Source organism: Liolophura sinensis, chromosome 9 (assembly GCF_032854445.1).
Source record: "Liolophura sinensis isolate JHLJ2023 chromosome 9, CUHK_Ljap_v2, whole genome shotgun sequence".
In the NCBI taxonomy this organism is placed as follows: domain Eukaryota; kingdom Metazoa; phylum Mollusca; class Polyplacophora; order Chitonida; family Chitonidae; genus Liolophura; species Liolophura sinensis.
The window spans coordinates 19,805,672-19,949,850 of NC_088303.1; the positions used below are offsets into that span (position 1 = coordinate 19,805,672).

General features: G+C 38.9%; 4 protein-coding genes across 4 annotated transcripts; 1 reads left to right on the forward strand and 3 right to left on the reverse strand.

Annotated features, from left to right (window-relative positions):
* Positions 1 to 14,789: 14,789 nt before the first annotated feature.
* On the reverse strand, positions 14,790 to 35,018 carry LOC135474957 (VPS9 domain-containing protein 1-like). Its single transcript, XM_064754661.1, has 14 exons — positions 34,852 to 35,018; positions 28,725 to 28,797; positions 28,341 to 28,433; positions 27,456 to 27,681; positions 25,927 to 26,035; positions 23,690 to 23,752; positions 23,349 to 23,401; positions 22,424 to 22,511; positions 21,914 to 21,999; positions 20,651 to 21,583; positions 19,532 to 19,743; positions 19,220 to 19,304; positions 18,131 to 18,235; positions 14,790 to 17,534 (listed from the first exon to the last, which is right to left on the reverse strand). Exons 1-14 carry the CDS (start codon positions 34,924 to 34,926, stop codon positions 17,438 to 17,440), a joined length of 2,298 nt encoding a protein of 765 aa, XP_064610731.1. The 5' UTR covers positions 34,927 to 35,018; the 3' UTR covers positions 14,790 to 17,437.
* On the forward strand, positions 34,998 to 65,630 carry LOC135475678 (apoptotic chromatin condensation inducer in the nucleus-like). Its single transcript, XM_064755607.1, has 20 exons — positions 34,998 to 35,027; positions 35,222 to 35,368; positions 37,383 to 37,431; positions 38,434 to 38,450; positions 38,769 to 38,865; positions 49,696 to 50,367; positions 50,793 to 50,916; positions 51,395 to 51,896; positions 52,321 to 52,484; positions 52,950 to 53,025; positions 56,690 to 56,753; positions 57,334 to 57,473; positions 58,289 to 58,420; positions 59,377 to 59,491; positions 60,368 to 60,609; positions 61,960 to 62,067; positions 62,595 to 62,859; positions 63,135 to 63,238; positions 63,583 to 63,774; positions 64,434 to 65,630. The coding sequence occupies exons 1-20, from the start codon at positions 34,998 to 35,000 to the stop codon at positions 64,563 to 64,565; spliced, it is 3,372 nt and encodes a 1,123-aa protein (XP_064611677.1). The 3' UTR covers positions 64,566 to 65,630.
* Positions 65,631 to 68,481: 2,851 nt separating this feature from the next.
* Positions 68,482 to 92,706, reverse strand: LOC135475318 (centrosomal protein of 89 kDa-like). The gene is made up of 21 exons (XM_064755167.1): positions 92,659 to 92,706; positions 90,449 to 90,672; positions 89,815 to 89,930; positions 89,002 to 89,114; positions 85,942 to 86,157; positions 85,412 to 85,481; positions 84,643 to 84,759; positions 83,727 to 83,869; positions 81,926 to 81,976; positions 81,300 to 81,383; positions 80,826 to 80,926; positions 78,057 to 78,172; positions 77,412 to 77,577; positions 76,170 to 76,233; positions 75,746 to 75,849; positions 73,269 to 73,368; positions 72,857 to 72,898; positions 72,228 to 72,317; positions 71,357 to 71,403; positions 70,998 to 71,120; positions 68,482 to 69,793 (listed from the first exon to the last, which is right to left on the reverse strand). The coding sequence occupies exons 1-21, from the start codon at positions 92,659 to 92,661 to the stop codon at positions 69,610 to 69,612; spliced, it is 2,274 nt and encodes a 757-aa protein (XP_064611237.1). The 5' UTR covers positions 92,662 to 92,706; the 3' UTR covers positions 68,482 to 69,609.
* A 7,746-nt stretch (positions 92,707 to 100,452) lies between these two features.
* LOC135475679 (CD109 antigen-like) lies at positions 100,453 to 136,620 on the reverse strand. The gene is given in 37 exon segments (XM_064755609.1): positions 100,453 to 102,632; positions 103,228 to 103,333; positions 103,664 to 103,838; positions 104,272 to 104,405; positions 105,321 to 105,383; positions 105,746 to 105,907; positions 106,824 to 107,059; positions 108,160 to 108,343; positions 108,910 to 109,008; positions 110,108 to 110,282; positions 110,552 to 110,630; positions 111,337 to 111,525; positions 111,916 to 112,087; positions 112,879 to 113,013; positions 113,923 to 114,039; positions 115,767 to 115,886; positions 116,215 to 116,332; positions 116,894 to 117,002; positions 117,714 to 117,830; positions 118,312 to 118,360; positions 118,677 to 118,814; positions 119,061 to 119,210; positions 119,590 to 119,778; positions 120,715 to 120,777; positions 121,476 to 121,586; positions 121,946 to 122,128; positions 122,661 to 122,891; positions 123,885 to 124,008; positions 125,026 to 125,042; positions 126,309 to 126,331; positions 126,334 to 126,383; positions 128,832 to 128,884; positions 130,293 to 130,363; positions 132,064 to 132,232; positions 132,431 to 132,614; positions 133,313 to 133,443; positions 136,593 to 136,620. Coding segments are annotated over 36 exon segments (4,602 nt in total). The 5' UTR covers positions 133,435 to 133,443; positions 136,593 to 136,620; the 3' UTR covers positions 100,453 to 102,447.
* Between the last annotated feature and the right edge of the window lie 7,559 nt (positions 136,621 to 144,179).

Consider the following 144,179-nt stretch of genomic DNA (forward strand, 5'->3'; position numbering starts at 1 on the left):
TTGTGTTTCCATTCTGGTGTTCTCTAATTCTTCTAATTTTTGGGACTGATATTAGTAGTGTTGGAGGCAAAGGATTTAAATATCTCTCTCTGTTTCTTTCACAAAAGCAAGGATAACATGTACAGACTGTTTAGTAAATGGACTAACCATATGAAAAGAAGAAAAAAATAAACATGTATTCCTTTTACAGTTAGAATATACTGGCTAAAAAGGGCAGACCAGATGTTCCAATAATTAGAAGAATTAGGGTAGCATAGTTCATTTTGATGATTTTGACTTTGCTCCTCTTAATACTATAAAGCTACCACCTGTCCACACTGATAGGGTTAATCTGACGTTTATTACATGCTGATAACTACTGACAGTAGACAGTATGGTTAATTCTGCCCTCATAAACCATCAGTTAATGGGGATTTGATTGGTAAGGGACTCCATCCTGGAAATATAATCTACACTTAATAGTCCTCAGAATATCAAGTTGCAACTACCAGGTTAAGCTTACATTATACCCCTGTTAGGGGGAAGGGATGGAAAGTGTGGGTGAGGTGAGGTAGGTTGGGGATGGGTGGGGTGGAGTGGGTGTGTATTGGTGGTGGTAAAGGGTCGAAACTGACAAGTGTATATGTATAGGAGTGAGTGATTGAGTGAGTGAGTGCTTGGGGTTTAACGTTGTATTTAACAATTTTTCAATGAATGTAATGTGCCTTGGTGTTGCAGGACAGATTTCCATCGCTCTTTTATCTAGTGCTGCTTCACTGAGACGCCTTACTGAAGGCAAGTAAGCCGCCCGCCCGAGCCATTATACTGACACAGGTGAACCAGTAGTTGCACCTTCATGCTGAAAGCCAAGCGAGGAACCTGCAACTTCCTCTTTTACAGTCTTAGGTATGACAAATACACAAATATGAAATTAGCCTACTGTTTGTGAAGAGATATTAAAGCTGACAACATCAAAGAATATATACTGTATGTCTTCAACCTTGTCACATGCTTACAAGGTGTTTATTCAAGCATATTCTGAAGGTATTATTCTGTGAAGACTGACAAAATGATACTTTTTGTGAAGCCATGACACTGGACAATCCAACAATCCAAAATCAAATTAAAAATGTGAATAAATTCCACTGAAAGTTGATCCTTCATATGTGAAAAGGTTCAGGAATTCACAGGGTATTAGTATTGTTACTAGTTGCCCATTTGTCATTTGAGGAGTTGGAAAACCAGCCAAGCAGCTAATAAGCTTCATAGAGTAGAGTACTGTGGTAACTCCAACAAAAAATACAAGGTGATGCATGATTCAATATTTCCGTTTTATTTAAACCATTTTCAAGAATAAATGAAATTGTACAAGATGGCATATATATATATACACGAGACAATGTTTTTATTTTAAAATGAAGTATGGTATAGTGGGCAGAGCAGTAACAACACGATAAACGAACAGGTATGTTATACTAACACTGTAATATTGAATCATGCATTGCGTTGTATCTTTTGTTGGAGTCACCAATACTCTACAGCCAAGCTACATTTTTATTATTGCAAAGTACACAAAGCACACATTGAGGTTTATCCTTAAAGTCAAATACAGGTTGGTACATGTACATGCATTTAATTTCCTTTTTTAGAGGAACTACATCTTTAAGTAAGCCCAGTTGGTCAGGCATACTGTCCAGTTCTCAAATAGGTTAATCTCTGTCTCTGGGAGAGGCATAAGCCAGTGTCCCACTCAACTGACCAGGGGGTATTTACCTGTGGACAGTGGTCATAAACCAGCCCTACCTTCTGCAAACAGTACCTGGTCAAAAGAGATAAACACCATATCCACTAACAATACAAGGATTTCCTGTGCAGGTCAGGGGCCAAACCATAGACAAACATGGGACTGGGAAATCTGTTTATATATCCAGTACATCTAATCAAGAGGATAACCTTAATGGGACATGAAATCGTCAAATCTCACAATGCACTAATTGCCCCTCGTTTATTTGCACAATTTGACACCAGTGAGAAATTTGATTGACATCTGTCAAGAGGTGTTTGGCCAAACTGTAAAAGTGTCCCTACCAAAACTCCATGTATAACACCACATTAGCACAAACAAATCCCAATGGTTCGACGACAGAAGTACCACTGTTTCTTCATAACTATAATGAGATATCACAATTAACCGTGCCAGTTTCTGGCAGCATGCAGTCTTGACTTCACCTGAATGTTTGCAGGTCGTTATCATGGATGCTTCTTTAGTGTGACACCTTAATCTGCTAAGTACACATGAATGAGTTAGTAAGAGTTTCTGTGAGTATCTCAACCAAACCTGTACACACAACAAATATGGCTGTGTCACTGTCAAGACTAATCACAAGGACACAATGAGATCTGTATTATACTGTATGCTGCTCTATGCTGATTTTTGGTTTTTTTTTTACACATTTCTAACTGCAAAAGCATATCACCTTTTTTCATGAAATAAATGTACAAAGAAAGATTGCCAAAGGTTACATTCATTGTCATCATACTCATTTCAACAACCATATTTTATACAACAAAAACATTTGTATCAGTGTTCATATTTCAAGTTAAATAATAGCACTTTGGGTCAGCACTACTTGCAGAATTAATTTTAATAAGAAAAAGGGGCTCTCCCTCATGCTGCCTCAGTAAAACACTATGTGGAGGCTATAGAAAACACCATGGTGAGGATTATAGAAAACACCAAGCTGACAATTCTGGAAAACACCAAGCTGAGGATCACAGAAAGAAAACATACTGAAGATAATAGAAAACTCCAAATTGTAGGGTACAAAAAACACTACACTGATGACTACAGAAAAAAAACCAAGCTGAAGAGTAAAGAAAGCACCAAGATGAAAACTACAGAAAACACAATAGTCAAGATTTATAGAAAACACCCAAGGTGAAGAAAAGGGAAAAAACCTTGTTGAAGATTACAGAAAACTCCCTGTGAAGACTATCACCATGTTGACGGCTACAGAAACATCATGCTGAAAATTACTTAAAAAGCCATGCTGAAAATTATAGAAAACACCATTCTCAAGAGTACAGAAAACACCATGCTGAGAACTACATAAAACATCATGTGAAGACCACAGAAGCTTTATGCTGAGGACTACAGAAAACACCATGTGAAGATCACAGAAAACACCATGCTGAGGACTACGGAAAACACTGTGTGAGGACCACAGAAGCTTCATGCTGAGGACTACAAAAAACACCATGTGAAGACAACAGAAAACACCATGCTGAGGACTACAGAAAACACCATGTGAAGACCACAGAAAACACCATGCCGAGGACTACAGAAAACACCATGTGAAGATAACAGAAGCTTCATGCTGAGGACTACAGAAAACACCATGTGAAGATCACAGAAGCTTCATGCTGACGATTACAGAAAACACCACGTGAAGACAACAGAAGCTTCATGCTGAGGACTACAGAAAACACCACATGAAGACAACAGAAGCTTCATGCTGAGGACTACAGAAAACACCATGTGAAGATCACAGAAAACACCATGCTGAGGACTACAGAAAACACCGTGAAGATCACAGAAAACACCATGCTGACGACTACAGAAAACACCATGTGAAGATAACAGAAAACACCATGCTGACGACTACAGAAAACACCATGTGAAGATAACAGAAAACACCATGCTGACGACTACAGAAAACACCATGTGAAGATCACAGAAAACACCATGCTGACGACTACAGAAAACACCATGTGAAGATCACAGAAAACACCATGCTGACGACTACAGAAAACACCATGTGAAGATCACAGAAAACACCATGCTGACAACTACAGAAAACACCATGTGAAGATCACAGAAAACACCATGCTGACGACTACAGAAAACACCATGTGAAGATCACAGAAAACACCATGCTGACGACTACAGAAAACACTTCGCTTAAGTAATACTAATGACATCAATAACTGCACTGATCTATCAGCTCTTAAATCCCTTTTCCCAACAAAAAGGGCTTCTGCTTGTGGAAATATTTAAGCACTGAATGACTTAAACATGGAGCCACAATGAAACAGCCTGGATATGAACATACTAATGAGACTTGACTCCAGCCTGTCTGAGAACTTACTGAGCTGTCACAAAGCGTGAAGTTGACACAGTGTGGAGACCCATCCAGGCCCGACCTCAGAGTTACAATCAGCATTAATCTTTGCTGATATAGAAGTCAGACAATTGACTGATTGCTCACAGATTATGCCAACAAGGTGAACAAGGGTTGCTTCCCTTGTCATAGATACAAACAGAGAGGCCAGAGGGCAGCACCACAGACAAGGTTATCAGGGGGAAAGCTGTTAGACTCATTAACACTGTCTACAATCCTAGATCTCAGATAACCACTGCACTGCTCTTGACGTGGTTTTGGTGGTTAACCCTGGTGGAGGGGGAAGTATAACTGACAGTTCCCTTGTGCACCTCACTCAGTCCATTTTCTCTCCAACATTATTACCCATTTCCTCATCCAGCTGTAACCCAACACAGAAGGTCGACCTAATTGATGATGTAATCCGATTTGTCTTTGTTCCTTGGATTGGCGCCGCTGATTGACAGCAATTAACTGCACTTAATCAACGCAAAGGACAAGCACCCAAATAGCCCCATTGTAATAATTCTCATTCCACTGGTTTACATTATTCATGTGAATTTCCTGAGGTACTAAGGACTTTCTATATTTGGTCATGTAACAGTGAAATTAAAGCTGTCCCATTTTACTACAGTGCGATCAGTTCAAACAGTGCAGAGCTGTTCGTGGGAAATTCTAGTGCAATAATTTGACATGTGCCAAAAGTCAACACCATTTAAGTTGATCTTTTTAACATGTAGAAGGTTTTAAATTAAACATGGCTGATCATAATTTATGAGAAGAAAGGCAAAAATTTCTGTTTAAATTCTGCACAGTTAACAGGCAATATTCAATAAATTTTAAATGGCAAACATTACAATTAGGAACTATGGCCAATATACAGGTTGAGAACTGCAGAAGGCTGCATATGAAAGGTAAAACAAAATCTTTTGTCATACCTATATTTACTTGAATATTTAAAAATATTCCTCTGTAAAAAAAAAACATCAACTCCATCCTGTCCTTGATACAATTCATTGTAATCAAATACTTCCCAGGGTTTTGTTAGCTGAAGACCTCCCCATCACCCCCACCCCCTGACATACACACAAACAGAAATAAATTCCTAGCTCAAAGTGAGCTGATCTGTTACATGCATCTACAACATTCTTTAGTTTGGCCTAATTAGAAAGGGATCAAATGAAACAAATATGATAAACTCTGGTTTAGAAACTGGTATGGATATGTCAATGAAATGCCCCAGTTCCACTAAAATTTTTGTCACAACTTTCTGTGTATTTGGATGGTTTGTGAGTTCTTACCTAGCTTTCCCATATATCCACTGCCCTATTACTCAATACTGCAGAAAATATGTGTAAATTCAGCTTCATATCAAACAGAAAATATTCCTTGGACTTCTACATATTTTCATCAAAACTGAATGTCAGTAACAAACACTGCATAACAACTATTTGGGTGCAACACATGTGCTGTGTAAGTTTAAACAAACACTGAGAACTTCAGTAACAAACACTTATCTACACTGGAGCAGTGACTTTAAACAGTTAGACAGGTTTAAACCATTTGGCACATGTACTGCCTGATGTAAACAAATAACAGTCATTAGAGCTGTCACTGAGGACATTATGAGAAATTAATTGTTACACTGAACCAAAAGAACACAGAATGGTGCCATCACCTACTGGCAGGGACAATATGGGAGGTAGCCTCTCCTCTAGACAAAACAGTATTATCAAACAGTTGCTGGATTAAATGATTCCAAAGACACATGCGGACATTGATTTATGGGAGTACAATGAGGTTTAAGCTCTTGTAAATACACACACTGGCACACACTGTGGAAAGAAACCTCCCACAACTTCATCTGCTTTCATCAGCAGAAAATCTTTCAGTCTCCTCAAACACTGTGAAAATATACAACATAAATACATTCACTGGTTACACTGGTTGACAAATCAGGCCTGAGCTCAGTACCCACGCACACCCGCACACACAACTCATCACGGATCACACACAGGCGGCTTAGTCACCAATGCATCATCCACTCTGACATTTCAGCTGCAATGATTACAAAGCCAAATGAAGATAAATAGCAAAACATAAACTGCAGTTGAAACTGTGTTTTGAAATAGCCTCAAAACATTAGGGTTTATCTGAAGTGGGTTTAACAGAAACCTTGTAATACAGAAATGACAACAAGTTACACTCTCCAGATGTACAGGCAGGATTAGAAGTTTATAAATCTTCAACACTTTTCACTGACAGCTCTTGAAAGATAATGAACAGGAACACCTCAAAGCAGAATCCAAACCACTTCATTTTCATATCAGATCAATTTACTGTCAAGAAACTAAGGAACACATATATGAATGTCTTTGAGGACTTTTTATTTTGTTTGTCATGATGATTGATTTTATATGTGATTACCAAATCCAGTTAAAAATATTTTTCTAGGACAGTCCCTTACATGTTACACATCCCATAGATCAACACAAATTTCAATGCACAGCAAAATCTCAACCAGTGACTTACAGTTCAATGACGTTCAATCCCATTCTTGAATTCTATTCCATGCATTAGAGGCTCGCTACACTATAGTACATGCAGTTATCTACCCAAGGAAAACTTTCAGATTGAAATCTAGTTTATTCGTTTATTTATTTCATTGGTGAATAAGTGTACACTCAAGAATATTTCCTGAAGTATGAAGGTGGTCAGTTTTATTGGCGGAGGAAATCTGAGTGCACTGAAAAAAAGGTATATGACATATCTCCAGACTTGACATCTTTACCAAACCAACAGATGGATTCAAAACAGCTAACTCATTGTCAGGGGCCACTTGCCATCAGCATTCCAGAGACCTCAACAGTCACAGGCCAACCATCATCAGCATTCCAAACTGAGGCCTCATTGGTCAGGAGCCAATCCCCATCAGCATTCCAACCAGAGGCCTCATTGGTCAGGAGCCAATCCCCATCAGCATTCCAACCAGAGGCCTCATTGGTCAGGGGCCAATCGCCATCAGCATTCCAATCAGAGACCTCGGTGTTCAGAGGCCAATGACCATCAGCATTCCAACCAGCGACCCAATTGGTCAGGGGCCACTCGCCATCATCATTCCAACCTTGCAGCAAGCTAGTTTTTATGTGATTATGTATATATATGTGTATATTATTTTGATGTGAAGTCACTAAAGGTTCGACTTGGTGTAACTGTATCTTGTTATACTGAGCACAAGTCGGAGAGAGTGTCAAGGATAATTAAGCACTGAATCCTCATCAGTGCAGTCAAAATGTTATGAAACGTTGAAATCGATGCTCTCAGACTTTTCCAAACTGTCATCCAAGAACTGCATAATCCCCATTCGTTGCGGACAAGTCGACCGTATGTCCCACTCACTGATTACAAATGCTCTGTTCTTCTGTGACAAAATGACACCACAATCACTTTCACAAAGAATGATAAGTAACACTGTAGTGGGGGTTGTGGAATGGCTGGAGTGCCCGATCCATCCGTTTCCTTCAAATCAGATGTGCTACACAAGTATGTTTATTTATCTAAAAACTCCTGATAAAAGATATACAAAGTTTCAATATAAAACCCACAGAACTTTCAGGGCTAAATAATCTAACTGATTTCAGTGAATCTGGACCACACAAAGTTATCAGTGTACAGCTGCTGACAGCTGCATGTTAGCAGCCCATCTCCCGTCCCCCACCCAGGAGTCTGGCTATCATAGATATATAGCAAGCTTAATTTTCTCCTTATTGCCATTCTATATGGACATGTTTGGTTTATATTCTCATCTATCTTTGTGTCAGGAAATGTAATATACTTGACAAATTCAAACTTCATTGAACACTAATATGCTAAGCACAACTTTACAGTACATGTGAATCACCTACAATTTCATGTCATTTTTCAACAACTAACCATATTGCTGTAAAATGATAGTGGAAAATCTTTTGAAATTGTATGTGATTTCAGTAAATCACAAAAAAAACGCTACATGATTTTTCACCAACTAATTACCCTTCTGTATTACAGTTCATACAGCAAGTGAAAAATTCCATGAAACAGAAATTATATGTCCATGGATTAGGCTCTATTGCGTCATTCTCACTCCATTAATTTGGCATATACTGACATAGCTGATAGTACTGAGGGTAATAAGTAGATACATTTTGACGACCATAAACATTTTCTAGATTATATAAGAACAGCTGGAGAAATTGAAGCATGTTGCATTTTTTCAGACAAAACAGCATGAAATAGTAAGGAACACCACTGGCCTTTCTGTGAGTTGAGGCTGATACTAAGCCCCCATACAAAGTCTGTTGGGAGCTACAAGAGCCACACTACAGCTGTCAACACACTGTGACAAACAAGACCTATTTATTTGTCAAAACAAAACATAAAAACATCCATGTCTTTCTTCCCCTTGAAAAGCACACCACCCAGGGGGTGTGACAGAGGTTTACATCCATGGGGGCACATCTGTTAAGATCCCTCCCCTTGGAGGATGAATTTACACTCTATCGCTAACAAATCTAACCCCATTCACCACAATGCCAGGCTTGAGCTACTAGCCATGTCTTACAAGATACCAGAAGTAATTCCCTGCTTCTTTTATACTGCATCTTACACAGAGGTGAAATAAAATGTATAAACCTTCTCACTGAACTATAATGTCATGAGATCTTGGAAGAGGCACAGACAAATTCTGGGTACTTCATATTTTGACAGAAGACTGAGGATATGACCTGACATCAACATAACAGGTAAAACAACATGGACTGCAGCTATATGTAACAATCCATGGGAGTTTGCATACAGAAATACATGAAAATAACCTTACTGATCAGTTCATGCAGAGTGGTGCTCTAAAATGGAGAATAATCATTTCTGATTATAGTGTACACTCCAAACCATGGCTTAACACAGCGTAGAAAATAAATCCCTCCAAAATATCAGGTTATTTTTATGGGCAAGATGCTATATCATCAATCATCATCATGTCAACAAGTTGGCAAAAGAGTTTCAAAATACTGACTAGTGAATGAACAAGCACACAAACAAACTCCAAAACATAGCCAATTCCTAAGGTTCACCCCATTTAAGTCCACAGCAAATTCGATCCGATTCAGTCCATCAGTTTGTGCAGATATACAGCCAGCCAGCCTTCCCAGTCAAAATATATAACAGACAAATGAGTGGAAGGACGTACCATAAAGGTTTATCAATGTTGACATGCTGAAGATTGCAGACAAATTTGCTAAATATTGATTCGATTATTAGTTTTGAAAATCTTGTGAGGACAAGGTAACAACACAGTTGCAAAAACCATTATATGTACTCAGTCAATGGCTATCAGTTGGGGAATTAAGTAATCATTTTAACTTTACAGTTTATGGGAATCAATTAATGGTTGACCTGATCAAGCTTCTTGTTACTGATAATTTTATGTCAACAGAAATATATACTAGTTGACCCTTTAAGATCATGTTATTGTTATGCAAATAGTGACAAGCTGTAAAGCAGAGCGTAGTCTGACTCCCGATCGTCAGCAACCTGACGCAGTCGACCTCTGCGTAGTACTTATATGGAAAAGTTTGACAAAGCCTTACGATCATGAGCAACTGGCAGCATCTGATCAGCTTCAGTTTCCGTGTATGTAGGTCGACTACGACTATGAACCGATACTTAGCAGCGTGACTATCATGTGACCTGTTCATTATGGCGGCGCCCTTGTACACGATGCGTGGATGTAATTGATATCATGTCTAATATACCTTTTCTTTCAAAATGTATGGTCCGTTTATTCCAACTTTTCATTTCATTCCCCCATTCGGTGAAATTTAGGAAAGACAAATTTAATCATTTGTTCTAATCATAGCCCGCTCCGTCCTTACACTCCCTGTTTACATCATGTGCTTTCTCGATGCGTTGCAAGAGGTGTCATACAAGCACAGTTTAATCCTCCACATATCGATAAGCTTATTTTCCACCTGATCGATCCACTCAGTGGTCGCCATCTTCATCAAGTTACTCATGCATGTGATGCATCCTAAATGCATCACATGACGCATCACTTGGTGCAACTGTGACCAACTGGACGCAAATATACGCAGATCGATGGAAATGGGGACAATTTGATGCTTTGAGTCGCAGAAAAGTAGAACATGCTCAACTCCGAGCAACTGCAGAATCAGCAGTTGTCGGTAATCGCAAGCATGCGTAGATCAACCAAAACCAGCATCCGATTGTATGCTCCCAGTTGCTCCTAGTTGCTTCCAGTCGCCAGGTCGATCCATGCCTGGTGTAATGACTCCCATGCATCTCTATATAAACCATCACTCGGTATAAGCACAATGTTTAATCCATTTGCTTTTTTCTGCAGCAACGACAAGCATTTTACCTTTACAATGGCTTAGTAAGAATGAAGAAAAAATAATGAATTGAATCAACAAACATCAGGGTGTTACCTCTCTTTGCTCATCCAACTTTATAACAATAACTTTTGACTATGACACACGATAACTTTTGGGTTTCGTTCGAGACGATGAAGAGAACTTGACGCAAAGGTGGCCTATCACTTTCGTTTTCCTGTCACGTGTTTTCGAGAGCGCGGGCGCAAACAACTGAGAGTTACCGCCCCCTATCGTCCGCCTACTGCTTTCAAAAGCATTTCTTTACCGTATGAACTTGCAGATATTTGTCATTACACTGTTAGTGCAAATAGGAATAAGCGAGCCATCTGTGTGACAAAAGCTTGAATATCATATTCTCCGGAGCTGTAATTCGATCTTTAACACCCAAAATTCAGAATTCGGTAAGCGTTAGCCCCGTTATTTATATGTCTTCGCCAACAACCGTACGAGAGTATATGGATTCGTGACCCTTTAATATCTGGTTAGTCCTGTGGCGTTGAACTGTTCATCATAACTGCTGAAATCTTAGTTGGGATCTGTTCATTTTTTGGCCAGGGGCTTAACGCAGTACACTATATGAGGAGAAATCATCGCAATATCCGGCTAAACCCATCGTTAAATACTATCCACACACCTGAATTGTATCTAAAATAACTATTAGGCCGAAAGGGCTGGTCATAGTTATCTGTATATGCATGATGTCTACATGTTTCCACATGTAACAAAAAACGACAAAACGGCATCTGTTTATGATACCGCTAAAGACTGAATCAACAAACATCAGGGTTTACCTGCCTGTGCTTCGCCAACTTTATGAAAATAACTTCTGACAAAGATATATATATATATATATACCTTAACTTACAAGTAGCTGCCTGCAAAACGACAACGACGTCAATATCACCTTCCGCCTTCACAACACACATTTTGTGTTAATCCGGTGGGCCCCCTATTGCCCCCGATGTAATATTCTTGGCATACCGGTATCTATACAATGTTCCAATAATAGAGTTTCGTGTACCGTCTAAATATTTCACAAAATGATACAATTGCACACTGACATTTATACAGCCGGTGCAGAGGCCTATACGAAGTTATACGAAGCAATTGTAAATTCCACATGTTGTGAAGAGATACGTCGCTATGACAAACTTGACAAGCTTGACGCACTGTTGCGACAGCTTTGTGATAATGGCTCCTAGTTGTAAAGCTAAAACGGTGATGTGCCGTTAACAGTTATAAAGCACTCCAATTCGTCCGCCCGTTGTTTTGTAGAATGGTTTCTTACCATATAAGCGTAACCTCATTATTAGAAATTTTATTCTAATTTTATTCAAATCTTTTTGTTTGCCAAATGATTTAGTATTGTATATCCTTTAGCTGTAATTCGAAATTAAATGTCCAAAATTCAAGCGGTTCTAAGAGTTATGCCCCCTATCTGTATGTCAGCCTGTATCGTGTATGTTTGCCAGCTCAAATCACAGATCTCAAGTACTCCAGTTTTCTTGTGCATGTTTATTAAGGTTACATTTCACTTAGAATTTACTTATTGGACAGACGTTTAACGCTGGACACGAGAATAACTGTGTTGAACAACATCAGGTGGAATACCCAAGGCAATGGGGTGGGGGGTGAATGGCACCATATGAGAGGAAAAAATACTCTGCCAAGTACGGTACTTGACAAACCTTTTTAGTATATTAGGTATTTAGGAAAGTTTTAACTTAATCTCCCTATGAATATGTTGTGATACAATCCAGATACAACAAGTGAGTAACACTCAGATATGCATGTTTAAACATTTTCTTTATTTCAACTCTGTATGTAGGCCTACTGACGATGATGCAAAGCCCATTCATGAACAGTTCCAGGTTACTGAAAAAATTTACAGAAACAAAACACATAAAAGAGACCAAAACATCCAAGCCTAATTATTTTCCCCTTATTTTAAATCCACACGTCCAGAAAATTTAGCAGAACATAAAGAACACACCATACAACATATCACAGTAACTCTGTATAAATACAATGGCTACATAAGACCTCAAATACATATACTAATTATCTGGCTCCAGTGAAATAAGATGATACAAGGCCCATTACCTGCATGGCATACAGTAATAGATCAGATATCAATGAACACTCATGAACATCCTTAACTAAAATGTTCATAGTAAACTCGTACAGAGTTAGATGAAATTACCATATGCAGAAAACAGGGAATGAGGCAACACCTTTTTTTGTGGTGGTGGTTCTTTCTTTGTTTTGATTTGGTGGGATGGGGGTTCATGAATAACACAACAGGAATTATTTACAGAAAATGTGATAGAAAAAATCCTATAAATGTGCTGATTGATAGATGTATAACAGACTTTTCTCTACAACAAATGCCTTTACAAATTACCACTTGTAGATGTTTAATGTTTACTTCTTTCATTTATTTCAAAAAAAAAGTCTAACATAATTGAAAGATTAAATTACAGTATTATGGACTAAAATCCGATTGTATTGTACATGTGTAAACAGGCACTGAAAAACACATCATGACTAGCTTAAGTTCCTCAAGACAGAATTCTTAACTCCGAAAGGCTCAACAAACAAGACTGGTACTGCTCCCCTGGAAGGCCACAGGCTTATGTGCATATTTCTCCATAGGTCTTTATACCCTCCTGATCCTGATAGCTCTAAAGTAGGCAACTCTCAGATTATATTCATTTATTTATTTATCTGATAGGAGCTTTACACCATACTCAAGACCATTTCACTTATATGACTTTGGACAGCATTATGGTGGGAGGAAACATTGCACAGCTCAAGGGTAAACCCATGACCATCCGCAAGCTGCTGACAAACCTTCCCACATATGACCCCCTCAGATTACGTTTCATACATGTACATATACAGTCCAATTGGTACATGTACTTCAAAAGTTTTCACTTTGCATATATAATTTTTCACCAACATAATCATTGGCTCAGGTGGCCACAATACCGGTTGACCAATAGAGAACACCAGTACTGTTTCTCCCTGGTAAAAGATAATTTACCACTACATGTATAAAGGAAAACAACAAAATCTTCTTCCGACACTACACAGAGAATACTTTGCAGATTTAGTAAGTTTAAGATGTCAGTCTGGAGGTCATGCTATTCTGAAGTTTACATACTGGTGATAAGTAATACTAAAAAGTCATTCACCGCTTCAAACCCAGTTCAGAATCTTCTTCTCCCCCTTTCGTACAAAAGGATAAATAAACCTAGGTGGGATATGAAAAATGCAAGAAATTTGTAAACCGTTTTGTACAAAAACTGCCAAACGGAGGTTCTCATTTTCCAGTGTGAACAGTAGCATAAACCCATCAAACTTACCCTGCACAGATTTTTTTTGAAGGCTATTAAAAGGCAAAAACTGATATTTTTTCTCCCACACCCTTGATAATTTGAGCTGGTTTCACCCCACTGCAGAGGAAATGAAGTTGGACAGTTCTTTAGTGTTTAGCCTGTATTTTGGTTATGCTCCTATCAAATATTGGACAGGTTTGAAGTTAGTCAGCTGAATAAATTTATTTAATTATTTGATTAGAGTTTTACACCGTGCTTAAGAATATTTCACTTACACGATGGTGGCCAGCATTGAGGTGGGAAAAGAAGGCAGAAGCTGGTGGAAGAGTTGAACAATAATAAAAAAAAATGTTGGGCGAATTATTGTGAATCAATCCATTATTTTGAACTTTTGGTCTGAGTACACATGTACCTTAAGGAAGTATTCCTGAAATAGCAGTGAAGTGTTTTGAACAAAAAAGCTTTTCTACATGTTAATGACAAGGCAAATTTTGACAAAGACAAAGCACAAGTTGGTGTCCTCCAGAGTTGCAAATATGTAATATTTACATTGTCACTTGTATATAATCTTTCTGACATAATTATTTTGTATGTTCCACTAAACATAAAACCAGATGATACATAATGTATGTTGAAATGATACCTTGAAAATGTGGTTAACTTGTAAATATTATGGTCCATATACATGTACTAACATACATCACATTTGTTATCATTTGAAGAGATAAAAGAATGAGATCACTCAAATAACTTTTTCAAGTTTACAAGTACCTTGGTGTTAAAGAAGTAAATCTAAATTATTAATTATAGAAGAGCCTAAAGTCAAAACCTCTTATCAGGCCAAAGTAGTGCGCCCCAATAACTCCCCCCCCCCCCTCCCACTATTCTTATCTGGCAACTGGGAAAGGTCAGATGGTTTCATAACCACAGCTGCAGGTCCATCCTAAAATAACATTGCAACATTCAACATTTAAAGTTGAAGTGCATAACCTTCCATTTGATTGGCCTGATCCAGAAACAGAGTTTATCCCATGAAATGGATGCTCCATTTTTTGCTCTTATCAATTTCTCAAGTTTGTACCGCATGCTATAACAAAGTTCTTTTTTTTGGCCAACAAAAGGTTTGTAGATATTTATGGGCATGGAAGTTCCTGCCACCAAAGATGTGAAAATCTCCCGAAGATGGGCACCAAAATATTGACTTGACCCGGGTTAACTGGGTTAACTAAAGCTGCATGTCCAGAAAATGGGGACACCAGGACTGCACATGGTTGGTCCAGAGATTCTTACTTTTGAGCTCTTCTGTTCACATGTTGATATGTATGTACGCTTGGGATTTTATATCCTACTTAATTTTTCAGTCATATGATGAGGAGTCATTTATTGGTGTGTGTACATATTATACTGTTATACTGTCTGGTGGGAGGGCGAGCCAATGCTGCCAAAGTGCTGCTGTCACTGACGTACTGTGCTGAAGATACCAGATATGACACCACACCCAGTCACCTTATACTGACCCCGGGCCAACCAGTCATATTTTATTGATCAACAGTGATGAGTGCCAAGCACGGTAGTGCTTCTCTTATATTTATGCTCGCTCATAACATACACTTGTAGGCATACAAACAGTATAAAGCTGCTGAATGTCAAAAATTCTTTGGGACCAAACTATTAAAGTTGTTTTGCTGATACATGTCCAAGGTATTAAGAAAAGAGCACCAAGCTAATTGGAAGAATGCATTAGAGCTTTAAGACAAAATCCTCTAATTTCCTAGTTTTATACACTATTCAAAACCAATGTAGGGGACTGTTTCCCTATCAGAGAACTTAGTGTTACTGATAAACTGTTCATCTCATTTAACAGCACCTACATTTTCGAAATACTACATTTACAAAGACAGTATGTCTCCTGAATATTATGCTCGTACCTGTACTTGCACATGTCAGTAAATGCTGTCGCACCTAAAAACTAGACAAAAACACAGCACCGTAGTGAGTATATGTAGAAAAATTGAGAAGCACAACACTGAATGAGTAATGTATGACTATCTCTGACATGTACCTTTGTGGTCGTTGTTTGCTTGGGTGTTAACACAGCTTTGTTAAATATTTAAGACAAATCACAACACTGTGTAGATGTAGCTCCATGCCAATGACACTAGACATGACACCACACTAACCATTCATCACTCTGCCAATGACACTAGACATGACACCACACTAACCATTCATCACTCTGCCAATGACACTAGACATGACACCACACCAACCACTCATAACTGCACTTCAATAATGGGTGAGCGGTGTTTATTCATATGCTAAGCATTTAATCAAAAAGCACCAAACTATCATTTTAACAGTCTGAGACCTGACCGGCCTTAGGTCTGATCACTGGTGACTGGTCAGCTACAATCACTGCAGGCACTCTAGCCACTGAGCAGCAGTGTCAGACTTGTAACCAAACCCTAAAACATCAAGTATGTTTCAGTGTTGATTATAAGATATTAATTCAATGTCTTGAAACAACTGCTGAATTCTGCTTTTTGCCGAATTCTCAGATTTCAGATAAACTCTATGAATAACAAACTTTTATCAATGGTCCCATGACAGGTTGGAATATCCAGGCTTTGCCACATCATTAAAAATCTTTGGTAGTAAAACAGAATCTACAACCATCTGTATTTATCTAAAAATCTGTAATAATCATATTATCTCCCTTTTATAACAGCGTACAAAATAGTGATCTTTGCTGTTTCCTATGAAACTTACATAATATCTCTTTTTTTCAACATAATAAATAAATTATGCCCTATCTATCTCCGGCATCACAAGATTTTTAACGTGAGATTCTTGTGTTTCTTTCTGATGGTTTTTTAATGTTTTTATGACCCTAGAGGTAACACAACTTATTTATTTGCCAATTGCAATGGTTTTCCTTCAACAAGATTGTTATCTCCTCTTAACATTTCTACTATCAAACGTCCTATTCTAGGATGAGAATAGCATAACATTTAAAAAGGCCTCAATGACATAATATTTAAAATGATCATTTGATTTGTCCCATAAATCATCAAGGTTGTGAGAAACAGCCAGGGGAGAAAACCACAACTACTAGAGCAGCTAAATGGACCTCAAAATATTATTCCAGAGTGATAAAAATATTTCTTTTGTGCTTTTAAAAGTCTAACAATGGAAATCACTTTTAAATTACATAAAATACATGTAAAAGAATTTCAAATTGAATCCTGTAGACATAAAGCATAGTTACTTTTTAGCAATCCTCAGAGTATGAAATTCATTTTCTCACTATCTATAAATTATGTCATGCCTAGAAATATTATTCTCACAAATCACAGACTTAAATTTGAGTGGCTGACAATGTTAACACAATTATGTTACAGTGCATGGAACATCCCACACAGTAGTGCTTTGCCAAACTATGCTGTATTTCATGAAAAAGCACAACCAATGTACCTAAATGATAGGACACCTGTTATATCAGAGCTACATTAAACCGATCATCCAATCACTGCTTTGCAATTGCTCTCTTGTGGATAGACACAATGTAGTTTATCGCAGTTTGTACAGACGTCAGACAGTAACCTTCCTCTCCCATTAAATACCTGAAAGAATCACATAAGCACAGTATTATTTTTCTATATTATTCTGTCTACAGTCTTATTTTAATAATTCTAACAAAATATGCAAAAAATGTAAACATCAGACACAAGAAAGTGTCAACCCTCATTTCAAGAGATCCTTCCAAACACAATGACTCAAGGACTTCTCATCACTGTGGTCGCTGGGGGTTCATGACCAGCTTATGCCAGATTCCACTGTAGAATATGTGGGAAGGTCTGTCAGCAACCTGCAGATGATTTCCATCATATAAGTGAAATATTCTTGAGTACAGTATAAAACATCAATGAAATAAATAATTAAATCATTTTAACACGTGACTGAGAAGAAATTTAGTGCTTAACAGTCTGTATAATATCTATTCCATTGCAATTTGTTCACCTGTTTGATTTGACTTTGGACACAAACTACATTGGTTGGGTTGACCAGCTTCAGGGCTTCTCAAAAATTATAATTTTTTCAGTATACACAGAATAATGCCTTCAGAATATGCTTGAATAGACATGCTGCCAACATGGGTTAAGGATTGGAGAATTACAGTATAGCAGCTTGAATAGCTGACAAATTCTAGAAAACCTACCCTTCATGGATGAACTCTTCCATGGCCTGGCACTCTGACACAACCTGAGGGAGACGACTACGGATGATCACGTAGGTTAGGATTGGGAGAAGGTCATCTGCGCCTCTGATGGGACACAATCATAACACACAGAGCATTTAGTTAGGAAATAAAGTTGAAAAAGCCAATGACACCAGACATGACACCACACTAACCATTCATCACCCTGCCAATGACACTAGACATGACACCACACTAACCATTCATCACCCTGCCAATGACACTAGACATGACACCACACCAAAGCTGGGCCAGCTGGCACATCGATATCACCTGCTGTGAGCGCTTCACGGAAGACTTATATGACCTACCCGCTTACTTCAATTGTGTCTCAATTAGCCAGTGTCTGTAATTATTGAGGCAGCACTGTATTTCAACATTTACCTTAACCATGACTGTAATGTACAAAAAGGGAAAAGGAGGACATAAAGTTGGTAATTTACTGTAATTAACACACATGCAGGGCATCAATGATGGAACATCCTCCTCATGTGACTACACCCTGAGCTCAATACATGCAGTACTTTTTAAGATACCACCCCTAATAATTATCTTAAGATTGCTGTCATGGTTACTGAGCCGGGATCTGACCTTAGCTATGCCAGTACTTTGTATAGACAAGCTGATAATGAATGCATTTATCCACAAAAAAGTTATCTTAGTGTACGCTGTGAGATTCTTATGCATAGAAAAATACCAACATAATAAAACAAATCCAGCATCTATTTTGACCTATTTGTTGACAACAATTATATTACATATACCTTTATTTATAGAAGGGAAGCCACACATAAAACAGTAGTCCTCGAGATAAAATTAACACGCCTTATATTAAATTGTAACACCTTTCTGGAAGGAATTGATGACTTATATCATAAGTTTTGGTACTTACATGTATTTACTGATCTAATTAGGCATTTTTTTGATGACTGCAATCATTAATGTACACGTGAAAAAAAAAACAGGAAATAACCATCTGTATACAACAGACAAACGAGGCAGATTTTTGGGGAAAAACAGATAGGCAAACAGATAAAGACAAATTCTTACATATTTGGCTGTTTCTTGGAGCTGTCTTTGGCTGTATTTTTGTAATACTCCTCTACACACTGACATGCACATTTTGAGACACGCACTGTAAGACAATCAGATAGGTGAAATCAGACAGACAGAAAATAGTCACATGTAATATCAAAATGAACAACAGATAGTAATACAGACAATCTCATTTAGCATCTCATGCTAAATGTACCCAATATTTTACACATGTATCAGAAGAAGATTAAGGACTGAAGTATCAACCGCAGGATGGCTAAACATCTCCTAAAAAATGTTTCAAAAATGCATTTAGAGTGTTCTCACCTAAACACTCCAGTTTATTAAGGGGACTGAAAGAATCTGAAACTCTCCTTAGCTCTGTAATCGCTGGGCGATAGGGAAGGTAGTTCTCCTCGTTCTCACCAGGGGGCAGTGTCAGACAGAGTTTGGGACGAACACCAACATCCTTGGGTGAAACACTGTGGTACTTTGACATCACTTCCGCCAAAGCATGTTCCTTTGGCAAGTTTGCCAGTCTGGTTACATAAAGAAGTGGTGTTATACAATAGAAAATGGTCACGCTTGAATGCATGCAGGATACCTAAAATTCAGCATAGGCGAGGCATAGCCTGGACTTTCTTTCACATCAGCTAATCAGAATTGGTTCTGTATCCCTTTAAGATATGATAACTTTGTCGAACAATAGCCAGGTCAAGTTTTGTGTGCTTGGAGCTAGGCTAAAATTGTAAAAGTTCCTGATTTACCATTTGTCATCTGAGGAGTGAAGGCTATCACATAAGAAGACCAATCACTTGTTAGCATCAATTACATGCAAACAGTGGTGTTCCAAATTTGTCATTTGGAGCACTAGCACTGTCTAGTGGTCAGAGGGACAAACCGGTTCTGGGATCATAATTACCTCTGTCTAGGCTAGGTCTTAGCTAGTGAGTGTCATTCAACATGTAACTTGCTGTTAGTCAGCAACTTTTAAGGAAAAAGTTACTTTTTGAATGGAGATTCAAGATTTGAATGGTATTTTGTACATACTCTAATTCAACCTCTCTAACCAACTCTGCAAGCAATATTTTGAAGCATTCTGAGAGAACTACAAAGTGTAGAGAAATAATTTGCACAGTTTCATGAAGCTTGCATCTTTTAATAATAATGACACAAAGAAATCATTTTTAGTGTTACTTTGGTAATAAATGTACACCTAAATTCCACTGAAAATAGTGCTTTAATGATTGAAAAGGTTGAAGATTTGTGGTAAGTTCGATTTGGGCTAAAAACCAATCCAGAATTAAAATTTTGTTAGTGATGGTTTAAATGATTCTTCATCACTGACTGCCAGGACAGAAAAGAAGAGCTTTGTCCCTTTGTAATTAGTGGTGGAATAAGTACATTTTGGTAAGGTAGCAGATTTCACTTTTGATAGACTATTACCTGAAAAGAGCCAGCAGATGAGCCCAGATAGGCTTGAAGAAGGGTTCCTCCAAGGAAGCCTGGCACTGATCCCGTCCCACAAGTGAATCTAACTTCTCATAGGCTACGATAAACATCACCTGAATCTCCTCCATGTAAGAGTGCACGTCCTGTGAGATCCACTTGAGATGGCGAGCATATGCCTCGTTCTTCATTGAGTCTAAGCTCTGACTGTCCTCAGACTGGCTGTACAGAGACTGCCACTTCTGCGTGTGTGAGTCCACAGACTCTGTACTCCCCATGGAGTCCGATCTCGGCTTAGTGTCACCGTTCTCATTTGATGGGGATTTTAATTCACCAATATCTCCTACCTCTTCATCATCTCCCCAAATTTCATTGGAGATTTCATCTTCATAATCCTCCACTGACTTTTCCATGGATTTGGAAGCCATTTTAGTGAGAATTTTACGTTCAGACTTTAACTTGTCCGTTAAATCATCCCCTTTGGCAATGGCTGTTTCTAAATCGTCTTTAATCTGGTTGCAAACGTCAGTGGGGGTCATGATCTCTGAACCACGACCTTTTACTCCTCCATCCTTGACATCACCATTTCCACCTTCTCTTTTCCCTTCTTTTTCTCCCTTATCTGTGACTTTGTCATTTACAGCATCATCATCATCAGTTATCTCCCTTGACTTGCTATCTTTCTGCACACTTTTCTTACTGTCTGACTCAGAGGTGCTGTTATTCACGTTTGGAGAAGAATTAGAGTTACTTCCCCTTGCGGCTGCAGATAGTAATTCTGATATATTTGGTACATTTTTCTCTGTTTCATCAATGGACACCCTCACATCTTCCAGTTCTCCTATCTTCTTGACCACCAGTGGAGACAGAGCCTGGCAGAGCTTGTACTGGTACTTCTTTATAAGGAGCGTCAGGGGATGATCGGCACATCTGTTACACAAAAACATTCATGCTTATCAGCAATTAACACACAAAACAATATTAACCAATCTGATAATTAGGAAAATAAAAAAAAATCTTTATAAACAAAAAAAACAAAAAAACAACTGACAATACATGCCTCATATTGATCTGAGCTGTCAGATTATTAGCTATATCCAAAAAACGAAGGCAAACACAAAGTAAATATTCAATAAAACAAATTATTTTGAAAAGTTTGAGAAAATGCTTGTTCTGTAATTAGTCATGGTGAGGATTTGTGTATTCCCTAGCCTCGAATTACCTGTAAAAAATCACAACTAAAACAAAACACAGTCATACTTGAGGATCTCTGTTATCAGCTGGTGGATTAAAACTTCATCAGTAGGGTTTTCATCCAGTTTCCTTCTCCATTCTGCCAGCCATTTCTGAACAAACAATTACAATGATTCAAGTTAATCAAACTTTTTTACCTTCTATTCAGCAGTCAACAGTAATCTATGTAATGACATAAAAACCATACAAACATATTTCTGAGAAACAACCTGATGCCAAATCAAGAATTCCTCCGTGAGAGAAACATGATTCAATGGGTCAAAACTAAATGAAGGAAACCGAATGGGACAGAGCTAGACCTATCAATGAAATCATTTTATGGGACATCAAATGTGTTCTTCAGAAAACAACAATACACAGTTTCTCTACCATTTGCCTGTTCAACAGCAATATATTCCTCATGTGATGCTGAACCATTTTTTCTCAAAGTGTCAAATTCAATATACTGAAATTTACTCAACAGAAAAAAATGTAGTAACTTGTGACTTATGGCACAGAATTAAATGCAGCACTTACCATATCCTGCTCATAAGCCAGGATCTGTTTGTATGTCTGTCTCTGTTCCTGCTCCTTCTTAGACATGCCAGTTGGGACAGAAAACCTCCTACATAACAAATACACATCACATATCAGGGATAGGAACCTCCTACTTCACAAATACACATAACAAATACACATCAAATATAAGGGATAGGAGCCTCCTACTTCACAAATACATATCACATATCAGGGGCAGGAACCTCCTACTTCACAAATACACATCACAAATACAAAATCACATATCAGGGATAGGAACCTCCTACTTCACAAATACACATCACAAATACAAATCACATATCAGGGATTGGAACCTCCTACTTCACAAATAAACATCACAAATACAAATCACATATCAGGGATTGGAACCTTCTACTTCACAAATACATATCACATATCAGGGGCAGGAACCTCCAACATCACAAATACACATCACAAATACAAATCACATATCAGGGATAGGAACCTCCTACTTCACAAATACACATCACAAATACAAATCCCATATCAGGGATAGGAACCTCCTACTTCACAAATACATATCATATATCAGGGGCAGGAACCTCCAACATCACAAATTCACATCACATATCAAGGGATAGAAAACCGCCTATATTACAAGTACGTATCACATATGAGAGATAGAAATTCACCTACAGCACAAATACAAAACATACATGGATGTCCAACATGCCATTCAAGTCAGAACGCATTCATGTCAAATATAAATGTAAAATACTTTCAAAGCTTTCGACAAAATATTCTTTGTGATGAATCTGCACACAAGCAACAAGATAGATGAACTCAAAAACCATTAGCCTCACATTTAAGTCAATACTTCACATCAGCGAGGTATTAGACAGGCGATAAGCACTACTACATGCACCTGACTTAACACACTCACCTGGTGGCCTGCTCCTCTAAACGCTGCTGTCTCTCTTTCATCTTCTTCTCTAGCTGAATGCCCAGGTCAAGGATACAATAAATAACTGACTTACTGGACCACAATGTCAAAAACTTAATTCAGATAATACACCCAACCCAGTCACATCAAAGCAAAATACGACTGCTCAGTGCCATTCCCTTATTCCTTAGTTCTGAGCAAAAACGAAGGAAGTCCCAAGGTGGTCAATTTCAGTTCATTTCCGAGATGTAAAGGAGCAGCACATAAACATTAACCCATATAAGGCTAATAGATTTGGTATTTAAAACTATGTACTATCAAATCGTTATTAGAAAGGATACAGCAGCTTCCTGTCGTTTTGCAATAGCTAAGTTTTCCGCCATCTTTCTTTGCACTGTTAAGTTCTGCCAAAAAAACAGAAAAAAAAAGAACGTTAAAAATGTAATTCACTTCATGTTAGGGGTTTCATTTATTTTGTTATCGCTAAAATGGATAGTTACTTTTAATAAACCCATACTCCAAAATTACCCACAATTAAACCACGGACCTTTGAGAAGTCACTGACAAAATTTCCCAAATGTGATGAACAGGTATGCACATCATAATGATCAAAGACAAGTGATGTTCAACGAGACTGCACAAATGTTGAGTTTTACGCCATACACGATGGCAGCCAGCATTTTGGTGCGAAGAAATCCAGCCGAAAATGGGAGGAAGCCCAAGACCATCCAAAGATTGCTGGCAGACCTTTCCATGTAAGACCACAGAGGAAGCCTGCATGAGCTGGACTTGAACTCACGGCGATCACATTGGTGAGAGGCTCCTGGGTCATTCTGCTGTGATAGCATGCTCACCACAAGGTCAGGGAGGCCCAGAGTGATAACAACACTTAACTCAACTACAGATAAATTAGTTGACAAACCTGTGACAAACCTGTGTGGACGAGAGGAACAGATGTTGCTTTTGTCAAAATCTGTTTTTACCTATGTTCAGCAGGTTTAGTAGGTTGGAATGCTTGGAATTTATGGCTAATCCTTTTAAACAGCATACTCTCATTAGGTTAACTTAGATCTAATACAACACAAGATCACAATATCAATACAAAACTGCTTTAACTTCAGTGAATCCATGAGTGCAAGCTGCTTGAAAATGAGAACTAATGGACATGGAAGAACTGCATTTCAACTAGGAGCGATTGAACTTCTAGACCCGTTGTTACATTCAATCCAGATGTCACCATGCTCCAGATTTCTTTCACTCTCCGCTTAAATCACAAAGGCAAGTAACCTCAAGCCATTTACACCAACAATTGTACACCTGTAAATGAACTTCCATGTAGCAGCTTAGTAGCAGGTGACTCAGGGCACCTGTTGACAACTCAAGCATGGATAATTCATGCTTCTTAATATCAGGATCATTAACGTATATCATTTACAATGACACTATTTCATAATGGGAACAGTATAGTTACCAAAAGCCCAACAATATTCAAACCACGACATATAACACCAATCAAATCAAATAAACTAAATCAAACAGGTAGAGAAGATTCACTATTTTCCTATTCATTTTGAGTGTAGTCAAACTACTCCATATCAAGGTAAACACAAATCTAATTTTTTGCTAGATACAATATTTAGCAACAAATTCATCACAAAAGAACAACAGTTCTTTCAGAGAATAAAATTACATAACAGAAATTTCAAAGACATGTCAAAATATTTATCTTCAGAAAATGTTTCGACCTAGTTACAACTGAGAATAAAAGATGCTTTTTTAATTGATATCCTCATTTTGTCCAACCTTGTTACACAAGGAAACAATGACTTGGCTGGTCGATCCCATAGCTTTACAGAGAGTACAATATTCACCTGAAGTCAGTTATGCAAAAATGCACTTTCTGATCACAAAGGCCTGAACAATTATACTTCTGATACCAACACTTAAGTTTTTCTGGAAAGAAATTAATCAAACATCATCAAATAAAACCTCCTTAAGTGGCTCCATAACGTGGATAAATCAATCAGTATCAAACAAAATGTATCTCTTGAAAATGCTCAACTATAGGAGAAATACAGTACCATATATCTTATTATACTGAGTTTATGCACAGCAGCACTTTCGGTTTGCCAAAATAAACAAGGTTGAGGAAATACAGCTGCAATATTATCTGGTTATGTCTCCAAAATAGGAATGGCTGTGCAAAATGAAGTTCAAAATCATAGAAGTCAAGAAATACTTAAGTATACCTCACCCTACTCTAATTACTGCATTTCACTTAATGTTCAGCTTTTCTTAAGTTACACATTTTGCTTGATTCTCATGGATTCATCATACCACTAGAGTTTTGTGAAATTTGATTTTATTTCCTATCAGAAAAACTGAAAAAGTGTTGGCATCGAATGTATCATTTGAAGACCTTTATCTACTGCTTCTGGGCATTTTCACAGGTCAAACTTTAGGCAAATACATTTTTGGAAAACTGAGTGACTTTTATTCTAATTTTGTGGACTCAAAATTCTGAAATAAGTCCTGAGAAAAAAGACTGCCACATCTGACAGGTTAACTGTGTACATACGAGTGTGGAGGCGGCAGCATGATTCATTCTGGCCGTTCTGGATCTGTAGGCATTCAGTAGTTGCTGGTTGTAACGATAGGCTAGTTCCATAGGACCAATGAGTACAGGTCTGAAACAAGGAATCGTAAAGGTAGTTCACAGGACTCAGAAGCTGCTGGTTGTAACGATAGGCTAGTTCCATAGAACCAATGAGTACAGGTCTGAAACAAGGAATCAATAAAGTAGTTCACAGGACACAGAAGCTGCTGGTTGTAACGACAGGCTAGTTCCATAAGACCAATGAGTAAAGGTCTGAAACAAGGAATCATACAGGTAGTTCACAGGACTAAGAAGCTGCTGGTTGTAACGATAGGCTAGTTCCATAGGACCAATGAGCACAGGTCTGAAACAAGGAATCATAAAGGTAGTTCACAGGACTCAGGAGCTGCTGTTTGTAATGATAGGCTTGTTCCATAGGACCGATGAGCACAGGTCTGAAACAAGGAATCATAAAGGTAGTTCACTGGACTCAGAAGCTGCTGGTTGTAACGATAGGCTAGTTCCATAGGACCAATGAGCACAGGTCTGAAACAAGGAATCGTAAAGGTAGTTCACAGGACTCAGGAGCTGCTGTTTGTAATGATAGGCTTGTTCCATAGGACCGATGAGCACAGGTCTGAAACAAGGAATCGTAAAGGTAGTTCACTGGACTCAGGAGCTGCTGGTTGTAACGATAGGCTAGTTCCATAGGACCAATGAGCACAGGTCTGAAACAAGGAATCGTAAAGGTAGTTCACAGGACTCAGAAGCTGCTGGTTGTAACGATAGGCTAGTTCCATAGGACCAATGAGTACAGGTCTGAAACAAGGAATCATAAAGGTAGTTCACAGGACTCAGGAGCTGCTAGTTGTAATGCTAGGCTAGTTCCACAGGACCAATGAGCACAGGTCTGAAACAAGGAATCATAAAGGTAGTTCACTGGACTCAGAAGCTGCTGGTTGTAACGATAGGCTAGTTCCATATGACCAATGAGTACAGGTCTGAAACAAGGAATCATAAAGGTAGTTCACAGGACTCAGGAGCTGCTAGTTGTAACGCTAGGCTAGTTCCACAGGACCAATGAGCACAGGTCTAAAATAAGGAATCATAAAGGTAGTTCACAGGACTCAGGAGCTGCTCGTTGTTATGAAAGGCTTGTTCCATAGGACCAATGAGTACAGGTCTGAAACAAGGAAACATATAGGTAGTTCACAGGACTCAGGAGCTGCTGGTTGTAATGATAGGCTAGTTCCATAGGACCAATGAGCACAAGTCTGAAACAAGGAATCACATAGGTAGTTCACAGGACTGCTGGTTGTAATGATAGGCTAGGTTCATGAGTTCGAATCAACAGACTTAAACACATTAACACAGATTACAGCATTACGTAGCGGTTTGGGACCGGCTGACTTTTAGAGAGCGTGAATCTTCAGCCAAAGCCATCAAGTGCTTCAACATCTGCACAAAGAACCAGTAGTACTAAACCTAGTGACAAACCCTAGGACACGTACTTGCGGTAGGATCCCGTGGAGTCCACCAGTGGGGGTGTGGAGATTAGGTAGACATCCTCTGCAGAGTTAACAATGGCAGGTTGGAGGATTTGGGCCCCCGAGATCACTGCCACCGGGTTAGACGCGGTGGAAACAGAGCCTGGAATCCCGGACAAGGTGTTGAGGATTTCTGTCTCTGTGTTGAACGCATCAGACTTCTTTCTTTGGCTGCGTGTGGGATTCTCGCCTGAAAATGTACACGTGAACGATTACAGTTGTTCTTGTGATCCCTGGGCAGTGCTTTCTGCCTGTGTCAAACACTTACTCCAAAATAAGCCACATTTCAGTTCTGTGGAAATCTCACCAGAGCCACAGAATTTTGTGAGTACAAAATTGTGGTAACAGACTGCAAGAAGGCCTGTCACTTTATGTTGTGCTCACCAGTTATGAGCTGATGTCGGAAAACAAATCCTCCTCCTTTCCTTTATATGTGTTTACAAGTAACCGGCGACCTTTATGTTAAAATGCATTTCAGAATAAACGTAAATAATAATGAAGAGGTACAACTGTCGTTTATGCAATCTATTGTGAGTCTCATGCCTTTCTGCAATCTGTTACCCTTAACTTGCAAAATCCCATTACTCTTGCAAACTTATGGTGGAAGTCAAATCAGCTTTATGCAGATGTTTCACCATACTACTGACATGCAGAGATAAGCATGTGAAGGAGTAAAACATGGCCTATAAGTTAGGTTGTAGGTTGTCCATAACTGTGTCAAAACGTGTGCTGTACACTATGCAAGTGGTGGGATTTGCTAAGGTCTTAATGTACATATTTAAAGTTACTCTGAATCTGTAAGGCATCATTTTGCCTTAAATCTGCAGGAAGTCTTTGTGTAACTGGTACCTAGTTTGTCCAGGATAATACCGATCCTTTCCATACATTGCTGCCCTAGCTGGACATACTTCTGGATGGGTTTGCTGGCAACCAGCTCATAACCTACAACAACAACAACATAGAACAAGTCAGTCTCTGCAACATTCCACAGCAACATTTCACGTGAAATGTGTGTCACTGTACATACATGTATATACATATGTCTACCACGTTTTTTATGTTTAAAATGCAAACCATACTTTTAGGTAAATATTACTTTTAAATCGTACTTAATTTAGTCACCAAGAAACTGTCAAACACTGTTGCCATGATTTCCCTGAAATACAACTAATGAGGCATCAGTATTTAAAACCCAATCATTCAGTCATCAAGAAAGAGCTTACATGTACATACCAATTTCTGTGGCATTTTCCAGCAGCTGTGTGGCTATGCTGGAGAGACACTGTAAATACTGGACATAGGCCTCCTGACAAAGACAATAGAATAAACCCGGATAAATCAAGGCAGATAACAATGCTACACTTGTAACACTATCATACATCTGCTGACCACACAACATTATGTTTGCACATAATTTGGAAGGATCTTTCATTATACTGAAATTACAGGTACAAATCTGTCACTGGTACACATCAGGACAGTTTGTTTGGAAGAGCAAATAAATAGATATTTATACCTCAACATACAGTCAGCACATCCTAAATTAAAAACAAACAAAAAAAAAAAAACATGAAAGAGCAACTTTTTAAGCACATCTATATTTTCACTTCAGAAACAAAATTACACTGGACAGTTTTCCAATATCAGGGCTTCACAGAAAGTCTACGTTAATCAGTCTACACAGAATCATGCCTCCAGGACATGCTTGAATAAACATCTTGCAAACATGATAAATTTTTGAACAAATACAGAGTTTGTGAGTAAATTGTACTCGCATATGCCCACACATACACGTTTTCTACAATGTTTGTTTATTCACTAACTTTTAACCTATTCACTAACACTAATAGTGTTTTACGCCATACTAAAGAATATTTTACTTAAATACAACGGCAGCCAGCATTATGGTTGGAGGAAATTGGAGGCTGCTTGCAGAACTTCCCATGTATGCCCAGACTGAAAGTCATCATGAAGTGGACTTGAACCTGGCGAGCCACTCCTGAATCACTGAGTGCATTACTACGCTAACCTCTCGGCCATTCGGTCTCCTTTCAAAGTGTTATAAAGCACTGAAACTGCATGTGCAAGTTAGTAGACAATGTTGCTTTTATGCCCATACATGTGCATATCATTCTGTTGCAAAAACTGATGAAGATAAAGACATGCAACTTAGCTTAATGTGTTAGCAGGCTGAGAAAGACGTAGCAAGAGCTTGCGAGCACGACATCAAATCAACCACGATACAGATCTACCTGCGTGCGTACATATAATACATATACATGTATGCTATCTGGCTTAATTTAGCGAGTTTTGAGGCCGCTGTGCGTAATCCCTGACAGACTCATACATACTGGTATATATGTTAAGTGGTTACATAACATGAGTACAATAACCAGTAAAAACATTTCCTGTGTCATTTTTATGCGTAGAGCATATCCGTATACATGTACATGAATTAAGATCTAACACTTGAGAATAAGAGAGGCAAAACATTATCGAAATTACAAATCCATCGATGTGTAACTGAGCAGTTTAACTGTAGCATTATATACATGTACACTTATCCACAAAATCAAAAAAGCTGCTTTCTATACTACACTTATCACTTATACTTTCTTTTATAAAAACAAATTATATTGACACTAAAGTAGGTGTATCTTAATTTAACTGTAAAAGTACAGCAACACAAACCTGACTGAGCTTAAAGACGAATCACATACTGTAAAATCCACTATAAATACAGTAAATCAGCAAAGGCTATTAAACGGATGATGAAGAAGAACAAGATAGCTTTAACAGTGTTCTCACACACAGAGCCCTTCAAATACTAAAGTTTGATATTAGCCCTAAAGTAAAAACTGTTCTTGTCTGCAACTGTATTCTTCTCCTAGAGATAGCAGAGTCATGATTTAACTGCTGGCAGTTAAGCAAAAAAAAAAAAAAAAAAAAAAGGCTGAAGACTTCAACCATAAATTATAAAGCTGAACAACAATCTGGCTGTCTCAAGATTTAACAGGTGCGTATCCATGTATACCTGAGTGGATGCTAGCACGCTAATACTAAACTGAAGAAGTCATCGCATCAATAAACCTTTCAATTATTCATATCATACAAAATCTATGTCATGAGGAAAATTTTGTTTTCACAGCTGTATGTTGGCATTTGATTGGTTAGTTCTAGTTTCAACGGATTTTATTTTCTTTCTTTTTGATTTCTCAAAATATTATTGCTGTATTAATATGAACTTGATGACTGGTTGCATGAGAACATTGAGTGACAAAAGAAATGTTTTTGAAGAGCTAACGTCATATCCTTTAGTTGTATTTTCTTTTAACCATAGACCCTGCAAAGGGCTTGGTCACGAGAAACTATGACAGAGACCTAGTTTGAACAGGTGGACTCTTCCTAAAATAAAGTTAGTGTAAATGGTTTTATCTTTCTGTGAAGAATGTTCCCACAATGTTGGGAAAAGTAGGCAGATTAACAGTTGCTGTTTACTGAACTATTTAGGATACTATTAATTTACAACGAATGTTGCCCTTCACAACTAAGGATAAGTTCAGTTGGCTACAATGAGGAGAACAACAACAAAAAAATGTTTTTACAACTAACAAACACTGTATTCTTATCCACAGACAAACCCTACACCATATGCCAGTGAACAACCCTATATTGTGGCCACTCAAAAAAGCCCTTTCCATTCTTGAAAATGGTTTCCATGAAACCAAAATACTAAATCTGATGTATCATCTTACATAACTTGCTGGAGTTGCCACAGTACTCTTGATCTCCTTTAATAAACCTTAAATAGTAGGATGTGAACATATCTTAAATGTAATGCCCTTGTTTAACATGTGTTAACACCGATCTAGATGCTAAATTCTTATTAAACACAGTTAGAGTCTTGAGAAGTATAATTTATTATTAGCATGCATTCTGGTATTTATACACAGTACACTAAATTCCCCAAAAATTTGGCCCCAGACAAAGTGAATTTGAATCTCTAGGCAAATAAATGTCATAAAATTGTCACCTTTGATTCTGAACATTTTGTCTAGTAGGATGCCATCCTACATGAGCATATACCTCCCACACAGACCTCCAAATACATTTCTAAGACCAGGAGCACTCTCAAAATCAAGCAAAATGAGTAACTGGTCATGAGTACATACTAGTAGCTCATTTAGATCATTCACCTTAATCCACCATTTTGTTTTAACAGGCATGACATTCCACGTTGGACACAAGGGCCTACAATGCTGCTTGTAATAAACCTTTCATTCAGCATGAACAATATTTCACCAAGTGACTCAAGCTATAAATAAGGTATAAAACATATTTAGTAATTATAAAGGATATCTCTGTGGTCAACATATGTCGCCATGATAGATACAATCAAATTTGTCAACAGCAACAACAACAACAAATAAAGAGAAATTAATTCTATAAATTAAAATTTAGTTTCAAATATTAGAGTTTCTTTTTTTTAAATTAAAAGTTATAAATTATACACCAGCTGCTAAAAATCACATTGTAACATCTGATCTTGTCAACTATCATTCCATGAACTACAATAGTGATACATATAAGTCTTACACCTAACTGCGATGAAATGAAGCAATTTAATTTACGCATGAAATTCAACACTACCAATTAATGTCCTGAAAAGGATCACGCAATAAGCTAACAGATCAATGGTGAGGTATTCAGTACTGGATTAGCTGCACTGTTACAGCTGTCATAAACAGGTTCACCTGGTATGGTTTAACTGAGGCATACCTCAGTGATATCTGTTTGATATAAATACACACTGCTGCTCAATAGATCAATGCAAATTGTCACAGCAGTTATTTCTGCATGTGACATATGAGGTACATGTATAAATTCAGAACCACTCACCCAAAATACATACTGTAAATCTTCAACCTTTTCAACCAATCAAGCACATTTTCCAGTGGAATATATGCATATAATTATTAAGAAACTGATGCTAAATATGATTTGTTTGTATCAATAAAGATGCAAGCTTCATAATAGTGCGCATATTAATTCTCTACAAACCACAGTTATCTCAGAATGTTTCAAAACACTGGTTGTAGAGGCAACTGAAAAGTTTGAAGAATTGGGGTACTTATTCTATTTGATCATTGTTTAAAGAATTTCTCACTTCTACCATGGCAATCTCTTTTATCGGTGAATGAAGCTGGATTGTGTGCTTTTGGTGCCGAAATTTAAATATTCCCAAGAGGATATTACCCTACCTTCCAAATAAATAACACCTTTATAAAACCAAAATCAAAATCAGCCAAAATTACCAACTTAGTCATGGACAAAATTTTAGGTTATTTACGACATGTACTTTAGCGCGTGCGCGCACACACCCAATACAACACAACATGCAACTGGGATTTCATTATCTTCCTGAGTGGAAGGCACCGATGGAAAAAGATGTTGAACTAATTTAAGCAAAAAAGGAACTTTGGTAAAAATAGCCAGCTACCTGACAGAGAACTAAATTAAGTAAAATGGGAGATTTGGTAAAAATAGCCAGCTACCTGACAGAGAACTAAATTAAGTAAAATAAGAGCTTTGGTCACAGTAGTCAGATACCTGGCAGAGAACTCAATTAAGTAAAACGGGAGTTTTGCTCAAAATAGCCAACTACCTGGCAGAGAACTGAATTAAGTAAAATAGGAGCGTTGGGCACATTAGCCAGCTATCTGGCAGAGATCTAAATTGTGTAAAACAGGAGCTTTGGTCAAAATAGCCAGCTACCTGGCAGAGAACTAAATTATACAGGAGCTTTGGTCAAAATAGCCAGCTACCTGACAGAGTACTAAATTAAGTAAAATGGCAGCTTTGGTCAAAATAGCCAGCTACCTGGCAGAAATCTGAATTAAGTAAAATAGGAGCGTTGGGCACATTAGCCAGCTATCTGGCAGAGATCTAAATTATGTAAAACGGGAGATTTGGTCAAAATAGCCAACTACCTGACAGAGAACTGAATTAAGTAAAAGGGGAGCTTTGGTCAAAAAAGCCAACTACCTGGCAGAGAACTGAATTAAGTAAAAGGGGAGCTTTGGTCAAAATAGCCAACTACCTGGCAGAGAACTGAATTAAGTAAAATAGGAGATTTGGGCACATTAGCCAGCTATCTGGCAGACATCTAAATTATATAAAACATGAGCTTTGGTCAAAATAGCCAGCTACCTGGCAGAGAACTAAATTAAGTAACACAGGAGCTTTGGTCAAAATAGCCAGCTACCTGGCAGAGAACTAAATTATGTAAAAAGGGGGTTTTGGTCACAGTAGCCAGCTACCTGACGAAGAACTAAATTATTTAAAAAAAGGAGCTTTGGTCAAAATAGCCAGATACATAATAGAGAACTAAATTAAGTAAAATGGGAGCTTTGGTCAAAGCAGACCAGTACGTGTACCAGTTTAAAATTTTGCTTGGCTAAAGCAACAGGCTGCAGGTAGCTGGTAATCACCCTGAAATTGACAATCCCAGCCAATGTAGTTTTGTCATCAAAATCAAATTAAAAAGGTGCAGAAATCTGACTGAAAGTTGGTCTTTCATGTGCGAAAAAGTTAAAGAATTAGGGTTTATATGTTCTAGACATAAAAATTATTGCGAACTGGTAATTACTTGTATAAACTAGAGCAGAAGTCATATTCCTTGCTATTAATGGTCAACGCGAAAGAGATCAACAATGTGTTGACTCCTTATATGGATGATGCCACTCATGTAAGCATGAAAATTCAACAAAAATGACCAACTGGATGGAGCCACTTTACTTATTGTTCATGTAACATGTTTAACATGGCCTTGCATTATATCTTCATCTGAAAATCTGAATAAATTATGTTTAAGATTATTCTAGAATGCAAAGCCATCCTATTAACCATGAACAGCCTCTTTTTAATTGCAGGGCTCGTGTGGTTATTAAAACAGACGACGTACTAAGTTCTAGAACTACATGTTACTCTACATACATCAACTCCCTCGTAATGGTATCCACAAATAAGGAGCCTGTCTCAAATTATATGTGAAATCTCACAAGTGGTATTTCATCAAAACACCTGGGTATCAAAACTGAATTTAACACGAAGAAATATATTTACTTTGAAGTCTGAGAAACACACTGGTAAATGTGGTATGTCCGCGTTCAACACAGGTGTATACATTTGTGTTACCCACTGATATCTTCAGAAAATAATATCAATATGAAGGTTAGGTTTACTCAAACTGATAGTGATTAATTATTAAGTACTATCATACCGCTCATTGTGTGACCCTCCGGTCGTTCAACTATTGGATCTATGCCAGTCAACATGACAACAATACACGTGTACGTACCACAAGCCTGTTTTCACTATCAAGGTATATCGCCGTGGAGGCGTTCTTCATAACCATTGCCAAGCTCTTCTCCATCTTGACAGTTTGTAGTCAGGCTGCTTCCCCTGAAGATCTGGCTGATCGAAATTTTTCTTCCTCCTAACCACATGCCACATGAGATGCAGGAGAGACTGACAGCGAGGTCAAGGTCGAAATATAGCTAAGGCACAAAATCTTTTAAAAGCCTAAAAGTGTATAAGCAATTTATATTTAGGTGAAATCAAATGTTATGCATGAAGGGTATATTACTGCATACTACAGAATAATCTATGATGGAAATCTCGCCGCATTAAGCACTATATGAGGATGGTAGTTTAGAGATTAATTGTAGGTTAGCGTCAAAGATGGCGGACGAGGAAATTTTGGTGGACGGGCGCGCACTTTCAGACCTACGTGTGGTCGATCTGAAGAAAGAGCTCGACAAGCGAGGGTTGTCAAAAGTGGCAGCAAGTCACAGTTATCCGAAAGACTAAAAACGGTAAGTTGATTTATTGCGATCGTCGCCGATATCGTATCTTAGGGTGAACTGTTAAGTCGTTGTTGTTGGCAGGCATTTATTTTGTAAAGAAACAACAACAACACCTACTGTTGCATGTAGAGTACCTTGTAAAAGCTGTATGTCTCTCCTTCTTATTCTACTTCGATCCTTGTAATTGTATGGTTCCTGGACGGTGGCAGTAAAGCTGAAGCTGCTCTTTTGGTTACTTGACAGCTGCTATTGCGCCAGATCATTGAAAACCCAGCTTTTTATAAACGTCTGTGTGAGCAACAGTTCGAAGTAGCAAAGCAGCGAGCAGACCAGAATAGCAGATGAAACGAGTTTGTCCAGACCTGAGAGAGGTCAGCTACTCATGTGTGTCTGCAACAGAGAAACTACTGGCTGGACATCTATTGGCAGTTGTGAAGAATAGGTTGATCCTTTTGTTAGTCATTGAGCCTGTTGTCAGATGTTCAGTGTGAGAAGTTAAATCTTCAAAGAATTGAAGTCACTTTACCATGTGACAAAAACCATAACTTTAAAATTCACCATCTATCAAGCAAAAAAGAGCACAGTTCAAGCTATCCATAAATATATAATACATCGTGATTTAATATAATTTCAGACCCATTTCTTGGACAGGTCAAAAGGAATTGACAACCACAAATACTGGCCTGGGAAGTGGGCTGTCTGCCCTGTTGTCCCTGTTTGCCCGGCCAGATTTGGTCAAGGAGCTAAACAGCAGAACAGTTGTGCTCGCAGTCTTCAGTCTGGTCCAAGAAATAGACCTTGCAAAGCAATTCTTCATACTAATGTATATTTCTGGATAGCTTGGAATGTGCTCTTTTTGACTAGTTTCTGTGTTATGGTCACTCGTGTGTAGCCAAATCTGGTCTTCACACCCGTCCGGTCCATCATTCCGGTCTTTAGGCTGGCCCCAAACATCTAAACTCTGAGTATTTTCCTGTCTGCACATACTTGTGAACATGTAACTTCTGTGAACAGAGTAACCATGAGAATTATGATGCAAAACTTTCTAATGTGTCTTGGCCATTGAAGAAGTATATTTTACAACTGTCACTGGCACATGTAGTTGTACATTGTAATTGACCTCTTACCACAAAGAGAAGTCCCATGATAACATTGCATGTTTGTGTTATTTCCTCTTCTGAAAGTTTTCACATGGCCGTGTCCATGATGCATTTTGTGTTTGATGTAGTGGAAATCACAACAACAAAAAATAAATCACAAAGATATTTGAAATAAACTTAAGTAAAATAATTTCTTATTGTTTAGGTCTTAAATTATAGACTCTCTGCTAAGGAGTACTTTAAGAATGTTCATTCTCTTTAAGAAATAAATTTTAATGTGATACTTGTGCAGTATCTGCAAGCAAGGCTTCTATGTGAAAATATCCATTTTTTTTTCATTATCAGTGAAGGAGCTGCATGGGTGCCATGATATTAATATTGATATATATTTAAACTATGACTTAAACTAGATCTAAACTGGTCTTGACTCACATCATAGCCATCTCCTGCGATGGCAAGTTCTGGCTAGGGTCCTGCTTTACAATGTGTGCGACTTGTACCTTGTCAGTCATTTATAATCAATGCAAGTTTCCAGACAGTTTAAGTCAAACAGGAAGTATTGTGAATTTTGCACAGTTGTATCCATACAGAGTTATCTCCTATATTCATGTCACAAGTGATTCTGAATATCAACATGAAATAACATGTATGTATGCATGTAGAAACTGATGTATATCTTTATTTTCCTAGGTGTATTTGTTACTCTTTTTTTTTTTTCAATTTTTTATGCATTTTTGGAGGCATAAATTACGCCAATACACCCCTTATTTGGAGCACTGATGCAGGTTGTTCTGTAGTTCTGGTCAAATTATTGACCATTAGCATTGTTCTGATTAGCTTTTGCATTCATCTGCCATCCACAATGTACACCAACAATTGTACTAATTGATGTCTTCATACATATGCATTCTGTCTTACTACAGTTCATTCTTGATGAAAGGCAGGGAGGCAGCAACAGTGCAGATGGAGATGGTAAGACTAGTTTATACACAATATTAAAAAGTTACCAGATAGGTATCTCGGAATTAGTCATGACACTGTGACATTTCCAGTGTTCTGATTAGGCCATGAGTCTTGTTGACAAATGCTAAAACATAATCTTGTTGAAAGATGCTAATGATTTGCAAATATTGAAAAAAAAAAAGAAAAAAAAAATCAGTCTGCATTTCATGCAAATCTGACATCAGATGCTCAATTATTATATCCTAAAATAGCTGTAAATGCACAAATCTAACATGTTCAATGCCCAGTTATTAGGTTCTAAAGTAGATGTACATAAACAAAGCCAAGTCTGATGTCTTACATGCCCAATTATTATGTTCTAATGTAAAGTGCTTGTGCGGCCGATTATGTGCAGGTACTGACATTGTTATTCAGCCGAGGCCTTATGTCAGGAGGTTTGCCACATATCTAGAAAAGGGCAGTGGTTTACTCTGAGCCATATGGTTTCTTCCACCTGATCTTCTTGCTATCATACCCTCTCTGGAAAAGAGAAGGCATTCACACTGATTGCATTTGGTAAAAGTATATTGCTTTCCATTTGGTCAAGGAATGTCATGTCATAAATAGGCAATAAAGACTCCAGAACAGGATGAATCTGTTTTGAGATGTACACATTTTAACACTGGAAAATTTGACTGCCCATTTGTCTTTATCTCCTACATTTCATTTGGGTGTGTTATTTTGTAATTTGCTCATATTTTGAAATCTAAAATGAAAGATTCATTCTTTCCAAAAAATAAGATCATGAAACTCTAATGTTTCATAAACCAAGGGAGAGGCTTGTGACTGATGAATTTATTTTAGTATATCAAACATTTAAAACCATGTATATTATCCTCTGAAAATATTTGATTTTATTATTATATTTGTATGATATGCTGTTGTTTGATTATCAAAAGCAGGGTTGGAGTTCATGATTTCTCACAATTTTTGGCCATAACTCATCTTTTTTTGGTTTTTTCTTTCTTTCAGACGGAGTGTCAAATGAAGTAAGTCCTTTTTTATGTTTTCTGTTGCTATGTGACGAGATGTTTGCACAAATTTTTGTACATATTACTAGCACGTGGATACATGCGTACAATTTTGTCTTCAGATTTTTAGCCTGCTGACAGGAGTGAATGCTTTCTATGAATTGGTCATGTAAATATACATAGCAGATGCTTCATAAGGAAAACCAGTGGTAGATAGCGATACAGCAACAAGAATTAGTTGCAAACTTAATCTTTGATATTTTGCTGTCCAAAACAGTTGATCTGCTGGTTTCTTTATACCTTCATTGGCTTTGATTGTTTTGTCTTCATTTGTAGAAGATTGTCCCTGAAGAAAATGAATATCTGAAGCAATATTTTGAACAAAAACGCCAGTTGTTAGAGAGCCAGAGGGAGGCTCGGAAAAAAATCGAAGGTAGGTTCCTTAGTTACTTAAAGTGATTACATTTCAGCTGTAAAATGGCCAAAAGGTAAATACATTGATGGTTCATGTGCTGTCAGTCTATGATGGCGCCCATCAGCCAGCCATTCAATCCATCTCTTCTTCCTGCAAAGAATTTGCGCATCTTTGTGAAAAATTATTTCTGAAGTCTATATTTTTTTTTAAAGATTTTTTTTCTTCTTTCCTTTGTAGTGTTTTATATGTGTGTATATATATATATATATATATATATGAGTGTGGAGTGAAGTATGTTCTTTCTATGTGTCTGTGATTTATCAGAGTTGTGGCCCCTTAGCTCACATCTTGTAACTTCACTGTAGCTAGCTTGCCCAGATTTTGTGAGACCACATCTTGAGTTTGAAATGAAGTATATTGGTAGTGATATACATATTATGCTGAGCATATTTTCTTATTTATACTTTTAACATTTAGTGAACTCAGCCTTTAAGCTCAAACGACACAGTCTTAGATTTCACTGATCATAGAAAGAACTAAAATTATTTTCCGTTGACTTACTTCTCCTAATTACTGATTTCCATTATGAGTATTACAGAAAAACATTTTGAGTGGTTAAAAGTCAATGTATGTGTGATGATTTTGTGCTTGTACAATATAACACACATCCAGAGGGCACGTCGCTCAAAACCATCAGTTGTAGAGTGCCCTTCTCTCACTGACCTTAGGGGCCTTTCCGCCTTGGCGACAAATGTTTGAATGAATGAATGCTTGGGTTTTAATGTCATACTTCACATTTTTCAGTAATATGACGACAGGGAGTCATTGGGTGCATGTACATATACGTATATGTACATATATTGTGGCAGGGCGAGTCCATGTCACCAAAATGTTGCTTCCACTGAAGTATCGTGCTGAAGACACCAGACATGACACCCCATCCAGTCACATTATACTGATACTGGACCAAGCAGTCTTGTTTCTTTGCTCTAACCTCTCAGTGCTAAGCGTCAAGCGAGGCAGCAAGAAGTACCATTATTTAAGTCTTTGGTATGACCCGGGTTTGATCCCAAGTCTCCCGACTTCGAGGCAGATGCTCTAACCATTAGGCCATCGAAGCATTCCTCAAATGTTTGACAGTGCCAGTACGGCAGTTACACTGTGCCACAAGTACACAAGGGCTCTTCAGTTTCCTCCGCCCATAAAACTAACTGTTTGGAACTTTAATACAGTTTAAAAAGTCAGTGAGTTAAGGTCTACAGAATAATTAAGGGGCTTCTGCTGGTGATCACCATTGTTGCAGATATAGAAAAAATGATTGAAATGGCGATAAAATCCCAAAAATGCGAATATGTTTGGCGACAAATTTAGTGGCGTAACAAAAAAATTAAGGGGCAAAGTATGAGGTGTGAGAGTTTCCAGGTTTCTTCTAATGAAAACAGTCCATATACTTTCATTTTAAATGTTCTCATCTCTGCAAAACAACAACACAATGATGTTGCAATTTGACATGACAGAAATCTACAAAGGGGGCTCAGTATTCTTACATGTTGACTTACATAAGATGACACTTGAAAAATCTTTTTTTTTTTTAATGAGTGAAAATCATGGCATATTTGCAGATCCTTTTTTTTTTTTTGTCAAATTAAAAAAAAATGATCAAGGGAGATGAATTTAGGTAGTATTAAATCTGTAAATGATGCTTTCTCCCTTGATGTCTACAATAAAATCAGTTCTGGTTAGATGTTAAAGGACAAAACAACACCTGAATATTTCAATTCAAAGCAAGCTACACAAGCTTACTAAAAAGTATCATACTTTATTTTTTTAATGAGATTTCACTGGATAACCTGTAGAATAAAATGATAATACTGCACAAATGGCTGATGTGAATCGAGGCAACCATCATGAGAATTTTATCCAATGAAACAAGTTGCTATCCTTGCACGGCTTAAGACAGTAAGGACAGTAGTATATCATCTCTGCCCAAACCACATTCATCTGCCCCTAGGCCTACTTAGTCACTCTGTTCAAATTATACAAATACACTTTTGTCGTTCATTTTAGCCTTAAGTCAGCAGTTTCTAAATAATAAATATCAGAGACACAGGGATGCCAAAGGTTTGGGGGAATGAGAAGACGGTATCTGACGGAACAAAGCTCAAAGTTAATGAAATCATATGATATAATTTTTTTTAAATTTAAATTTTACTCCTTTGCCTTCCTCTCTTGCAAAAGATGTTTTTCCTGTTTTCTGTTATGAAATACAGTAAAATTATTGTAATTATTGTTCGATGATAACTAGGTCAGTACTGCTCTCATCTTAGAAGCCACAAATATTGAAACATAAAATCCAGCGACAGTTGTTTGCCTACATTGTGCAGCCCCAGTGGTGCTTCCCATTCAAGATCACGCTCCTTTCTGCATGATCCTACGGTACCAAGACAAGGCTCGTGTCTAGATGGTCGCCATCAGCGCAGTGATTTCCTTCAAGATTTGGGGATAATTGTTGATAGAGGAGTATCAGATATTTAATGATTATTTTCAGATCCTTTGAGCCTAAATCTCTACCAGTGGCATAAAAATCCAGCACCTACCTGTATCTGAATTATTCAAAAACATCCAAAATAAAAAATGAACTGTTTGCTCACATATTAGCTAATGAATATTAAGTTATTCAACTTAGCGGTACCCACAAAAGACAGCATGAAAGGAGAAGTGGAAGAAGTAATCATGTCAAGGCAAGCGGTGGTGTTTCCGCAGAGTTAAAGGCAAAGCAGCTTACCGCTCTTCCTGCGGCATATGAGAAACAAATGTCGCTACAGTCTAATCAACTGGGTATGGTTAAAGTCTTGAAAATCAGCTTATGCCTTGGGTCATATCCGGGGACGAGAACACAAGTCAGGAACTCACAATAACTATTGCTGTATTCCCTCTGTATTCTGTTTTGCAAAATCAAGTGGTAAGTGTGTAAATATATTTAAATTGCCATGGTTCAGATTGAACATGGACGGAGATGTTAATAATGCCCACGAATGCCTGTAAATAGCACAGTGCTCATCGGTTTAGTATGTTCGCTATTGCATGCAGTTGTTTACGTAAAGCGAAAGTAGTCATCTGGGATCATGTGACGTAATGCACAAGCCTCTCTTTCAATGTAGCTGTTGTAAAAAGCATGGTGCCTAATTATAATAGAAGTGCAATCTCAACGGAGGCAGTATGTACATTTTTATTTTAGTAAGGTGCTAAGAATTATTTCCATTTGTTTCAGAATTGAGCATGAATGTAGTTGTACAACAATCTTATTGTAATTTTGTAAACATTTAATAGGCCTCAAAACGTAACGACCAGCAAACCCCTCCTGAGGCTACGACCAGAACCAGAAGTACCCCGGCGGTGCATCTGCAGGCTATTTAAACAGGGTCACTGGAGTTACTGGTAAAAGATATAGTAGGCCTGCGTACTGTAACTACAGGTCAAACAGTGGAAGAAATATCCATACATACAGTGTGTCAAATATCTGAGAAAGCTATTTATCACATGGGCCTTCATATCTGAAGTCCACAACTTTTATCTGTCACTGTTTAGACTATTATACAGAAAATACCTTCGACGTTAGAGAGTAAATGTGACGTCTCCGTGCATTTGATCATGGGGACATTTTGAAGTTGTGTCAAGACAACGTTTCAAAAACTTTTACTGGATTGAAAAAAATCTAAAAAATATTTAATGCCAGATACTTTGAATGGTAGTCTTTCAGTGGACAAAAACATTAATCAGATGCTGTCTCTTACTTTAATAGCCTCCTGTATGAGTACACACAATGTGATTTACAGGCTTTGCCCTCTGTATTATATGTATACATGGGGAATGACAGTAGGTCTGCATCACAATACAAAAGTGCAGTCAATTATATGTTACTGTATATATTTCATGTTACTCCAAGCGAAGTTTTATATCTATACGTGTCATGTGATAAGCAAAAACACATTGTTTCAGCATTTTATGAATTATATTAAAGAAGAATCTAGTTTTGCTTCAGAAGTTAAATAAAGACCACACTGTGACAGCAAAACTAGATCATTTAATTAAATAAACGCCTCAGTTGGTTAGCACGCTTGCCCAGCTCATGCTGGCTTCCTCTATGGCCGTAAGTGGCAAGGTCGGTCAGCAACCTACGGCGTAAAACGCCAATTAAATAAATAAATAAACGCTGTATTCGCTTAAAATTCAATGTAAACAATAATGAATGCAGATGTGTTTTTTAAGGTATGATTTTGGAAATATATGGGCAGGTTGGGGGATGTTGGTTTACCACTTTATATAATGATTAGCCTTGGACTTTTCCTTCCTGCATGGTCTACTATGTACTTTTTGCATGTTGAGTGCCGTAATAGTTACAACATTGTAATACTGTCAGCCCACTTGACCATGTTTATCATGTTGTGATCATGTACTGATAAAAGTACCTTAAATTGTAGTACATGTAGTAAAGTCTGGCTTTGCTACTCAAGGACATCAAAAGAATTTTTGCTGAAGCTCTTGTCTGAAGCTTGGATGGAAGTTGTCAGGTACATTAGAAAGCTTTTTCCAGTTTTCATCAAGTAATAAACCTGTAATAGGCTCACCACTCAGTTCATGCAATGATGGTCTACATGAAAAAAGAGAATAAATAAACAGATAAACATGAAGAAAAGCTTCCTCTTTTGAAAATTTAATCTTTCCACTTAAATTATCCAATTTTAGTTAATCAACAGCCTGTTGAGTGTCGAAGAGCTCCAGGTTCCATCATGCATGTTCTCTTCTATCTAGCATACAGATCAGTCTTCAGAATACATTTCTGTACTATCCAAGAACAAATAACTTTTTCTAAATATAAGATTACAGAGCTGCTGGTAATGTTCTCTGAATTTCTGACTAAAAACCTACACCTATTATTGTATGTTTTAGTCAGAATGGAAACTCTTCTAAGATCAAGAAATGTGGATTTTTTGGACTCATGGTAATGCTTTGGTACTGTGGACAAATGTAGAGATATATTGATGTAGGCAAATAGTTGCACTCTTGATGAGTAAAAGTAGTAAGTAATTCCAGACACAATATCTTGTGAATCCAATGAGTGATGTAATTTTGTAAGAGTAAAAAGCACTCATTTATTACGGTATTTAAATGGAAATATGTCCAAGGCTGAGCTGGTACATATACGCTGAACTAGATACGCCACAAAAGTCTTCACCTTGATACTTGATTCCAGACAGACATTTGGAGTGGTACTGTACTGATGTACTGAAGACCATTTTTATTGGTTGTTGAGGAAAATGTACATCTATAATTTTGCCATATGACTAAATGCTGGGCATCCTCCTACAAGTCTCTTGAGTACAGCATAAACTTCCAGTGAACTAGATAAAGAAATATTAGTAGTCTGGGTTACCTAGGTAATCACTCCCATCGGCAATTGACTCTGCTCATGACGATAGAGAAACGATAATACTTGCAACTAATATTTGGCAATAAGCTCACAACATTCAGCTACTGGATTACTCTGTCAGTGCTTTGCTTCAAGAGTTGTATTGATCGTGAATTGTGTGCAAATGTTTGTAGAACATAGATGTAACCGCATCTTGACATTGGTCACTGTATGTACCCTAAATGACTTAAAATTTTGCTCACAAAAGTGCATTTTAAGAGTCAAATAAATGTAACAAAGTGAAATTTTTGATGCTGAAACTCTTCAGCTGAATATCTTCTCATGTTCCAATGAAACCTCAAAACAATTATCTAAAATGAATAGAACTCTCAGAATCAGGAAAATCAAGGAAGAAATTTATGGTCATTTAGTGTACATGGATTATTAAACTCCTGATACCAAGGGCATCCTTATGCATGTAGACAAATATACAATGTGCACACATTTTCACATTAGATTGGTTTTTTTTTTATTTTTGGTATGTGTAAACAGAAATATTAAAGTACAATTTACAGAAACTACAGGCAATTGTCATTTGCACTATCTCAAGTTTTCATATGACTTCACGATCAAAGTTCATGTCATTGATACTGGTAATTATCACTATATGCTCATGCTCCCTGACACCCATGCATGGTGCTAATATGGTGTGTTATCCAGGAGGTTTAGCGATAGTGCTTACAGCTGAACTTTCATGCTGTGTGGTTAACCACTGCCTCTGAAAGCTTATCATACAGAGCTGTTGATATGTCTGGCACCTAAACACAAAATTATTTTGAGTGACTTGTCCATATTCTCAAGCAGAGTATAATTTAATAAACTATAATTTTGTAATAGTAAACATATTGACAAAGATATTAGAGACATTTTATCTTACAGAAATGACATTGCAATTTTTTTTTCAAGTGCAGTGTGGCATTTAACCCTAATCATTCACTCATGTCAAATATAAATCGTCTCTAAAAGCATTCAGGTCTTGCCCCAATATATACTTTCTCATTTTCAACCAAAAATGTATATTTTATCTGCTTTATAGAATACTGTACAAGTTCTTCTTAAGAAAACTTTTAAAGTAATCTTCATTTAGACACTTATGATTTGTTATAACTCAGCTATGTGTACCTCCTGCAGCTCATGCATATGCAGTGATGTTTTGCATTTACACTTGAAATGTGATCATGTTATTGTATCAAAATTCAACTTTCACAAAATCATCTGTCAGCTTGACACAAAGTCTACTTATACTAGTGTGTTGTGTATGAAACATGTAGCAGAATGAATAGTTTAGGTGCAGTTTATGTTGTGGGAAAATGTTAGGATTTGTTCTCAATAGTATTTCGAAATTACCAGGCATGCAAGAGGCTCATTAGGGGTGGACTTGTTAAACAACAGCTTAGGTTGTTTTGCAAATTGCAGAACACATGTTCATTTATTTATATTAATAATATTACCATGTGTTTTACCTGTTATGTATTAATCATAGCTTTCAAAGTATGCTCAAATATTGTGATTATAAGAATACTTCAACTGATACAGTGTTGATACACATACAGTATACAAGTATGATTCAAGCCCCACTTATTGAGAGCCTCATTGACAGGGCCACCATGCATTGGTGTGAAGCCCCCCAGTGTTGAGCCTCTCTCTAGACAACCTTGAGGCCAGTGAGATGAGAGCACATGTGTAGCTGTGTGATATTGGCTGATACAATAGACCTGCACACACTAAGAAGGTTTTGCCTCTCAAGGATTTATTGAGCTGCGCTTTGATAGAGTCAGTCTGTGAGAAGAGGGGATTGACAGGGGTACTTCTGGCAAATTCCAGTCGTTTAGGTAAGACAGGAAGAGGCTGTGGGCAGTGTGACCTGGCCTATGAGGCCATGTGCTCTTTAGTGTGTAGCACATTTCTGATACAGTCCTCAGCATTTTCACAGGTCACCCCACCAGGACCTGGCAGATCAGTAGTCAGAGCCATGATTGGAACAGTCACATGCATGTACATGAACATGAAATGTAACGTAAGCATGTGGCAGCACCTGTGACAACCACATTACGTAAGCCATTTGTAATATCAGAAGCTGTGCTGAGTTTACTGCTAATCTGGGCTTGGTTTCATTTCCAGTAAGTAGGTTTGGTGCATGTAACCACATATGTTTTCATTCATCATTTTTACTATTACCGCACCTGTTTAATTATCAGTGGGAAAGTGTTTGTTAAACTATTGGGTATAATTGAAGACTTCAGATGTAAAATTCAGCTACTGCCCATGTACTTGTTTTGACAAAGATAATGTTATACGGTATGAGAAGCTTTAACGAATTAGTATCTCAGACTTTGTTCTTTTAAAATATACTTTTATTACAAATTATTTATTTATTTCATTCATGTTTTATGCCATGCCGAAAAATATTTTACATATTCTATGACGGCATCATGGAGGGAGAAAACCGAGCAGAGAAGGTTGCTGGCATACCTCCCTTTTTACATGTATGACCAGAAAGGAAGCCGGCATGAGCTAGACTTGAACTCATAATAACCGCATTGGCAAGAGGATCCTACCCACTAAGCCATAGAGGGAACACCCCCCCCCCCTTGAGTTACAAATTATGCAGACATAATATCATTTGGACATATAACCATTTGCTTGTTGGTTTACACCATGTGTTTTGTAGATGTGTTGTTGTAGGAATTCCTGAATTCATAAATTTTTGTAAAGTTTATTAGAGCATTATGCAAAAGGCCAGTGAGGAATGTTCAGGCAGGTATTAAATTATTACATGTACACGTGTTATTGTAATGACATGATCATGTTAATCTAGATGGTCTATATATCGTTAATGAGATAGTGACATGACTTGCATTGTACGTACACACTGATGTAACTATATTAAAAGGGAAATTGCATGATTCATCATAATCTTAAGTTAATTTGGATTTAATTCTGGGGTCAAGATGAACTACATGTTGATGTATTATACAGCTAGTCAAGGAGGCACGATTCCGCCTAAAGAGGTTGTATAGCAGCCATGTTGTCACAGATGTCCAAGATGTTCAGATTAGAATGTTGCTGCTCCTAATACTGAATGGAAGACTTGACAGTGCTGCGGTGTTTATGCCGCATCATTTATGAAATTATATATCTGTGCTGCTGATGACTTATCTCTGTTGTATTTTTATGTTGAGCAGAATGCTCTTATTAGCAATCAGCGGGCAGCTCACAGACTTGATGTTTACATGTATATGTATAAGCACTTGTTACATGCAACTTTAGCCTATCGACTGATTTTGTCTGTGTTCTGTGCCTTACATGGATGATACAACAGGGTGTGGTCGCCACGTCTGCGTGTAATTTGCCTGGGCTGTTATCATGGCTTGGAGGGTAACACAAAAGGTACAGAGAAGATTGGAACAATTGCATCTTTTCCAGTCAATCCCTTAATTATTCTGCTTCATCCATCCCAAAAATCTTTGGTTAAAGACTCGAAGTTGTGTACATGTAGCTTATACATGGCTTTCCCATCTTTTATGATACAGTCTCAAACATTTGAGTTCAGATTACGATAGGATAATGCATAGCTGAAGTATATCGCAGTTAAAGTTGTTCTGAATATAGGGTTCTTCTGAATGTAAGCTTAAGCTGTTACATAATCATGGAGGTTAGTGTATTATCTTGGGAGCAAGATATTCCAGTTTTTCTGTTAAGGTGCCACATTTGTATAAATGAAATATTCTTGAATGCGGTATAAAACACAATCAAATTAGTCAACACTGTGATGACAGATTTAGTATGTAAATGTTATGGGAGGATGATAAATCGTCTTTTGAGCTGTTTAGTCCGATGCTTCTATCTCGTCTCCCAAGTTGTACATGTATACACTGGGACTTTTATTGTGTATGATATAATTCAGGGTTATTACCATCAATCTCGTTTATTTACTCAAGAACACTGTCCATTCCTGAATGTTAAATGGTTTGACTAGATACCCTAATTCTTCAACCTTTCAGCAGCCTCTACAACCAATATTTTGAAACATTCTGACAGAGCTTTGAGGTGTAAACAATTAATATGCACTTTTTTATGAAGCCTGCATCTTTAAAGACTCAAACATTTTTAGCGTCGTTTTCATAATTATTTGCATAAATTCCACTGAAAAAAAGCGCTGCAGTGGTGGAAAAGGTTGAAGATCTACAGTAATATCACATAGTTCTAACCAGTTGATACGAGTGAAAACCATCTGCTGTGAATAAGCTGGCTGTTCTCTTGGAGAGGGTTGCCAGTTTTAAATGGTATGAAGGGCACAGGCTTGATTTGTGTATACTGTCTGATGTGGGAGTATATTTTTCTTTAATTCACATTTCTCACTCCTGGGCTCAAGTTAAGTGGCTGTTTAAAAGAACAGACACAATGTTGTGTCCGCAGAACTTCCACAGCAGTAAGTGTTGTGGGTCCAGTGTATATTACATTGGCATTATAGTTACATACATGTATGCTTTGTACACTGTTTCTGTTCTAGACCTACATTTCTGCCACCTGCTTTGCAGTACTCCGTTGTTTCATTCTCACAACAGATGTGCTAATAATACCACTACCACTTCTCCATTCTAACAACCAAGCTACATTATTCCTGACGTTACGTCATTACTAGACCTAAATTTCAAACATGACTGTTGATTTTACGAATTTTTCTTGAAACAGAGATTTCTGTTCATCTTAGGAAGAGGTTTTAAGGTTTGTTTGGGAAATGGGATGGTACAATTATCATAGGGGAAGAATGTGAGTTTCATCACCAAAATTAATATTTTTAGACCTTTATGTACCTCGAAAAAACCAGGCTATGAACAAAGAATAAGCAGACTCCCTTGCTTTCATTGCTTGTGGAGTCAATAAGCAGTCCATGACACTCGAGTGGACATTTGCAGTGTCTGATGGTTGGTGAAGGATGCTTGTTTTCCACCATTATCATGTGCATATATTCGTTCTCCAAATGTGGGAAAGTTCATCTGTTTCCATCACTCGTACAACCATGAAAATTGACCATCATCATGAAAAGTTCCTGAAAATAGCCTCAAGCAACCTCTTAAAATGTACTCTTTTTTTTTTTCATGCAACTGTTGCAATAATGTGCAATAAATGCAATAGTGTTTCACCTGTGTGCAAGAACTTCATTTGTATTTTGCTTATCAGATTTAACCCATTGTGATGTCCTGATGATTGTGATTTGAAATTTGGAAAGAAGTACAAATCACGTGGCTACATTGTCAAATTCACCAAAGGCCCCAAAATCATAAAGTAAGACAAGGCCTATGGCTACTTTGACTATTTTGATGCTGAAAATGTGTTTTACAATATCTCAGTTTCTTTTATATTCTGTATTATAGAAGAGGAAGAGCGTCAGCGTTTACTTGAGCAGAGTCAGGAAGAACAAAGACAAGAGGCTGTGAGTGAGGCAGCAAGTGCCGGGGACCAAAGTGTCAGCGAACCCAAGGGTGAGGAAGTGGGGGCAGGGGATCAAGTGCCAAGTAAACCAGTAAGCCAAGAAGACCAACCCAAGGAGGCCACACCCTCAGCTCCAGAGGAAAACATGCGTCAAACTAGGCGCAGTCGGCGATCAGGGGACTCCACAATAAGCAACAACAACAACACTGCTGCAGACAAGGGAGGTAATGGGGATGCTACAGCCGAGGTGATGGCCCCTGTTGAGGAGAAGCGGTCGTCACGGCGTAGGTGGAGTCGAAAGGATTCAAAGCAGAAGGAGGAGAGTGCAGAGGAAATTGCATCGGTCCAGAAAGGTGAAGAGTCAAGCCCTGCTGTGGTAGTAACAGACACTAGTGGTCATCAGGCTGATAATAAGAAGTTAGGGGAAGATGTTGTACCTAGTGAAGAGCAGCCCAAAGAGAGTACAACAGTACCAACTGACAGTACGAAAGGAACCAAGGAAACCATGGACACAAATCCCACAGAGGAAGAAAAGCGAGCAGACACTGAAGAGAGTGACCAGAAACAGAGGAAAGTTTCAGAGAAGACGGCAGAAAAAGAAGAAAGCAATCCAGGTATAGTGGTATATATGTGTAATGCAGTCTCCTATGTCTGACCAAAGACATATTGTCATGTAGGTCCATATGTTTTACATGAGAGACATACATATCTGTTGTAGAAAGTCTGAACAGCATGTACATAAATTTCATTATTTTTACAAATACATGTACAAATTTCACTTATATTATTATTTTGGGACACACCCCTTCCGATTCAGGAGGTTTGTCGGCTGATAGACCGACAACTTGTAAAGGAAGAAATTTACAACCACCACCAAAGGTCTTACAATGTCTCCAGGCATAGAAGGCTGTTGAATTTCCATATTTTCGGATTATTATGTGGCATGTTAAGTCTCTTTTTTTTTTGTTTCACCATTGGTTTTGATGTTCAGAATGTGTTCATATTCACAAGATATATACTTTCATTTTTTGTGGTTTAGAAGGAGGACAAAAGTCTCTCCGTGAACGACCAGCAAGAAGCAGAAAGAAAAGGTCATCTGAATCCAGTGAAGCCTCGGCATCTTCAGACTCTTCATCTTCATCCTCCAGATCTCGATCAGGATCGTAAGTCTTTTATCTTTTTGTCTTAAGATTTATGTATTTGATTGGTGTTTAATGCCGTACTCAATATGTCACTTATACAATGGCAGCAAGCATTATGGTGGGCGGAAACCGAGGAGAGCCCAGGGGATTCTCACGACCATCCGCAGGTTGCTGTGAGACCTTACCACGTTCGATCGGAGAGGAAGCCAGCATAAGCTGGATTTGAACTCAAAGCAGTCCCATTGGTGAAAGGCTTCTGTCTTGAGAGTGTAGGTGACAAGTTATTCGACTGAATCAATTACGTGCCCTAAAGACGCATACAGATTGAGACGAAAGTATCATTGATTGTGTGATATGTAGTGTATTCCATCCATTGATTGGAACATAAAAATACACAAAAATGATACTTTTGATGCCAGCACTCAAGTTTTCTTGAGGAAAAACTCAAGTTTTCTTGAGTACATATCTCATATTGTTTTCATCATTTCCTTACCATCAGTTCTTCCAGTAAAAGCTCTAGCTCCGATTCAAGGTCTAGGTCACCGAAGAGGACACAGGGAAAAGTACAAAAACGTAGGTCATCAAAGTTGGAAGAAGACAAGAAATCAGACACAAAAGTGTCTGAAAGGCAAAGACCCGATTCCCCAATGGAGACTTCAGAAGCACAGGAGATCTCTAAGGAGGGACAGAAGCCTCGTTCAAGGTCGAGATCACCAAAAGATTCTCCCAAAGAGCCAAATCCTAAACTAGCAGGAAATGAGAACCCACCAGTGCTTGAGGAGGTTAAAATGGAGACCTCTTCTCCCAGATCTGCCCCACGTGAAGTGAAATCCATCAGCTCTAGCACCAAGAAGAAACATCTCAGGAGATCTAGGTCAAGCTCCAGCTCTAGCTCTGACTCCAGATCTAGGTCGAGGTCATTCTCTGGCTCAAGGTCAAGGTCAAGGTCTCCTCCAAAGATGAAGAAAGAGATTAATAATAGTGCAGTAGAAAATGGAGAGGTGAGTATACATGTCTTAATGAAAAGCGCACAAATTATCAGCTATTCTTTGAGTAAGGCATGTTTCTGTCTATATTTCCCGTGTTTCCCACCGATAGGATGACTATTACTGCTCTGAGGCAACTCAAATCCAAGGAAATAAATTTGCTTTCAGGTTTACAGTGGGTGTAGTTTATAAGAACATGGATTGAAGGCATAAAATATTTCCAGACATTATGACTGTTTCAAAGTTATCTTGTTAGAGATACATGTATAATCTCTTGTCAGCTTTGTGCCAGCTTTGGTGGAAATTCAGCTAGTACATGTTAACATGATATACTGGTTACTGCTAAGAATGTTGAGCAACCTGCAAAGTTCACTTCAGTTTGGCACATTTCATGGGTCTTTGTCACCTGACTTGGAAGCTAATATATTGTTCATAATAGATGGCGGTCCAAAAAAGTAAAGACAGTAAGGTGGAATCCGGAGATGTTCATGTTGGAGGGGAGGACGCTAACAGGAAGGCAGTAGATGATGAGAAGAAACAGAAGCAAGACAAGCGAGAGGAAAACGAGAGGCGAGTCAAAAGGGATACAAAGTCTGAGGACAGGTAAATGCATAACTTGTCTTCATCATGGCTAAAGACTTCAGGCTATTTTAAAGGTGGAAGTTTGTTTTTGGATTTTGAACAGTCATTGTGAACGTGGGTACTGCCCAAAGTAAGTGCCATGTGTAATGCCATTTCTCTGGGTATTTGTATCCAGTATCTTGCTGGTTTCAGGTTTTGTGGGGAAAGTTCTACATATTTCTTCTGAAAGTATTCCAATGGTTCTATGTCTTCTGTACTCAAGCAACTCTAGTGTAAATGAAAGTGCTGTATATGTATGCCATTAATTTCCATGAAAATAATAAGCCTGTATAACATTAGCACAATGCAATGGCACTAATAAACTGCTTCAGAATACCAGACATGTTCACATAAAACCATACATGTTCACATAATACCACACATGTTCACGTAATACCACACATGTTCACATACGGAGGGAATGCCTCCTTGTCTGCTCTTTTGTAGTGACAGTGAAAACAAGGATGGTGAAGGTTCCATGGAAACTGATGAAAACTCTGATAATGTGAAAGATTCAGAACAGGTGAGTTTCAGCCTTTGTGCAGTACTTTTATTTTTTATTTCTATGCTTTCAGGGAAGGAGTTGAGAAACTTTAGGTTAATGCATCATTCTGGACAAGAAATCTTTGTTTAATTTGTGTATCACATATTTTAAGGGTCAGGCTTAATCTTAAGTGTTGTTTGCAATGCTTTTAAGCTGGGATCTTCCAACAGATGAGGATCTGTTTATAATTATTTATCTGCAGACCTCAAGTACAATCTTTTCCAAAAGTTAATATGAATTGATTAAGCAGAGATGAAAGTTTTCAGGATTTATCCAGAATTCAGAATTCTTTTAGTTTTTCACATATTGAAATTCTGTTTAGAAAAATTACAGAAATTTACTAAATTTTTGCATATAAAATGGTCAGTTTTTTTTTGACAGTTCTGTGCTTTCATCTCTGAGAAATTATAACTATTTGTTCCTTATCAAAGGCTCTTTACATAAGTGCGAAGAAAACATTTTTTCTTACGGAAATGCATGGAATTTTAAGACATTGTAATGGTCATTTTCTATTTGTTTTTAACTTAAGAATGATTTGACTAGTGGAGATTGTTGTGATTAACTAACTCAATCTGAATGTAATCCACTCCTTCCCTGGAGCATTTCCCATTGATTCTGTTGTCTCCAATGCATACAATAGAGGTTAACAGCTTGGCAGATGTATGGAGATGAGCCACCAGTCAAAACCCTTGACTTCCATAACACATGTGCTCCTATTGGCTGAAGAGATGTCAAAACCTGTAGCTCATTTGTCAGCTGAATCGAAAGGAAGATGCCTGTAACCGTCTCCCTCAGTGATAAGAACTTCAAAAGGGAGGTCCCAGCCTCTGGGAAACTGTCACACTCAACTGCCACTGGTGAATTCAGCTCTACAAACCTAGAATCTTACTGTTTGCTTGGTGTGTCCAGTTCTGTACTACGAAATGTGGACATTTTATATACAACCTCTACATCACATGGAATTGGGATTATTGTGACTGTCAGTGGACGATTAACCATTTGAAAGCATTGCTTGTGTGATCTGTGAACATTTGTACGTCTTCCTTGGGATGAAGATTCTGATTTGCCCATCTGCAAACGTCATTGTGTGATATCTGACTGCCCTGCACAAAACCAGACATCAGGTGATGGTCTTACTCTATAAAGCAGCATGGAAACTGCTTTTCAAGTACAAGTTCTCCATTTGCAAGCCTGCACAGACTTGCAAAAGTTACAAGACTACGAAGACCAGTCACTATTGGTATTATCTGGAAATTTCCCTGAACAGTGATAACCGAAGATTTAAACATCGTTGTGTAAAACATGTGGCCAGCAAATGGCTGATTAACATTGTGTGGCCTCTTCATCAACATTGCCAGTATCAATCTGGAAGGAATCAAAGAGTAACGATGAATTCCACAGAGATTGGTACAGAAATCTTGGTACTGTTGAGGACGTAATGGAACTGTACTTTACTGTGTGTCAACTCAAACCTTTTGATTTGTGACAATCAGGCAGAGCTTCCCATGTATACCTTCTGTAGACACTATTAAGAAAATTCAGAGACACCAGTGCCTGTTGGGTCGCGCAGTGAGAGACATTCCATTTGTCTTCAGTAAGCACATCTCTGTGCTATGTGATGTGGATAAACTGTTTGTATGGCTGTGTATGTTCCTGACGTATTTGTAAATGGATTGCTAAAATCAGTGTCTTCTGAGGATACATGTTGTGGGACAGCCATGGTGATTCCTAAAGTGACAGTGTTTTCTGTGATAGTACTTTGTGACGATGCACACACTACATGTATGTGACTGTGGTGGTGATTTCGTGCATTGACAGTGCTTCTGATGATGCACACACCAGGTGCCAGTGGTGGCGATTCGTACAGTGAGTGTTTCCTGATAGTAAATACACCATGTGACCATGGTGGCGATTTCGTGCATTGACAGTGCTTCTGATGATGCACACACCACGTGCCAATGGTGGCGATTCGTACAGTGAGTGTTTCCTGATAGTAAATACGCTATGTGACCATGGTGGCGATTTCGTGCATTGACAGTGCTTCTGATGCACACACCACGTACCAGTGGTGGCGATTCGTACAATGAGTGTTTCCTGATAGTAAATACGCTATGTGACCGTGGTGGCAATTCGTACAGCAACAGTGCTTCTGATGATGCACACACTGTGTGACAGTGGTGGTAATTCATACAGTGACAGTGTTTCCTGATAATGCACATGCCATGCGACAGTCTTTGTGATTCATTCCGTGACCGTCCTGATGACATGACACAATATGTAACAGTGGTGATGATTCATACCGTGACAGTGCTTCCAATGATGTACACACTGTGCGACAGTGGTGGCAATTCGTACAGTGAGAGTGTTTCATGATAATGCACATGCCATGTGACAGTCTTTGTGATTCATTCTGTGGCCGTCCTGATGATATGACACAGTAGGTAAGAGTGGTGGTGATTCATACCGTGACAGTGCTTCAGATGATGTACACACTGTGTGACCGTGGTGGCGATTCGTACAGTGTGAGTGTTTCCTGATAATGCACATGCCATGTGAAGGTCTTTGTGATTCATACTGTGAAATTCCTTCTGACATGACACGCTATGCGACAGTGGTGGCAATTCGTCTAGTAACAGTGTTTCCTAATAATACACAAGCTGTGTGACAGTGTTGGCGATACGTTTTAGGAGTTCTTCTTGGTATGCCCGCACTATGTGACAGTCTTGGTGATTCATACAGTGACAGTGTTTTCTGATGGCACGCGCTATGTGACAGTCATCATGATTCTTACATTGACAGTAAGATGATGTGCTCACTGGATGACATTTGTGGTGTAGTTTGTTGTGTCTCATGTGACATACGTGCGCAGTGTTTTTCCAGTGACATGGAACCCTTTAGATACAAACCCTGGAAACTGGAGAGGCTTGTGTACCAGTGATGGTATATGTGAGCATGTTAATAGTGATGGTGCTGTAGAGAGACTTGAATACTCATAAACAACATCCTTAAGGACAGTCTTGCATGTTCATTTCAAAGTCAAGACTGCCTTTCAATGTGAAACTCATTGTGAACAACATTTATGACCTGAGTATTTCACTCTATGACTTGTGCCAGAGTGTGTACATTGCACTAAGAACATGAAGAAGCCTAACTCTGTCACTGAGGATCTGACCGTTGACCCTAATGAGCCATGTGTAGGCCAACCTTAAGTCTGCCCTTGGAGATGAATTAGAAACGCACTGTTACCTGGGTTTCCAGCTCGCTAATCAACTGTGGTCAACGGTACTTAGTGGATAGGGGGGTGGGAATTCATGTCGATAATTTCGTTAAAAAAGTTTCCAAAAAAAAATTGGAATTAACCAATTGACAATAACCCTTTCTCCTAAAAGAGTCAACCAAAATTCAAAATGTTTAACGTAAAATTGGACTGCATTTTTTGGGTTGCATGAATAACGTAAAATTAAAGGTGCAAGAATCAGAATCAGTATAACTAATGGCTTTCTATTGCAAGTACTTGCATTCACCATTATCCATATCATCAGGAGCCAGAAACTATGGAAAAAGAAATGGTGCAGTCCCAAATGCTAACATTTTTACATTCATGTTATTAACTGGGAGTTGTTGTGTTTTACTATGTCTACAGACCAGAACTCTGACCGAAGACACTGGCGCCGCCACCAAGCCTACACGGCGGATTTCTAGACCAAGTTTGTACTCTCTTCCTCTTGACCAGGCATAAATGTTATATTATCATGCCACAGTGTACATATAAACCATTAGTGCTGTAAGCCTTTAATCCCAGCAGTATATGAAACTGTTAACAGCATTTCTCTCTGCAACTGCAGTTTCGGTGTAAAAGGTTATTGTTTATATACAAATGTGGGTATCATATGTGCAGTGCAGTGGTACTTTCTATGTTACAGGCCATATCAAAGGACTGAAATTTGCTGAAGTTCTTCCTAATTCTTCAACCTTTCCAACCACATCTGCAATTAATATTTTGAAACATTCTGAGAGAAATGTGGGTGTAGAGAAATAATTTGCCCAGTTTTATGAAGCCTGCATCTTTAAATAAGCAAGCAAATCATTTTTAGCATCCTTTTCATACAATACACTGAAACAAGTGCTTTAGTGGTTGAAAAGGTTGAAGAATTACAGTGACTGTTAGTATTTGTAATAAATTTGTACAAATTTTTTTGTTAATGGACATGAGTGAGGATAATGTTCTGTTCTTCATGCTTTCTGAAATGTGTACTTATGCTGTGAGATGTTTTCTGTGCGTATCAGATGACAAAGATGGAGGGAGGGGAAGCACAGAGACCAAAGAGGGCACAGAGAAGCCGGCAAGGAAGAGACGCTGGGGATCCTCCACCGCCAAGTCAACCAGCAAAACTACCACAGTCAACATCTCCACTGACTCGCTCAAGGTACACTAGTACTCAGCTGATATCATCTACTTTTTAGCATATGTCCTGAGCTTCAGTGTCCAGTATCAGTGGAAGCAATGTTAAAATGTTAGGAGTGGTTTCTTAAAAAGTACTGCATGTACATAGCTCGTGTTTTGCATACATATAGAGCACAATAACACAAGAGGGATATTCCATTGTTGGGTGCGTATTAAATACCATAAAGTAAATTCATGACCTAGTGTATTATGTATGAGAATCAATGTTAAACTAAATGTTAGGGGTGGTATCGTAAAAAGTACTGTATGTATTGAGGTCAGATTTTGAACACATGTAGAGCACAATAACACGATAGGGATATTCCACCATTGATTTGTTTTGTGTTTTAAATTTAGGCTTTTAGCCTTCCATTATTAATTAATATTAATTTGGCCTTCATCCTCTGAGGTTGGTTGAGCTCTCTTTACTGGGTTGATCTGGGGTAGAGTCCACAAATCCGATATGTAAAAACCGCATCACTACACTCTTTATTACTGAAAGTTCAAATTTTGACCCAGTTAACATTTATGAAGTGATCAATATTTTGATATCTGCAGCCCAGTGCTTAATAGAGAATTCCAGTTTTGACTTCAGTCATAAAAGACTTTGTGGAATCCACACCAGCTCTTGGCAGCTGGGCTGTCTTTCCAGTGTTCAGGCGTAGATTGTCTGTAACGGTTGCAAGACCAGATATTACATGCTTTAACCGTTTTCGAACACAAGGCAACTTTCAAATCTCACATGGAAGTCTTTGTCTCAGAAGTTTTTGTACCTGAGTTTTTGTCTACTTGCTATAGAGCCTGATACCGGAGATAAAGACAACAGCCTTGACCGCTGACCCTATCCTTGACCTGGGGATGATGGACGGCTCACTGTCAGACACAGAGGAAGATAAAAGGGACATAAAGATCAAGAGAACTGTTGTACAGGTGAGTCAAGAAAATGTTGTCCTGACGGGAACCATTTAATATCAAATATGGGTTTTACTAGACCGTTTACCGTAAGCTGTCGCTGTGAGTTCAAGTCCAGCTCATGCTGGCTTCTCTCTCCGGCTGTACGCGGGAAGGTTTGCCAGCAACCTGCGGTCTCTGCCATTTTTCTTATGAGTGAAATATTCTTGAGTACAGCGTTAAACACCAATCAGATAAATAGATAATTATTAAATGTATGTCGGAGATGTGTCATGATTTAGCCATCCAGCGATATCTAAGAGTGGGCATACCCAAATTATATGTCAAGATGATATAAGCTGTCATGTAACTCAGAATTAATTTTGCCAGTGTTAAAGTGATAAAGAAGAGAATGAATGAGTGATTATGGCTTAATGCCACATCAGCAATATTGCAACGATATTGTGGCGTTCAAGAAGAGAATGATGTTTAATTGGGAAATACAGAATACTTCTGCTTTCTCCTCCTTTAACTGATGATTCATTAATAAAGTAGACAGTGATTATCCGACTGATACATGATCCCATGTCACTGTCAGCGGTATTGGATGATATCACATACTGGGAAAACCTAAGGGCCTCAATGCTTTTTCAGTGTGGTATAAAAAAGCATTAGTCTCCACTGTTCTTCTATTGTTCCTGGCATTTGCATTACAGTTGTTAACAATTTGTATGTATGTATTTATAACATTTTGCACTCTCCTTGGACATTCTGACTTTGCTGTTAAAAGTGTGGAATTCTTGCATGGGTGCTATACTGAAACTCTGGGCTGTTCCAATCTGGGTTTATCCTGTACCTAAGATTGTCACAAACCCAGAAACAAATGACTCCAGGTGGCAAAGGTTCCTCGCTGGGCAATAATCATGACATTGTCAGAACACCAGAATTACAGAAAATCATCAAAAGGCTATGTTTACTGTGGACCTGTTTTACAGCGACCTGCTGATGAGAGTGATGAAGAAGAGGACGGCGAGGAGAAGGTACATGTAGTTGAGGTTGTACAGAAGGAGGAGATGGTTGTCAGGGAGGTGAAGAAGGAGGTCAGCAATGGTAAGCTGATTAGACTACCCCAATAGACATGCTTTTGAAAGTTATCATTACATGTAATAATAAGTGACAAACAAGTCCTGTTTCAATGCACTAGGTTACGCTGAGCTAACGTGATTGGCTGAAAACTAATTTTTCTTGCCTGTTACAATTCTTTCCTTCTTTTGGTCTAATGAAGCAGATAGTTAAAACAAATTAAGTTTCAAATAATCGGTTATAGTTTACTGAAAATTGTTCACTGATTTAACTGTTTCGCTAATGTGAAAAGTTTTGCCTTATTTAATTTTCTTGCATTTAAGCATTATTGCACTCTCCTTGGACATTCGTACTTTGCTCTTATAGTATGGAATTCTTGCATGGTTGCTACATTAAAGTTTGGGCTGTTCCAATCTGGGCTATTCTGTATCAAAGATTATCACAAACCCAGTACCATTTTGTTCAGAGTTGTTTCCAAGAACTGTTGTACTAGTACTTTATCCGCTTGATTAGGTCATAATTCACTCATTCCACCTAACGAATGGAATATTTACCCACTGAGGAAACATTTTCTACCATTTCCATGTGAAACAAATATTGTCATTCTCATTGTGGATGTATTGATAGGTAAAACAAATAAGATACTGTTTGCATTATCTTTGTTGACTAAGTAATGATATACATGCATAGCTTTAATATTTGCCCATTGTGGCATGCAGCCCTAACCAGTCATTCCTTCATTTTAGTGCAAAACTTGACCATCACTTAAGTGCAATACAGCATGAAACATTCTAGTTAAATACTATATTTTTTTGAAAAAGTGGCAAAGATTACAGATCCTGATCCTATTAAGAAAACTCAAGGTAAGCACATTAGTAACCTCCCCTTTTGTAACTCTTACAGATCCCATGATTGTCCGTCAGACCAGTAGGACACTTCCATCACTCCCCCTAGAGACAGAAGAGCCTGAGAAGGCGCGGAGATCCCCGTCCCCACCCCGAAATCCTGTAACAAAGATTGTACATGTGTGTAACTTGGTGCGGCCGTTCACCCTTCTCCAGCTGACAGAGCTTCTGAAGAGGACAGGTACCCTGGTGGAGGGAGGCTTCTGGATAGACAAGATCAAGTCACATTGCTACGCCACGGTGAGCATGCATGCATGCAGGTTTCTTTTGAATGAATATAGGTTGATTTGGGTGAGTTCTATTGAGTCCATATCAGCCAGTATTACTTAATAACCTATTTATTATACACCAAACTTTTCACAATTCATCTAGTGAGCAAAAGCTAGTGCACTTGAATCACAGAAAATGAACCTTTGAGAAAAAAAATGAAAGGTAGTGGAACTTGTAATACTTCGATGACTGGGGCAAGAATGTCTACAGAGGAAGAAGACATGGTGGACAAGTTAGTAAGTTACATAGGCGAAAGCCAATACAGTTAACAACCATTGTGTTTGTATGTATGTAACTTTTTAATAGCTCCACTTCCAAACTGGCATACATGGAAAGGTCTGTCAGCAACCTAAGGATGGCTGTGGGTTCTCTCTTGGCTCTGCCCGGTTTCCTCCCAACATAATGCTGGCTGCTGCAGTATAAGTGAGATATTCTTAAGTACGATGTGAGACACCAATCCAGAAAATAAATCCAAACTGGCAATGTGCAAGTAATGCAGGACAAACAAAATTCTATGACACAGCTTTACAGTTATGATTATGCCTTATCCCCAAGTAGTACTGTGGATAGATACAGCAGATGCATTGTACTTTGATGACTGAAGGTTTGCACTATCCTTGGACATTCTCACTTTGTTTTCAAAGTGTGGAATTCTTGCAAAGGTGCAACATTAAAATTTGGGCTGTTCCAATCTGGGCTTAAACAGTACCCAAGATTGTCACACACCCAGAAACATTTAGTCAAGGTTTGTTCCCATAAACTTATATAGTTGTAGTTTCTTCCAATTGTTTGATAATTTTGTCGTAATCTAAATTTTCTTATTTAGTACTGCAAGTATACAGTATGTACCATTTTCGTTTGGATTTATGGTAACCCAGATTAACAAAGTAATAATTCCATGATTAAGGCCATGAAAGCAGCCAAATGTTGGATTCTTCTTAGCCAGGTCTTCCGTTATTTACTAGAAAACCATACGTGGGAAGGTATGACAGAAACCTGCAGATGGTTGCGGGTTTTCTTCCCGGGTTCTGGCCGGTTTCCTCTCACCATAATGCTGGCTAGCGTCATATAAGTGAAATATTCTTGGCGTAAAACATGAGTCAAATATAAGTGCATAAATTTATTACAAAACACATGCTGTAGAATATATTTGTACTTCCCAGAAATCAAGCAGGGATAAATTTCCATTTACACCTTTCTATCCACCCACAAATCACAACATTGGATAAATAGATTATGAACGCTGCTGTTTATTTTGGCAGTCAGCTGTAGGCGTTTTTGTACATATCAGTGTCATCATGTGTTGGTGATTTCTCACAGTTTGAGACAGAAGACCAGGCTTTTGAGACGAGGAAAGCTTTACATGGAACAAGATGGCCTTCCTCAAACCCTAAGATACTGAGGGTAGAGTTTGCTCAGGAAGATGAGGTAAGACCAGGGACCCATTCCAAGATTACTTCTCAAATCAGTTTCCATAGTTTTTTGTTCAGTGACATAGCCGAATGGTACTGTTACCCATAAAGTGTCATTTATGATAAAGCTTCATAAGATGTGGCCTCAGGTCTCTACCTCAAAAATGCCTTTATAGAACTGTTCGCTTCCAGACCCCAAAAATACCAGGTTGTTTCTACGGGGGTTTTCTTGTGTATAACTACCAATTGATAATAAGAGAAGCAACTGGCTGGACATCACCTGCAGTTTTTGGCTTATATCTGTAACAAGGAGCTCTGTTATACATTTAGTGCAACATTGATGTTGGCTATGATGATCTTGTTTGCTTCATTGCAGTTAGTGTGATTGCACATCTGTCATCTTTTCATCCTATGACATTTCTTACTTTACTTCCAAAGTGTTAAATTCTTGGCTGTTTCAAGCTGGTCATATTCTTTGCCTCAGCTATCTTACATACCAGACAACACATGGAACAATTTGTTTTGTGTTTCGCTTTGTTATAGTTTTGGCGTCACAAAGCCACCGATGATGGGTCTGTCCCAGTGAAGAAAGACCCGAAACGTGAAAGTTCAACCAGGAAAAGGCGGGAATCTGAGAAAAGTCCAAGGGATTCCAAGAAAAGGGAAGAACAGAGAAAACAACACGTTCGGGAATGGGACAGAGACAAGCTGACCCAGAGGTCACGATCAAGGTCACCCCAGGGGTCAAGGTCAAAGTCCAGAGAGAGGAGAAGGCAGGAGAGATTAAGGGAGAGGAAAGAAAGGAAAGGTAAGTAGTCAGTGGATGGAATTATCTTGTGCAAGTGCACAAACTTACAATGATTTTGAACCATGTTAGCTTATCTGCTAGATGTCAGGGAGTTCTTCATGTACTTATTGGTTACTCAAAAGTTTCCCCACATTGGGCATAAATAAAGTCAAAATAAATAATCTTAGATATAAAGTTACACACAATATGTTTTAATCATTTCTGATCTGGGATGCATGTCATTGTCATGGACTTTGAACTGAATTAATTGATTTGACCATGGATGTTGTTTACAGAGAAGAAGGTGGAAGAAGAAGCTCCAGCTAAGCTGCTTGATGACCTGTTTAAGAAGACAAAAGCCACACCATGTATTTACTGGTTACCTCTAACTGAGGAACAGGTGAGCAGTGTATGACCTTATCCGTTAGTAAGCATGGCTCTAATGTTGCAAGTGTGGCATAAAGCCGTAATCAGTCGTTCAGCATTCCACAACCACATGTTAAACTGTTTAGTAGTCATCTAGGATGACTCCCAAAAAACTTAGTATGCAGATTTATCGTTAGAGATGACATCACAATACAGATTGTTACGAATTAACAGAGGGTATATCTGTATTAAGCCTGCTGAAATTCACCTCAGGTTCGTTGAAATTTGCTGTTGAGTGTAGTATGCTTTGCAATTGAAACCGTTCAGTTTGTATCAAGGTATGAGTTTGTGCACTGAAGCCATTTCATGTTTGTTTAGATTGTGAAGCGTGATGAGGAGCGGAAGAACCGACAGGTGGAGCGAGAGAAGAGGAAGAAAGAGCTGGATGCTCGTGAAGCTGCCGAAAAGAAACTGCAGCAGCACAAATCAGCAGAGGCAGCTGGTAGGTCCCAGAGACCGCGGAGCAGGAGTCCTCAGCGTGGCCGTGATCAGAGGGCACAGAGGGAGAGGGTAAGATAGTCTACTGTAATCATGTGAACTATCATGTTTTTCCTTAGATTCTTTCATGAATTAGTTTGGCTTGGTGGAATTCTACTTCATTAGAACCTCAGAAAGAAAGTAAAGAATATATTGATCAGTGAGAGTGCCTGGACACAATTTCCTTTTTATGACCTGAAAAACGTACAATTCACTCATTGTGGAAAAACATCAATACACAGATGAGATCATACGTCAACCTTAGGGTGATACAGTCTTAACAAGATTGTTTGTACCGTAACGCTTCAGCCCTTTTTTTCTGAAGACTTCTCTGAAGTCCTAAAAATGGCCAATCCAACAGTGTAGTTTTGCCTTCAAAATCAAATTGAAAACATGCATGCATTGCTCTAAAAGTTGCTCTTTCATATGCGAAAAGGCTGAAGAATTAGGGTGTTTGTGGGTTGGGAGACATTGGGACCATACTCAAATGACAGTAATCATGTGTGGTGAATACTATAGCTACCAGGCATTTATCAGATAAAGCAGTACAGAGCTGTACCCCAAACATCCTAATATTGTATATATACCCTGACAAACCTCAACTACAGCGAATGTCTAATCTGTTGTTCAAGTGGAGATTAACTCAAGATTAAACGCCAAGTGGACACTAAGTATTTGGGATTGTCTTTCAGGATCGCTCGCCCGACCGAGAACAAAGGCGTCGCCCGGGTGAGTCTGCTCGATCAGGCCGTGACCGCAGAAGCCCACCACTCCGTGCTAGAAGTCGTAGCAGGAGTCGCAGTAGGGGCGCTCGAAGACGCTAGCCCTGGAATAGCAGCTGAGGCTTACGTATTGTAACAAAGGATCTATTGACGATCAGTTGTATAAAGTGTTTTAAAATATAACTGCATTTTTGTTTTGTCCTCCAAATCTGTTTGATCATGTAAGTGGGCAAATATTCTGTTGCTTTGGTGTGTTAAATAACCAAAGGTAAGTACAGTCTGTGTGTCAATTTAAAACTTGCACATTTTATAACTGCTTTCTTGATCTCGCATTTCAACGCTATGCATTTTACATGCTCAGTCCTTTTTACTGCTTGCACAGGTAAAGAAGAAAAATAGTTTTTACACTCTTGCTTTTTTAAAATGAGGGCATTATAAAAAATACATGCACTACATTTCATTTATTTTATCACTGAACTGGTCATCAGTAACTGCCCATTTCACCACAGGGCAACACAATACTTTTGTCCAGACATGTGTGTAAAGAAAAAACATATACCATCATAAAAATATCGTCATACTTAACAACCTGCCAGCGTAGACTTCACAGCTGGTGATGGAAGTTGCATTGTCAAGTAAACCACCTCCATTTTCTCAGTGAGTAAACATTGGGCGAGTGTATTTAGAAGCATTTAAGAAATGAACACTAGAATTATCTTGTAGTTTGTGGTACATGTAAGACTTTACCAGCAGTGGACGGTGGCTTTCTTTCTGCTGTCTTGAATACTAGGTACAATTCACAACACACATCTAGTATAGATTACACATGACTACATGTATATGTACCATACGCGCTGGTGTTGTAATTATCTTGCGGCCCTGAAAGTTACCTCTGCATAAAACAGTTGTAGATCAGAACCCATATGTGCTGTCATAGGCATAATTCTTCCGGTGGTATACACTTAATTACAGTAAGGCCAGTATTCAAATAGAAAGGCGCCGTTTGTATTTTTTGCGTGAATTTGTCATATAGCAGCCCTCTTGTATGTTTTGATCATCGCTTTGTTTTAATTCATAGATTTTCATTTATATGTCTAATCATGTTCATGCAAGTTATTAGTAAATACTTTGTGAATGATAAACATAGTAGAAAGTAAAGAAAATGGTCCTGTTTATTCTCTTACCGATTTCTTTATTCTGTAAGTGATGTGGAAATGTCCAGCATTGATGTGCCTCCTGCATCTAGTAATGGTCTGCATTATATTACTTGTAAAAGAGCTGGCTTCCTCATCGGTCGTAGGTGGAAAGGTCTGCAGCAATCTGTGGCTTCCCCCGGGCTCGGCTCGGTTTCTTCCCACCATAATGCTGGCCGCCGTCATATAAGTGAAATATTCTTGAGTACGGCGTAAAACACCAATGAAATAAATAAATACTTCTAAAAGAACAGCCAGAGTTATAGGTGACTGTCTGGGAACTGAGAACGTCTGCCCGTGTCACAAGTGGCTGACTGTATGTTCAGTTTAAGACGAGCAATTAGTAGATTCTCCCACGGACCAAGAGACAGAGAGTGGTGGGCCACCCTTGTGTGGACGTACGGTGAAGACCAATTCCACTATTATGCTTTGTGTACCTGTACGGCACATGTGGGAAAGTCAGTAACTTGCCCATATGATTTCTCATGGACGTTCATTTCCTCACATTCAGCATGAAGGGGATAGTGCAACGACTAGTTGATCCGCACCAGTATAATGGCTCAGGTGAGGCAGCTTACTTACCTTCGGTAAAGCGTCCGAGTGAAGCAGCACTAGATAAAAGAGCGGTGGAAATCCGTCCTGCAACAAGGCGGGACATTACATGCACTCTAAGGATTCCTTCATCCTCATATGACCGAAAAATTGTTAGTACAACATTAAACCCCAAACACTCACTCACTCCGTTTCCTCCGCCCATGAAACTGTTCGCCGTAATATAAGTGAAAAATTCTTGTGTTTGTCAAACATCACTCAAGTAAATAAGTGAAGTCATAAGTAATTTCCAGACCAAAAAAAAAAAAAAAAAGTCTATTGATTATGACAGGACAAAGCTATCAACCCAACTGGGAGCTGCTATATGCTGAGCGTTCATGCGGCTGTGAGATTACAAGTCCAGCTAATGCCATCTTCCTCTCCGACTGTACCTGGGAAGGTCTGTCAGCAACCTGCGGATGTCCTGGGTTTACCTCACTTTCCTACTACCATAATGCTGGCTGCCTTGATTGATGTACAATCCCGTGTCCAAGATGTCTGTGACCAGAACTATAGATTTGAAACTTGGCCTTTCTCACTGGTTTCTCCCCAAAGAGGATGTCTGGATGTTAATTTTTTTTTTTTTATTCTTTCCATCATGGCTACAAAGGGCTATGAATTATTAGACCTGAAGCGTGTCAATTTTTTTTTTCAAAGATTTTTTTTACATGCCAGACAGTGAACAAGAACACATTTTATCTATGGATTAATTTATGCTGTGAATTTTTTTCCCCTCTCGTCCTGGCCAATAACGTGGATGGAGGATCAAAACTAAAGTGCCCAGAGTAAATCTGACTGCTTCGCCATGTGTAGAATTGCCTTACCGAGATAACTAGTTTAGCGTGTGTTATAAAGCAAAAAAGTCACCAAAAGAAAACAGAGAATGTGTAAATTATACATACTTTATTACCTATCACAGTAAATACATGTTTGTATCTGTAACATGTAAAACTATATTTAACGCTACATAACAAACCACTAATAATTCTCAAGTTCTCCTCAAAAACAACCCTAAAAATATTCTTTTTGGATATGTTCAGCAACCTGAATGGAAAAATATTGCTTCTGTCATTTCCTCTATGAAAATCGACACGTTCACACAAGCTGTTTAAATATCCTCTAAATGGATAGTCTGTCACCATAACAGTATAAAGTGTGTATGTTGACAAAACAGAAAAAGCTGGATGGACAACTTTCAAAGCACAATATTAAGCAGTATGGGACTTAAGAGTGCCTGTAAATAGTAAAAAAACCAGCCTGTATTTGTTCATCATGATTAATCTTACTGATAATAAACACCCAAACCCATACATGTGTGTCGTGGGATCAAATGGCGGCGCAGTATGCCATACCACCCATGCAGAAGCTTTATATAGCACTATCCTATTCAACAGTAAGAAGACATGTATCTGTAGTTTTGAGTCCATATGACCAAAATACATGTACCGTGAATGTTGCCACCTTACACTTACCTTACGTGGGAAGGTTTTCCAGCAACCTGCGGATGGTCACGGGTTTCCTCTGATCATAATGCTAGCAGCCATCGTTAGTGCAATATTCTTGAGTACGGCGGAAACCCCAATTAAATAAAAATGAACGTGAAATGATCACACAACTGAACACACCTTTTTATTCTAACTCGCCATAACCTATCCCATTCTCAAGTGCAACAAGCGGCTGTCAGTCGGCCATTTCTGATTCCTGACATCCTGCCTTTTAACATGGGCCATTCCCTTAATCATTTTGCAAGATGTTGCAGTTATGATGCATTTTCTCACCACTGATATCATGGATTTTTTTTTTTTTTTTGATTGGTATTTTACACCGTACTCAAGAATATTTCACTTATACGACGGTCGCCAGCATTATGGTGGGTGGAAACCGGGCACAGCCCGGGGGAAACCCACGGCCATCCGCAGGTTGCTGGCCGACCTCCCCACATACGGCCGGAGAGGAAGCCAGCATGAGCTGGACTTGAACTCACAGCGACCGCATTGGTGAGAGACTCCTGGGTCATTACGCTGCGCTAGCGTGCTAACCAACTGAGCCACGGAGGCCCCTTGATATCATGGAAGTTCTTTTTTTGTACATCCAGATAAAGATGGTCACAAATAATCTGGAAGTGTCAGTATGTCAGAAGTCTGTGCGACCCACTATCTTTTACCATGAGCCATTCACTAATCTTCTTTTGCAAGATGTCACAGTTATGCATCTGCATTGTTTTTTTCCCCCCACCACTGATATTATGGAAATTTTTGTCGACACTCAAACAAAGAGGGTCTTCAATCTATGAAAACAAGATATACATGTAGAATACTCTGCTCACAAACCAGTGCAAAAGCACACATGCTACATAAACATAAAACAATGTCTGGACGGATAAACTGGTCCGCTAGTGCACAGCACCACACTGAAGAATGCAGTACTCATGTAATGATGAAATGCTAAGCATAAACCCATACAGAACAAGCTGTAGAATAATAAATAACTTAACACATGTATAATGCCTCAAAGATTAATTCGGCTGATCAAAAGGTCCTTTTCGATTAAAAACAAAACAGGACAGAAGTGTATTTTCTTTGGACGTTGCACGCTGTGCAACCATTCTGTCACAAACTTGGACGGAATGATTAAACATCTGAACAACCTCTAATCTCCCAACAAAAATGTACAGTACTTTGTCACCAATAGCCACAAATGACACCATATGTGCACAAAAAATGAGTTCTCTCCGAGGACAGGTGAAGGTTTAGCTGATCAAATATTCTTGGACTGTCCATTCCAAGGAACTTATCTCCCCTTGAGGTAGTGTTGGACATAGTCTTTTGAGCAGGACAAGTTCTTCACAATAATGGTGTCCCGGTGGACACTCAGCTGGATACTGTGTGAAACACTGAGCATGTCAGTGATTGGCAATGTCTGACATTTACTCGTATGACCTTGAACAGGTGCAAAGGTCTTTCAGCTGAAAGTCGATCATGGTGAATAACCCAGTCCTATATTTCTTCCCAGGGCAAACCAAGGGAGATAACTACACTTATCCAAAGGGTTAACAAATCACAGGGCCTGTACCTTGATCAATATCACCCCTTATTTTTTATTTACCCATGAACTCTTGCACAGGTACACTCATAACTAAACCACCTTTAAATCCCAGTCATAATCAGCAAAGTTCCTGGGATACTCAGTAAAGACCTGACCCTTCAGCTGTGTAAAATACTGTTATCTGTGTGAGACTTCAGCACAGGTGTGTCAACAGATCACATTCCCTGTCACCCAGCACCTCTTGCTTCTGTAATCATGAAGAGCACACCTTATCCATCCACCTAACAGCTACTGACCGACAACACACAAGCATGTTTCTATTTATCCACATCGTCTTCGTCAGAAGACACATAAAGCAGTTCTTGGTTGTCAGGCTCACACACGCCCTGCAAGCCTTTGTGGTGGCGTAGTCTGCGTACACTTTTCCTCAGGGTCTCCTGCATAGTTCTGTTCTCTGAGTTTGCTGCCTGCCACATCACCTCTAAATCCTCCTCCACAGCCCTGTAACAACGACAAAATATTACAAACCACTTTCTAAATACATTTACCTATGGGAAGGGCTTTCCACAATATGAAGTTAGATCACACTCTTGGCTCCATTATCATCTTTTCTTTATCATAAACGTATTCCACATGATTCTGTAATGTTCCTGATCCCAAATTTTCTCCCTCCTACTCCTGATAATCATTTCTCTATCCTGACCTAGTCTCTTCTCTCTCCCATACTCCTGACCTAGTCTCTTCTCTCTCCTATACTCCTGACCTAGTCTCTTCTCTCTCCCATACTCCTGACCTAGTCTCTTCTCTCTCCCATACTCCTGACCCAGTCTCTTCTCTCTCCCATACTCCTGACCTAGTCTCTTCTCTCTCCCATACTCCTGACTTAGTCTCTTCTCTCTCCCATACTCGTGACACAATCATTTCTCTCCACATACTCCTGACACCATTTTTTCTCTCCCCCATACTCCTGATACAATTATTTCTCCCCCCCTTGCTCCTGACCAAATTTTTTCTGTCTCCCATACCCCTGAACTAATCTTTCCTCTCTCATACTCCTGACTTAATCTTTTGACCTAACCTTTTTTCTCCCATACCCCTGACATCTTGCCTCTACCATACTCCTTACCTAATATTTCCCTCTCTCATACCTGTCCTAATCTTTTCTCTCTCCTACTCCTTATCTAACATTTTCTCTTTCCTACTCCTGATCTAATCTTTTCTCTCCCCTACTCCTCGCCCAATCTTTTCTCTATCCTACTCCTGACCTACTCTTTCCTCTCCATCATACTCCTGACCTAATCCTTCCTCTCTCTCCTACTCTGACCTAATCTTTTCTCTCACTCCTACTCCTGGTCCAGGAGCCTCCGTGGCTCAGTTGGTTAGCATGCTAGCGCAGCGTGATGACCCAGCAATCTCTCACCAATGCGGTCGCTGTGAGTTCAAGTCCAGGTCATGCATGCTCTCTCTCCGGCCGTACGTGGGAATGCCTGCCAGCAACCTGTGGATGGTCGTGGGTTTCCCCCGGGCTCAGCCCGGTTTCCACCTATTCTTGAGTAGGGCGTAAAACACCAATCAAATGAAATAAATAAATAAATACTCCTGGTCCAATATTTTCTCTCTCCTACTCCTGTTCTAACCTTTCCTCTCTCAAATAATACCGACAAACTATGTTTCCTCTTTGACACACAAGTACTTGTGACCTCACCTTTTCTCAGTGTCAGCTGACTGTAGCATCAACTCCTTCTCTTTCACCAATAGCCTCAAGTGTTTAATCTCTCTTTCATACTCGAGCCTTTCACTTTGAAACTTTTCTTCCTGTTCAGAAAACCTGAAATTCAAAAACATAATGAATTAAGGAAGAATTACTATTCAACTAACAACAGCCAAAAAGCACTGAAATGCTATGTGTAGTATAAATTTGACGCTAGTAAACCTTCTACAACTACTGTGACAAATTCACACCTTCATGTATGCCAATGAAATTCCCATTACCACAACAACCAGTGTCTGTGTCCATACATTCATTGCTTCTCACACTCAAACCAGAACACCCACTGTACATACCTGGCAGCCACTGTGTTCAGTTTTGCGGCAGCCTTTACTTTATACGTCTGAAATACAGAGAAAAGCAGATTATCAGGGTAGTGATCACCTATTACAAGTAATCCAGCTTCAAGTCAGAAAGTGCTCAAAGGTTAATGGTTCACTCTGGTTTCCACTCATCAACCTGACTGCTGTCGCATATAAAAGAAAAATTAATCAGCCTGGCCTAAAACACTTCATTGATCAATCTAGATGCAATGCTCTTTACCTATTTTCCTCTCGCCATAACTCGTCGTCATATGACTGAAAAATTGTTGAGTACGACGTTAAACCCCAAGCACTCACTCACTCTCGCCATAACACTGCCCACAATCATGTAAGCGAACTTTAATTGAGTACAGTGTAAACACCACGCAAATAAATAAATGTGGCTGGATTAATCCTCATCAAGTGAATACAAAACATAATATTCTGTATTCTGTTTAACGGTTTCATTATTGTATGCATTCACAGAAGCTCACAGTTTCAGACTAATCTAAATTTAAACAAGTGTTCAGGCGAACACAACATATGCCCCAACAAATGCATTTGTTTGAAATGTATAAAAGAACACCAGTAGCATTTTGGTGAATATAAAACCTGAAGGGAATCTTCATAAGTGTTGATGATAGACTTGTGGTTACCATGACAACCGCGCAAGTGGGTATATGTGTCCACCAAAACTTTATGCCGAAAACTGTTGAAGTTACAGCCCAGACACCAAATCATATCTATTTACATAAATAAAGTATACATAGGGAAATGGCAATCTGGTTACCATGACAACTGCAGAAATGGACAAATGTGAGTCATGACCCACGTATGAACCATGGTGCATGCACCAACCACTCACCTTGAGCTTTTCCTCCAGCTTGCCCACTGTGACATTCCCCTCTATTAGCTTGTTCATGGCTCTCCTGGTTTCATGTTCCTGATCTTTAGCCTACAAAGTATGTCAAAAAATAATTTAATAACTTAAATAATAAGTTAAAGTATATGTATGCATTATGAGCACTTTAATTTTATATCATATTGAACAATTTTTCAGTCATATGATGACAAAGAGTCATCACATGTAGGTGTGTGTGTCCATATACTGTATCTTCCTGTGACAGGAGTCCATGATGCCAAACTGCCGCCACTGAAGCATCATCCCACAATAGAAAAAACAATTTTGACACGTGAAACGTTGCAGTCTACTCTCCTTTCAACAACACTCGTTACAACACCATACTTGACTTCCAACACAAAACACAAGGGCAGAAACATATAGCTACATGTATGTTAACCACCTGAATATTTAACGACACCAACAATGCTTTATCGACAAACAAAGCCAAATCCCACTGACTTGTGCTCACCATGCCAAATGACTGCGCGGGGTTTCAGCTGAGGCTACCTCAAAAATCTGTTTCCTAGAGAAGGATTATGAATGCACTGGTTTCTAGATTGGGTTGTCAAAAAACACCGGCTAACACTTACCACTTTGGCATAGGTGTCCCTCTCAAAGGCATTTCTCTCAGCCTAAAACACAAAACCACAGTTCCAGTACCCAAAGAAACTTTTGCAACATCAAGCTTCAACCTTTTCAACCTCTAAAGTACATTTTTAGAGGGATTTAAGCATGCAATGATTATCAAAATGATAATGTCGCTCAGAATGATGTGTTTGTGTCACTAATAATGCAAGCTTCATAAAACTGTGCAAATTATTTTTCTGCAACCTATAGTTCTCTCAAAATCTTTTAAAATATTGGTAGCAGAGACAGTTGAAGAATTAGGGTAGCTATAATTACTGGCTCATCAAGGACATAATGTTCATAATTACACTTGACAGAAGTACGTAAAACAAACTGACAGCATCAGACGTTAATCACATGTCAGGAAGAACTTACCAGTTTAATCAGTGCAGCTAGGTGATCATGGGCAGACAGCTCTTTGTTCTCAGACAACTCTAATGCTTTGTTCATCAACTGGATTTTATTCTGCACTTTCCTGATAAATAAAGACAACAATGTCACATTAGCAAGGCCTCCCAAATAAATGTGTAGTCTCTATCTTACTGATAAAAAAAGTTCCCGCTGGCATATGCAGTTAAGACGCTCCTATGGCCATGCCCAGCTGTCGCTCATTCAGCTGCAGGCCATGCCCAGCTGTCGCTCATTCAGCTGCAGGCCATGTACAGCTGTCACTCATTCAGCTGCAGGCCATGTCCAGCTATCACTCATCCAGCTGCAGGCCATGTCCAGCTGTCGCTCATTCAGCTGCAGGCCATGTCCAGCTGTCGCTCATTCAGCTGCAGGCCATGTCCAGCTGTCGCTCATTCAGCTGCAGGTCATGTCCAGCTGTCACTCATTCAGCTGCAGGCCATGTCCAGCTGTCGCTCATTCAGCTGCAGCTTAAAGCCAGGAGGACTGTCAGGTGCCTGTGCTAGACATCAAAAAAAATAGCCATGTCTATTTGACAGGAGAAACTTGGATGATCAGGAAAATGACTACAAAAACACAACACAGGTGCCAAATTTATTATACTCAAAATTTAATTCACTTATTTTTACTTAGTTTCATGGGCAAAATTAAGAAACTTATCACATGTAAGGCCAGCAACAAACCAATGTCCCGACACACTGCCACTATGGGGCATTCACTCTCATAAGGGACCATCCCCATAAATCGTTTGCATTCGTTTATTTTTTCTTTTCTCCAAAAAGCCGAATTCGACCTACACCCTTCCTTTGCCCATTCAGTTAACATGATTTAAACAAATCAAACGAATCCCTGTATCGGTCAGCCACTGCATAGTGATACGTTTAAACACCATTGTGTAAACCGACGATCGGTAAAGAGGTTTTCAACGCTAGTCTACACAAGAAACAAACCCAAAGAATCAACAGCAAAAGTGGTTCAACTCATGAAACTTACATATTTTCACGATAGTCTACCAACACCCAAAGTATAGGCCTAAATATATGATCGGGCATATCCGTCAGAAACTCATACTGGCCTAGGCTACACTCGTACAAGTAGGCCCACAAGTGAGCCAAGTCACACCAGGTCCTGCAGGTTTTGTACCAGCCGATGTTGAGTGTTGACAACTATATAGCGCGATGGATACTTGTCCAAATCTGTGCTTGAGATCTAATAAAGAATATTTAAATCATCTAGTATGAACTGTATGTTATATCCAGCTTTGGGACTCGGGGTGTGACCGAGGCCGTCATGCAGGTGCTGGGGGTTCCTGCTGATCAAGCCCTGCTTCCTGTTAATTGAAAGTCTTACTTGTCATACATAACTAGGTGTCAGCATCTACTCACCTTGAATCTTGGTGAAACAAAATGTGCATATTTCTTTATTTCACAGCAGGCAATCCTTCCTTCACAAACATAAGTAGGCCTAGCAGCGGGCTTACAGATGAATATGGAAGGCCCCTTCAAATCCCCACTAGATACATACAAGCTGTCAACTCCAGCTTTTATTATTCCCAAATAATATTTTAATCATGCTTTATGTTTTGTGTTTGTTATCTGCTAATAATTTCTGAAGTAAATACATGTACCAGTTGTCGTTCAGTCTGATGTAATCCATATACACTGTACAGTTTGTTTCTCTATTGTTCAACTGAAAAGTCTGTCAAGAGTTCAGTTCAATCCAAGTCTGAGTTGAGGCTTTCAAAGGATGGGAGAAGAGGTGATGTACTTAATGGAAATGAAATTTACTCCAAGTCATACTGCATCATTAGTATCTTCGAGTATACCTTTAGGATAAGTAGTTTATATATATAATATATATAGTTTGGTATTTAATTTAACGCCAACGTGTCATGTAGTTTCATTTCATTTCATTTCATTGGTGTTTTACGCCTTACTCAAGCATATTTCACTCATACGACAGCGGCCAGCATTATGGTGGGTGGAAACCGGGCACCGCCTGGGGGAAACCCACGACCATCCGCAGGCTGCTGACAAACCTTCCCATGTACGGCCGGAGAGAAAGACAGCATGAGCTGGACTGGAACTCACAGCGACCGCATTGGTGAGAGACTCCTGGGTCATAACGCTGTGCTAGCGCGCTAACCAACTGAGCCACAGAGGCTGTCGTTGTTGTAGTCGAAATTCCCTGCTGTGCTAGCGGGACTACTTTCGCCAGGCCTGCTCCCTCTTCCGCTGTTTCCAATAATCGGCTCCAAGAAAAAAAAAAACAAATGAACCAATCCGACACTCATCGTCTGAGTGTTCGGTCGTTTCATTCGTTTTACCGAACCCGAGGCAAACGATTTATGGGGACAGTCCCTAAGACAATACTTTCAAAATCTGAACAGAGCTTTGTCAGTACATTTCATCACAGCACAAATCAGGTTTTCTTTTTTCACTTACTTCAGGGCCTTCTGTGAGGACTTCACCTCTGCTTCTAACTCATGATTTTTGGCTTTCAAATCAGTCAACTCATAAGCCAGATTTTTGCGTTCTACTTGAAGTGCCTGGAAACAGAAATCATTAACATTCATACACAGAAAGAAAATGTACAACTTCTGGAAAAGACCACAATTTGTAAAGATATGCATCAAAATCTGACAACATGAACTAAATTTAGAACACTTTTAACTTAATACACACCTTTTTCTTCATAAATAGATATTTAAAAACTACAATGAAATGATCAAGTTGTTAGAGCACCTGCCTTGAAAGTCAAAAGCCTGAGGTCAATGCTGAGTTTTTTGAAGTCTTTAAAAATTTGTAATCTACGCACTTCATCACTTCATCATATTTACATTGTTAATAACAGATACTTATCCCTTACCTGGTATTTGGTGCTGAGATTTTCTATTTCCTTCTGGTGAATTTCCTTTGACTCTGTTAATGTTCTGAAATATGACATACTCGTACTTTAGAGCACTGAAGTTTCAATGTATAAAATATACATATATGGGCAACAAAACTTTCAAATGAACAAAAACTAAACGGGCACAAATTTTTGGTCTCAAATCAGACAATTTAGAGCAGTTATTTTGTAGTAATCAAGGTGTGATAGAGAGACAAATAAATTAATATCCCTCACTCTTGTAGAAGTGTGAAACAACAAACTCTCGTGGAAGTGTGGGACAACAAATTCTCATGGGAGGGTGGGACAACAAACTCTCATGGGAGGGTGGGATAACAAACTCTCATGGGAGGGTGGGATAACAAACTCTCATGGGAGGGTGGGATAACAAATTCTCATGGGAGGGTGGGACAACAAACTCTCATGGGAGGGTGGGATAACAAACTCTCATGGGAGGGTGGGATAACAAAATCTCATGGGAGGGTGGGATAACAAACTCTCATGGGAGGGTGGGATAACAAACTCTCATGGGAGGGTGGGATAACAAACTCTCATGGGAGGGTGGGACAACAAACTCTCATGGGAGGGTGGGACAACAAACTCTCATGGGAGGGTGGGACCTCAAACTCTCATGGGAGGGTGGGATAACAAACTCTCAAGGGAGGGTGGGATAACAAACTCTCACGGGAGGGTGGGATAACAAACTCTCATGAGAGGGTGGGATAACAAACTCTAGGGAAAGTCTGCGATATTAACAAACTCTTGTAGAAGAGTGGCATAACACTCTCTTGTGGAAGTGTGGACTAACACTCTTGTGGAAGTGTGGAATAACATACTCTTGAGAAAGTGTGGGAAAACAAACATTTGAGGAAGAGTGGGATAAAACACGCTCGTGGAAGTGTGAGAAAACAAACCCTTCTGCAAGTGTGGGATAACAAACTCTTCTGCAAGTGTGGGATAACAAATTCTAGTGGAACCATGGAATAACAAATTCTCATGGAAATGTGGGATAATAAACTCTCCTGGAAGAGTGGATAACATTCTTTTGTGGACATGTGGGATAACAAACTCTCCTGGAAATATGAATAGCCACACAATGTAAGAACTGCTAGCCCTCACCTCTTTATCTCTGTGACCGTATGAATGGTCCTATCTTCTGTGTGCACCAAACTCTCCTGGAAATATGAATAGCCACACACTGTAAGAACTGCTAGCCCTCACCTCTTTATCTCTGTGACCGTATGAACGGTCCTATCTTCTGTGTGCACCAAGCTTTCATCATACTTCTCCTTCAGTTGTTTCAGAGACTTTCTCAGCTGCTCAATCTCTCGCTCACTGTCTGCCTTCTCAGAGGAAATACTCACCACACGCCGTGACAGCTTGGCCACTGGATGGACAGGTAAATACACAGTTTGGGATAAACAATGCTTTAAGCTTGGGCGAAGAACTAGGTATAGGTTTACAGAAACTTTAGCAGTTCTAAAGACTAGGGTGACCCTCTTCTTAGTCAATCAGCTCCTTCTCAGATGTTTACTGTGAATTTTACCACGTGACACCACCCTCAAGTTTAAAATTCCAGAAACGTTGAATGAATACTTAATCAGGAGTTTTGGTAAATTTTTTCACACTTGTATGGACATGTAAATGTAGGGATGTGTGTAGTGTGTACAAATTATAGGCAATTTTTTATCATATTTGTTGCACAGCATTTTACATATTGCTAGTGTGATGAATTACATAAGTAAATAGACCTGCATTATATTTACTTATTTATTTGCTTGGAAGTTGAGCTCTGGGGAAACCCAGGACCATTTGTCAGTTGACTGGCATTATAAGAAAAGAGAACGCCTGACAGTGGTCACTTACTTTCCTGTGAATGTGCCTTGTGTAGATCTTTGAACTTGTTTTGCTGGACATTAATTTGCTCCATAAGAATCTGGTTCTCCTCCAGTATAAGCCTGGCCTGCTCCTCAAGCTTGGACCTACAGCAAACAGACATGTGTAAATGACAGGTAGTGCAAGAAGAATAACAGTTGTGGTTCTGTTTAGCATACAAAAGAGAAACATTCAATTTCTACAAGAAATTATTGCATATACACATGGCATGGGAATGTCTGGACCAAAATCAAAGCAGGGGCCTCCGTGGCTCAGTCGGTTAGCGCGCTAGCGCAGCGTAGTGACCCAGAAGCCTCTCACCAATGCGGTCGCTGTGAGTTCAAGACCAGCTCATGCTGGCTTCCTCTCCGGCCGTACGTGGGAAGGTCTGCCAGCAACCTGCGGATGGTCGTGGGTTTCCGCCGGGCTCTGCCCGGTTTCCACCCACCATAATGCTGGCCGCCGTCGTATAAGTGAAATATTCTTGAGTACGGCGTAAAACACCAATCAAAAAAAAAAAAAAAAAAAAAAAAATCAAAGCATGCCCTAATTATAGGACAGTGTTCTAAACACGTGGTTCTGAACATCCACAAGTCATGGCAATGTCTGGACCAAAATCAAAGCATGCCTTAATCATAGGACAGTGTTCTAAACACTTGGTTCTGAACATCCACAAGTCATGGGAATGTCTGGACCAAAATCAAAGCATGCCTTAATTATAGGACAGTGTTCTGAACACCTGGTCCTGCACACACACATGGCATGGCAATGTCTGGACCAAAATCAAAGCATGCCTTAATCATAGGACAGTGTTCTGAACACTTGGTTCTGAACATCCACAAGTCATGGCAATGTCTGGACCAAAATCAAAGCATGCCTTAATCATAGGACAGTGTTCTGAACACTTGGTTCTGAACATCCACAAGTCATGGGAATGTCTGGACCAAAATCAAAGCATGCCTTAATTATAGGACAGTGTTCTGAACACCTGGCTCTGAACATCCACAGGTCATGGGAATGTCTGAACCAAAATCAAAGCATGCCTTAATTATAGGACAGTGTTCTGAACACCTAGTCCTGCACACACACATTGCATGGCACTGTCTTGGCCCAAATCAAAGCATGCCTTAATTATAGGACAGTGTTCTGAACACCTGGCTCTGAACATCCACAGGTCATGGGAATGTCTGGACCAAAATCAAAGCATGCCTTAATTATAGGACAGTGTTCTGAACACCTAGTCCTGCACACACACATTGCATGGCAATGTCTTGGCCAAAATCAAAGCATGCCTTAATCATAGGACAGTGTTCTGAACACCTGGTCCTGCACACACACATGGCATGGCAATGTCTGGGCCAAAATCAAAGCATGCCTTAATCATAGGACAGTGTTCTGAACACTTGGTTCTGAACATCCACAAGTCATGAGAATGTCTGGACCAAAATCAAAGCATGCCCTAATTATAGGACAGTGTTCTGAACACCTGGTCCTGCACACACACATGGCATGGCAATGTCTGGGCCAAAATCAAAGCATGCCTTAATCATAGGACAGTGTTCTGAACACTTGGTTCTGAACATCCACAAGTCATGGGAATGTCTGGACCAAAATCAAAGCATGCCTTAATTATAGGACAGTGTTCTGAACACCTAGTCCTGCACACACACATTGCATGGCACTGTCTTGGCCAAAATCAAAGCATGCCTTAATTATAGGACAGTGTTCTGAACACCTGGCTCTGAACATCGACAGGTCATGGGAATGTCTGGACCAAAATCAAAGCATGCCTTAATCATAGGACAGTGTTCTGAACACCTGGTCCTGCACACACACATGGCATGGCAATGTCTGGACCAAAATCAAAGCATGCCTTAATCATAGGACAGTGTTCTGAACACTTGGTCCTGCACACACACATGGCATGGCAATGTCTGGACCAAAATCAAAGCATGCCTTAATCATAGGACAGTGTTCTGAACACTTGGTTCTGAACATCCACAAGTCATGGGAATGTCTGGACCAAAATCAAAGCATGCCTTAATTATAGGACAGTGTTCTGAACACCTGGTCCTGCACACTCATATGGCATGGCAATGTCTGGGCCAAAATCAAAGCATGCCTTATTCATAGGACAGTGTTCTAAACACTTGGTTCTGAACATCCACAGGTCATGGGAATGTCTGGACCAAAATCAAAGCATGCCTTAATTATAGGACAGTGTTCTGAACACCTGGTCCTGCACACACACATGGCATGGCACTGTCTGGGCCAAAATCAAAGCATGCCTTAATCATAGGACAGTGTTCTAAACACTTGGTTCTGAACATCCACAGGTCATGGGAATGTCTGGACCAAAATCAAAGCATGCCCTAATTATAGGACAGTGTTCTGAACACCTGGTCCTGCACACACACATGGCATGGCAATGTCTGGGCCAAAATCAAAGCATGCCTTAATCGTAGGACAGTGTTCTGAACACTTGGTTCTGAAAATGCACAAGTCATGGGAATGTCTGGACCAAAATCAAAGCATGCCTTAATTATAGGACTTAATTTGTCTGGCTGGTGTTTCACTCTGTACTCAAGAGTATTTCACTTCTACGATGAGAGCTAGCATTATGGTGGAAGACAACCGGGCAGAGCCTGGGGGAAACGCATGACCATCCGCAGGTTGCTGTTAAAATTTTCAGCATATAGACATCTGGCGGTGCCTTGGTACTACAGCATTCCTCCTCCCAGCTCCCATTACGAGACTCACCAGTCCTGGTCGCCAGAACCTCCCTTCTGACTCCTGGTTACCAGCACCTCATTCTCCTTCACCACCTCCTCTGTCCTCATCTTCAATGACTCCATGATCTCCTGCAGCACAGGTCACCAGTTTTTGTAAGGGTTTAACAGGAACAACAAAGCTGTCATTGGATCACCTGTAGCTTTACAAGAGCAAGTGACATGTAAGATTTATTTACTTTACTGGTGTTTTACACCGTACTCAAGAAATATTTCACCTAGACAACAGTCTACAACATTATGGTGGGGTGAAACCCGGCAGAGTCCTTGGGAAACCCACATCGTGGGTTGACAGCAGACCCTCCCACACATGACCAGAGAGGAAGTCAGCATGAGCTGGACTTGAACTCACAGCCACCCCATGTATAATTATGTCCACAAAGCCAGAAGCAATCCTGCAATAGCATTAAGATTAAATGATGACAACATAGTGATATGGATCCACCTCATACTGATGAATAGCCTGGTCCTTCTTACTCAGCTCATCATCATAGGCCAGAAACAAGGGGGCCAGGTACTTGGTGTTAATCTGGAATCAAACAAATGTACAGACTGTATTGAGGATCAACTTGCTGCACAAGTACGGAATTAGCACCAGTATTATGGAAATTTGTCATCTTCCCATTCACAAGAATTCAGTGCAGTCTCGGTGTAAAGCATTAAAACCTGTCTGATAAAACAGAAGAATTATGACACAGGTCAAAACAGTCGTCACATTCTTGAAATTCACAGAGCATGTAATCTATTTATTAATTTGACTGGTGTTTCTGGCTTTAGATAGAAACGTGGTACACAGCTGAAAGTTTCACATAACCTAACCTAGGGCAGACCTTTTAGCGTGCTTCAAGTACAATATAAATCAACTTTATGCAAGACACAATACAGATCACTTATAACCTACAACAGACACAATACAGATCACGTATAACCTACAATCTCTGGATGTTTGGTTACTTTTACAACACATTTAACATGACAGTCACTGTTGGATTACGGTATCACATACTGTCTGACCGTACTATGCAAAATCATGTAGATTTCATGATGTTTAGAAGATAATAATTCACTTACCAGCCATGACGGAATTGGGCCTTTCGAGGGCAATCCTACAATCTCCTGAGCCTGTTAAGTAGATGATCATATACCTGTACACTGAGTAACAACACCGGTACATACACAACAACCACCTGTACACTGAGTAACAACATCAGTACATACACAACAACTACCTGTGCATTGAGTAACAACACCGGTAAATACACAACAAACACATGTACACTGAGTAACAACATCGGTACACAGACAACAACTACCTGTGCATTGAGTAACAACATTGGTACATACACAACAACTACCTGTGCATTGAGTAACAACACCGGTACATGCACAACAAACACATGTACACTGAGTAACAACATCGGTACACAGACAACAACTACCTGTGCATTGAGTAACAACATTGGTACATACACAACAACTACCTGTGCATTGAGTAACAACACCGGTACATACACAACAACTACCTGTACACTGAGTAACAACACCGGTACATACACAACAACTACCTGTACACTGAGTAACAACACCGGTACATACACAACAACTACCTGTACACTGAGTAACAACACCGGTACATACACAACAACTACCTGTGCATTGAGTAACAACACCGGTACATACACAACAACCACCTGTACACTGAGTAACAACATCAGTACATACACAACAACTACCTGTGCACTGAGTAACAACACCAGTACATACACAACAACTACCTGTGCATTGAGTAACAACACCGGTACATACACAACAACTACCTGTACACTGAGTAACAACGCTGGTACATACACAACAACTACCTGTACATTGAGTAACAACACCGGTACATACACAATAACCACATGTATATTTTAGAAAACTAAAGTTTCAGGAAATTTTTGTCATTTTAACAGGAATAACAAAGGTCCCCTGTTATTACTATTATCGCGCATGCATGTAAACATACATGTACGTGTGACTACTATGGAGGCCATTGCAGTATGTCCCCACAGAATTCAGGTAAACACACAAAATGCACTAATTGATATCAGCCCCAGTAAAACAGCATTCATAGGAATTTCCCGCTCGTGGTCCAGACTGGGACAACAGCTTGTACGAGGTAAACTCAATGAATATAATCCTTACTCCACAATTAAATATTCCTTAATGATTCAAACATTACCAACTGACAATGGATTGTTCAATCTGCAAATGGCAACAATGACAGCTATTAAGTCTTTGCTAGACCATGCACGACTCTGTAGCTTGATTCTGTAATTTTACTATTAGCTGCAGTAACAGTGTTAGCACAGTACTTTTGCCCTGCCTCAAATTATTTCATGCAAACAAATCTTGATACGCATCCAGTCCTGACGCAGTCTGAAGCACACGGTCATGACTGCCCTTGATATTAAAATATTGAACAAAAACATCCCCCCCCACTTATAAATTTAGATGCCCTCTCTGCTGTCATTCTAGTATTGACATTCCAAATTATCAGCCCTTGTACCCTAACAGAACTTCCGCGATCGCAATTTCCTAATGGTAGCAGATGAACCATGAAAATTTACCATCTTTGTGGGCTAGGGTCTAGATTTAGGACTGATGTCAGGTGTTAGTCAGATTACCCCATTCTTTAACCTTTCCACACATGAAAGAGCAACTTTCAGAGCAATTTATGCATATTTTCATGCTGACTTCGAAGACAAAACTACATTGGTTGGATAGGCCAATTTCAAAGCTTCACAAAAAGTATAACTTAGTCAGTCTGCGCAAAATAATACCTACAGAATATGACTGAAAAAACACATCACAAACAGTCCTGCTAATTCACCTCACTGCCATACTGCACTGGACGATACTTGGCCTGGTACTTGCTCAGCTCTATGTTCAGACGATGCACTGTGCTCTTCAGGATGTCACAATCTTCCTTCAGCTCGTGTAACTGTTTCTTTAACACTGAGGAGCCTACCCTGTCTGACAGGTAGAAAACAGAACAAAAGTCCGTTGAAAACATGTGGATATTTATTATCTTGTGATATAAAAAAATATAAGCACATTTGTATGTAAATTGTCAGTGCCTTTATGTGTATGAAACCCGATCACCTAATGTATGATATTCACCTTCCCAATGTCATGTTAGTTATTTACTTGATCCGTATTTCATATAATGCTCAAGGATGACGGTAAGGTTCATTGGTAAAACCGAACTGGGAAACATCATTCAGAGTACTTTCCCCATGAATCACCCACTCCATTAAAGAGCTAATCTAGCATCAAAACATGTATGTCCTAAAAGCAAAGTTAAATAATAAGGATCGAAATAGTCAGAATTGCTTTATTAAATTGTAAAAAAAAAAACATTGTATTAAAGCTGTTGTTATTAGTTTGAGAGGATAATACAATACTACAATTTTGCTTGCAATGATGTTGGGCAAGAACACATGACATCACCCATAACTGACATATTGCCACGAATTGACGTCATTCCCAATAAAACTGCCTTATATTTGACGTCATATCTGCCCGATTTATTGTCACATAATGAATATTATCACATCACGTCAGGAAAAGTTTATGGAAACTGCTGAGAACTTTGTTTTTAAGGACTTCATTTATGGGGGTTAAATAATGTTATTCACCCCAAATTTATTTGAACCGTGTTTCTAGATATATTCCATAGGGAGTCCTTCAAATCATTTTAATGTTTCTGCCTGGTTTCTCTTTGGACTTGAGTAGCACTTTCATACCTTCGCCTTTCCTCAGGGCAGAGTTCTCAGAGCGTAAATCTTCGCTGTATCTCTGCAGGTCAATAATCTGGACCTCCAGTCTTTTCAACACTTCTTGTTGTCTTTCGATGGAAATATCTTGATACACCACAAAATACAAAAGAATTCAACATCATGAACATGTTTATATAAATTCACATGCAATTTTGTTTAGTCTTTTCATTTGATTGGTGTTTTATGAAGCACTCAATAATTTTTCACTTCAGCGAGAGCAGTCAGGTATATGGGTGGAGGAAACAGGAGTAAACCGCAAAGTCAAAGTAACGACTGGCCGAGAAAAGATCTGAAATGAAGCAGTATCCGGTATAGTTTCAATCACACAAGCCACAACACAAACTAATGACAACAACAGTTTTTTCTCATTAATTAAGGTCTGATGTAGAATACATGTATAACATGTAGATGCACTTTTCAATTTTTATATTTTGAAACAAAATTTCCTTTCAATTATTGGTGACAGATTTTGTTGGAGTAAACTAGCCACACCAGCACCAAAAAACCCCATCTTACTCAGTACTGGCATAAACACCTGTAAGCCACAGTTCCAGCACAGAAGGTATAGTCTACCATTACTTTATTTACAAGGTCGTAGTCAACAGGTAATGCTTTCAGTACTGAATCCACTAATTTCCTGCCTTAGCTGTCATACAAAGAACCTTATTTCTACTGACAAAACAAAAATCATTTTACAAATGTCTTTTACCAGCTATGTTTAATACTAAGGCTTTACCATGATCCCTGAGTTTTCGCAATGATTCCTTGAGTTCTGCACTGTTCTTATCCAGGTCATTCTTTGCCAGCTGAAACACAATCATGATTTAAATATCAGACAAATCCACAACAAAAATAGTGCACTTGGGATTCATTACAAACCCCAAAATCTGTAAATGATACAGAAGCCCTCTCTGGATATTTGTCACTGAATGTGGTGACTACCTGTATGTGGCGTCATATTTTATATTACAGCAGACATTAATGCTTAAAAACTTGAGGTGATCAGTCTCACTCTCTATAGTCATTACCTCACCACAAACCCCTTTTCCAGTAGGGTTTTCCATAAATACATTTTATTTGTAAAAAGTTTACCATAAGTTATCATCATTTGCCAGAAATAGTTATAAAAAATTCTAATAAAAATTTGTGAGCAGGGGTTTTATATTCATTTCACATAACTGGAAATAGGACCTGCTACAGGGGTTTTATATTCACTTCACAAAGGTTAAAATAGGACCTGCCACATGAGTAATGTACAGGACATACATTATCTTCCGAGTCGATGGCCGGGAGGTCCCTGACAGCTCTCATGGCATCGCGGACCTCGCGTGCCGTGTTGGGTACAGTCCTGCGCAGCGTCTGTGGGGTAGTGGCCAGGTCCTCTTGGTGATAACGCTTCATGGCTAGGGACTCCTCAGGGTCAGAGTCAACGTGCTGCTCCGCAGCCGCCGCTATTGCTAACCCGCTGTGACGGTGATGTTTCTGAAATGTTAAAATCATGACCTTAAACTGTGGATAAAATGTCATTTGATCTGATACATCTAACATATCACAGACAGAATTATATTTTATTTATTTATTTATTGTATTGGTATTTAAAACTGTGCTCCTGCACGTTTAACCTTCAGGATGGCATTCAGGTTCATGGGTGGAGGAAAACTAGAGAGCCAGGGAGAACCAGTGACCTTTGCCAGATATACAATTACTGTATTTCACCTAGAGTTTGATATAAAAATGCACTTTAGGAAGCACATCAAGGTCATTTAGATGTGAACACTTAGGTGTCAATTGAATAATGCTAAAAAATATACCGGTGAAATACAGTATACTTAATATTCATGTAACATATTATTCAAATATCTTTTAATATTTCCAATAACCATTTTAGCGCGTTCCCTTGTACTGTCACACATTTGCCACAAATAAGGTGACAGACAGTGATGTATCCAGAGATTTTTTAGGTGCACTTTTTTTGACAAACATTTTCATTCTACTTTGTCTTCTATTCTTTTGAGGCTCCAAAACCCCTGATACAAATCTTCACAAAGCAAAAAATAGAAATCAAGCCCATAGGTATTAATGTGCAAGTCCTTTACCTTGCCAGTCATGTTGACATTCATCATAAACTTTCAGACAATGTATGGCTCGTGTTATACTAAGAATGTTTACAGCAGATTTGACACTGATGAAACAAAACAGATCAGATGAACCCAAACCTCAGTCAAATGAAGAGAACAAAATGACTGATCGCATGTTGGTATAATCATTACTTAAACATGCTCTTACCCATCACTGACTGTTGTATACATGTACGTCACTCCACACTATCCTCTAACCCTCTCACAACCGAGAACACACCTACTACTGAAGACAGTCAGCCTTCCAGCATTCTCTACCTGGTATACCATTACTGGTGTGCACAAGCTGTGAACTTTTACAGGCAGTACATTAAACATACATAAGAGTGTATGTCTGGGCACAAGCTTAATCCTAAGCCCTATACAGGTATTCTATTGTTACTCCAATCCAGGTGTTAAGTCTTTACTTTCCAATAAAGTCACACAGAAGTTAGCCACAAACTGACTTTGTTCTTTGGCAAATTAACTGTGTTCCACATGTCTATATCACATTCAATAATACATATACATGCAGTCACCCATTTGACTGAGAAACTAAATTAAAAACACAACAAACAACAAACATTAACAGCTACAAAATGCAGAATTAGTGTATACTTTAAAGCCACCATTTATGATTGCAATTCATATGAATAGCAAAGTGGTGTATGATTTTTTTCAAAATCTGATTTCACTCATAAGCGGCGCTCACATGAAATTTTTATCCACGAACCCCATGGTTCATTCACATTTGTGCTAATGGTTTGCGATGCACCCATGACTCTCATCTCTACAAAGACAAGAAATTGGCTGTGAACTTTTAATTCTGGGTAACAACGCCCAAAGCAGAATTCCTGTATTTTAAGAGCCTTCCCACAAGTATGTCTGCAGAACAAAAATACCTCCCAAAACAAACTTGGCAAAGTCAGGTGAAATACAATCGTCGACATCTTTGCTGTCTTCTCATTTTGACCTCACTCACAGACATATACGAGTGGCAATTCCAATAAATCTCTTGTGCCCTATACACAACAGTCTCTGTGAAAATCCTTGTTTCTGAATCCGTGATTTGTTCGTGCGCACTGGTTCTCTGTTCTCTAACTGGTCATACTCAAGTAAGGTTAGAAGTCAATTTCACAACATGTTTGATGTACCAGAGACATGGCCAAGAGGAGTGCCGGTAGAACTGGGGCCTGTTCTAGCTTGTCAAGCCCCTGCTGTATCTCAGGTGTACCAATAGAACCTTACACATAATACACACCTTCTGTGAGATGAGCTTATTAGGGACAGCACAGAGTCTGCCACTGGGTTTTGTTTTAAAACCCATCAAGCCCGTACCGTATCTCAGGTGTACCAATAGAACCTTACACATAATACACACCTTCTGTGAGATGAGCTTATTAGGGACAGTATAGACTCCTGCTCCAAGGTCCTGTCCTAACCCATCAAGCCCCTGCTGTATCTCAGGTGTACCAACAGAACCTTACACATAATACACACCTTCTGTGAGATGACCTTGTTAGGGATAGCATACACTCCTGCTCCAAGATCCTGTCCTAACCCATCAAGCCCCTGCTGTATCTCAGGTGTACCAATAGAACCTTACACATAATACACACCTTCTGTGAGATGAACTTGTTAGGGACAGCATAGACTCCTGCTCCAAGGTCCTGTCCTAACCCATCAAGCCCCTGCTGTATCTCAGGTGTACCAATAGAACCTTACACATAATACACACCTTCTGCGAGATGAGCTTAATGGGGTAGCATAGAGTCCTGCTCCAAGGTCCTGTCCTAACCCATCAAGCCCCTGCTGTATCTCAGGTGTACCAATAGAACCTTACACATAATACACACCTTCTGTGAGATGAGCTTATTAGGGACAGCATAGACTCCTGCTCCAAGGTCCTGTCCTAACCCATCAAGCCCCTGCTGTATCTCAGGTGTACCAATAGAACCTTACACATAATACACACCTTCTGTGAGATGAGCGTTATGGGGTAGCATAGAGTCCTGCTCCAAGGTCCTGTCCTAACCCGTCAAGCCCCTGCTGTATCTCAGGTGTACCAATAGAACCTTACACATAATACACAACTTCTGCGAGATGAGCTTAATGGGGTAGCATAGTCCTGCTCTAAGGTCCTGTCCTAACCCATCAAGCCCCTGCTGTATCTCAGGTGTACCAACAGAACCTTACACATAATACACACCTTCTGTGAGATGACCTTGTTAGGGACAGCATAGAGTGCTGCCACTGGGTCCTGCTGTAACCCGTCCAGCTCCTGTTTAATCTCAGATGGCTCCAGAATGTGATACCTATGGCCTGGAACACCAAGCAAATCCATCAAGTTTGAATGCAATCTATAGACATATGTAAATTATACAAATGTTTGGTGTGGAACATCACACGTAAGAATTCACGTTTATCCACTGGCTTATTTTACCTAGGAAGCCAAATACATCTCGAGGGAAACTATTACATCTGGCCTAGTATCAAATCGTGATAATTACTCAAGAATATTATTGGATCGTAAAAAATACAGGATATTTAAATCCTTCACAAAGTAACAAGATTTAAGAGAATAATCAGCTGCACATATACGAACAGTCTCAGATCAATATGTTCAAGCATTCAAATTCACCTTGGGACCTCTGTGGCCCAGTTGGTTAGCACGCTAGCACAGCGTAATGACCCAGGAGCCTCTCACCAATGCGGTCTCCGTGAGTTCAAGTCCAGCTCATGTTGGCTTCCTCTCTGGCCGTGCGTGGGAAGGTCTGGCAGCAACCTGCGGATGGTTGTCGGTTTCCCACAGGCTTGGCCTGGTTTCCTCCCACCATAATGCCGGCCGCCGTTGAATAAGTGAAATATTCTTGAGTACGGTGTAAAACACCAATCAGATAAATAAATAAATAAATAAATAAATCAATTTCACCTTCTCCTAGTTTTTCTTTTTTCACATTTTTCTGTATAACAATGGACACAATAGTTATCACAAGCCATTTCTAGGTGAAGCACTTAATACCTTGTGACTGTTCCTCTGCTTCATTAATGTCCACTGGTGTGTTGCGTGGGGACCCCAGACGCTCCCTCTCTGCTTGTCGCCGTCTCTCCAATGTCCCAAAATCCACAGTGGCATATCTAAACATGAAAACCAGAAAATCAATGAGGTGAAAGTATACAGTTTCATACCCTGAAATTCTACAATATTTTTGTCCTTGAATAATATATAACATAATTATAATAATATAATGATGCTTGCTTCTTGCACGTGTATCCTCTCCTGAGTATTCACAAACTAAAGCCTAAATAAAAAAACTTTAATAAAATGATTTGGATTAAACAGCATGCCCCCAAAAAACACCTCATGATCGCAAACATAAAATAAATGCATTTAAACAAAATTTGCCATAAACTTTCCCAATCAGGCATTTTCACTACGGCATTAAAGAGTTTGACTAACTATATATAATTATGATTATTTAATGCTGTACACAATAATTTTTCACTTACATGACTGCTTAGGCCAACCCTAAGGAAACATTCTTAGTTATGCAAAAACGTTATGCAAACAATGTGAGATCAAGTGATAATTCCCCCACTTTTCAATTTCATACCAAACTATTGTAATATTTCTATAGAGTAAAAGTTTCCCTTACCCTGGGTCATTCATATGTTCATAATCGTACAGGCTACTGTCTGGGTCACTGAAGGCATCATCAATAACAGGCGGGGCAGTGTGTGACAGTCGACCAATGGCAGAAGTGTTCAGCATTTCCGACACCAGACCAGTGTTGCGTGGGACAGGTTTCGTCACTGGGGGAGGTGTACTTGGTACGGCCAAGAAAGCCATTGGTGGCAAGAGGGCAGCTCCTATTGTGGACTGTACAAAAACACAAAACAACAATATCAGCAAAAATGGTTAACAAAACTATATTCATGCTGGCTTGTTCTTCGATTGTGGACCAACATAACTAACATGTATGTATTTCCCAGTCAGTAACAATGTACGTCAGTTCAACATCTAGAAACCAGAAAAATACTTGGCTGCCTGGTAATATTCCTTATAATATCTTTATGTGCATACATTTCTCAGGACTGGCAGTTTGGTTGTAATTTACAGCTTAGCTAAGGGTATTATATTGTCAGCGTTGGTGTTGACTTAAAATAAGTGTGATTTGCACATCATCACACAAGCTTTGTATCAGTATTTTTTACAACCAGCATAGTGACTGATCTGGGAAAAAAATTAACAATTTTATTAGTTTAACTGAAACAGCAGTGCTTCACACAGAGGAGAGAATTGGCCGACAGGAAAGAACGCCATAGCAATTTGGCTTTACTCCCCCACTAAAATTATGATGTTGAGGATACCATCCAGTGAGCAAGCAGTTTTAGTCGGCAGATACTGGTACTATCTTTACCAGTTACCATACGTTAGGAAATATGACTCTCTGTCAACAAGTCATGTTGCATATTAGCTCTATGGCAGGTGATGTTTGTAGATCATGTAAATAAAGTTTTGGTCCAGATCTCGTATGCAAGACGAAGCATATCACTAAACTGACATACATCTGACACAGAAATGGACAGGGACCTCAGACAACCACATCATACCGAGGGCAACATCAGTATGATGAGGAGAAAACTCTAAGAACCACTGAGTGCTGCGTAAGTCAATGTTTCTACATAAATATATATATATATACACCCACACACATATACTGGCCCACGATGAATTGTATATTTATGTCACTAGTATTTTTTCTGAAAGATTGACTCTTGATAAAACAAAGTCATATTATGTGCATTAACATGTAAAGGTAGACATTACAGATACTTATCGTGCATGGCACATTCGGCCATTCCCAAATTGAATGTCGGGAGCCTTTACCCATGCATAAAAAAACGGAATTTCATGTGACACGCTTTTATATACATATTCTACAGTAATCAGATATGTCAAAATAGAATGAAATTGGACATTTAGAAGAGCTGTCTTACCCCATCTTGTCCTCTCCCCCACTTAGTTTAGAAATATGGACGACAGTATGCCAGAATCAATGATGGCAAACTATTCTCGTGGTCATATATTCTTACCGGTGTTTGTTTTTATTTTACAGATATAAGTGTAATGGAGATTATTCTATTTTTGGTGAAATATGCATGGTCCCTTGTAAAATTTTTCTATTTCGATAATGCCCCTTTATTTTCTGCAAAAATCAGGAAACATGTGTCGCTTTACACTACATTTTGACAGTTTACTTTCTAAGGAATTCCCTAGTCCAACAGCCATGGAGGTCAATGTGTGTATAGTATAGTTTTTTTTAGTATTTAGTATTTACTGCCTGAGCTCATGGACCATACATGGACTAAACTACAACTACATGTCCCAACAAAGGAAGAAATGGTATGAATAAAATCTAGGCACCGAGAGGAGAATCTAAATATTTTGCTGTAATGTCTAACTGAGGGCTAGTCTAGCTGCCCAGTAAATTGATTCCTTCAATCTTTCGTCCATGTTTTCTTATTTATTTATGACACGTATACTTCTGGAATCGATAAATGTTCATGTTTATCTCATATCTCATGTTAATCCATCCCTCCTTATGATTAAAGTTCACATGGGAAATATTTCATACTATAAAATTAACAAGCTGTCAGTATAGTCATGTTGTTGTTGTTGTTATCTGTGTACAGACATGTTGAGCTGTCACATTCCTGTCTACTGCCAGAAGAATGCACTTGAGGAAACGGCCGCAAGTCTATCAAACAAAATAGCCAGCCCTTTCTAAAATTACCAGAAATTTAGCATAACACACAAGTAATCTCTGGGTCACTGTGTTTTGAAACAGAACGTAACTCTCACCATATCGGAGGCCGACTTGGTCCGTCGTCGAGCGCCCGCTTTCCCCACCATTTTGAAAACCGCGAAGCAACCGTAAACAGTGCGCACTGCGCATGTCAGAGAGACCAGACGTCACCACTTTCGTTTTCGCCGCCGAACGTTTAGTATCATTAATTTATCACAAGCTAGGACCAAACAAGCTGAACGTAAGTCTGTCAGTGACGTAAAAGAACCAAACGCATTGCAATTTAATTCCTACACAAACGTGTACGTGTATTTGTTTTTATTATGAATACGGTGGAAAACACCGTATAAATAAATAATTTATCGGTGTTCAGGCGCATGCCGCCATAGGCCACGCTGATTTATATTTCACTTAGGCCTACATGGCGGTAGTCTGGTTTGATTATCAAAGAAAACCATAATTAATTCTTTGTGACATGTTGGTATGTGTTAAACAATTATGAATGCTATGTTGTTTTAAAAGATCTGATTAATTAGCTGAATATCATGAACTAAATAAAATGGCTCATAGGCTTGTATAAAGAAATATGCATCCGCGTTTAGTGGGCTAGGCCACTGCTGCATATGCATGGTAACGTGGACATTTCCGCAGGCAAAGAATAAGAAAATGTAGGGACTATTATATATAGGCCATAACGCAGATCAAATTTAAAATATCGCCGTTATTTATATTAGAACTAAAATGACACGTACGTTCGATGCCACCAGGATTCTACTTTGACGACTGAATTTGGATTCCCGCATTGGTAGAACCAAAATTATGATGTTCATGGCTCTTAATGTAAACAATCTGATTCATCTTTCCGTGGAGCAACGCTCAGTGATGTAAAATGATATAGGCAACGCATATACTATGAGCATGCGATGGCATGTAGATTGCCATAACTGAATGATATTTTCGTAACAACGAGCTATGAATTGTTCCATTCAGTATCCCGATATTCAGAGCCTGTGTGTGTTTGTAAGGGTGTCCACGAGGCATTGCCGTAACCGCCCGCAATAATTGTAGGTATACATATTCCGGCATGTATATTTATCTACAGATACCACCCGGAGCTCAAAATGTACGCCGTCCATGGTACACCATATGATTTGGTTGACAACATATAGAAAAAGGGGCCTCCGGCCGTGGCGGAGGTGGTTATAGCGTGTCAGCGCGGCGCAGTTCTGCCCGCTTTCTTCCCACTATGATATTGACCGCCATGATATATGTGAAATATCCTTGAGTACAGTGAAAAAAAAGGCAATCAAATAAATAAATATATGGAAAAAGCAAGCATACAATATATGTGGCCTATGTAGTATGGTTTACCTGCATGTGTAAGAATATATCCGTGCGGTCTTGAATGCACGTGTGTATGTAAATGCATTTGTATTTCGGCTTAAGGTAATGTACCGGTAAATCATGGAAATCTATACACAGTATTATCGTTGATGGGGATTACACTTTCTGAATATAGCACAGATTCTAATGCTGAAAACTGACTGAGACCACTGTGGGTTTCGAACCAGCGAGTCAGGCACCAAAACGCCAGCAATACTTGTTAACCGTCTAGACCACTCGACCAACAGGCCTTCTACGAAAACAGAAGGTAGTTGACCGGTAGACTTCACAGCGAACATGCATTACCCATCTGATGATCACAAATGACACCACTCCCTTAGGTGAATATATCAGATTATATTCAGAAAGTGTAATCCATATTAACGATAATACTGTTACTTAATCCACTTTCTAAAATGACATCTAAAACCTGTCAAATCTATACACCCCCAAAGTACATAATAAGGTTGTACATAAACTTACCCAAGCGTTTCAAAGTACAAAGTGTGCAAAGGAGATTAATTAGTATAAATTAGACTTACACATACAAATACAATTAACTTAATGCAGATAAGGTTTAAACACATGAGGTATTCATTAATAGCCAATATTTAAGTGAGTGAATTGAAGTGTATATACTACTTGTATTTCTATATAGGCATACTTCAACATCAGGCGACGAACACTACACAGTGCTTTGTTCAAGGCCATACATGAACTCCATGGTCAGCGACTGTAACATATATTGCTTTAGTATGTAGCTTATGTACTATTACATGCACGCTTTTTGTACCATTTAAAATACATTGTTCAGATCTTGTTAACATAAATGTTTTACGGGCGACATAATTAAGAAATGAAAATTCAAAGAAAGCAGCTCCATATAACACTGTGAAATAGTTTGGAAAAGGGTGTCACAGGTTCGAATACGGACTGGGATCGGCTTTAATGCGAGAGGTTTGTCAGATGTCTGCAGGCGAGTACAATGTATGAAGTTCGTTTTATATACTCCACCCATAAACCTGATAACCATCTCCAGAATGGCGTTCAATGCACCCATCAAATACAGAGAAACAAATAAATAAGAAACTTATCATAATATCTGGAAAAGAAAGGTAATCATTATTCATGCGAAAAGCCATGCAGATAACAGAAAGGTGTGAATATATTAAATGACCATTTGTGAACTATTTCGTAGGGCACCTTGGCTATATTAAAATATATAACACTCACGCCGCACCAACGAAAGCTTGTTTTTTTTTCTTCTCCATGTTAGATCACATTCAACTTTTTACTTGTTCATACAAAATATATTGTTAGGACAACTGCGCCTGATTTTTGACCGTCGATATACAACGCCGTATAATTGCATGGATGGATATCAGGATATCCCTGTTTGATGAAGACATATGTTAATGGTAATACACATGTAATCGACTTACAACCTGTTAACAATCCGAAATGAATTAGGGGCCAGCCATGAATTATACCAGCCAAAGCATGTGCTTTACTGTTTCCAACATTTGTCCCTCACATTTCTTTAACATGTTTCTGTTGGGATAACACTTTTCTGTGTTAAATGAAAACAACACAAGTTTCTGTGTTAGATTTCAACAGAGGTGTTTTTTTTGTGTGTGTGTTGTTAACAGAGAATATAAAGCATTTGCCGTGGAATTTATTGAGTGATGTTTCAGTATATTCAGAGGGCAAATGAATGTACATTATCTTATATGCAATGCATGGACACTTGATCGATTTTTATGTATAAAGGTACACCAAAAACAATAGTTCCTTCGCATTATGAGGTGAATCCGAGCCCAGCAGTCATGGCCACATTTATCACATTATTAACAAAAGAATTGTTCTCTACAAACTATGATTGTACATGTGTATAAAACCATTTCACATATATGTGCAATAACCGTTTATTTTACATGTGTATAAATAATTGAACATAATTGAACAATTGTACAATTGTTTTACATATATTTATAATTAGAGACTGGGATTTAACATATATATTAATCCCAGCTTGACATAATGAACCAACATTAGAAAAATGTTTGATATCTTTGAGGGAAGTGCTCACTATTGGTAGTTAATTAATCTAATTACAGTTAACACGGGATACAATGCATCCGCACACGCAAATAGATGACAATATAATGTAAAAGACTCACCTACGTCTACTCTAACGTCACATATACATATACATGTATAATAGAACCTGAATGAACTTCAAACGTTGTAGGTAGAACTTGCTCCTGTAGCCTTGGTCACCTACGTTTGCCCAATCTATGTCATGACCGGATTTCACTTTGGCAGTCCGGCCAAATGCATGTAATTATATTAGGTCTGTCCTCAAGGGCTCTCGGTGGCCAATATACCTGGCTTCAGTCGGACGTCCAATGTAGGTCCTATAGCCCTTCACCACTGAGTTCGACTGTTCGGTAAAATCGAATAGATATTTCGATAAAATAATTTTAAAATCAGAGGGACCGGTCGTGGTCGATTACTTATTTATCTGATTGGAATTTTAAGCCGAACTGAAGAATATTTCACTTATACTACAGTGGCCAGCAAACCTCGTGGTCTGTTAGTAAAGCGTGATGCGTTTCTGCCAAGTCAAATGATATACGATGCGTTGTGCAGTCTGTCGCAGGAAATCACTGAGGTTCTCATTCTCAGCTCCTCTTGGGTCTTGGGTCTTGCGATTAAGCGGTCGACAACGCCAAAAAGCCAGTTCTATATAGGTGGCCTAGCTTACATGGAGATGATTTGCCAGTTACTGGGAGAAGGCTCGAGCATTTCGCTTTCCTAAACCCATATTTCTTAAAATATTCTTCAACACAACACTGAACAATATTCATGTAGGTATATCAGACGAGGCGTTCTTAACTCAGCGAAATTTGACATCCACTATAAGGTTATAGTTGGACATGCGACCACAATGTTTCGATAATGTGCAAAAGACCTCTTTGATACCATAACTTTAGTTTTAGTCTGCACCAGGGGTTGCACAAATTACAAAAAGCAGGAGAAACATCAATATATCGTGGACTCTCAGTTAATAATATAATAAGACCGATGTAAAAGGGTGGATTGTATTGTTTATGAAGCAAAGAAAATTGAGCAGTCTATATTTCATGCACACTATTAGCTGAATATTCAGTTGACCTATACATTTACATATACATGTAAGATTTGCAAGGTTTTCAGCTGGCTTGATAACAACTCGTCAACAGTCTATATGCCCAGCGGTGTAGTTCTTTTATTTACACCCATTATTACGGTGAGTTAAGGTAGATTAGCTCAGGTAAGTAAACGCTCTTGTCATTTCCTTACCTGAATATACAAGTCTGAAAACTGCATTGTCAGAGCAAATATCTGATTTTTTGACTTTCCTTCAAGACTATTGGTAATTGACAGTTTGAGGACTAAGATTAAGGACTTTATTATTCCGTAATACTCTTTACAGAGTGAAAATGTTTACTTTGAAGTTGGACAAAAAAGAAGCAAAAAAAAAAAAAAATAAAATAAAATAAAAAAACAGTTCTGAAGTGCATGTCAAATTTTTACAACCTAGTAAATTAAGTTTTTATTTCCACTTGATAAAATCAGTCTTCTAAACTACTACATCAAAATGTACGGACGTACTTGTATAGAGCCTTGTATAAATGCATTAACTGAATAGACCCTAAAGTAATTTATTTCTTAATGGATATATCATTCGTTGATGAACGCAATACTATGAAAATTCATTGTTTTGATGATGACACTGAATCCTTGATATCGCAAGAAGATTTGGTTCGAGAAACATTCTACAACGAGCGGTGGACATCAGGCAACATGGCTTGAACACTGACAAACTTCGAAGTTAACATGACCGCTAGTTCAGTAGCATTTTCATCATGACAAAGACTTGACTATTCTATCCAAAGGTGCTTGTGATTAACCTGTAACTAGCACCTGTAGATTTTCCGGGGATACATCAACCACTTCCAGAATGTTCGACCCAAAACGTTGTTCTGTAGATCTCTAGATATTCGCTATTTAGAGATGACATTGTGCCCGTACTCTCTCCCAGCAGTAAAGTGGACAACCATGTTTCAAGGGCATGTATCATGTAAATGCAGTTGTTTTCTACTGGACAAAAACAAACGAGCCTCCTGTCCAAATTGCAGTTTCCTTTGGTGTTTGGGGTCATGGAAAGACCTCTACTGTGTACCATTCGGAATTTAACATTTGGATATTTAGACCTGAACTTAACAGTTAATATTTTAGGGCACAACTAGGATAGAATGCCCTAAAATGTTGTCTTCTGTCGTTTTCTGGCTGCAAAGGAAGCTACTGGTGCAGTCTTTCTCTTCCCTGTAGCTCACATCTCTCCCAATCCATAAAGGGACAAAATTTGATCATTCATCGGCAAATCAGCAAAATCTATGTTTGAAAAGATTAGGTTGAATTAGTTAAGGAAATATTCCTGAAGGTTGAGTTGATTGCTGAGTTGATTGGGAGTTCAAATAGCGCTGTTATTGTATGACTGTTGGCAATATATGAGTTACCACACTGAACAGTGAGTATGCTTGTTAAAGGGGTAACTTCTGCTAAGTTGAGACGAGAGATGAGACGTACGAGATGGTACATTGAACAAAACAAAAGAAAGCTGTTATGCTTCTTACACAGCAGCTCTTCACTGCTTAGTGCATCAAAGAACAGGGATATAGTAGCGACTTTTCTTCAATAACTCTTCTTCTCGAAAAGCACTCCGGAGTAATATATTTTGAAAATAAGCATTACCTTTAATTGTGGATATATGAAAGAAACTCTGTACATACCGCACAGTTCTGTAAAGGTCCACAATAAAATCCTGATTAAGTGGAGTCTTAAACACGTGTTTCGTAAGGAAAAAAATATTCATTTTTCATACGACGCATGTAGTATGCATTTTGAACCTATTTTTTTCTCTATCTCAAGCCGCCAAGGAACGCAGCATTTCACCGAATCGCTCCAAATAAAAGTCCAACCGTCCCTGTCAAAGAGGTTGCCACCTTTAGGTCTGTCATATTGTCTTCTAGGGTAAATGGCGATTTGTGTAGGTTTCCTTATAATACCTGCCCAGTTTCCCCTGATAATAAACCTATAGCCGCCATTATGGAAGATAGATACTGACCAGAGCAGAGTGTTTAGGTATTTAACACTAATTATATATGTGTGCGTATTACATTGCTGTTTTTTTAGGTCTGGTAGCAACCTGCGGATTTTACGGCCACCATCATGCAGGCCGTGGTCGTGTAAGTTTATTTATTTATTCCCTTGATTGGTGTTTTACGCCGTAGTCAAGAATATTTCATACTACGTCGGCCAGATCACGGTGAGAGGAAATCGGGCACAGCTCGAGAAGAAGCCAATATGAACTGGACTTGAACTCACAGCTACCGCATTGGTGGGAGGTTCCTAGGTCATTGTGCCGAGCTGGAGTGCTAGCCCCTTCGGCCATGGAGACACCTCCTTCCCCCTCCCATTCATCGTCCTTGAGTATGGCGTAAAACACTAATCAAAATAAATAAATAAATATAACGGTTTTTAAGAACTGAAAGACCATAAATTACGACCAACAGGAAAGTCTCTTGGTGCGAACAAAAAATAGTTTACTGCTATTCTGTGTCTTTGTCGCAGACTGGAACCTGGTGTAAAAGACAAAATAAACCATCCCAACCAGACACAGTGTATGGACATCCGGCTGATGCCGGTCACCACCTCGTGTTGAGCACCAAGCCATCGAAGGAGGTGTAATAAGAGCGCTAATTTTAAAGTCTTCGGCTTTGGTTTGGACTGCAGTTTGAACCGCGAGTCTCCTTAAAAGGTGAACATTCTAACCTCTCCGCCACTTGAGTAAGTGACAACTTTAATTTAGACGGAATGATGAATGACAGACTCTTGTTGAACGCCAAACTCAAGTATTTTTCACTAATACGATGTGGAAGAAACCTGAGGTAAACAACTGAACTTTGGCAAGTTTCTGATGAACGTTGCACCACCACGTAAACAACTTATTGTTGGTCAGGCCGCTACAAAGCGCGAGGGTAGGGGAATGTACAAATTCCTTCTTAATGCCAGGGGTTGAACCCGAGCCGTTCGTGCCTCTGGGTTACCGTCGCGTACCTTTCTCACTGAGCTACATGTCCCGTTCCACTTCCCATGGAGAAACAAATATTTCCTGTTCAAGCTTACTAGTTCTGACATTACTTTAATACTATGCAGTATAGTACAGGAATCGATGTTGGTAGGCTGAAGAAGACAAGCATGAAAAACAAAATCTAAATCTTTGTATGTATAAAATCATTTATTTTATAAACTGAGTGATCTAAAAAAATTTTTTTAATCTATTTACAAGTAGGATTTACAAAAGTTTTAAATGTTATTCTGAGGCGTAATCATGGGCACAATGTATATGGAATATGTATATAAATCCTGAAATTAATAGTGATGGATGATATACAAAAACTGATGACAAGGTTAGCGGAACTTTCCAGAACTGAGATAGTTACTATTAGACAGATTAGAATTAATCCCCAAGTATTATCACAAAGTCCTAGGCAACAGAGCAGACTCAACATGGGTCTTTCAGGTCACCTAGACTTTTACATAGAAATGCAGCATTTCATAAAGCACTTGATGGAGAATAGTTCAGATGTAAATAAGAACCTACATCAAAACGGCTTTTTTCATTTTTCCACAATAGCAGGATATAAATATATACAATGATAAAATGTGCTATAATAATATACAGTTATGTCAGTATTTTTTTATATAACTAAAATGGAAAAAGTGCAAACACGGCAAAAATATGGACACAAAGGTAAAATATCAGTTGATGATATGGTCATAAAAATGTTACCAGTAATGGTGGAGATAAACCTGAAGCAAACGTAAAATCTCTAACATAATTAGCAATAAAATGTTAACTGTCTTGCACAGAAAATCGTTTATTGGTTCTAAAATATATGTAAGTTTTTTTCTCTACATAAAACTTTTGTTGGAATGTATAGGAATGTGTACACTTGAAACTATGCATAATTTTGTGTTCTACCTAACACATCCGTCACCAACCTTACCAGACACACACCTGGCAACACACTTAGTCAATACAAATGATCACTCTTATGCACCATAGTTCACCTACTAGAGCTAAATATACAAACACAGAGTACAAAAATATACAGTTGCAAATATCCCATACATAAACGGGACAGATCTTTACAGGTAATAACAGTTTATACATAGATATACATGTGGATCTTTAGTTTCCCAGCTTAATAGTATGTCTACCATATATTGGCAAAAACAAATTTGCAAGAAGAAGATCGCATGACTGGAAAAGAAAAAACCTTTTCACCTGCTATTTGATGTTTAGGAACAAAATCTCAGATTCAAAAATCGGTTCAAGAATCCATCTTTGCGTTATTTCCTTGTTATGATTAACATGTCCAACGTCTCATTTTTGTGAAAATTTATATCAAAAAAGGAGTAAAGTCCAGCAGACATTAAAAAAAGTGGAACAAGGCAGACAAAACCAGAAAATTAATAGAAATATCTTACTGCTGGTATGAAATATCACTGCAGAAATGAATATCAATTATATACACTTCCTTACAGACACCTGTGCTTTTTCATAGCAATCTATTTCAATTACACAACATCTACTACTTGCCACGTGCCGATACAAACCATGATCAACAAGCTGGTCTTCATTTAAATCATTACATTTCCATACTTTTCAAATATTTTCTCTGGTTGAGAATTTATTCATTGATCACAAGGTCAGTGAATGTATGAAAAAACATTAAAGAGGAAAACGGAGAGATCAAAGAAAAGTGAGTTGTACACCATGAGTATAGAGCTATAAGGTGATCTCTCTGGGAGTTGAACCCCTTCCTAGAGTGCATTAAAGTCACAGGTATATATAGTAGAGTATGTCAGAAAAGTCTGACAGTTTAGATCTATGAGCATTAAAGAAGAGCATTAAAGAAGAGCACAAAAGACAAAACCAAGAACCAAAAGAAAAAAAATTGCCCAAGTTACAAACCTAAGAAGAAAAATTTGTTCTTCACAAAAGATATAGCTGTTTTTAACACCAAAAATAACAGAATGGTTGCAAGCATCAGCTGCTTGAGGGAATGACGATTTTCTCAAACAAATAAAAGCCATTAGAGCTAGCATGTAGCTGACATAGGACAGGTAAAATATACTTTAACAAAACAATCTTTTCCAAATCTTGCGTTTAGGATTTTCCAGGCAATATTCTGACCACTTATTACACGTATATAACTAAAATAACAAGCATTGCCTGATCTAATATGCACTATTTAAATTTTTGCAATACAAGTAATTACACAGATTTTTATTTACAGATGAATGCAGATGTTATTATGAATGGCAGAAAAAAATCCCAGAAACTATCAGGTTCGCAAGAGATACCGATGTGTTAAATATGCCAGCAATAGAGATAAAACAGTAAAGCTGCTTTTGATGATGGTGGCTGCATTAAATGTGGGGCAATATGGACACTGAAATGAGCCACAGACCCAGCATAAATTCTGGTTAAACAAGTTGTTTGTGGTGTACAGCGTTGTGTTGTGAAGACCTGTGAATAAACAAACAGATTTCAAAGTTACTGAAGACATCAAGTGAAGAACAAATAACGTATGAACTAAAGAATGTCAAAATTATAAATATTTATTTTAGGGCAATATTACAATGATTTTGATGAATTTGTGTTTTACACAAGCAGGGTTTACAGGTAGAGAAATTTGCCATCAGGTACATGCTTCTGACAAGCCTCCCATTTGCAATGTTTTCACAAGAATGACACAGTATTTTTTGTTATTCTAGATCTGCAAAGTGTCATAATTGGCTACTTACATCACTGCAGTTTTTATACCTATTTCAGTTTAGGCCCCAGGCAGCATGTTAGTTGCTGCTGTCTAAATATTTACATGTAACAGTTAAAATAAAACCCCAAGGAGACCCTTTGAAAATTGAAACTGAATTTAACTGGTTACAAGTAAGTATTTGCCAGCTATCACACTGTCGTTGCTGCCCTGGTTTTACTCTCTGTACACTTTACAGTCTTATATATATATATCATATAGCATTCAGCCAGTGATTGATCCAAAACAAATAAAGTCATGTTAATTTACTGATCATGTAACAAGTTGTTGCTGATTGCTGGATCTCACCTGGCTCATAATAATCGTACACTCTCATCTGGTGCTGTATGGTGGCATTAGCAGCGGGGTACCAGCGGTCAGCGCGAAATCGGACACACGTCTTACTCTGGTCAAGCTGAAACCAGGGAAAAAAATAGTTTAAGCCTGTGGTATTAAACCAGTACACCCAGTTTACATTACATCATACATGTAAAAATGACAGGTAAAAAAACTTCAAATGTTTAGTTCAGGTAAGAAACATGTAAAAAAACAAAAAAACAAACAAACCTGGGAGCAACTTAAAAACTCAGAAATTAAAAGGTGATGCAAGAATATATTTGTTTATTTGAGTTTCCCATTGGCCATGGAGACCTCCTGCAATAATACAGGTATGTACTGTCGGCTCATCCCCATCTAAGCTAAACTACAGGCCTAAGATGAGGTCAAGTGCTTTCACATAACTCACATAATCAAAATAGAAGACAACTTTTCTGTAGTAGAATTCTGCTCGTTTCAGATTGGGGACAGTTCTGGCCTGGACATAGGAGCGCAGGGTATCATTCATCACCACAAATCCCGTGGGTATGTCCACTTCCATGACTGCCAAGCCTGAGCGCAAACTCTTTTCCAAATATGTCCATCTGAATTAGGCAAACAATATGACATGTATATATATTCAACACCAAAATTCCATTCCAACTATGCCTATGTGTAAAACAAGGCAAGTGAAAACAGACCGCTGACGTAAATGTTGTTGAACAACATGGCTATATACTAATTGTTAATGAACTCAACTCAAGAAATAGCAGATAATGAGTGACTTGACCGATAAAGGACGTAATATTTATTCATCTGATAGGTGTTTTACAACGAATTCAAGAATATTTCACTTATATAACAGCAACCAGAATTATGGTGGGAGGAACCCGGGCAGAGGGAAACCCACGCCCATCTGCAGGTAGCTGGCAGACCTAACATACATCATAAGGTCCAAGAACAAAATAATGGCAGGCAATTATTTAAAAACCAGACAAAATCCAGACAAAATGAGTGTACAGATATGAACTATCTCACCTGGCACATGTAGTCATTTCCACCATTGAGATATTGCGTCCTCCCCAGCTGATGTGGTCCATTATCATGTCAAAGGCTTTGACTGGAGGCTCCTTCTGCTGCCAGGGGTATTCCACATTGACAGACACAGCCAGCTGGAAACCAAAGCGGAATCACCATAGATTATCTTACTGCAACTCAGCACCTGCATTATTCATCTACAATTCTGCCTCCCAGAAGCAGCCAGGCTTTAGGACATGAATCAGGCAAGCAAACGTGGATGAATTCAGAGGTCATTTTTGGTCATAAAAGTTTGCATAAACCATTGAGAATTATCTTTCTCCAAGTCTTAAGGTGAATGGTGCTACCTTAAACAGGAGATTTGCGTGCGCATGCAGGACAGGTCACAATAATAAGGTCACCATGATAAGATACCTAGATGTTTACCTGGATGTTGACTAACTAAACTTTTAAAAATGGAGTTGTTCTGAAGATTAAAGACATTTGCCTGTTCATCATGTTTTTAACTTATGTATTTATTTTTTGATTTGATTGTGACAATGGTGGGAGGGAACAGTGCAGAGCCCGGGGGAAACCCAAGACCATATGCAGGCTGCTGGCAGACCTTCCCAGGTACCTGGAGAGAAAGCCAGCATGAGGAGGACTTGAACTTACAACAGTCGCATTAATGAGAGGCTCCCGAGTCAATGTGCTGTGTTAGCATGCTAACCACTAGGCCCTGGACGCTCCACATCATCCTCCATTACCATACACTAACAAACAATAGGCTATTTTGGTGAACCAAGACCATCCTTTGATGTAGGTTCCTTGTGCATGCGAAAAAGTTAAAATTGTTATCATATAAACTGTTGATATCAAACAATATGGGTAATAATCCACCTGTGCCATAGATAACTTACATTTGGCCTGCTGGAACACGTTGTCCTCCATGAGCATATGGCATTTTTGGGATGGGAATCTTTTATTTCCAATGGCTTTTATTCCGGAAAGTAATGAAGACAACAAAACAACTACCTGAGAGCAAGCTACCTTAGAAATTGCCAGCTCACCTGTAACATGGCTCTACCCGCTCCTTGAGACTCTACCTGGACCAAACCCCAGACATTGGGCAGCTGAAATCAGGTAACCACAGGTGGTGAAACAGACATAATGGACACAAACATATAATTGCTTGAGAATGGATATATGTACAGGTGTACAAAGATCGAGAAAAGTATTTTTCTTCAAAAATGTCCATGGTTAAAACAAGTATAAAATGTTATAAAACATTAGAAGAAAATGACTACTACGAATAAATACACAAGTTTCAAAGCCCTAGGTTTCCAAAGATTTGTGAATTTTCATGGACATAAATAAAACTTTACTTATTCAGTCCTTCATTTTACTTGATTGATGTATGATGTTTTTGCACTAGAGAATTTTTCGTTTGTATGACAATTGCCAGGTTTTTTGGAAAATGCCATCTGTTACTTACCTCTGCCACCTGAAGATTAGTGTAGTTGTCTCTGGACAAAATACTGAAGGCCTTCCAGCTGGGAGTGGCTGTGGACTCCAGCGTGACAGCCATGTCAAACACGTTACGATTGGGATCCACTTTGGTGAAGGCCACGAGCGCTTCCATGGCAGCCAAGGTGTCCTATTGACCAGGAATAAAGGATTGAAAAAATCAGCAAGTACAACAACTGCTTCCACAGTGAGAAAGATTCTTGAGGAAGATTTAGCACGTAGGAAATTATTACAAAGATGTAACATATACACAGACACTCTGATCCATGTCAGATTTGTTACAATAAGTAGAGTGCCTAGAGAAACCACATTCCTTTATACAGTTCCTGACTATTAAACCTCCTGATACATGTATATGACTATAACCTGAGACATGATTGGTGAACTGCCTCAATCAACTGCACCAATCATAACACATCTGCTGTCTGGCTTCGGGATTTATTTCCTCTCTTAAATGTCATATTGGTTGAAGGCAAGTGTGTGACATGGTTTTACCTGTGTGTGACATGTTTATACCTGTGTGTGACATGTTTATACCTGCTGTGTGACATGTTTATACCTGCTGTGTGTGACATGGGTTTACCTGCGTGATGTATTTACACCAGTGTGACATGTTTACCTGTGTGTGACATGTTTATACCTGTGTGTGACATGGTTTTACCTGTGTGACATGTTTATACCTGTGTGACATGTTTACCTGTGTGTGACATGTGTTTATACCAGTGTGACATGTTTACCTGTGTGTGACATGTTTATACCTGTGTGTGACATGGGTTTACCTGTGTGTGACATGGGTTTACCTGCATGATGTGTTTATACCAGTGTGACATGTTTACCTGTGTGTGACATGTTTACCTGTGTGTGACATGTTTATACCTGTGTGTGACATGGTTTTACCTGTGTGTGACATGTTTATACCTGCTGCGTGTGACATGTTTATACTTGCTGCGTGACATGGTTTTACTTGTGTGACATGTTTATACCTGTGTGTGACATGGTTTTACCTGTGTGTGACATGTTTATACCTGCATGTAACATGGTTTTACCTGTGTGGAGACAAAACCACCATTGTAGTTCCTCATGTTGTTCAGCCACCTCATGATGGAATCCCGCTCATATTTCAGGCCGTCATGGCTGATATGGGCCATGAGAGCGTATGCTGTTGTGTGCACAGCATAAGCGTCATTTTCCAGCTCCAGACGAGGGTCCAGATAACGAATAGCATTCTGGATGTTGGACGGGTTGGGAGGTACTACCTGGTCTGCCCAGTACAACTCCTCAGCTGAAAACAAAGAAAAGCCCAATATACATGAAACAATCTGTATTACATTGTTTTTGTGTTTCTCTGCTGTTACACTACATTCAAGAATTTTTCCAATTATAAAATATGATTTGTAGAGAAAACTTCAGTGCACAAAAAATAAAACCCACTGTAATTCACCATTCACGCATGTAACCTTCTGACTTAAACCCACAACTGATGTTTAGCAACCAATCCACTCTGACAAGAAAAAATTTTCCTTAAGCTAAAAACATTTAATGCAATTGGAATGTTTACTTTTGGACCCTGAGACAAAATAATAAGAAATAGGTCAATAAATGTTACATCAACAATATATAACTCCAATATATGGGCCCATAAAATAAGTATGCATTTAAGTGATAACTGTTGACTTAATGGGACATACCGCTGATGTCAAAAAAATTGTGCTGTTTAGACCTATCTACATTAAGTTGAGACTTTCAGATGTCTACTGACACATACCTGACTCTGAGTGGACGATCGAATGTTTAGTTTTATTCGAGGCTTCCCTTCAACCATCAACTCACTCAAATCGCTACATTTACAAAGTTTTTTTAGTCAGTTACCTCCCCTTGTCTAGACGACGACAGATGTTCGATGAACTTGAAATGTCAGACGCGGCACTGTGTTGTAATTATGTGGTCTACCCTGTAATTTCAGTTCTGCCATTGGCAATTACGAGTACTTTATAAAACATTATCAATAGAAAGGAAGATCGTATTTGATTTACTAGACCTCTGATTTACTTTCAATGTATTGCATATAATTCCCTGAATGGACATTTTGTGGAAAATATAGACCCAGGGGTTTAGTTAGGAGTCAAATGCAACTTATTTTTGTTTTTAGCTGAACCAACTCAAAAATTCAGAATTTCTTTCGGTGGTATTTCTGTTTAAATCAAAGGAACTTTGTGGAAAGAGCCCCAGGTCAGTCATGATATGAAAGAAAGCTAAGAATGAAGTAAGGTCAATCAGATGGTCAACTGAAATAGACCCACCACACCTGTCTTTTCAGGAATATTCTGGACACTGGATTGCTGCCTGTAGCCGTCCCTGAATAAGTTAACACCACCCACTTACCTTCCAACCTACGGTTGTCATATAGTATGTTGTATGCTGTTCGACTCTTCTCTTGAGTCAGTGAGAGTGCATAAGCTGTGATTGCCAGGTGGAATATATTCTTCTCAGGGTCAATGTTAATCACTTGATTAGTCAGGTAGGATGCAGCCTTCTGGCGAGAGGTTTCTATACAGCTCTGAGCATCCTGTGGGCAACAATGTTCATAGCATCAAGTACAGACAGGATCAGATAGCATAATTAAGGCAGGGGCACAGTCAGAAGGCAGAGGGTATGGGGGAAAGACCAGATGGCACAAAGTAGCAGACATGATCAGATGGCATGATTAGTCAGGTATAAAGGGGGAAGACCAAATGGCTTATTGTATGGGACAAGACCAGGTGGCTTAAGGTATGGGCCAAAATCAGATGGCATGCTGTATAAGGGAACAAGACCAGATGGCATGCTGTATACAGGGACAAGACCAGATGGCATGCTCCATGCAGGGACCAGATGACAGAAGGTAAGGAACAAGATCAGATATCTCAGCTCAGTAGACAAGATCAAATGTCAACAAGAAGGTAACAAGATCACATGGGGGAAGGTAATCTACACGGTTAGTTGAAATAATGAAGGAGACAAAATATTAAATGAACACGATGTAAAATCTGAGGTAAACAAGGCAGTAAAATCAAGCCATATCCAATACATTCTAAACATGGACTATCAAATATATTTTCTCATGATGGTACACCTTATCTGCCATGTACTCACCCCTGAAGCCCCAGTGATCTTCTGTAAGGCTATCAATACGTAGGCTGTCAGTGGGATAGGGTCATTGTACAGCTCGATTGTCTGCTCCTCACTTTTGGACTACAGGTATAAAAACAAGGTATGAGATCAGCTTTAGGAGTTTTTAATATGTTTGAATTACTTCTGAAATTTTGTTTGCACACATTCATGTCCTTTAACAGATGCACTGGCATAGAATAAGGGGAACTATTTTCTGGCAAGGGTGATGCAGATCTGCCTTAAATTGACCATTACCTATTTCCAATGCATTATATACACACATTACCAGTCCCACAAAGCATTATCACCAACAAAAGAATGAACACTAGACATCATAGCTTAGGCCAAAACTATTTAGTCGGCAAAGGAACGCAATTAGCAAGTATATCTGAAATAAATGTACTGAAATGATTCTTTGGTGTATTCAGATAAATCTAGTAGAACCATCAGTGACATATTCTAATTCCTGACCTTTATCTGGTCATATATTTGTTTCTATTGAGAAAACTAATTATGATTCTTTCTCTGTAGATTTGTGAATTATTCATCACCACAAAACTCCCTTTCAGACTGGTATATAATGATTAAATGATGAACACTCAAAAGTTTGCGTGCCTACATTGGCATTCCCACTGTCTCACTGTCGCTAGTACTAATGATTTAATGGGGTGCCTCCGCGGCTTATTTATTTATTTGATTGGTGTTTTATGCCGAACTCAGGAATATTTCACTTATACGATGACAACCAGCATTATGGTGGGTAGAAACCGGGCACAGCCAGGGGGGAAACCCACGACCATCTGCAGATTGCTGACAAACCTTCTCACGTATGGCTGGAGAAGAAGCCAGCATGAGCTGGACTTGAACTCACAGCGACCGCATTGGTGAGAGACTCCTGGGTCATTACGCGCTAGCCTCCGTGGCTGAGTGGATTAGCACACCTGCGCAGCGCAATGACTCCCACCAATGTGGTCGCTGTGAGTCCAAGTGCAGCTCATGCTGGTTTCCTCTTTGGTCGTACATGGGAAGGTCTGCAGCAACCTGCAGATGGTATTGGGTTTCTGCTGGTTTCCTCCCACCATAATGCTGACTGCCATCATATAAGTCAGTGAAATATTCTTGAATATGGCATTAAACACCCATCAAATAAATAAATAAATACTACTGATTTAAAACTCACCAGTTTGCGGTCGTACACGGGCATTCCCATTGTTTCGTTGTAAGCACCAGTCTCATTCTGAGCATCACACAAAAACAGCACCATGGCATTTATCAACTCAGCTGGGATGAACAGAATCTGCTCCCATTCCCCAAAACGACCTTCATCTAGCGTCTTTGCAACAAAAGCAGTCAACCTGAAAAAAAAAACAAAAAAAAACATACAAATACAGAATTGTTTGTGATACCATTATTACAAAATGGATTGATTTGATGCCCAGCCAGCATCAATTTTACAAGTGGAACATGGTAGATCTTTACCAGGCTTGCCTGTGGTTAAAACTGTGCTTGAATTTGTTATTGGAATCCTTATCTCATCAGCACCTTCAGCTCCAAGGAGCGAACCATTAACGGTGAACATTTCTATTATACAAGTATTTGTGTGGATATGATAGACCAAACTGACCAGACACTGGGTTCAATATCATCCTGGAACATCTTCACTCCACCCTCTTTTGTCATGTAACTCAACTGTCTCTGATAACCTGAAATACATCAACATACACCAACCTGTTGACTTTTTTGTTTGTATGTAATGTATGTTTTGGGTTTTACGTTGTACTTAAGAGTTCTTCAGTCATATGATGACAAGGAATCACATACAGTGGCTTCTTTTGGCAGGACAAGTCCAAGACTCTGCAAGACACCCCACCAAGTCAAATTATACAGACACCGGGCCAACCAGTCCTGTTTTCCTTGTTCTAACCTCTCAGTGCTGAAAGCCAAACGAAGCCGCAACATGTGCCTTTTTTAAAGTCTTTGGTATGGCCTTACCTCAGTTTGATCCTGAGCCTCCCGACTTCGAGGTGGATGATCTAACCATTAGGCCACCCAAGCAGTCATTTTTTGTCTAAATATTTCACTTACACGGCAGTTGTCAGGTTTAGGGGTCGAGGAAGCCTACACAATGGTCAGGTAGGCTAACCTGACCAACCTCCTGACAAAAACCTGCAGATTAACCAGCAGCAGCTCCTGCTGGATTTACACCTGCCATTTTAGAGTTAGAAGAATCTTCATGGAACAGTCATGATTTATTCTCCAAATGAAACCGTTTTTTGACGTTTATCACACCATATTTGTTTTCAGCTCTGTAACAGGAATTGAGCAACACTTGATAAAGAAAAAATATTTGCAAATAGCAATAATCCATTTTCAAAGAATATCGTTGCCAATTTTGTATCTTTTACCTACCAATATTCATGTATTCAAGTGTTCTCCGCAAAACATCATTAGACAGCTGTTTGGTGTCCTTCTTGAAGCGAAGTGTCAAAAGACTGTAGGCAAAGTTGAACATATTTTGTTCTGCTGAACCATAAGGTCTGCGTAAAACATCTTCTGCAGTCGGATATTCCACAAAAAATCCGGGAGTTACAACATCACCTGTAATGCACAAGAAAATAATAAATTTAAATAAAATAAAATAAGACATCAGTTCACTTATAATTATTGAAGGTGAAGACTGCCCTTCTTCCATGTACATGTATTCTGTTCAAAGTGTTTAAATTATATTTACAAGCATGACAAAAATGCTTAATATTTTAGACAACTTTACAGGGAAAAAGTTGCAGATCAGCATGAGAATTATGGACAACTACAAAGAATAATGCATTAGATCTCATGATTTTAAAATTTTTGGTGTAGTCTAGATTACAGTCATAATGAGAGGCTTATGACCCTGCAAACCTGTGGCACTTTGGGAAACCATGGCCATATTCAGGCGTACAAGATGGAAATAATCCTCAATCCTAGAGGATATCAAACAGAACCTACCAAAGATGGACATCAAGGCCTTTCCAGAGCCAGGAACATAGACATGCTCTCGCTGTTCAGGAAGAAGGAAGGATTCTGGGACGATCACATTGAGGTCAGGAATAATGACAGAACTCTTGGTGATCAAGTCAATCAGATAGGGAGTGTGATAATAGTTAGGCACACCATCATACTGTAATCAAAAGTCCAGGTGTAATTAGCAAACCAACAAGCTGCTGATCCATTCAAGCACACTGGTAAAACAAACTAAATCATATCACATAAACCTAGAATCCTGATGTCCCACATACCCTACTTCCACCCACTAAAATTTCCAAGCATCAAAAAATAATAATCACACTGTCATTATTATTACGTATGTTGATGTTTAGATGACATAAAAGAGAACACAGTTTCAGGGAAATTTGTGGAGTACTTTAACTAGCCCGAGTTATCTGGCTAAAATCTGCGCTACAGGTGCACCTGAATGGTGGTGATTGTGGAAAATAATCACCTCACTGTAACTGAACTTAGGCCTGCACAAGATGAGATGATACCTAGGGAGCCCACAAAAACCTGCAGGTGGCCCTCAGAACAATCGGGTTATTATTTTCATAATTAAACGATTGGCATTAAACTTAGGCATGCTTAAGGTCAGATGATAGGCCAGATGTATGGCAAGTCTCCTAAAAACAGGCAAAGTACTTTGGGAGCAGATGCATGAACAAAATCTTGTCTCCAGACAGACAGGGTGATTCCAGTATACCTGTCCCCTTAACTTCACTGGGAGGTGTATAATAAAGGTGTGTCACACTATCATTGGTGCTTTGGTTTTACTTTCCATGCTGTAGTCATTTATATTATATGTATACATAAATTGCTTAAGGTAACATCATTGATTGTCACCTAGAATTGGAGGCATGGAGGTTAATCAGGTCAAGACTGACATCTAATATAAAGAATGACTGGGGAGCAGCTCAATACCTTGATGAAGAGGGTTTTGGTGACAACATCACTCGCCAGATAACTTGTAGCACTAATAGTGATATCCACTCTATCGTTGTTCCACTTGGTTGGTACCACAGGCATATAGATGTCCTTAGACTCCCCGGGCTCCAACTGTAAAACAATTAACACCAAACATGGTTACAAGCACAATTTAAAGACATGGTTGCCGATGATCAGTAAATGATGTACAATATCTATAATTCCTAATTCACCTGGTGACAACATCATCAGTTCCTTCAGCCAATGCTTTTCTGTTATACTGTGTGTGCTTGTTTTCCTTGTACTCTTTACTGTGTATAACCAAGTTTGGGCACTTCTCTGTCATACACTCCTAAAGATGGCCACATAATTAAGCCGAAATATACGCAACCAAAATGCTAAGTTCAATTTAACGCCAGCGGACATCGGGGCATTTTGCTTGTATGAGTCAGCGGTTAGCAGAGAACGAGGTGAAAGATAACAAGGGACATTATAGCGAAATGAACACCATGATACTGAGAGAAGTATAAGAGATCAGAAAAGGCAGATAATGACCAGAATTTATAGTATGTATTTCTTTATTTATCTGACTGGTGTTTTATACCGTACTCAAGAATATTTCACTTATACCAAGGCGGCCAGCTTTATGGTGGGAGGAAACCCACAACCATCCACAAACTGCTGGCAGAGCTTCCACATACGGCCGGAGAGGAAGCCAGCATGAGCTTATAGTATGTAAGACAACAGAACAATGTACACAGCATATATATACATTGTGAACATCAACTTGGCTTTGGACTTGAAACAGAGTTATGTGTTGTTCAAAAGTGTATTAAAGTTAGGCCAGACTTAAATCTCAACACCAGTCTTGTCCTAATACAAAGTAAATGGCGCTTGGCCTGGACTAAAGTTAACACCAGGCTTAGGTCTTAATACATTTTGGGACAACCAGGCCCAGATCGGTAATATTTCAGCCGTAACGTACTTGACCTTCGAGGATGTTCACCTTTAACAATACAAACAAGCTGACATGATACTCACAAAGACGATGGTCTCATGGTCCCCTCCAGACACACGGGGCTCGTATGAACTGACGATTCCAAACTCCTCGACATGTACGAAGTTGTAATTAGGGGATCCGTGGAGTTTCACCAACACCTAAAAACAGGCACGACCCAATGTGTAGAAATCTATCAAAAAGACTTAACTAATGTAATCCCCTGCATCTTTACTGGATTTCAGAATAAACATGTAAGTTTATCACCATGGGATTCACAAATCAGTGAAAACTGTTTATACTCCCTTCAACTTCACCAGTCCCAAACAAAGCAGAGGTTGTTTTGACGTCTCCATCCACAAAGCCTTAGTTGAATCATATTCCCTCTCCTCCCCATCCACAAACCAGTAGTTGACCCCTATTCCCTCCCCTCTCCATCCATAAAGCCTTAGTTGACTCATATTCCCTTCCCTCCCCATCCACAAACTAGTAATTGACCCCTATTCTCTCCCCTCCCCATCCATAAAATCTTAGTTGACTCATATTCCCTTCCATCCCCATCCACAAACCAATAGTTGACCCCTATTCTCTTCCCTCCCAATCCATAAAGTCTCAGTTGACTCATATTCCCTTCCCTCCCCATCCACAAACCAGTAGTTGACCACTATTCCCTCCCCTCCCCATCCATAAAGTCTTAGTTGATTCACATTCCCTTCCCATCCACAAACTAGTAATTGACTACTATTCCCTCCTTTCCCCATCCATAAAGCCTTAGTTGATTCATATTCCCTCCCCATCCACAAACCAGTAGTTGACCACTATTCCCTCCTTTCCCCATCCATAAAGCCTTAGTTGACTCATATTCCCTTCCCTCCCCATCCACAAACCAGTAGTTGACCACTATTCCCTCCCCATCCATTAAGTCTTAGTTGACTCATATTCCCTTCCCTCCCCATACACAAACTAGTAATTGACCCCTATTCTCTCCCCTCCCCATCCATAAAATCTTAGTTGACTCATATTCCCTTCCATCCCCATCCACAAACCAGTAGTTGACCCCTATTCTCTTCCCTCCCAATCCATAAAGTCTCAGTTGACTCATATTCCCTTCCCTCCCCATCCACAAACCAGCAGTTGACCACTATTCCCTCCCCTCCCCATCCATAAAGCCTTAGTTGACTCATATTCTCTTCCCTCCCCATCCACAAACCAGTAGTTGACCCCTATTCCCTCCCCTTCCCATCCATAAAGTCTTAGTTGATTCATATTCCCTTCCCATCCACAAACTAGTAATTGACTACTATTCCCTCCCCTCCCCATCCATAAAGTCTTAGTTGACTCATATTCCGTCCCCATCCACAAACCAGTAGTTGACCACTATTCCCTCCTTTCCCCATCCATAAAGCCTTAGTTGACTCATATTCCCTTCCCTCCCCATCCACAAACCAGTAGTTGACCACTATTCCCTCCCCTCCCCATCCATAAAGTCTCAGTTGACTCATATTCCCTTCCCTCCCCATCCACAAACCAGTAGTTGACCACTATTCCCTCCCCACCCCATCCATAAAGTCTTAGCTGACTCATATTCTCTTCCCTCCCCATCCACAAACCAGTAGTTGACCCCAAGTCCCAAAACTCCCCATCTGCATACCCTTAGTTGACCCCAGCCAACCCTCCTCATCTACAAACCCTTAGTTGACCCCAGCCAACCTTCCCCATCTACAAACCTTTAGTTGACCCCAGCCAACCCTCCCCATCTACAAACCCTTAGTTGACCCCAGCCAACCCTCCACATCTACAAACCCTTAGTTGACTCCCCATCCACGAACCAGCAGTTTACCCCTCTACCCTCCCCTTACCACCAGCGAGATATACAAACCCCCCTTACCTCCAGATAGTCATCGGCAAACCAGTAGTTGAAGACTGTGACCCTGAATCCCACCTGTTCACCACGCACAACATAGGCAGGTGACTCCACTTGGATGTACATGAGTCTGGTCGCATCATACTGTCAACACAACACATGAAATATTGACAAATGGCACGAAAATTATGCATGCACAAATATACACCATGGAGATTACGTGTGCAGATCAGTGTGGTATTTCATGAGCATTTCTGTGGATGAGGCAGTGATTCCAGTATAATCCCTCTCCCCTCACCTCCAAATATGTTGATGGCGGGTGGTGGGGGGTAGGGGGTGGGGGCCATAGGGAAACAAAAATTTAATGTACAAATTGCAAATATGTTATTAATTAGGGTAGTACTACTGACAAATATCATACTGCATGATGAACTCCTAACCAACAGGCAACTATTTTGAGAGAATAACTCACTCTGGCAGGCCTCTCCATCAAGCCAAAGCCCTTCTCCTGACTCAACGAGAACCCATTCACCACCCAGGTCAGAGGGTAACGAGGGACATTCACACGGAAATCAATACGACCGTCGGGCCTACAAGGGCAGAAAACAGTCATTGTAGACAATCTTACAAAGATGAACAAAGGTCTGGTTGATACATTTTCCCATAGCATGCTCTACCGGAGAATCTGATGCATGTCTCTAATAATAAATTTACTACCTTCTTATCTACTACTTATCTACTGGCCTACATCTGTTAAAACTGAACGAGGACAACATTTATGAATATTTTAAAATATAAATATGATTAAAATTCTGGTTAAACGCATTTTCAGGAAAAAAGGAATGAATTCATTTCACTTCCATTATACCAAGAAGTGGTCCCAATTGGCCATTACACAAAAGTTATGTTCAAATGACTTTCTCTCGTTATATTTTCAAAGTCTTTCGTACAAAAGGACGTCTTATAGATAACAGAGTTATTGTGCTAATGTTAAAGTACTGGTGCTATTCAAAATGAAGTAACTCAACTATTGTTTTCCAACAACTATATTGACTCATTTGTAAATTGTAAAACTGTCTGACAACAACATGAAAAGGGCTAATAAATCCAATGTTATCTTTTTATATGTGTATCTCCTATATTATTCTTACTTCACAAATTTTTCTTTCCAAAGCCAACTGCTGTCATCATAAAATCTCATCACATGACTGATTCTGTCCAATGGTTTACGTCGGTTTATTTCAGGCTCTTCGTATATACCTACAAGTATAAAACAAAGAGTATATACAAGACTGAACCACATTAAAGAACAAATGTATGTTTGTAAGTATGTATGCTTAAGGTTTTAAGACCTACCTAACAATTTTTCAGTCATATGATGATATGAAGTCATAAGATGTGTGTACTTTTATTGTAACTTCTTGTTGCAGGGCGAGTCTGTGCTGCCATTTAAGTGCTGCCGCCACTAAATCAACATGCCAAAGACACCAGGCATGACACCCCACCAGACAGTCACATAATACTGACACTGGGCCAACCTGCCTTTTTTCCTTGCTCTAACCTCTCAGTTCTCAGTGCCCAGTGAGGCAGCAACAAGTACCATTTTTAAAGTCTTTGGTATGACCCGACCTGGGTTTGATCCTGGGTAATGACAAATGGAACTCACATACACAACTGTAAATTTAAATACAGAATTTTCTGTCTAATAAAGTAAATGCAACGAATTTACTGACAAATTTTCTTTTTTCTGCGAAAATAACATGGCTCCTTACATGTTGGTACATGTAGATATATTAAAGGTGTTTGGTTTTATTTCTTTCTTCATAAATTTGTTTCTTTTTTAATTTGCAGCCTGGAGGCAAAATCATATACAATAATGTAATCATTTCATCATTATGATGTTATATACAATCTTAATATACATGTACATGTAAAAAAAAATGGAGGAGCCATTTTATACTCTTTGCTTACATCCTTGCTCATCGGCCCAGTCTTCTGGACAGTCATATCTTCCGTCACACCGAGATTCATTTCCATAACAGTTTATTCCATCAAAACATGTCATCTGGCCCTTCTCATCACAATTAACTACAAATACAACAATGCTGTCTCCGTTAGATGGCAAAGTACAGCTAAAACATGTCCACAATCAGATTTTAAGTGCTGAAAATAATACTTCAATGCCAATGCCAATTAAAAAAATTATGTCATATTTTAGCTTTGGGCAACTGACAGTTATAAAAGTTAACTTATTATGTATTCATGACACAGGTAAACATTAAGATGCGCATTTTCACTACAAATGACATATATACTATAATTCTCCAATCCTTTCCACCACCACTGTGACGAATAAATTGAAACATTCTGAGAGAACTAATGGGCGTAGAGAAATAATCTGCACAGTTTTATAAAGTTTGCATCTTTAGTGGCACTGACAAATCACTTTGAGGATCATTTTTTTAATAATAATGATATATTAAATTCCACTGAAAAAAGTGCTTAGAGGTTGAAAAGGTTGAAGATTTACAGTATGTCAAAAACTGTACCTGGCTGTACAGGTACTTACGTCCCAGGGTAGTCACATCAGCATCTGTGAGTACAGTCAACCCAGCATGCTGAAATCAAACACAAATGCCTTTGTAACAAGAAAGAATATTGTATACAAATATGTCACTGACATACATACAAAATATCCAATAAATTTAAAAAAAAAAAAAAAAACCCAAAAAATAATAAAACTCAAAAAAACACTTGACAAGATTTCCAAAAATGGTGCACACAAACAGCTCGCCTTGATACACTCACTCTTCCAATTTACACTGAAAACTACTGATTTCAATTGCATATTAATTACTGTGAACAACTTTTAGCACATATATCAAATCATTTACAATTATGATTTTTCACCAGCAATATGTCTAATAAACTTACAAAAAACGTCCTGTTGGCATCTACACCATAGCCATTTGCCGTGAAAAAATTGTATTGGAACTCATTCTCATTAATTCTCCACTTGTGCAGGTAACTGCCGTTAGCAGGCCAGTCATAGGTTAGCAGCTCGTCGATTACCTGACAACACAGCATTAAAGTAACTGATTAATGTTATGTAATCCTTCCTGAAAAGCCTTGCATCTCTGGTTGGGAATCTCAAGTAAAATTTAGAATCGCTATCACCAGTATTGGTTTATTGTCAAAACATAATATGAGATCACCAATCAGTGCAATTACATCTACAATTCAGCTTCTACGCTAGACTTAAAATGCTAAAATTTGAAAAAATGCATCAAATCTGGAACAAAAATATTGCCAAGTTACCAGGTTTTCACTGATGCCGTCATTGAGCCCTCTAGCATAGAGGTCGTAGGGTATGGCTGAGAAGGCTGCGTAAGACCCGGGATCAGAGAAAGCGTTCACTTCCACACTGTGACGGGTAAAATCCTTACCACGATTGAACCTCAGGGAAATCTGGTGACAAAAAGAAACCAAGGCATTTAGAGAATCCCACCAACTCGCTTACTGTATGTAGCAGTCAAATAGACAATGGGATCAGAATAAAGATCGATAAAGAGTGAAAATATTGCAAAGAAAATGTTCATAGCTGATAACGTCTTTCAAACAGACTACAGTTTCATATCATAGTCTCCAAATGATACTTGTCTATACATAAATTGAGGAAATGAAGACTGGTTTCCAATGGTGTCTAGTAAAGAACTTGAAGGATGACAGACAACTAACAGCAGTCCCTTGAATTTGGATGTTTACATGCCTTTGATCATAAATTTAGATCCTACAGGAAGCTATAATCAAGTTATATTCAGCTTGGTTGAATCTGAAGTGTACCTACTGGGTTAAGACGGGTGCCATTGACGAAGAAGTTGAGGACATCAACAACAATTTCCTCTGGCTGGCGGATGTAAAACACTATGATACGGGCACTGGGCACCATGTCACGCGATAGTGCGATAGAGAAAGTCTTTTGACGGGAAATCATACGTAGCTCATCCCCAATCAGAATGTTTCCCTGGGAGACCACCTATGCATGGAGAGAAAATCAGTTGTTCATAAAACAGTGGAAGACAAAGTGACCTTGTTGGGAGCTTGCACCCACCACCTATAGGGGCAACAGCCACTACACAAAGTCAAAGGGAAATTTCTGTTGAACTGGATAGAGGTAGCTAGAACAGCATGCAGCTATTACAAGAACACATGACACACATGCGTACAGCAAAAACAACACTGCAGACAAGAAATAATGTTTGAACTCATGCATAAGCTCACAGTTCCACACTTCATTTAACAATCTGTATATTTTGTTAAGTCATTGTGTTCATTACATCTGTAGAGCATGTGAGGAGAAAAAGGCAAAGCTTTAGGACAAAATTAAGACAAAACAGACAGAAAGATTAACGTATTTGTCCGAGTGTCCAAGAAAAACTAAACTGACATAAGAAACACAAAACCAACAGAAAACAGACGAGAGACACAAAGCAGTTACAAGAAACACAAGACTAACAAAATATACACAAAACTCACAAAAGAAACACAAAACAGATGAAAGAAACACAAAACAGATGAAAGAAACATAAAACAGACGAAAGAAACACAAAACACAAACCGACAAAAGTAAGAGTTACAAGACAAATGGTAAAAAGTAAATAAGGTGTATGCACATGCACAAACAGGTACATAACTGGGTGAACCATGCAACCAGTGAGGTTTTTTTTTCAAGAAAAAAATACTGTCAGCAAATGATGTGCAAAAAAATGTGCCTTTTTAGCACGCATACCATCTGACCAGTTCACTGGCTTAAAACTCATATTTTAAGCGTTAATGTATTAAATGTTACAAACCACTCTAGTTCTACAGCACTCTTAACCTGGTACATGCACAGGTAAGAAGTACACAGGTAAGAAGTACACAGGTAAGAAGTACACAGGTAAGAAGTACACAGGTAAGAGCGATTAATTACCTGATAATAAATCTTTGGCACATATAAGCTGGTCTTCACATGAAATATGGCATACTGATTCACCTGGAACAATAAAACATCACAAAATTACGACTTGTTCACACCATGTACATTTTGGTTAATTATATAAAAATATGACAGGCAAACAGCCATCACACAGATAAGATATACAACACTGAATTAGTTTGCAACCAATAAATCCCTGGCAGGAATAAAAGAGTTTAATTCAACTGCTCTACAAACAGAGCAATCAAGCATTTTCTCCTCGATACTACATATATATTACGTACATACTACATATATACATGCATGTATTTCTTAGCCTGCATCACCATTTCACATAGTTTATTCAATTTGGACATGCTTTACTATATTCGCCATTTTTTTTCTCTCCAACAATCATAATCTGTATGTTTACATTTATTTATTTATTCACTTGGAGTTCTATGCTCTACATATGTATACATTTATTGCACTTATACAACGGCTGCCAACATTATGGTGGTAGAAAAACACCATAGCCAGAGGGAAACCCATAACCATCCACAGGTTACTGAGAAACTAGGCAGATATAGGGCCTGGAGATAATGACCACTTTCACAAGTTACCTGACAAACCACTGGTTCTTGATTGGACGCCAAGGGTAAAACCATAGCCCTTGATACAGCCACATTTGTCAATGCCAATAGGAGAGATGCAAGAACAGCAGGTTCCAATATAAAACCACTGTTCCAGAAGTCAAGTTAATGTAATTGCCTTACCTTAGGGCTACGTGTGGATGTCGTCACAGATATATAACTCCTGCTGGGGGAGTGGTACTTGTGAGCTCGCAATTCTATTGGTCTCACGGATCTTGCTCCATCATAGGTTGCCTTAGTATGTAAAGAAAGATGTAAATATGTTCAACATTTTAACAATTTTAACTCATAATTAACCGCCATTGTCAGCAATTGTCTTCTGTACACTGCCTTACACCACACTCATCTGCAAGACAACTGGCTCTTTTTCCTTCCAGCTACCACACTGCAATATATATGTAATTTACAAGTACAAGACAGAAACCTTAAAATATAATTCAGTCACATTTACTTTAATTGAGTAGTGAGAAACCTGCAGGCTTGTAACCCACGGCCCTTTACAGGTCGATCACTTAATCTTAAGTACCAAAGCCATGATAAAAAGTAAGAATTACTGAATGGTGTGCAACTGTCCCCTATAACAACTACCTTACCGTAAGTTTGAGATTCACAGCTTCACTGTGAACTTCAAAGGCGAATGTGGCTAATCCATTAACAGGTAGTTTGGTGACAGGACTGAGTTGCCCTGCTCCACCACCCGAAGACAGAGATGGAATCACTGTTATACCCCGAGTTTCGTCCTGAACAGGTGTGCCATCTGCATGGGAAATTGCCACCTGCCAAGGTAAATCAAAATTTAGCGAACATCCATCAGTTACACAGCCATAATTGCCTTCTATATTTACTATGGTTATTCACTGAGTGGAAGAATTTACTTATGCATCTGCTTGTTGTTTGCCACCTTGCTCAAGAAGTTTCAACCGTATATATGACAGTGTTCAGCTTCGTGGGTGGACCAAGCAGCAATGACTAGGGCTGAATAGCCAACCTTTGGCAAGTTATGCCAAAGAAATCACTCGCATTACAATGATAAAACTTTTCATAGGTAGTTTTACATCCTACTCAAGATGATATGTCTGAAATACCAATGATCATGTTGGATGATGGGTAGAAGGAACCACTACCCATGGAGCAAGCATGCACGAGAGGCCTCTTGATGACAAGTCATAGGTGAGCCATCAGAAGCTGGATCACTGCATTCCGCTGATGGGGAGCTATTTGCAATAGGGGATCTTAATGCTAGGCAGGGCCTCTATATATTAATTAATTAAATAATCATCTAAGCAATAATAACCCCCACACACTTACAGTAGCTGTGAAGACAGAGCCAGGTTTAAATGTGCGGATGTTGTCCCCCACCCACTTGACGCTGATCCTCGAGGTGTAACAGAAGGTACTCCCGTAGCCAGTTCGCTCCATGGCAAGGAACCAGTCATAGGTTGTCACATTAAACATAAACTCCATGTTTTCCATGGTCTGAGCATTGGCTTTTCTCAGCAAGTCTTCTCGGCTGAAGTATATGTTAATCCTACCCTCAAACTGTCAACAAAACGGTAACATTTAGTCACTTAATTCAGTAATAATGTAGCCATATTATGGTGATTATATATTAACGTGATTGGTGCCTCTGTGGCCAAAGCAGTTAGCACATGAGAGTGGCGCAATGACCCAGCAGCCTCTCACCAGGGGTCGCTGTGAGTTCAAGTCCAGCTCATGCGGACTTCCTCTTCGGCCGTACATAGGAAAATCTGCTAGAACCTGTGGATGGTCGTGGTTTTACCCCAGCTTTGCTCGGTTTCCTCCCACCATAATGCTGGCCTGGCGACCACTGTCATTTAAGTGAAATATTTTTGAATACAACATAAAATCAAATAAATCAATGTTTTTGTGATTGGTGCTTATATAATGCCATTCTCGGGAATTTTTAACTTACACAATGGTCGTTTGTTTCATGCATTAAGGATGGAGGAAATCCTCGGCATAATCCACCAGCCTTTTCCACGTGAAATCCACATACACATATATCCACCATACTTCTAAGACATAAACCAACTTACATATAACCAACCACATACCAGACAAACCTCGACCTAAAGCTGCTGCCAACTGAAACAGCGTGAGATGGATTTGATATTTCCATGGCGAAAGACCTGATGAATGCAGTGAGTCAGCGCTATAACCATCTGAGTCAATGAGGTCCCAGGGAAAAGCTTATTAAGTAAAGTAGCTTAAATCTCAAAAAAAAAAGTTGACATAACTATAAAGGTATATACTACTAGCGTTCAATGTCAAATAACTATTAATACCATTTCTTTTCATACTGTTTGTATGAAATAATTGTTTTTAATGCCCTACTAAAGAATGCTTCACTTATTTGACATCATGTATACATCCGTTCTCTAAAACCTGTGTGTAAATTAATGAAGGCTCAGAACAACAACTGGTGAGTTACAATGGGAAGACACATTCAATCCACAGGATATATCCATAAACAGATGTGTTCAGGAAGATTTTTTTTCAAATTAATCTTACATATTCCACTGTTTGCTCTAAGGTTGGATAGAAGTAAGGGTTTCTCCAGTCGTATCTCCCATTGGCAGGAACTATGGTGACTCTGATTGTGGCATTCCCAACCACAGCTCGACCACTCGTGTGACTGGAATCAAAACGCAATCACATGTTAAAAGTCAGGGTAAACATGCATCACAATCTGGAGGAAGTCATATGTGGACATAGTGCAAACAAGAACAAGTGAAATCGTGAAAATAAACAGATTTACAAAATTACTAACGTAGTTAAAATCATGCTACATCAGATGTCTTGTACCATTTATTTATTTATCTATTTCATTGGTGTTTAAAGCCGTACTCAATAATATTTCACTTATACGACGGCAGCCAGCATTATGGTAGGAGGAAACTGGGCAGAGTGTCTTGTACCAGCAGTGGATATTATGCTGACATGAGCCTATCCATGTTTGCATCATGGCAGCACACATCTATAGGCTATCCAGGCATGATAAACATATCTAATCTTTTGTAATTATCATTTCTGACCCATCAAACAGAGATTTCCTAACTCAAAATCTTAATATTACAAAAGATACAATTTTTTTTCCAAACAGTATAAACAAAACGATGAAAAAAATACAATGAATACATATCTTTTACACTAAGTCTAAATTTTATTACTGTTACAGTTATCTAGCCTAGTGAAACTACTAACAACCATTAATTCTGTTGATAACATACAGTTACCCCTTTTTTACATTAGAAAGGTATTTTGAAGTTTGCTTGAAAGGTTGGAGGATATCCTACTTGAAAAGTAGGTCTCTCAGCAATCTGTGGATGGTCATGGGTTTCCCCTGGGCTCTGCCCCAGTTTCATCTAACCATAATGCTGTCCACCTTCATATAAATGAAATATTCTTGAGTACAGTGTAAAACACCACTCAAATAAATAAAAGAAAAATGTAACTTTCAGCTACAAAAGTAGTATTTTATAACAAATTATTTCCCTCTAAAATGCAATTTTGTGACAAAATGTTAGGTGACTTACAGTATTTAGACTGTGTGATGTGAAGGACATCTGTTTTGTTTCCACTTTCTATGTCAATTTAACTTTATCTGACCCTCTGTAAGAACAGACACAGGCTCTGACAGTTCTACACTTACTTAGCGTTTATGATTCCCTCGATTCCAGTGCATCATCCATGACATATGGAGGAAACTGTGACATTGACATCATAACGAGGCTCCCCTGTCACAGAAATGACAAACATCTTATTTCATTCATCAGTAACTGGTTAATGCCTGCTTGCTTGTTAATATTCCTTTTCAGCAACATTTACGGATAATAAGTAGCTGTAACTGAAACTGACAAAAACTTCAATTTATTTATTTTGGTTTAATAATTGACTCTTTAATTTTCACTTCAATTTTATGGGTGTGCAGGGGAAAACCACCAAATTTTGGCAAGTATCTGACACACTTTTGCAGGTGTGATGTACAGATATGGACACTATGTTTGGTAAAGACAAGGGGCCACTTTCACAAACCTATGTAACTTGTAAACATGTCACTTTATGGTACTATTACGTCTTTTACAAAAAATGTTATGAGAAATTCGACTTAAGAAAATTTTGTGAAAGAGGCCCCTGTAGTCTTGATCTTCATGAATTCATGTTAAGATTGAGCAAAAAGCCACACAAGTGTTGTGAACACGTTATTTTCATCAAAGCACCAGTCCATCAAAGCTTAACGTCACATTGGCAATATTTCAGCCTGATGTCGTGCTAGCAGGGGAATCCATAGCTTTATTTTAATGCAGTAGTAAGTCAGTGAGGTATTAACATACAGCGTACAGATATTGTATTAATATCGGCTTCCAAAACTGAGTTGTTCAGATTTATATATACATCATCAACTTCAGTAGTATTTGTATTCCCTTATATTACAAAAACAATCCCTTACAGGCAACAGACAATGAACTTATGTCTTAAATAATGATTTACTGAATTTGAATTTAAAAACTGAATTTAAATGGAAATGATGGTGTTGCTCAAATTTATCTCCTTATTTAAGAAACACATTCCATATTTCACAAGTAGATGACACCACACACTATAGAATGTATATGTGCATGTGGCATATACTAAATACTTACAGAATTCTATGACCCGGAATTCCTTCATATAATTATAACCCTGCAAGAAGAAACATAAATTTAAAGCCTTGTGTCACTTGAATATTATATTCACAGTGCAGGAAACCATTTCTGTAGGTCATAAAATCATAAAAAATTAGCTTCACATGATCTTTTCATGTATTAAAATTAGAATAGCAGAAATTTATGTACAAAAGCATTTACATGTTTTACCATCATGTGGGGCCCACATGTAAGCGTGTACATACAAGTGAAATTCCCTTTGGTCTCATACTATAAAAACATGACTTACAAAGGCGCTGACTTTTATTTTCATGTGCCATACGTTGGCTGGTCTGCTAATGCAAAACTTTGATTCACAAAACCTAAACGAAAAAAAAAAAAAGAAACAAAAATTTATTTAAATATAAAGAGGAGCCTCAAAACAGTTGTAGACACAAAAAATAAAATGTGTCAACATTTTCCATTTAAAATGTAACACCATTTCTTCTTTTACAATGTGATGATAAGTGGCAAGCTACATGTTAACAAAAATCTTTACTTCTGAATACAAATCATTTTCCAAACTAGAGTACCATGAGGAGTAGCCTATATTTTTTGTTCTGAAATGTATATGACTGTGAACACAGTTAGCCTTTGTTCGCAGTCAACTATTCGATGAGGAGAAGTCCTTATTTTCACTTATATATCATTGCTTTAGTAAGACTATATTTGAGTCGTTCTAGATAGCATAAAATCTCACTTCTAAAAAACTTCACATCTAGACACAATTATTTTTAAAACTAACTCCTGTGGGACGCTGTTATCAACATCCCTTGAATAGTGGACGGAATATCTAACTGAGCCGCCAGAGACACATTTCTAACATTAATACATTCCTACTTAGTACATAAAGTAAGTGGTCAGAGAGGTACTTGACATAACCTTTATTTCTGACCTCAGCCACTAGGGGGCGCTGTTACCAACATCCCTTGAATAGTGGACGGAATATCTAACTGAGCCGCCAGAGACACATTTCTAACATTAATACATTCCTACTTAGTACACAAAGTAAGTGGTCAGAGAGGTACTTGACAGAACCTTTATTTCTGACCTCAGCCACTAGGGGGCGCTGTTACCAACATCCCATGAATAGTGGACGGAATATCTAACTGAGCTGCCAGAGACACATTTCTAACATTAATACATTCCTACTTAGTACACAAAGTAAGTGGTCAGAGAGGTACTTGACAGAACCTTTATTTCTGACCTCAACCACTAGGGGGCGCTGTTACCAACATCCCATGAATAGTGGACGGAATATCTAACTGAGCCGCCAGAGACACATTTTTCACGCAAAAACACTCAGTAGTTAAAGTAAATAATCAGTAGGCTACCTGACAGAGATTTTATTTCTGACATCAGTCACTCGGGGGCGCAGCTACAAACACCTGACGAATGGATAAATGAATAGCTATCTGAACCAACAGACCCACATTTTTCACGCAAAAAACATTCCTGCTTGGTAATTAGGTGGCCAGAGGACTCGCTGACAGAGTCTTTATTTCTGACCTATGTTAAACATGTGACTCTGTTGGCTCAGTTGGCTGTTTGCAGGCTGTAATTAGTAACAGAGCCCACCTAGTGACTGAGGGCAAATAAAAAGATTCTGTCAGGTAGTTATCAGGCCACTTACATTATGTACTAAGTAGGAATGTTCTGGCGTCAAAAATGTGGCTCTGGCAGTTCAGTTAGTTATTCGCGGGGTGTTGGTAACAGAGCCACCTAGTGACTGAGGTCAGAAATAGAAGTTCTGTCATGTAACCCTCTGGCCATTTACTTTATGTACTAAGTAGGAATGTTCTGGCGTCAAAAATGTAGCTCTGCCGGTTCATTTAGCTCTTAATGGGGTGTGGTAACAGAGCCCCTAGTGGTAAGTTTCACAAGTAATTGTGTCTAGATGTACAATTTTTTGGAAGTGAGATTTTGTGCTATCTAGAACCACTCAAATATTTATAAAATTGTCAAAATAAAGCAATTATATATAAATCAAAATAAGGACTGCTCCCCAGCAAATAGTTAACTGCTAAATGCTGCCTTCACAGGCATGAAATGTATTACATTTGTTGTTTCAATGTTATTAAAATACAAGGTTCAGAAGCATTTTGTTTACATTCAGTTATATCTTATTTCTGAAAACATTCCTTAGGTGAAACAAAGTCTACAAAAAATTGACTGTTTTTGTAGGAATTTACTGCTCAGTGTATTCATTTATTTGATTAGTGTTTTACACCCCTACAAGAATATTTCACTTATACTACGGCTGCCAGCGTTATGGTGGGAGAAAATAATGCTCAATGTAGATTGCATGTTTACTGCACTCACCTCCTGTTTCCATGCGCCACAAAGATTGTCACAAATTGATGGGAAAGAAAGAGAAAAAGAAATCTTAATTTAATATCCTGTATGTTAAGAGAGATTTTGCATGCAATTTCACTTCAAACTATTTTAATCAGTACATAAATACAATCAGCAGCACTATAGCTATGATAGTATAACATTAAGAGACAAAGAAGAGTATAGAAGTGTTTTTAACAATTACCCATAACAATGACTTAATCAATGAAAAAAATGATATGATTTTGTCATAAAAATCACTTTACCTGCACATGATAAGGTAAATACACCCCAGCATTTAGTGCATGTAGGGTTTAGGATGCAGGCGTAAGATATAATATGTGTAAGGGTTAAGATACAGGTAGATTTATACCAGCTTAAGGGCATGTCAGATTAGGTATACATATACACAAACTTTATATGACATCAGAAAAACATGCCTGCATTTGTCTGTTGTCCTAGCCATCGGCGAACAGCAAAGCCTGATGGGTCCTAAAACAAAACAAATCAAAACACTGACAAAGACTTCATCTCTTTCAACTTGCATATTAATGACAAAGATACATTTTATTTATTTATTTGATTGATGTTTTACTCTATACTCAAGGATACCACAGCATTTCATTTGCAGGTCAGACAGCAGTCAGGCTGAATGGTGGCATGGAATTCATGTAGGGCAGAATCACACTTTAAAGGCAAAGACCTCTAAAAATCAAAGTAGGTGTTACTAAATAGACCACTTAAAACTATACATAAATATACTTTCACTTATTTTTTTAGATTTTTGTGAAAAGGGTTAAAGCACCCAAACATCTGAATTCTAAGGTGGGCTTTATGGACCATACTATCAGAGGTTAGGAACTCTTGACATCATAGGAAATTTTGTCAACTCTAGCAATGAGTTAGAATAACTCTTTTTACCCATGAGTGAAAGATTACTTAAATGATGTTCCAAAAAATGACTTAATTCTGGTGAACATCATGAAAGATGACGAAAAAAAGGTCAGAGTTTCTAGATACCGTTAGTATGGCTATAAAGTCCACAATAGGTTTCAAATACTTTAATCCCTTTTAACACTCTTAAAAAATCTGAAAAAATAAATGAAAGAATTTTTTTTTTTTTTTTTGATTGGTGTTTTACGCCGTACTCAAGATGGTGGGTGGGTTATGGTGGGTGGAAACCAGGCACAGTCTGGGGGAAACCCACGACCATCCGCAGGTTGCTGGCAGACCTTCCCACGTACGGCCGACGAGAAAGCCAGCATGAGCTGGACTTGAACTCACAGCGACCGCATTGGTGAGAGGCTTCTGGGTCATTACGCTGCGCTAGCGCGCTAACCGACTGAGCGAAAGAATTTTTACGCATCATTTTCAGTTCATCTCTGTATGATGAGCCTTACTTCAGATTTTAGCTTTCTTTAAATGGAGATTTACATGTTACCAGACAGATGTGGAGACCAGAAAATCTCCTGGTAAAGCTGTATTTAATGCTTGACAGGGTTTCCAACCAGGAAACAAATGTTTTAAAGATTTTCTAGAAACTTACAGATCATTTATTTATTTGATTGGCGTTTTATGCCAAACTCAAGAATATTTCACTTATATGACTGCAGCTATCATTATGCTGTGAGGAAATCACGCTGAGCCAAGAGCATGAGTATCCGCAGGTTGCTGACAAATTTTCCCACGTATGTCTGGAGAGGACACCAGCATGAGCTGGACTTGAACTCACAGCATTGGTGGGAGGTTTCTGGGTCATTGCAGGATTCTATTCAGATTTCATGGCTAGGGAGGCATAGCCATCATTCACCTGAAGTTGCATCAATATAACACAAACTATCAAATTTACATATTTATGCAATACACCATAATTGTATATATACCAACTTGAAATACTCACCAAAACGAAGATTGTCATGCTCCCGTGGCTGGGCATCATGTTGGGCAGGATTGGGATGATTCGAAACCTTACTGTAACACAAAAAAAACAAAATCATAAAATAACAGGATTTCAAGGAGGGCATATCCGATACACTGTATTTCATCTAAAGTTTAGCATTTTTTAAGCGAGGTGTTCTTCTTGATTCTGATCGATTCATTCACCTTATGTGCCACTTAAGAGTTTTTTTGTGAAGCTCAATACATTTCTTATCAGAGCAACTTAAGTGCTGGCATGGGAAGTATCAGTTTATGGCCTTTTTGTTCTTCTGAAAACTATGCAGTTTACTAAACATTTGCTTCTTATTTGTCTATTTAAATTAATATTCAAGAACTAAAATTTCACCTGTGTGACAACACTACAGACAAAAGAAACCATGCAGATTACGGCACCAAAATGTGTTTGGATCATGGGGCTAGGAAACTGTACAGATCACGGGGCTAGGAAACTGTGCAGATCATGGGGCTATAGGAAACTGTACAGATCATGGGGCCAGGAAACTGCAGATCATGGGGCTATAGGAAACTGTGCAGATCATGGGGCTAGGAAACTGTACAGACCACGGGGCTAGGAAACTGTGCAGATCATGGGGCTATAGGAAACTGTACAGATCATGGGGCCAGGAAACTGCAGATCATGGGGCTATAGGAAACTGTGCAGATCATGGGGCTAGGAAACTGTACAGATCATGGGGCCAGGAAACTGCAGATCATGGGGCTATAGGAAACTGTGCAGATCATGGGGCTAGGAAACTGTACAGATCACGGGGCTAGGAAACTGTGCAGATCATGGGGCTATAGGAAACTGTACAGATCATGGGGCCAGGAAACTGCAGATCATGGGGCTATAGGAAACTGTGCAGATCATGGGGCTATAGGAAACTGTACAGATCATGGGGCCAGGAAACTGCAGATCATGGGGCTATAGGAAACTGTGCAGATCATGGGGCTAGGAAACTGTACGGACCACAGTGCTAGGAAACTATGCAGATCATTGGGCTATAGGAAACTGTACAGATCACGGGGCCAGAAAACTGCAGATCATGGGGCTATAGTAAACTGTGCAGATCATGGGGCTAAAGAAAACTGTGCAGATCATGGGGCTATAGGAAACTGTGCAGATCATGAGGCTATAGGAAACTGTGCAGATCGTGGGGCTAATGAGAAACTGTGCAGACCACGGGGCTATAGGAAAGTGTACATATCATAGGGCAATAGGAAACTGTGCAGATCATGGGGCCACACAAAACTGTGCAGATCATGGGGCCATAGGAAACTGTGCAGACCAGGGAGCTAGGAAACTGTACAGATCATGGGGCCAGAAAACCACAAATCATGGGGATATAGGAAACTGTGTAGATCACAGGGCTATAGGAAGCTGTGCAGATCATCGGGCTAAGAAACTGTACAGACCATGGAACAGAACCACTGTTCAGATCCTGGAGCTAAGGTAACCGAGTAAATGGATATTTATTTATTTAGTTATTGGTGTTTTATGCCATACTCAAGAATATTTCACTTTTAAGACAGCGAGCACTATTGTGGTTGGAGGATACCGAGCAAAACCCGGCAGGTGATCCACGACCATCCATAAGTTGTTGGCAGCTAGACCTTCCCAATGACGACCGGAGAGAAAGGCAACATAAACACTGGTGAAAGGTTCTGGAGTCACAGTGCTGAGTGGGCACGCTAACCACCGAAGCCCCTTTAGTAGATGTAACATGTAACATTACCTGTCTGTCCTTGTCTGTAGATCGGTTTGCTCATCTGAATGAACACTGAAGTTCTCTTCTGATCAAATTCAATGTCCGTCTCATTCTTGAAAACAAAGCCACTGCTTGTCCCACTCAGGCTACCGATCACCCTCAGCTTATACTGCCCTGGGGTCAGGTTGCTGGGAATCTGGGGGTGTGGGGCATAAAATGTCATACATGTACAGTTCACTGTTTCTAATATTTATCTATGAACATGTTTCATATCCACAGAAATTGCATGGCATTGGAACCCTGACTGCATGAGATAAATAAGTTTTTTCATCAGTTGATTTAAGATTTACTGGATAATGAAGAATTTACTGGACATTTCATATCAACAACTCACCAACATCTGCAGGATCCTACTGCCTTCTCTGTCAAAGGTTAACTTGGTGTCAGAATACTGAACATCGCCCTTGACAATTGATATGGTAATATCCAACTGCGGGTATTCCAGTTTTAAAACTGCAGCAAAGACATTGATCACTTGCTGTGGTCGAATTTTTCTGGGAGCTAGAACTAAGTAAGTCCTGGAAACAATGACAATAACATATATCATAACATAATTTAGGTGACCTAATCTCTTTATAAACTTAGACAAAGAATAAAAAACCCAGTTTCCTTCCATGTTCCCAGAGACAAACACTCTAACCAATCACTGATGTGGCATTAAGCCATAATCATTCATTCTAACCAATCAGTCATAATAGCAAGTAAATAGCTGGATTTCATCCAGCACAGGACAAGACCCAGGAGTCTCTCACCAATGCGGTGGCTATGAGTTCAAGTCCAGCTCATGCTGGCTTCCTCTTCGGCTGTTCGTGGGAAGGTGTGTCAGCAACCTGCGGATGGTCGTGGGTTTCCCCGGGCTCTGGCCAGTTTCCACCCACCACAATGCTGGCCGCGGTCATATAAGTGAAATACCAATAAAATAAATAAATTGCTGTATTCACACAGCTTAGTACATTATCCAGTAGAGCAAATGACCTAAACTTTGGCCCATGAATAAGCTACACATTTTACATGATTCAACTGGAGATCCAGAAAGATCTTAGAAAGATTAGATTTGAAAGGTTTTGAGGTTGATTTGATGATATTATGTACATTTCAACACCAAAAGTCAATATTTCATGACATTTATTTGCCTGTAAAAATGAAAGTTTGGGATGAAATTTTAGGTCATTTCATGTATTTGCCATACTCATAATTCAATCTGTCATACACTTACGGGTCTCTTATCATTTTACAGCCAACTGAGTTGGTCAGTCTACAGTCATCCTGGGCTGATGGGATCTGAGCATGTGTGCTCATAATGAGCACAGTGGCCCCTAGTAACAGTCCCACCCACATGGCTTGACGCTGCGAAAATAAAGAAAAATTGATACATACAATAAAGCTGTCATCATAGTACACATCATAATATGATAAGGAATTAAAATATGGAATTCAAAGGTTTGGAGATCTGGAACTTGAATAACAATGTTTTGAAACTTAATTACTGATTTCACGTAACCAGTCTTATTCTGTTAGGAAAAGAAATGACAAAAAAGTGAAACTCATTGATAGTTATTGACTGATATGGCTTCAGTGAGTGATAACACTGTTTGCACAGTAATACAAAACCTTTGAGGTCAGGAAATAATGTAAGAACAATCCAGCTATTGGAGAGCCAATGGCACAAATAAATCACGAGGGTTAGTCACAACTTTCCAATATCAGCAATTACTGCGGCAGTCTGATATTGAGGTATACATAAAATGCTGGATTTGTTTGCTTGTGTGTCAGGCAGGTGGGGTGGAGGCTTGGAGTACAGGAGAGAGGAGAAATTTCTGAACTTGTTAGAAAGAACATAAATGTTACAAAACTATTTTTTTTTGCCAAGTTAACAACTGTAATCTGAGATGTTATAATTGCAAGAAAAAAAAATAATTCAATTTGTACAAACATTATTATCAGTTTTGTTTACCCTCCTTTGATAAGTACTCTATAAAAATGTGAAATAATTCTGTCTTTTAAAAAGAACAATTAATTTTGTCAGAATTTGTCAAAATGTATTGAGTGACTGATTGTGATATGTAGAGTGCAGGAAAAAGTGGCGTACTTTACAGTGTATTCTGTATGGATAAAGAAAACTAATATCACATAAAGGTAGATGATGGTCTTTCTCAGTATGCCGAGACACAATCTGAGTAAAATTCATATATTCATCAAATATAACATTAATTCCATCAGTACTCTCAAGGAAATGTCTGCATATATGATTCTGAACACCAATATGATGGAGCCTGGTTCACATTTGATCCCACATCCAAACTTGCTTACAGAATTTGTTATGTTTATTGATGTCTCTTCTCAGTATTTTATGGAGAGAACATCTTCAGCATTAACTAGTTACAATATAAGAATGACTTTTTCTGTCAATAGGGTTGCAGGTTAAGATTTACAGTTTGTAAAGATTGCATTAGTTGAAGGCAAATTGTTTCCACAGATCTTCATGCCCAACCGCACAAGACAGCAAAGGTTGTCCACTAAACTGTCACAATGAACAATGAGAAACGCTGAATCCCCAAAATTCCTACCCGTCTCAGAATGGGATTGAACCCACATCCCCTGTCAGTAAGCCTACCATCATGTATGTACATTATGTACGGACTGTAATATTAATTCAATTAAATTAAATATCGCATGTGGCAATATCTGACAATGGCCATATTAGTCAGATCCATAGATTTAGGAAGAATTTGAAATCAGGCCATCTCATTTCCATTTTTCTCCTATTTTCCTGCACTGTACATATGTTATTTTATGGGAATAGGGCGTCACACCCTGAGACACACCCTTGCTAAACCTATGATCAGATCACCGTGCACTGCCCAGGTTTAATTTAGCTGAATTGGATATATATAATATATATATATATATATATATATATATATATCACAATGTGATCCAATATAACATATAACCAGGATATTTACACATATATTAAAGTCAACATATTCATAAAGATATTCATCATTTACACAAATAAAATGCTTTTAAACATTATTTCTATGAATTAAAATGATAATGTGTTTATATGAACCATGGAGGTATATACAGAAGGGGGGAACAACTCAAGCTCTTCAGTGTTCAATGTAAAATACAGACACAGCAGGACTTGGGCTTTGTTTTGACAGGGGATTAGCCTGTCTGCCTTGTGACAGGTCTTTGCACATGTGCTCTCAAGACTATAGCGGCTTTTGACACCTCAGAATGCACCCCAGTTGTGCGTTGCTTGCCTCACATGTATTTCAAATGCTCAATTTTCTCAATTTTTAATCATCATTTAAAAAAAACAAGCTCCGGGGTTCATTTATTTATTTATGTATTTGATTGGTGTTTTACTCTGCACTCAAGAATATTTCACCTATACGACGGCGGCCAGCATTATGGTGGGAGGAAACCGGGCAGAGCCCGAGGAAAACCTATGACCATCCACAGGTTGCTGGAAGACCTTCCCACTTATGGCCGAAGAGGAAGCCAGCCGGGGTTCATAATCCTTCAGCACCAAGTAAATGGCACAAACTAATGCTACCAGCAAAACATAACTTTAGTGCACTATGTACATCGGAAAAATATGAGAAAACAAAAAATGTTCCAATAGCTCAATAAATATAGCTGTCTTTTATATACTATATTTTCCGATACAATAGCCCTATAGAAGTAATTAACATCCTAACATGCCCACTTAGACGCACAAATAGAACCTTACTACATGTTTGTTGTGCACAGAATTTGGAGTTGATGCTTTTTACTCAAAGTAAGTGTGCATGACGGCACCCCTTTCGAGGAGGTGTGCCCTAAGACCCACTCGTGCACTCGTGAACGCCTCCTACCATGTATACATGTACCTCCTCCATGATATAAACCATGCAATAGCTGAAGTTTAATACCATGGCGGGTATTCTGACTCAAACAAGTCTGAATGCTATTTGTAGTTGTCATTTGTATGGTTATAGTTTATACACCTTTATTTACCTGTAAATAAACTATACTTTTCTACATCTATATATACCCCCTCAGACTCAACCATGGCCAAACGCTATCACTTCCGGCAGTGATCTCCATAACTTCACATGTGCCTCTCATATTTTAATTAGTAGACTGGAACAGCTGCTTTTCGTAAACCAATCCTGGATTACAATTCTCTTGGATTTATGCATTCTTTGATGTTATATATCATGACAGTAAGTGTACTTAATTTGGTAAACTATAATCCCGCCACTCACTTATCAAGGTGAGCGTCCATATAGCGGCGGCCATTTTGTGTTACCTGTAATCAGTGTGTCACCGTCGTAAAACTTTTATTATCCTATTTCGTTTGTTAGATCAGTTACAGTATTGTCCGTAGATTTCCAGTGAACTTAACCCCTTCCAACTTTTCTGGACCGATAGATCTATGTTTTTGAGCATAAAGAGATAACATATATCGACAGGTGTGTTATGTGAATATATACAGTTCTTACCTGTTCTCAGGGATAGCGTCCTATTTGAATACCTGAGCGATGACTATCGAGTAAATGAGGTCACGGACTAAGGACAGGTAACTTTGACCGACCGCCAGATGGCGCTATGGTTTTTATGCTCCAGGTGACACACAAAATGTATGAATCATAGATATTTTTCTTGGACCAGCTAGTACAGGTATACATGTATAGACAAGCCCTTGGATCACTGGCTCCGGTATGCAGAAATAAGAGCAAAATGCTGAGGTTTTCCATATTTTAAATACCATAAATATTTTCTGTAAAAATATTATACTGACGAATTAAACAGGTACTGCCACTAATCCAAAAATGTCGAAATACATAAATTCAAGTGTATAAGCATCAGTGACTGTATTATTTATTACGCCACGCACGAAAGGGAAAAAGGGATTTTACAACAGCAAAGAAAAAAAGGAATGAATTAATAAATTAATTTATAATAAATAAACGAAACAAAAAAAGGCTATTGCGTAGATGTTGCTCTGCTTTCATACCATTATTGACAGCGTGGGACGTCGCAAAAATTACAATATGTATGTTAATATTTGTATTCCGCGGTCTTCTCACTTGAAGGCGGCAAAAAGGTGTGTCTTAACACACTTATACATTACTTATACATCTGTATATGGTAAAGCTATCAACACGTGTGGATTAATTCTCAGCTTACAGGTGGTAACTTTTCTATAGCGATCCTTTCATTTCCTTTCATTCTTTATTCATAGCATATAATGTACAAAAATAATATTAATAATAAACCTTGTCCTCCAGAAGTTTTTAACCGACATAACTATAAATTAGTAAGAATATAACATTGCCAGGATTAATAAAATGTATATACAAAGATGTTAAATGTATACAATAATTTTTTGGTTTCACAGACATGCATAAATAAAGCCGTGCACGTTCTCCATTCCGTGTAAATTTAGACATAAACATATATCAAAATGGAAACGTATACGTAAATAATTTATAACTATACAAATAAAAACGTATACAAAGGTATTAAACCTTAAGATGAAAATTAAAAAAAAACTATGAGAAAGTGTTAAACCTTAACGCTGACTCCGTGAGCTGTCACACAGTGGTCTATCATTATACCAGAAGGCGACATTCAGCAGAGTTTACAAATGTAGCATCGCATTCATGAATGGTCGATAACTATATAAACAAATTTAGGATTATAATATCAACATACATGTATGCCATATAATAAATATAAATAAGGATTATGGTGACCATTCTCTATAGTAACATTTGTCTGTCGTATTCTCACACTGGAAAAGAGCGATGCCTTATTAGTATATAAGCTATAACATCGATAAGTGGTTAGTTTGCCAGCTCGGCACAATGAGACCCTCACCATTGCGGTCAAATCCAGCTCTGGCTACATGGCTCCCTCTCTGGTTGTATGTTTGAAGGTCTATCAGCAACATGTGGATGAACTAGAGATTTCTCACGGCTCTACCCTGTTTCCTCCCACCAAAGGCAATCAAATAAATAAACAAATAGCTAAGCATTGGGGCTCTGTGTTCATCCATCCCATGAATATACATACCTGTATATACGCTATTAACAATAATTCAGCTTATACATGGATGTAATTGAGTGGTGTTAACACCGTATTCATCAGTGTTTCATTTATACGACAACGGGGAGTTTTAATTACTGGAGGGGGCACGGGAGTAAATCACCTGGATGTCAGACAACGGCCTGGCATTCCCAACCAAGGCTGTGACATGATATAAAACTACATGCAGCCGTGTCTCAAAGAGCTAAAGTCTTCTATGATGCCCCAATGCCATGCACCAACCCCGAATGAGTTACGGATGTCCCTGGTTTGAAAAAGCATGGTTATTCGGGACAAACCTTGGCTCTTTCTCCATGAGTGGAGGGAAATGCATTCTCATTTGTCGTGATTTTTGTGTTTTGAAACTGTTTAACTGTTTGGTGTTTTGAACTAGGGCGTTCGTTTGAGGAATGGATGGTATTTGTGGTTGCCTGACAGGATTAACCCTACCACGGTATGCCGGTACAGCTGATGGCGCATACTCCGTACAGCGCATGCGTCGCTCTCTACCTTTCCCTTCACATCACTGCCACCACTAGTAAATTTTGTGCAAAAATCTTAAACAACGCCGTGGTCACTAGGGTCACAGTGATGAGGCAGGAAGTAATGTCAGAAAATACTCACAATCCGTCTCAACCCTCGTCTCTAACAATACTTTATACACAGGCATTCTCTTCATCTAGATTATATACGAAATGATTCTGACTAAAACTTAAAACAATTTTATTGATGAATGCTGATTAAATACTTCCGTGGGAGGACACACGGGATGAGGCTAAGCGGTTAAAACCTAAACACGCCTACGTGCGTCTTACGGGCTCCAAATGTAAAGCTTTCCTGGTGGTTGCAGTGATGTAAGCGAAAGGAATGAGCGACGCATGCGCTGTAAGGAGTATGCTTCATGCATATTGTTTCTCATTTTGCATGCCGGTCTGTCATTCAGTGATTAGCAAAAGAGATCTCAGAAATTTGTATCTCAGGATACACAGAATGAAAGATCACGTTCTTTCCCAACAAATCATTCCCAACATTATGAAATGCATTCACAGCTCGGTTTACTGTATAAGACGATAGATCAATTAGCTAAAGTTTCATGAACAGGTCATATTAGTTTTCTGGTGTCTGGGACAGGACTGTCTCGTCCAAGACTTTTGGATGTTTATAAAGTAGACGACATAACCAACGACACTTTAGTTAAAAGAAAAGACAACATTAGATCAAACATATATATGTATCGATAAAATATCCCACATAAAGATTGAAAAACATAAGATTTTATTCTTTGGATATTGCGTAAACGAGATATCGCAGTTGAAAGTAAGTAACATTGCGAAAATCGGAGGCGCTACCATGTTATCAATTTTAACCACCCCAATCCTATTTTGCCTTATAACCATGACGCAACATCGTGTTTCCCGTTGCTCTGACATGGCGCGTCCCGTAGCCACATAAAAATTCCTGACTAAAAGTTGATTTAAAGGCAGGAAGACAGAACCTTCAAGATTCTACCCTATTGTTCTCTTAAATATCGATATTCAGTGTACCATATTTGCTGTACAAACCCAGGGAACCTCGCCAGGTATATGGCAAATAACTTGGCCACAGCAGTGTAACAGTGCGAAATGTGAATGTTTCCTTCATGTACCGTAATAATTCTGTGACCAATATCTTCCAACCATGCCATACTGTGCCGTTTGTCTTTTACAAATAGCTTACTTAGTAACTGTAGTAGAATGAATGAATGATTATGGCTTAACGCCAGATCGCCAGTATTTCAGCCATATCGTGGCGACACTGTAGTAGATGAGATATAGTTAAATAACTCCAGTTATGGTGAATATGTATGCTTGAGATATTACATTATGCAGGTAGGAAATCGACAGAGGCGCTCCATAAAATTGTAGATTGTCTCCCTTCGACTTCTAGCGACACGGGTGTTCTGCACTGCGCGCGGGTGTATTGGAAACCCATTGCGCGAGGCTATAACATAGAGTGAGTGAGTGCTTGGGGTTTAACGTCGTACTTAACAATTTTTCAGTCATATGACGTCGAAAGAGTCCTTAGAGTGCATGTAATATGCCTCCTTGTTGCAGGACGGATTTCCATCACTCTTTTATCTCGTGCTGCTTCACTGAGACGCCTTACGGAAGGCAAGTACAACGCCTTACACCACCCGAGCCATTATACTGACACAGGTCAATCAGGCGTTGCACTATCCCCGTCATGCTGAACGCCAGGCAAGAAAGTTACAACTTCCTGTTTTAAGGTTTTATGAGCGAGTCGAGCCAGGATTGACCCTGGATCTACCGCTCCCTAAGCGGACGCTCTATCAACTGTGCTACTGTGGCGGGTTATAACATAGAAAGCTTACGCAGAAAAATGTGAATGGTACATGTATGTCTTTCGTTCGTAAGTTACAATACCTGGTCAAAGGGATAAGTATGATCAACATCCCGATGATTTTGAAGGATGCTAAAGTCGTGAAAGCTGTACCTCACTATTTCACAATTGTTTGTGATTGCTGGGATTATCAATCTGCTGCCGACAAATCGCGGTGGTGAATCACCTGGGACTAATATAACGCATCACTACTATTACTAGCAGTCCCAAGTGATTGTGATCATCCGGTTCGTCTGAGAACCAGGTAAACATGTATGGCCGGTAACCTGGATACTACAAGAAATAAAGAAATTAAAATGTTATAGATAAAGAGTCCTAAGTGATGAGAGCCGAGATAGATTACATGCGAACCAAAATGTAACAATGGATATAGTTGAAAATTGCAAACCGAGAAAAAGTTAGGCTAGTTACATCTGTTCTTGATGACTGACTAAAACCACTGAAAAACAAGGTGAAAGAAACCATCCGTCAGCTAAGAAGAAAATTTCTGCATTTCAAACAAGTCTTGAGAAATCCATTTGTGCAAGACGTCATTGTAAACCTCTGTCAGAAATATGGAACTTTTATTTGTAAAAAATAGTAGTACAAAGACCTTGCAGAAGGGAAAAACTTGTACTGGATAACCAAATATACAAAACATCATAAAGGGCCAAATTCTGTGCGCAGAACATGTACAACAGAGTTCCAGTCCACGGTGTTAGCAAAAGCCCTATAGACAGAGAAAGCTACACAAAATTAACACATTTTAGAAAAGGTGTTATTCAGTTATCCGAAAAAGTCTGATGTGAATTGCATGTGGATACTAAACAATTCAAAGTCATTGACCAAACGATTAGATTTGAAAGGTCCAATGAGGAATAAATTCGCCAGCTCCCCTATAAGCTGACCTTCATTTAATCACACATGAATACGACTACATGTATAAGCAAAATATGTTAAAACAGTAAATTTCATAAATCCCGCTCCTTTACATTCCCCAAATATTACACAAAAGCACCATTGCATGGCATCTGAACCTCATCAAGTGGCCGCTATGAACTACAGACACGTGCCAGTTTTACTAGAGCCTATGATTTATTCTGATTCTCTACATGTAGGATATAATTCTGTAATGGGAAGATTTTGTAAAACTTTTATAGGGATGGGATTTAAACTTATATTGTAACAAATTGTTCCAAAAAAAAAACAATATTTGCGATTTGGTAGCCTTGGTTAAAAATGTCTGAGACTCCTGATCCAGTATTTTACAACTGGTACATGTAGTTTCCACACAAAGTAGTTTTGGTAGCAATATAACTGAAATGTGTGCTACACTACATGTAGTCATTCATGGAGACACCTTCCAGTCAGTACCTTGCTACTAGCTACATGATGGCATTGTAAACCATACTCCAGGCTATGACAACATCTTACAATGACTTTTCAAAGTTTGCCAAGGATATTAGTACCTTATTCCGGTATACTCTTTATTCATTTGGTATCAAAAAGAGATGAACTGCGCTGTTGATGGCCTTTGCAAAGTGTAGCCTACGGGAAAGTTTGTCGTTAATTTTCCAAGGGTCCGTGACTTTCACTGATTTCAGCCACTCGTAAACCTCAGCGCTATTGTTAAAGTGAATTTTTCTCATGTACATGAATGTATCTTAACAAACAAGATATTCGTCATTTACCCCACAAGAGGCAGATATTTCCCTAGGGCTCATCGATTCACAACGTGACAACTGTTACACAAATAAGTGGAATAGACATATATCCCAGTACGACATAAAATAAAAATCAAATTTCTTTTCATCATGTTGGTATTCATTTAATGTGTTAATTGCTGATTTCTTCTCATCGGTCCAATTTTCTTGGCGTTCTGGATAAGGCACAGTGTTAATTGCTGATGAACAGTCAAGCTCTAGGGTATATAAGTTTGTGTACGTAGATGAAAACGAGCTCCCAGTGCCATATGCATCATCAGGTACTGCAGTAGTATTGCGGTTATTGAGAAGTGTTTTGTACATTATGGGGGTGGTATAGTACGAGTCCATAATGTGTCAAGAATCCGTACTGGACGAGACGTTGCCGGCATCGAGTCCAATGCGGATTTAGAACACACAGACTCGTACAATGTCATTCCATAATGTACAAATGGTACGATCCGACTCATTTCATTGAACAACGTTTATAGCTATATTAATGTTTGCTACATACTACAACTGCTTGAATTTATCCGTTTAATGTATGAGAATTTTAGGTTTTGTTTCGCTTTAAATGTCACTTCTGTCAAAGGACCCTTTGCAACTATAGATAGCAAATCGTCCCACTTCGATGCAGCAGCGAGGTGTAATTTTTTTCAAGCAGAAAGACAAGTAAAACTTTACTGAATACGAAGTACAATTATTGAAAAATTATTCAGTGATGCGATTTATACTATTTGTTTATCAAAACGCAAAAGTAGGGTCTAGTTCCAAGGTGCCCTTTAACTATTCTGTGACAGCTTAAAGCATGTAGAATATCAACTTGTTTCTGTTCAGGAGGTCTGAATATAAGTGTGTAGGAGCTGTAACATACATGGCATACATGTAGAGAAAATATGTAAAGAATCCATTGATGGTACTTGTAGTTAAGAGCATGAATACACGTCATCATCAATATAATTGCGAAAGTCGACGTTAATTGAATTAACTCAAAATCAAGAGGGCTAGATATTGTCAAATGCATATCGCATGGTAGAGCTACAAAATGATATCTGCAGACATCATACGCTTAATCACCTGACATTTCATATAGATCAATGACCCAACATAAGATCAACATTTGCAATTTACACATGAATAGGTATGTGAGCGGCAAAGATAGCATAAGGCCATTATCGGCGAGTGCATTTATAAGAGGTATATGGACACTGAACCGATGTTTGTCGACATGGCTATACGGAAGTGAGTTAGTAAATGTATGGTGTATGAATCAACTGCATGATTCCTGCGCTTGTCACGCGCCCTACCTTCTGTCAACAGATACCGCCGCTTGTCAACGTGCCCGACCTTCGGCCAAGAGGTACCGTCGCTTGTCAACTTACCCAACCTTCAGCCAAATGATGCCGCCGCTTGTCAACGTGTCCGACCTTCGGTCAACAGATACCGCCGCTTGTCAACTTACCTAACTTTGAGCCAAAAGATACCGCCGCTTGTCAACGTGCCCGATCTTTGGCCAACAGCTGTCGACGCTTATCCACGTGCCCGACCTTCGGCCAAAGATGCCGTCTGTCAACGTGGCCGACCTTCGGTCAAGCGATTCCCGGTGCATGCATGCTGTGTGGGTGATGATGATAAGCCGTCTCAGCTCAGCTCGGTTTCCTTCCACAATATAATGCTGGCCGCCGACGCATGAAATAAAAGTGAAATGTTCTCGAGTTCAGCGTGAAATACCGATATCAAAAACTGTGTTGAAGCCATTTAATCCGAATCGTTGCTGTGGATGGCAAAAAGACATGCATCACATTCTCATTTTATTCATTTATTTGATTTTGCTGAATGCCATGATCAAGAATTCTTAGTTTCCACGATTACCTATATGGGAATGCTTGTCAGTAACTCACAAAAGGTAGGTAATTC

Excerpts from the sequence above, each read along its gene's own strand:
- LOC135475678 (XM_064755607.1), top strand. The coding sequence starts at position 34,998 with ATGCCACATGAGATGCAGGAGAGACTGACA. Across the intron at positions 38,866-49,695 it reads GGCTCGGAAAAAAATCGAAG|AAGAGGAAGAGCGTCAGCGT; the intron begins GTAGGTTCCTTA and ends TCTGTATTATAG. Across the intron at positions 62,068-62,594 it reads AGTTTGCTCAGGAAGATGAG|TTTTGGCGTCACAAAGCCAC; the intron begins GTAAGACCAGGG and ends GCTTTGTTATAG.
- LOC135474957 (XM_064754661.1), bottom strand. The coding sequence starts at position 34,926 with ATGGAGAAGAGCTTGGCAATGGTTATGAAGAACGCCTCCACGGCGATA. Across the intron at positions 22,512-23,348 it reads TTAGAGGAGCAGGCCACCAG|GAGGTTTTCTGTCCCAACTG; the intron begins GTGAGTGTGTTA and ends TTTGTTATGTAG. Across the intron at positions 22,000-22,423 it reads TGGCTTATGAGCAGGATATG|AAATGGCTGGCAGAATGGAG; the intron begins GTAAGTGCTGCA and ends TTGTTTGTTCAG.
- LOC135475318 (XM_064755167.1), bottom strand. Across the intron at positions 71,404-72,227 it reads AGCTGGAGGAAAAGCTCAAG|ACGTATAAAGTAAAGGCTGC; the intron begins GTGAGTGGTTGG and ends TCTGTATTTCAG. Across the intron at positions 71,121-71,356 it reads CTGAACACAGTGGCTGCCAG|GTTTTCTGAACAGGAAGAAA; the intron begins GTATGTACAGTG and ends TTTGAATTTCAG.